At 43.3% G+C, this 130,234-nt stretch overlaps 2 protein-coding genes and 1 non-coding gene across 3 annotated transcripts; 2 read left to right on the forward strand and 1 right to left on the reverse strand.

Annotated features, from left to right (window-relative positions):
• Positions 1-6,469: 6,469 nt before the first annotated feature.
• Positions 6,470-6,609, reverse strand: LOC122117948. The gene has a single exon (XR_006149264.1). It is a non-coding gene; the product is annotated as a small nucleolar RNA SNORA67 (small nucleolar RNA).
• Positions 6,610-13,114: 6,505 nt separating this feature from the next.
• Scube2 (signal peptide, CUB domain and EGF like domain containing 2) lies at positions 13,115-88,936 on the forward strand. Its single transcript, XM_042691758.1, has 23 exons — positions 13,115-13,232; positions 14,569-14,769; positions 26,369-26,494; positions 33,019-33,153; positions 35,953-36,078; positions 39,250-39,366; positions 40,056-40,145; positions 47,323-47,439; positions 48,397-48,519; positions 51,258-51,374; positions 52,651-52,773; positions 53,218-53,334; positions 53,568-53,654; positions 55,519-55,623; positions 59,254-59,409; positions 59,815-60,021; positions 76,677-76,847; positions 79,338-79,505; positions 80,768-80,929; positions 81,778-81,975; positions 83,127-83,279; positions 87,206-87,285; positions 88,416-88,936. Exons 1-23 carry the CDS (start codon positions 13,115-13,117, stop codon positions 88,566-88,568), a joined length of 3,150 nt encoding a protein of 1,049 aa, XP_042547692.1. The 3' UTR covers positions 88,569-88,936.
• A 16,412-nt stretch (positions 88,937-105,348) lies between these two features.
• Nrip3 (nuclear receptor interacting protein 3) lies at positions 105,349-125,243 on the forward strand. Its single transcript, XM_042691490.1, has 7 exons — positions 105,349-105,591; positions 119,786-119,947; positions 120,774-120,856; positions 123,287-123,426; positions 124,063-124,115; positions 124,481-124,575; positions 124,855-125,243. The coding sequence occupies exons 1-7, from the start codon at positions 105,418-105,420 to the stop codon at positions 124,868-124,870; spliced, it is 723 nt and encodes a 240-aa protein (XP_042547424.1). The 5' UTR covers positions 105,349-105,417; the 3' UTR covers positions 124,871-125,243.
• Positions 125,244-130,234: the final 4,991 nt, after the last annotated feature.

Below are 130,234 nucleotides of genomic sequence, written 5' to 3' on the forward strand. Positions count from 1 at the left end.
GCCTGGAAGTCAGCAGTGTTGGGGGAGGACCTTGGAATGCACATACTATATGGAGTGAAGACATCAGCCATTTTTGTTTAAATGTCACAGAAAGGATGAATCTGCAACATGGAAAGCTTTGGGGGATGCATAGATGTCAGACAAATGAGCTACAAACAGGAAGGGGCAATATCCCTGTGTGCCCACTAAGACAGAGGAACTCCAAACACTTTGGTGTATACCTTTCAGCCTTTCTATTCTATGTGCACATATCATTTCTATGTCTAATTTTGAAAGTGGGATTTAAGGTGCACATCACCTACTAGTCTGTTTTTTTCAAAAAATTTTTTCTGCTTATGTGGTGCTGAGGAATCAAACCCAGGGCCCCATACATGCAAGGCAAGTGCTCTACCACTGAGCCACCTTCCCAGCCCTAGTCTGGATTTTTCTAGTTTGATGATATCACAAGCATCTTTCCATTTCAGTACATCTTCACCTTTGGCATCATTTCTAGGGTCTGTGTAGCATTCTCTGTGGAAACCATAATGAGTACAATGAGCTTAAAGTCTTGTCTGGTCTTTGGGTCCTTATAACACAAACAGGTATTGGCCAACGTTTCAAATAGTTTTCTGTGATAGAGTAGTTTAGGTGGTACTTAACACTGACTTCCAAGTTCTTAATGCCTTTCTGCCTTGCAGAGCTTGATGAGCTATAACACATTTCTAGACTCCCTTGCATCTTGGATTATGAAGGTGACTTGTTTTCTAGTACTCCTGTGAGGGTTGAAAGGTCACAGCTAGACATAGGCTATTTTCGGACTGCTTTTGGCTTTGTTTGTCTTTATGTATTAGGAACATTCTAGAGATGAATCAATTAATCAACTAAGAGGTACAGAGAAACAGTTGCTTGGATGACTGCTTCTTTGTCTTGATGCTTGAGGGATTAAATAACATGACCAAGATTACATGACTAACAGGTGTGATTCAAGTTATGTGTGTGAATTCAGCTTTTCAATGTGTCTTTGAAGCTCTGGCTGCTGTAAAGGTAGGGCTTCCTTGTTGGGTCCAGATTGGGTATATTCTGAGAATCCTTCCTGAAAGCCCAGCCTACAATGCACCCCTCAGTTCTTCCTATTATTTTTCAGATTCTCTGTTCTATTCTATGCTTCTCTGCATTAAATATCTAGAGCCATTTTGGTTTCCTACACTGAGACCTCCCTAGTACAATAAGGGAGACACCCTTCTAGCATCTGGATAGGGCTATCTCCAACAATTCCTAATTATAATCATGTCATGGTTTCAGATTAATAATCAGGTTCCAACAAGCAGGGGCAAATGTCTGTTCTTTGGTTCATTCATAGAACAACCCAATGAAGGAACTGAGGAACCATGACCCCCTGGTCTTCCATGAGTCTCATCTTCCAGGAGATGAATTTCCAGGAGGGGGATGGAAATTCCTCTGGCTGTGTGCTTACTGTGTGTCAGAGCCTGACACAGTACCTCAAACACCACCTCAGCCCTGACTCACTGCAACCCTGCAAAGGAGACATGATTACCCTGTATACAAAATGGGAAACAGAGTCAGAAAGATGAGAACAATCTGCCTAAGACGTTCCAGAGAATACATGACAGAATGTGTGTTAACAAACCAGATCTGCTTGAATACTCAGCCTATACTTGTTTATATATCTCCATCTCTCCTTTTTTTTTTTCAGGGGCAGGGTGCTGGTACTAGGGCTTGAACTCAGGCACTTGCATGCTCAAGGCTGGCACTTTTTCACTTGAGCCACATCTCCACTTTCAGCTTAGTGGTTAATTGGAGATAAGAGCCTTATGGATTTTCCAGACTGGGCTGGCTTTGAACCATGACCCTTGGATCTCAGCCTCCTGAGTAGCTAGGATTATAGAAGTGGACTACCAGTGCCAGACACTAATTATAAATGTAATGCATATTCACTGCAGAATCTCTGTCTCTGTCTCTCACACACACACCCTTTGTATCAGGGTGGCAAGATAGAAACGGGCCACTTTCTCCACAAATGTGTTTCTGTAATTGTAAAGTCCCTGATTCTTCCATCACACCTGCTGCCCAGTTTTTCATATGAGATTTATGAATTACATTTTTCCTTTCCTTTGAACACTGGCATGAACTATTTCAAAGATAAATAGTTGACAAGCTGGCTTTGTGCTGACCTATTATTAAGTGAAAGGGCATTGTCAGTTACTGGCAATAAAATTGCAAAATAGATAACAAATAATTGCAAGGAATCACAGGTCACATCTTACCTTGTTATCTTACTAATTGGCTCTATGAGCTCATTTAAAAGGATTACAACATTTCTATTATCAGTAATCTTATATGATGATTTTTATCACATAAAATCACACTGACCAAAGTGTTGTGCATGCATGTATATGTATATGTGTGTATATTTTGATTCCTTATTGTCTTCCCACAGGCTGCAGGCAAGATACCAATGTTTCCACAAGAATTTAAAAGATGTTATCTGTTGTCTGTTTAGCTTAACTTGGTCCAGGACAATAATTCATCATGATGGAGTTATTAATCGTAAGGCACCAGAAGAAAGTCAACAATGCACTCTGTGGCTAAAAATGAACTGTGAGAAAATCTTACATTAAAAAGTCCTAATGGGGCTGGGAAGGTGGCTCAGTGGTAGAGTGCTTGCCTTGCATGCATGAGGCCCTGGGTTCGATTCCTCAGCACCACATAAGCAAAAAAGAAAAAAAAACTGGAAGTGGCACTGTGACTCAAGTGGTAGAGCGCTAGCCTTGATCTGAAAAGCTGAGGGACAGTGCCCAGGCCCAGAGTTCAGGCCCCATGACCGGACCTAAAAAGAAAAAGTCCTATTGGAGGGAGGAAGGGAGAAAGAGAGAGACAGAGAGACAGAGAGGGACATAGACACAAACAGAAACACAGAGACAAAGAGATGAAGAGAGAAAGGAATGGAAGAAGAAAGGAAGGAAGAAAAGAAAAAAGAAAAGGAAGGAAGAAAGGATGTATGGAAGGAAGGAAGGAAAGAAAGAAGAAAGAAAGGCCCTATGCAAAGAATTTCACGATTCTCAAGATTGGCTGGGATCTGGACCTCATTCAATTTTCAGTTAGTTTGATGATCATGAAAATCACCTCCACTCCAGTTCTCCTCCTCCTTTTATGACAATATATCAACAGTGTCAATAGCTAAGAAGTACAGAGATAACCACTGAATCCCTCCTGTCCTTGGCCACCATTTGCCAGGGGGTCACCCTTCACTGGTAACACCTTCTTCCTTTTCATTTCCTGTAGATCTTTCGAGAGACTCTTTGAGTATATACAAGCAAACACAAATATGGATTCTTGTTTTTCTTCCTTGTTTACATAAAAGGCAGCAAAGTGTGCATGTTAAGCCTGGGGCTTGAACTCAGGGGCCTTGGTACGGTCCCTGAGCTTTTTTGCTCAAAACTAGCACTCTAACACTTGAGCTCCAGCTCCGTTTCTGGCTTTTTGGTGGTTAATTGGAAATAATAGACTCATGAACTTTCCTCCCTGGGCTGGCTTTCATCCACGATCCTCAGAGCTCAGCTTCCTGAATAACTAGGATTACAGATGTAAGCCACCGGTGCCTAGTTCCGTTTATTTTTTACAGTTGCATAATATTCTATTTTGTGAATGTCATGTACTTTATATTTATAGTCCTTTATTAATGGCTTTTTGGGTTGTTCCTAATCTTGTTGTTGTTGGTGGTGGTGGTGTCATGGGGCTTGAATTCAGTGCCTTGGAGCTGCACTGAGCTTTTCTGCTCAAGGCTAGCATTCTACCCCATTGAGCCATAGCTGGACTTTGGGTTTTCTGGTGGTTAATTGCAGATAAAAGTCTCATAGAGCCCGGTGCTGATGGCTCCCGCCTGCAATCCTAGCTACTCAGGAGGCTGAGATCTGAAGATCTCGGTTCAAAGCCAGCCCAGGAAGAAAAGTCTGTGAAACTCTTACTTCCAATAAACCAATAGAAAACCAGAAGTGGCACTATGGCTAAAGTGGTAGAGTGCTTGCCTTGAGCTGAAGAGCACAGGGACAGTGCCCAGGCCCAGAGTTCAAACCCCATGACCGACCAAAAAAAAAAAAAAAAAGTTTATAGGCAGAAAAAAAAAAAAGTCCCATAGACCTTCTTGACTAGGCTGGCTTTGAATGTGATCCTCAGACCCCAGTAAGCTAAGTAGCTAGGATTACAGATGTGAGCCATCAGCATCCAGTGAGTTGTTTCTAACCTTTACTATTGCAAACAATGCTGTGAGAACAGCTTTATATAGGCAACATTTTCCCTATGAAAGTCTGTGTGGGGCTGGGAATGTGTCTTAGTGGTAGAGTGCTTGGCTAACATGCATGAAGCTCTGGGTTTGATTTCTCAGTACCACACAAACAAAAAGCCAGAAGTAGCACTGTGGCTCAAGTAGTAGAGTGCTGGTGTTGAGCAAAAGCACTCAGGGACAGTGCCCACGCCTTAAGTTCAAAGCCCAGGACTGGCAAAAAAAAAAAAAAAAAAAGTTTGTGTGTAGGATAAACTGTCAATTCTGAATGTTCCCAATAAGAAGAACAGGTAATGGATTTGCTAGTTCCCTGATTTGATCAGCTACATTATATATCATTATTGAAATACCACCCTGAACCCTATATACATAGTTATAGTTATAATTATTTGTCAGTTTTTAAAAAGATGTAATATTAGGTGAAATCATATTTACAGTTTAAATAAAAAATTTTAAAATTCGCCTTTGTAGAACTTAATGCCAATATACTCTCCCACCATAAATGTTTGAGATGACTGTGTGACCTGTTTTGTTATGAGAATATATCCCCAATTTTTGGATTTTTGTTAATAAACCTATGAATATTTCTATCTCCAAGATTTTTTTGTGTGTGTGTGTGGGAGGTTGTTGTTATTGTTGTTTTGCCAGCCGTGGGCTTGAACTCAAGGCCTGGGCACTGTCCCTGAGCTTCTTTTACTCAAGGCTAGCACTCTACCACTTGAGCCACAGCACCACTTCTGGCTTTTTCTGTTTATGTGGAACTGAGGAGTCTAACTCAGGGCTTCATGCATACTAGGCAAGCATTCTACCACTACCATTCCCAGCCCCGCTATCTCCATGCTAGTTTGCAGTTTTCATTTTGAATGAAGTTAAGAACATTTCCATATGTTTACAATTTATATTTTTTCTCTACTCATGTCTTTTACATATTTTCTATTAAGCAACTTGACTGCATTTATTGGCTTTTAATGGCTCTTTCTACATGGAGGGATATTACTCCTTTGAGTGTGATTAAATATGAAAGAATTTACTTAGGAAGCTGAGATTTGAAAATTATGGTTCGAAGCCAGCCAGGTAGGAAAGTCTGTCTGTGAGACTCTTATCTCCAATAAACTACCCAAAAAATAAAAGAAAAAGAAGTGGAGTTATGGCTTAAGTGGTAGAGCATTATCCTTGAGGGAAAAGCAAAACAAAACAAGGAACAAAAGACAACTCAGGGACAGTGCTAAGGCCTTGAGTTCAAGCCACCAGACTGGCACCAAAAAAAAAAAAAAGTATTTTTCCTGTTTGCCTTTACATATGGTATTTTTTTTTTTTTTTTTTGGTCCGGTCTTGGAGCCTGAACTCTGGGCCTGGACACTGTCCCTCAGCTCTTCAGCTCAAGGCTAGCGCTCTACCACTTGAGCCACAGAGCCACTTCCGGCTTTTTTCTTTTTGCTTATGTGGTGCTGAGGAATCGAACCCAGAGTCTCAGGCATGCAAGGCAAGCGCTCTACCACTGAGCCACCTCCCCAGCCCACATAATGGTATTTTTTAAACAGAGTATTAAAATTTGTTTTGACTAGTTGAATTTACTGATGTTTAATGGCTTTTGGGTTTTGGGTGATAGGAAATTTCCCCACCACACCATGCAAAGTATTCCTACTGCTACATTTTCTTTTTTAGTTATTTTTGAGTTTTTTTTCCCATTTCAAGTGAATCTAGTGAGGCCTAAGGAATGGACTCAACTGTATTTTTTGTCCCCAAACCATTTACTTGCTTGTTCATATTTTCTCAGTGACTAGAGAAGTCAGCCTTGTTGTGTTGCATCCCTGTATGATTTTGAGACTATTTCTGGTTATGATGTCCTCCCCCATTTGCTGACCTGTCTCTACACGCCAGCATTGCACTGTTCTCTTTACCAAGGTTTCAAAAGCTCCCCTAACATCTAGAAGTGTTGACCTAGTTCTCCTGACATCATCCTGCCTTTTCACATTTTTTACCAATATGTCTTGTTTTCTTTTTCTCTCTGGACTTTAGAATCAATTTTCCAACTGAAAGCTTGTTTGTGTAGTCATTGGATCTCATTAATTTGTGTGTGTGTGTGTGTGTGTGTGTGTGTGTGTGTGTGTGTGTGTGTCTGTCTGTCTGTCTGTCTGTCTGTCTGTCTGTTCTGGACCTGGACACTGTCCCTGAGCTTTTTTTTTTTTTACATGTAGGCAGCCTAAGGAAGGCAAAGGAAACATGCATTCCTTGTTCCCCAGAATGTTTAGGCATGCCAGATTTTCTTTCAAGTTGCTACTTTCCTGAGAGGCACTAGCTGGCCCCCTGGAGAGGGAATCACCTTGGATTGTCCCTGAGCTTTTGTGCTCAAGGCTAGTACTCCATCACTTGAGCCACAGTTCCACTTCCAGCCTTTTGGTGGTTAATTGGAAATAAGTCTCATGGACTTTCCTGCCTGGGCTGGCTTTGAACCACAATTGTTAGATCTCAGCCTCCTGAGTAGCTAGGGTTACAGGCATGAATCACTGGCTCCCAACTCACATTATTTTTTTTTATATAGTTATGGAAACCCCGTACCTTTCTAATACTGAGTATTCCTATCCAGGAACATGTTGGATTTTCACTTGTCCAAGTTTCTTTTTGGATTGCATTGTATAATGTTTTAGAATTTTTTCACATAGGTCTTGAGTATTACTTGCTAAGTTTAATGCCTGATATTTAAAATTATTTTTGTTTTTGGGGGGGTGGGGCTGCCATGGGGCTTGACCTCTGGGCCTGGATGCTGTCCCTGAACTCTTCAGCTCAAGGCGAGTGCTCTACCACTTGAACCTCAGTGCCACTTTCAATTTTCTAGTGGTTTATTGGAGATAAGAGTCTCATGGACTTTCCTTGCCCAGGTTGGCTTTGAACTGTGATCCTCAGATATCAGCCTCCTCAGTAGCTAGGGTTACAGGCATGTGCAACTGGTGCCCGGCTTTAATATTATTTTTGCTGCTAGTATATTTTCTCCCCCTCAGATGTCTTGATTATAATGATTTTGCTACCTATTATTTGTGTTTTCTTCTTGCTTATAGTAGTTTTTTTTAAAGTTAATTTGGATGCAGTATTTCCTCTCTTTACACTTTTATAACTCCATTTTTTGCTTAGGTGACTGCTGTACTCATGACGTCACTAGGTACATTCAGGTGTATTCAGGCAGATACGGTTATGTTTTCAGGTCAACTGTCATCTTCAAACCTGAGGGTTGTGTGTGTGTGTGTGTGTGTGTGTGTGTGTGTTGTTTATTTGAAACAGTCACAGCCTCTCCAGTGCTAGGCTCAGAGGTATGTGCCACCTCACCCAGACAAACTTAGGTCTTAAAAATGAAATCTCCTGGGATGGCAGTGTATGGGTGTGAGTCGTGGAAACACTCTGAGTGACTGTGCAGCCACACATGGGCTCAGGCCTGCTGCCTGGGCACATGGCCACGCCCGGAGAATACACAGCGCAGCAGGGCCTCCAGGCAGCTGGGCCAGGCCCTGGGCTCTGGCTGTCAGTTTGAGACTGTGGTGGCAGCAGTGGCCACAGAAGAAAGGGATTTTGCATGGGCCCATGTGGAGATGCGCAGTAGGAAGCTGGCTTGTCTGCCCACTCCTGTGATGTCTGAACGAATATTCATTCTCTGGCCTTAACACTGAGAACAGGAGCAGCTGGCACCAGGCAGTCAACTCTGTCAGCAAATTCTTACACCGTAAAGCAAACACCTTGACACTGTGATAAAGCATTGTGTGGAGTGTGAAGAAGTCCTTGAAAAGTTTAGAAATTGGTGCTTAAACTGCCATAGCATTGCAAAGCAAATCATCCGCAGACTTGGAAATAGAAATCAAATATAAAAGTTGTTGTGTTAGATGGAAGAAAACATTCTTCTGTGAGGCCTCACATTAACAAATTATCAAGGAAGACAATGTTAAAATGAATTTTTCCTCATAATTGAAGTTATAGGAATGAATGCATAAATAAGCCAAGTGTGGTGGCAACACTTCAGAGGCTGAGGCAAGAGGATCAGGAGACTCCATCTCCAATTAACCAGCAAGGAGCCAAGGCTGGAGGAAGTCACAAGGAGAAGAGTGCAAGCTGAGCAGGCCTGAGGACCTGAGTTCAAAAGAAAAAACAAAGCATAAACTTTGATGAATTAAAAATTATTTTATGGGAAAATGATAAATCTTATACTCTGAGATGTAACATTAGGATAATATTCTTTTCTTTTTCTTTTTTCTTGGGGGGGCGGGTCTTGAACTTGTTGGTACCTACCACTTTTGCTCATTGGCTAGTGCTCTACCAACTGAGCTATGCCTCCATTTACTAAGACAATCTACTTGTGTGTGTATGGCCTGGGGCTTGAATTCGGGGCCTAGGTACTTACTGTCTCTGAGCTTCTTTTGCTCAAGGCTAGCACCATACCAATTGAACCACAGCACCACTTCTGGCTTTTTCTGATGTAGTTTATTGGGGATAAGAGTCTCATGGACTTTCCTGAGTGGGCTGGCTTCGAACTGTGACCCTCAGATCTCAGCCTCCTGAACTCAGCCTCCTGAATAGCTAGGATTACAGGCATGAGCCACCAGTGCCAGTTGACAATATTCTTTCTTTCTTTCTTTTTCTCTCTCTCTCTCTCTTTCTTTCTTTTGTCGGTCCAGGGACCTGAACTCTGGGCCTGGGTGCTGTCCCTCAGCTCTTCAGCTCAAGACTAGTGGTCTACACCACTTGAGCCACAGAGCTATTTCTGGCTTTTTCTGCTTATGTGGTGCTGAGGAATCGAACCCAGGGCCTCATGCATGCAAGGCAAGTACTCTACCACTGAGCTACCTTCCCAGCCCCACAATATTCTTTTAAACTCTGGGCCTTGAGCTATCCTAAAATGTTTCTGCTCAAGCCTGGGTCTCTACCATTTGAACCACACTTCTACTTCTGGCTTCTTGCCATTTAATTGGGGATTAGAATCTCTTGGACTTTCCTGCCCAGGCTGGCCTCAAACCTTGATCCTTAGATCTCAACCTCCTGAGTAGTTAGGATTATAGGTGTGAGCCACCAGTGCAGGGCTAGGACCAGATTTGATATCACTGAAGCATAACCTGGGTAAATGAGTGGCAGGAAAGAAGGCTGGATAGGCAGAATGGGATTATTTTACTAGTCTTTAGGTAGGTTATTTTTACTTCAAATTTTTTAGTAAAATCATACATACCATAAAGGGCATTAAACTTAAAACAATAGTCCAATAAATATTTACATATGTCTAAACCAAAAAATTGCTAGAAAGATAGAGATATAAACCATCCAGTATTCTTGAATGTTCTTATATACTTCATTTTAGAATATCCATCCCCAGAGAGAACCACCATTCTGACTCTATCTTTAGCTCTGCCTGTTGTTAAAAGTGGAATTACACACAGTGGAATTATATGCCCCCTGGCTGCTTCTACTTTACCTGATGGTCATGAGATGCCTCTGTTATCGCTTTCTGTTATTACATCCTATTTTTCCAGTGAATTAATAGCTCATGATTCATTCATTCTCTAGTTGGCAGGTATTTGATTTATTTCTGGCTTTGTGCTAGTAAAAATTCAGCTGTTGGACACCTTCTTGTATATGTCTTTTGGTGACTAGATGCATTCTTTTTTCTTGCTCATATATAGATGTAGAAGTGGGCAGGCACGGTCCACTCTCACTAGATCTAGTCAATCTGCTACTCAATATTCTTCAGAGTGATTGTACCAAAGGAGCCGGAGGAGCCCTGGAATAGTTGTCATGTCCTGAGGCTGTAGGCAGGAGCAGCAACCAGGCCCTGCGCTCACGCATCAGACACAGAAGCAAGAGGATGGTCCGGGAGATTTAAGAAGGTAGAAATGATAAACTTGTTTAGATGCTATGGGAAAGAAGAGAATGGAGACCAGTGTGACTGCCAGGGCTTTCAAATTGCACTTGAGAAAGAGCAGCTTTGAGGAAGTTAATGAGCTCTGTTCTGAGCATGTCTTAATTGGAAGGACTCATGCGAAACTGAGGTAGCATCCAGTAGATAGGATGCCTAGGGCTGAAGCTAAGCAATATTCCAGACTAGAGATTCATGTTATGGAATCAAGAGAAGGAATTCTCCTCCCAGGAAAAAGACATAGAGAATCCCCAAAAGATGATGGAGAGGGTAGGAAGAAAAGTAAGAGTCTGTGTACCCTGTAAGTAGAACTTTCTTAGGGAGCAAGTAACCAACCCGTCAGAAGCTGCTCAGGAGTTAGAAAGATGAGCAGTGAAAGGTCCCTGGTGAATGCCAAGTTTAATCTAGTTACAGGACACTTCCAGTCTTTCTTCATAGTTGGCAGAAGCTCACAAAGTGTGGTGAGCCTGCTCCCTCAGGTCTGCTTTACTGGCCTCACAGCCTAGGGGTGGTAGGGGCAATTCAGCCTCAGTCCCATCTTTGCCTGTGGCCTGAGAAGTTTTGGGGGACCACAACTGGACTAGAGGGCAGACAGCAGCTAGGCAGGGCCAACCAGGTCCCTCTTGACACTGAAAGCAGTGACAGTGGAACACTATTTCCCCCGGGGCCTTTCTTTCCCCTATGGAAATTCCCAGTTGTAAAACATATTGACTTTAATTTCAAGTGTCAGCAAAGTTGCCCAGGAGTCTGGGAGCCAACCAGAGGAAAGCATGCTTGTATGGAAGTCAGGGCAAACAAAATAGGATTCAGAACATTTTTTGAGATCTGTGCCAGTGGTGAACTTTTCAGGGAAACATGACCCTCTAAGGCAAAAAGCACCAGGCCTTATCATTTTGAATTTGTATTCCTGCTGCTACACAAACTTGGAGAAACAGGGGAAAGAACAGCACGGTCTTCTTTCTTTACCAGGCACAAGAGGGCTAGAGGAGGCTCCCTAGAGTTTAATGGGCAGCTTTATGTATTTATATGCTTTGACTGGAGCTAAAGAGCTCTGTGCCACACAATGGGCAGTTTCTAGTTGGATTTTAAAAGAAATAACTTTGATCATTTCAAAAGCAATGAAGCCTGATGCAGCAGCAAGAAAGCAGTAATTTATGGCTACCATTAAGGACACAAAGACAAAGGCGGAGTGAACGTTTCACTAAGTGAAGATTTACAAATGTATTTATAAAAAACCCCAAACACCCTTATGACTAGAAATAGCTGAGTGTCTCTCTCCCTACCAAACACAAAAGGGATAGAAGGGGAGAACTGAAGACAGAAAAGGGGATGCAACCTGCCTGCCTCGCTGGGACTGAAAAGGTCACAAGAAAAACAACCACTGAAAAGTCATTTTCTCAGATTCTTCAACAAGCAGCAGCCCAAACAACGCCCAATGGCCAGCCTGGCCAATCCAGAGGCTCTGGCTGCAGACAGAGGAGCTGAGGGTGGGAGCTCTAGGAGGTGGACCAAAAGACATATGTTTTTGCATTTAGCTAGGTGGATTGTGTGTGTGTGTGTGTGTGTGTGTGTGTGTGTGTGTGTGTGTGTGTGTGTGTGTGTTTCTGCTTGGCCTTTTTGCTCAAGGTTGGCACTCTGCCACTTGAGCCACAGCTCCATTTCTGGCTTTTCACTGGTTAATTGGAGATAAGAATCTCCTGGACTCTAATGCCTGGGCTGGCATCAAACTGCAGTCCTCAGATCTCAGCCTTTTGAGCTGGGATTATAGTTGTGACTATCAAGGCCTGGCTTAAGGGTGTGTGTGTGTGTGTGTGTGTGTGTGTGATATTTATTTTTTTCTAATCACCAAAAGGAATTAGTATATAGACATATATCCATACACATATGAATGTGTATGTATCACTTCATAGGAGAAAATGAAATGTACAGAGAAGCTCCATGAAGAGCATTCATATCTCTTGAGTATGGTATTGAGTCATCTGTTTCTGAAGGGAGGCCGGATGAAGTGGGCTATAGCCACCTGTGCCTGGGGAAACGTGTACTGCTCCCTTGAAAGTGCTGTATAGCTTGGAAGTCCAGGTGGCAGGTCCCAGCCTCTTTTCGCTCCTGGTCAAACCCAGTGTTTAGGAGTTCAGATGGTCCTAGGCAAAGCAGGAGCCTGTCTCTTGTTCTTGGTGGCTCATCCTTGACCCCTAGGCCCTTTTGCCTCCATGGTTCAGGCTTCTCTGAAGATCCTTGGAATGGGATTGCTGTGAGATGAGAATCTTCTGCAGGGATTCTGCACCCAGCAGGGGCCAGTGTCTGCGTGGCCCACCGTGGGCCAAGTGGTCCATGTGGCCCAGTGCTGGGCAGTGGGGGGGTGGGGGGGGATCTGAGCGGGCCTGGCGGGAGAGCTACGGACAAAGGCGCAGAGCGTGCGCTGGGGGTGAGCAGAGAAGCCGCGGTCGCCCCCTCCGCTCAATAACCCGTTTCCACGCATGGTGAGAAGTAGGTGGAAATAGTCCCAAGCCGGCTCCGGTGCTTGGGGACCACGCAGGATATACTGGCTGTCCCATAACGGAGGTGGGGGGTGGTATTTCAGGCTAGCAGGACGGCTGGTCTGTACCCGAGGGGGGACTGGGTCAAGTTGTAGGGCAGAGCAAGCGGGCGGAGCGCCCGGGGCGGGGTGCGGGGGCCGCGGGGGGCCACAGGGTGACAGGAGCCCCCTCAGGGCCACGGCGGCCGCGCCCCCTCCGCCCGGGACGGGGAGGGGCAGGGCGGGCGGGGCGGCACTGCCCCGACCCGGGAGGACCGTGTGAAAATGAGGCTGGGGCTCGGGGGGCGGGCGGGGCCGGCCGGGGGTGTCAGAGCGCGGCGGGCAGGGCGCCCGCACTCACCTCCCCGCGCCGCCGCCGCCGCGCTCGCCCGCGCTCCGCCGCCTCTGCCCGCCCGCCCGCGCCGCGCCTTCCATGGGGGTCGCGGGCCGCGGTCGTCCCGGGGCGGCCCGGGCGCTGCTGCTGCTGCTGCCGCTGCTGCTGGCGGCCGCCGTCCCGCCGCGCCGGGGCCGCGCCTCCGGGCCGCCCGAGGGTGAGTGACCGCCCGCGGGGGGCGCACCTGGCACCGGGCGAGGGCGCGGGAGGGCGCGCGCGTGCCGGGAAGGGCGCCCGGGTCCCCTGGCGGGGTCCCCCGAACCCGCGCGGTGGGAGCGGGGGCGGGGAGAGGGTGGCGCGGAAACTTACGGGACCCCCTGCACCCCCCCCCCCGGGGTTCCACGCCCTCCGTCCAGGCCGAGGCGCCACCATCCTTGAGACCAAAGGCCGAGGGGGCCGGAGCGCCGCGGCCCCGCCGGGCGCCCTGCACGGGTGACAGCTCCCGCCCGGCCCCCGCCGTCCGGGGACCCCCCGGGGAAAGCCAGCAGGTCTGGGGGTCCTGGGGCCTCGCGGTATAGTTTCCATTGTGTAGATGGGGAAACTGAGGGCTGAGCTGGGGTACATCCGCCAGACCCTGGCAACTTTGCCCCTTCTTTACCGGGGGGTGGGGGGGGGGGCGGGAAGTTCTGGCAGCTTCCTCTGCTCCCAAACTCCTGTCTGCTCAATGTCCTTAGGCGGCCACCAGCCTGAGTTGTCAGCGGCCCGAGTTCGGAACTCTGCACGACCTGCCCTGACTTGACTTGCAATACTTAAAAGTCTTTTGTTTTAGTGAACATGGCGGAGTGTTGTCAACTCGGGAAATGCTTTTGTCCAGGCAGGTTTCCAGGTTGTGAGGATGGGCAGGAGTGGGCATGGCAGGGGGAGACACTATTCCTGCTCCGTACCATTTCAGCTGAAGATGGTGTTTGCACAGAGCCCCAGGCCACCTTTACCTCCCATTCCCATAAACCAAAGAAAGCTGAGAGTCAGACACTTGGCTTTCAGATTTTTTTTTCTTCCTCCTCCTCCTCCTCCTCCTCCTGCTGCTGCTGCTGCTGCTCTCCTCCTCCTCCTCCTCCTCCTCCTCCTCCTCCTCCTTCATCTGAGTCTTCCTCCTTTTTTCAGGCATGAACTCTATTCTTATGTGCCAGGCACTGTACTGGCTTGGCATCAAAGGCATGAGCCAATCTGTTGTAAAGACATTGTCTAGTGGAGAGTAGACAGGGACAAGCTTGAATGATATGTGCTAGGAAAGGAGAAAGCTAGATGACAACACCTCTCCTATCCAATGTATGTGTGTGTGTGTGTGTGGGTGGTGGTGGTGGTGTAAGTCCTGGTAGATTCCCAGGAAGAAGTGATGGGAGCTGAGTCTTGAAAGCCAATTGGCAATGGTAGGGGTAATTCCACTTAGGGGCAACAAGCTATACCCTGAAAAGGGTTTGGACAAGGTACTCAGCTTAGGATTCCCAAACAATTTAGTTTATGAAGAGTAAAATGGGGTGAGCTGGTTGGAGATGACACTGGAGAGGGTCAAAGCCAGATCATACACAGCTTGGGCACCACACCAAGTGCTTTGCCATGCTCTCTTGCAGATGTGGATGAGTGTGCCCAAGGGCTGGATGACTGCCACGCCGACGCTCTGTGTCAGAACACCCCCTCCTCTTACAAGTGCTCCTGCAAGCCCGGCTACCAAGGGGAGGGCAGGCAGTGTGAGGGTAAGTGACCTGGGGACCAAGGAAGCTCCCCAAATCCACTAGCTCTATGTGATGGCTTAGGCTGGTGAAAGGGTTGCTCTCACTGCCAAATCCTATTACTTGCTCTGAAGTATAGTTCAGACCCTTAAAGGACAAGCAACATAGGTCTTCTCCAGAACTGACCATATAGTTTTATCTGGTTATGTGATGTCCCTTTGTCTAGCTTCTGGAAAGGAAAAAAGATGTTTTTCATATCTTTTTCTCCATTCAGTTTGGGGGCAGAAATGGCCATCTCATCAGGAGAGCTCTGCCTGCCTGAGTCGCTGATCCTGTGTTTCTGGCATAGCTTACACACCAACCCTGGAGACTGAGGGCTGCAGTCCTGATTTCCCCTGAAGCTCTGGAGGCTCTATCCTTGTCCATGGCTTTGGGACGTTAGACATTTAGAGCTACCTGCCTCATTTGAGCTGCATGTTTCCTCTGGAAAGATATGTATAGAGGGCCACTCTAGTCCTTAGTGCTCCAGATCTGGGAGCCCCAAGTCTGGATACGGTCCACTAAATATCAACTCAGTGTTTGAATCTGTTCAAAACTGGCTGGAGACTAGGCACTCACAGGAGGAAGCTGATCAAGGAAACCATAGGACATTGAGTCAATTCCATCACTCATTTTACAGATAGTCGACACTATGCCCAAGGAGATTTGTGGCCATGGTCATACATGTAACTTGCAGAAAGTCAGGTGTCTCTGTCCCAGCTTGACCCCAACTCTCTATCTCCTCTCACATTTGTAGAAGCCAACAGCTGGCCTTCTTGTGCCACAAGAAGTTTAAAATGAATGAGGTGCTTTAAACTCATCTCTGTAGCTTCCTCTTGCCTCAGACCTGCCCCTGACAAGCATGCTGGTAGTCCCTTTCACTCCAGCAGGTTTTAAGCTCTTTACAACTTGGGCTTACTTCTGGTGAGAATTGCTCTGAATACTTTCAGAACCTAAACATACATAGAGAGTAAGAAAGTTCCATCCAAGTACTTTGAAAAACACATTAACTTCTTTAGACAGGAGGGAAACTTAATAGATGCCTATTTTGGGGCTGTTTAATAACCTAGTGTTTATGCCTATCTACTATTTCATCTTGTGGCCTCAGTGTTATGAAGTTCTTGGTATTGGAACAGTGTGTAATGTCTAGTGGTGTCTGCTATGTGGTAGAAACTTCTATTCTTATTTTTCATTATTATTTTTGGTAGTTGTGGGTTGGAACTCAGGGCTTCATGTTTGTTAGGAAAGTGTTCTATCCCTGATTCAATAGGGCATCTGCTTTACCCCCTACCCCGCACTTTTTTATTTTTTATTTTATTTTATTTTATTTTTGGGTCCAGTCGTGGGGCCTGAACTCTGGGCCTGGGCGCTGTCCCTCAGCTCTTCAGCTCAAGGCTAGCGCTCTACCACTTAAGCCACAGCGCCACTTCTGGCTTTTTTCTTTTTGCTTATGTGGTGCTGAGGAATCGAACCCAGGGCCTCAGGCATGCAAGGCAAGCACTCTACCACTGAGCTACCTTCCCAGCCCTCCCGCACTTTTTTTAAATGCTGGTCCTAGGACGTGAATTCAGTGCCTGGGCTCTGGCGCTGTCTTTCAGCTTCTTTTGGTCAAAGTTAGCACTTTACTTCTTGAGCCACAGCTCCACTTCTGGCTTTTTGTTGTTGTTGATGTTATGTTGGTAGAGATAAGAATCCTTTTCTGCTTGGCTGAGCTGCTACGGTGCCCCTCCCAATCTTATCCTCCTGTGTAGTTTAGGATGGTAAGTATACACTATTATGCCTAATTGTGGATTAAGACAAGGTCTTATAAACTTTTCTGCCCAGGCTGGCCTTGAACCTTGATCCTCCCATTCTCAGCCTTCCAAGTAGCTAGGATTACAGGTGTGAGCCACTGGTGTCTAGTTTTTTGTTTATTTTTAAATAAATGGCTATGCACTGGGTGCTGGTGGCTCATATCTATAATCCTAACTACTCAGGAGTCTGAGAACTGAGGATCTCAGTTCTGTGGGATTCTTATCTCCAATTAACCACCAAAAAGCCAGAACTGGAGCTACAGCTCAAGTGGTAGAGTATACCCTTGAGCAAAAAAATCTCAGAGCAACCAGGCCCTGAGTTCAATACCTCTCTCTCTCTCTCTCTCTCACATACACACACACACACACATACACACACACACGCACACACACACAATGACTGTGCAAGATGAGCTCAATCACTTGTACTTTGTCTCAATGTCTTTTACAAACAAATACAAAAGTCTACGAGCAAAATATCTAGGTACGTGTTGTGTAGTTGACGACATAGGTGGGTAACTGTCAGGTTTTTGTACTTTGCAGTAATGGCTCACCCTCCTCAGTCCCATCTCCTTGTCTTCGTAGCACAGCTGAGACAGTTGGGATTTTTGTTTGTTTTTGAAATGGGGGTCTCACTAGGTTGCACAGGCTGATTTTAAGCTTCTGAATTCAAGGGATCTTCCAACCTCACCCTTCCAAGTGTTGGGGACTACAGGAGTGTGCCACTGCACCTGGCTTAAAAAGGCCAATCTCTCCTGTATTCCCTCAGTGCCCACAGCCTTTGTACATGCTAGGCAGGTGATTTGCCACTGAATGACACTTCTTAGGATTAAAAAATAAACTTCATTAGAAAAATAATTGAGGACTAAAGGAAAATATAAGCAGCAAATACGAAGAGATTATGGGAGGATTACACGTGAGTTCGTATCTTGGGGTAGGGAAAAGAACACTCCTTGGGAAATCATTCAGGAAGCCCTGCTTTGTGCCAGAGGAGCACAGTTCCTGCCTGTCCATCAGAAGAGCCGTGCTCCTGGTCAGGTTCGCAGCCAGTGGGGTTGGTAGTTCTTCTGGAAACCCTTTTGCTTTGAAAGCCAAGTTCATATTTCTCTAGAGACGGATAGGCAGTCATATTTCCACACACCCTTGCTTTGTCTTTTTGGTCTCTCTCTCTCTCTCCCTCCCCCTCTCTTTCCCTCCCTTCCCCCTCCTCTCTCTCTACTAGAACTCATATTTACTGGTACTCAGATTGAAGACAAAAGAGTTTAATCTCTTTTTTTTTTTTTGGACACAGGTTCTGCCTATATAGCTCAGGTTGGTCTCGAACACACTATCTTCCCATCTCAGCCTCCTAATTGCTGGGATTACATGCCTATACCACCTGGCAAAAATTCACTTAAAAAAATTGGAGGGCTGGGAAGGTGGCTCAGTGGTAGAGCGCTTGCCTTGCATGCATGAGGCCCTGGGTTCGATTCCTCAGCACCACATAAGCAAAAAGAAAAAAGCTGGAAGTGGCGCTGTGGCTCAAGTGGTAGAGTGCTAGCCTTGAGCTGAAGAGCTGAGGGACAGCGCCCAGGCCCAGAGTTCAGGCCCCAAGACCGGACTCAAAAAAAAAAAAAAATAATAATAAAAAATAAATTAAAAAATTGGATATTTCATGTCTCCAGTTGCTGAAGTCAACTTTGATTTCTTTTAGATAAAATTTGTAAACAATGTTGACTGACAACTGTCAAGAGTTTCCTCAGTCTGAATCCTTGAATTTGGTATAGTACAAATAAAATGGAATTGTTACAGTCAAAAAGTCTATTATTTAAAATAACAATTGATAAAAAATAAAAACAAAACAAAAATGAGTGGCATTATTGCTCATATTTATTTAAATTTGTTTAGAAAGAATGCATGATGGTTGTCATAAAAGTCAAAATGCAAAAATGTGTAAGAGAAAAAAACTAAAGAGCCTCTTATCCCTTTATCCACAGTTACTCACTGTTAGCAACAAATGTACATGCTTTGTACGGTCATTTTCAGCTGAACTCTAGAAGAATTTGCCTTCTGAATACTCATATTAACCTAGTGAGGAAGGATCTGCGTTTGGATTTCTTGCTATAGGAATTTAGTAAAAGAAGTTTAATTCCAAGCAGGAGGAAATGAAAATTGTGAAGATTCAAACACATAACTCCTTTTTCTGTGTTTCTTAGCTTAGTAATTTTTAAAATTTTTATCTTTTTTTTGTGTGTGCTGGTCCTGGGGCTTGAACTCAAGGTCTGGGTGCTGTCCCTGAGCTTTTTTGCTCAAGGCTAGCACTTCACCATTTGAGCCACAGTTCCATTTCCGGTTTTCTGGTGATTAATTGGAGATAGGAGGCTCACAGATTTTCTTGACCAACCTGGCTTTGAACCACAATCCTCAGATCCTCCTGAATAGCTAGGATTACAGGCGTGAGCCACCAGCACCTAGCAGTTTATTAATTTTTGAGCCTCTGAGACCCAACCTGTGGTATCCCTTGTTGTGATTATTATTGTCAATGTCACCGAACACTTAAGTTCAAGGATGGGAACTGGGTTTGTCCAGAGTCACCAAGAGTTTTTTTGTGTATGTGTGTGTTGGTCGTGGGACTTGAACTCTGGGCCTGGGTGCTGTCCCTGAGCTCTTCAGCTTAAGGCATGTTCTCTACCACTTGAGCCACAGTGCCACTTCCAGTTTTCTGGTGGTTAACTGGAGATAAGAGTCTCACGGACTTTCCTGCTCAGGTTGGCTTTGAACTATGATCTTCAGAACTAAGCGTCCTCAGTAGCAAGGATTACAGGCATGAGCCACTGGCTCCTGGCCTAAGTATGGTTGTTTTTTTTGTTGTGGTTGTTTGTTTTTTTGGTCAGTTGTGGGGCTTGAACTCTGGGCCTGGATGCTGTCCCTGAGTTCTTCAGCTCAAGGTAAGCGCCCTACCGCTTGAGCCACAGTGCCACTTCCATGACCAAGAATTTTATCCTCCAAAAATCTTCTACCACAATTTAGTATGGGCTCTGAAATGGTAGTTTTAAAAATAATGTGATTTAGAAGTGGTATTAAGTAAAAGATTTTTTTTTTTTAAAGTGAGCATTGCTTGTATCCAAGATTTTGAGAGGAACTCAGTGGTCAATATTCATGTATGTCTTTATTTGTTTTTTGGTGTTTTGGGGGGTGGGGGGTCCAGTCATGGGCCTGAACTCTGGGCCTGGGCACTGTCCTTCAGCTCTTTAGCTCAAGGCTAGCACTCTACCACTTGAGCCACAGCGCCACTCCCAGTTTTTTTCTTTTTGCTTATGTGGTGCTGAGGAATTGAACCCAGGGCCTCATGTATGCAAGGCAAGGGCTCTACCACTGAGCCACCTTCCCAGCCCCCGTATGTGTTTATTTGTAGGTTTAAGGGACTGAATCAAGTTTAATAAAGATGAATATAAACTTGGCCTTGGTGTAAGGAGCTGTATGTTTTCATTTTAAAAATTACTTTTCATTTTGGAATAATTGTAGACTTCTGAAAAGTTGCAAAAGCAGTGTGGAGTTCAAAAATGCTCTTACCTCATCTTACCCTTAGGTATTAGCTAACAAAACCACAGTAGAGTTACCAAAACCAGAATATTAACATTGGCACAATATTATTAATAAGACTATAAACACTGTTCAAATCTCATCAGTTTTTTTGTGATGTGCTTCTGTTGCAGAATCCAATCTGAGGTCCACATTAAATTCAGCTGACATGTCCCTTCTGTCTGCCTCAGTCTTTCCCTGTCTTTCGTGACGTCTACCCCTTTCAGGAGTTCTGCTCAATTACCTAAGGGTTCTCATGACCCAAATTGACCTAAGAGAGAATCTTTTGTTTTCTCAGGATATGATGGAGGTCATGCATTTTTTGCTAAGAGTACCATGGAAGCACCATTGTGTCCTCCTCAGTGTACCGCGTCAGGGGTACATGGTGTCACCATGACCCATTCCTGGTGATGCTCTCCTTCATCTTCTGGTTCACATGGGGTCCACTGGGGTTTTTTTTTTTTATTGTAAAGTTACTATTTTTCCACCTTTACAATGAAAGTGTATTTGGGGGATAATTTGAGATCATGCCAAGATCCCATTTCTCCTAATAGCCTCACCTACTAATGTTAGTATCCAACTGTGCATTTTACCCACAATAATTATTGAGGAGAATTTTGAATTCCCAGCACTCCTTCTACATCTATTATTTAGGATTTTTTTTTTTTTGGTCCAGTCGTGGGCCTGAACTCTGGGCCTGGGCGCTGTCCCTCAGCTCTTCAGCTCAAGGCTAGCGCTCTACCACTTGAGCCACAGCGCCACTTCTGCTATTTTTCCTGCTCTTGTGGTGCTGAGGAATCGAACCCAAGGCCTCAAGCATGCAAGGCAAGTGCTCTACCACTGAGACACCTTCCCAGCCCCTATTTTGGATTCTTCTGGAAGGAAGATTTGTACCTTTTCATTCATCCATCTTCTCATTTCTTCCACTATACACTCATGGTATTAGAGTGTTAGTTTTATTGTATCTATCTTTTTTTTTTTTTGTGGTACCAAGGCATCATTATTTACTTTTTAAATTGTTCCAAATTTTAGCCATTAGAAGCTCTTTCCTGTTGTCATTCTAACGTTCTCTCTCTCTCTCTCTCTCTCTCTCTCTCTCTGTCTCTGTCTCTGTCTCTCTCTCTCTCTCTGTATTTGCTGATTCTGGGATTTGAACTCAGGCCCTGGGCACTCTCACTTAGCATGCCACTTGAGACACAGCTCCATTTCTGGCTTTTTGATGGTTAATTAAGAGTCTCATAGACTTTTCTACTCAGGCAGGCTTTGAACCTTGGTTCTCAGCTCTCAGTGTTGTAAGAAGCTGGAATTATAGGTGTCAGCCACCAGTGCTGGCTCTGACATCTTTTTCTTTCTTTCTTTCTTTTTTTAAAACAAAGTCCTGATTTTCTGCTATCGTAAGATAGATGCTCTAGGAACAAAATTTCTGTTCTCTGGCCCTGAAGTAGAAATGTACTCAACCATTTCTCCAATGAGTTTTTTTTCCTTTGATGGAAAATGAAAATGATATTGAAACCAAGAGCTGATGTTTGTTCTCACTGCTACTGGGGAGGGAGGGTGTCATTGTTCTTAGTCCATCTGGTGCACAGAGCTAGGAAATACACATATACATACACACATGCACACTAACACATATATGCATCTATATTTTTCTTTATTCCATCTGTACATGTATATATCACACAATAAGTTACACAAATACTTTGGATGTTATATCAGTACCACAAGATTCATTGTAACATGACCTTTTGCTTATTCAGAATTCCTTTCTCCAACAGTGAGAAACCTGGCTCTCATAACTGCCTTTTGCTCAGTCCTAATATACATCACATTTTTGCAAAATTACTGATCCATAATTCCTGGCAGGTTTACTAGCTATAGTGTGGTACTTCTGGGCTGCAGTTAATGTATGGCATGCAGCTATTTTTACCTTTTGCTTTTGACATCCAGTCAAGATGTTGTTATTTTGTTATTTAGCTTAGCATTTTTCTTTCCCATCCTCTTCAGTGTGGTTATGTTATTAATTCATAGTACATTCAGTTCATTTATTTTTTTCTTGAATTTTATTTTATTTTTGTTTTTTGTTTTTTTGGGTCCGGTCGTGGGGCCTGAACTCTGGGCCTGGGCGCTGTCCCTCAGCAATTCAGCTCAAGGCTAGCGCTCTACCACTTGAGTCACAGCACCACTTCTGGCTTTTTTCTTTTTTGCTTATGTGGTGCTGAGGAATCAAACCCAGGGCCTCAGGCATGCAAGGCAAACGCTTTACCACTGAGCCATCTTCCCAACCCTTGAATTTTATTTTTTATTCCCTGTCATCCCCTCATTCCTACATCCTTCTTGGTTATATGTGTATATATGTATGTATAGGTATATATGTGTGTGTGTGTGTGTGTGTGTGCGTGTGTGTAAAACATCACCATAGTGCTAAGTCTAACTAAACAAAGAGGTATGCTCAAGAAAGTATGACTTCCTTCTTCCTAACCCTGTTCCCAGGTCTTCCTCTTTCTACCCCTCTTCCTGCTGAGGAATTGAACCCAGGGCCTCAAGCATGCAAGGCAAGCACTCTACCACTGAGCCACCTTCCAAGCCCAGACCTTTTCTGTTTATGTGCTGTTGAGGAATCGAACCCAGAGCCTCACTCACTTTACTGCTGCGCCACCTTCCCAGCCTCCTTCCTTTATTTCGCTTGTACAACTTTTCTATTGCACAACTTGCAAACCGTAGAATCTCCCAGTTTTAAGTGTATAAATCAATGATTTCTAGTATCATCTCTAGTTTTCAAATATTTTCCTTATCTCAATAAGATCCCCCATGCACATGCAAAGCCTAAGTTTCATTCTTAGCCCCAGGTAACCAGGAATCTACTTCCTATATATATTTTTTTCATCTGTTCTGGATATTTCAGATACATGTAACCTAATAATATGTGATATTTTGCATTTAGATTCCTTCACAAAATATGTCAGTACTGTCAGGCACGGGTGGCTCACGCCTGTAATCCTAGCTACTCAGGAGACTGAGATCTGAGGATCATGGTTCAAAAAGCCAGCCCAAGCAAGGAAAGTCCGTGAGACTTTTATCTCCAATAAACGACCAGAAAGCCAGACATGGCGCTGTGGCTCAAGTGGTAGAGCACTAGCCTTGAGCTGAAAGCTGAGGGACAGTGCCCAGGCCCAGAGTTCAAGTCCCACAACTGACAAAAAAGAAAAAAGGAATGTCAGCACTGGAGCTTAAACTCAGGGCCTGGACACAGTCCAGAGTTAGATAGATTCTGCAGGGCAAACAAGCAAGTGTGATGGTAAACAAGTGTAATCCCAGCTAAACAGAAGGGTCTAAGGCCATCCCTGAGCAAAAGTTTGGGACTCTACCTAAAGAATAAAGCAAAAAGGGCTGGGGATGTGGCTCAGGTAGTAGAGGGCTTTCCTAGCCAGTACAAGATCCTGAGTTCAGACCCTAGTACCACCAAAAAATAAGATAAATAAAAACCATTTCAATATGGTCCAGCAATTCTACTTCTTGGTATCTACCTCAAAAGAATTGGCAGGAGAGTTTTGATGAGATTTGTTTTTGTAATTTTTTATTGGTTTGTATTAGTTATACAGGGTGGGATTACATCTCCATACATGTTTACACTGTATTCCAATCCATTTCACTCTTGAGATATATATATATATATATATATATATATATATATATATATATATATATTTTTTTTTTTTTTTTTTTTGGGTCCAGTCATGGAGTCTGAACTCTGGGCCTGGGCGCTGTCCCTCAGCTCTTCAGCTCAAAGCTAGCGCTCTACCACTTGAGCCACAGCGCCACTTCCGGCTTTTTTCTTTTTGCTTATGTGGTGCTGAGTAGTCGAACCCAGAGACTCATGCATGCAAGGCAAGCACTCTACCACTGAGCCACCTTCCCAGCCCCCACTCTTGAGATATTTTTAAACCCTGATTTGTAACACAACAGCCAAAAGGGAAGGTAACTGAAGTATCCATCTAATGGATAAATAGGTAAGCAAGATGTTGCAAGTATGGATAATGGAATAATACTCATCCTTCAAAGAGAAGAAAATCTGGGGGAACTGGAAAGGTGCATGCCTATAAACCTAACTACTTAGGAGGTAGAGGCAGGAAGATCAAGGCCCCAGGCTGGGTGGGTACAAGCTCAAGATTATCTGAAAAACAAACTAAAAAGACTTGTGTGTGGGGATGCATAGCTCAAATAATAGAGTATTTGCCTAGCAAGTATAAGCCTCTGAGTTCAAACCCTAGTACTGTCTCTCATAACCACAAACAAAAAAGGAAATCTGAGCATATGCTACAATATTAATGAATCTTAAAGAGATCTTGCTAAGTCAAATAAGCCAGTCACAAAAATATAGTAAGTGTATATACCATATAATTTTTAGTCAAAATTAAAGGGAGGGGAAGTAGAATGCTTGTTGCTAAGGGACTGGAGAGGGTAAAATAAAAAATTGTACTATTTATCAGGTAAGAAAGCATTTCAGTTTTACAAGATGAAGAGTTCAGGGGATAAACTGTGATGATGATTGCACACAATCATGAATGATTTAATAATACTGAACTGTGCACCAAAAAACAAAAGAAAATGACCAATTCTTTCCCCAAAGCAACTGCATCATTTTTTCATTCCCATGAACAATGTATGAGGTCCTCATTTATACTCATTGGTTATTGTCTGTCTTTATTATAATTCTAATGATTATGAAAGGTATCTATCTATATGTATATATATATATATATATATATGTACATATATATATAATTTTTTGCCAGTCCTGGGGCTTGAAGCCAGGGCCTGGGTGCTGTTTCTGAGCTTTGGTGTTCAAGCACAGTACTCTACTGAGCCACAGTACCACTTGCATTTTTTTTCCAAGTAGTTTGTTGGAGATAAGAGTCTCATGGAACTTCCTGCACCAGCCGGCTTTGAATCACAATCCTCAGTTCTCAGACTCCTGAGTAGCTAGGATTACAGGCTTGAGCCACTAGCACCCTGCTCATTGTAATATTTATTAGAATTTCCCTAACGACTAATGATGTTGAGCATTTTCTCCTTGTGCTCATTAGTCATTTGCATAGTACTTTTGGTAAACTATGTAAATCTCTTGTCCACTTTAAAATCAAATTGTTTATCTTCTTAGTTTTGAATTCTAAGAGTTCCTTGTAAGTCCTTTATAAGGTATATGACTTGCAAATATTTTCTGCCAATCAGTGGCTTATCTTTGTTTTCTTAATGATGTCTCTTGAAGTCTAAATGTTCTAAATTTTGATAAAGCACATTAAATTTATGGATTGTGTGTTTGGTATTGTAATAAAAAAATCTTTACCAAGGTCTCAGAGACTTCTCTATTATATTTTTTTCTTAAAAACTTTCTAGTTTTAGCTCTTCTATTTAGGACTCTGGTCTAGGGCTAAAGTCATCTTATTGAATACAGATATTCAATTATCCCAGCATCATTTGTTGAAAAGACTATTATTTCTTCCAATGAATTGCCCTAGCACTTTTGTCTAAAAGCAAGTGACCATAAATAAAAGGTTTAAGAGCTCAGAGTAGAGTGCTTGCCTAGCATGTGCAAGGCCTGGGATTCAATCCCCAGCACTGCAAGAAAACAAAACAAAATAAACAAAAGGCTTATTTCTGCACTCTCAGTTCTGGTTCATTCATCTATATGTGTCTTTATTACCCTGCCCACTCTCTTGGTAAGTACGGCTTTCTAGTAAGTTAAATTTCTCCAAGTATGTCCCCCCCAAATTATTTTGGCTCTTCTGAGTAATTTGTATTCCCCTATAAATTATAGTTTGTCAAGTTCTGGAAAAAACATGCTGAATTAGTGTGTTTTCATATCCTTTATACAACATACTACAGATTTTTTTTTGCACATTATGGTATTTTTCATATGATACTTTGTCCCATAAGTGAATTGCTCTACATCAGTTTATAAAGACTTTTCTCATTCTATTTTTTTTTACAACTGCATAGTACTCCATCAAGTATATATCTTACATCTATTCAACTACTTTTCTATGTAGAGGATTTTAGGTTGTTTCCAGTAGTTTGTAATTTCAAACAATCCAGCCATGAATATCCTTTTGTATATTTGTTTCCTCTTTTGAGGTGCATTCTGAGGTGTGGACAGCTGGCTAAAAGGCAAATGCATGTATCTCCCAAAGAAATAGTAACCATCTTCTGGTTTACCTCTGTTCTGTTCTCAGACATTGATGAATGTGAAAATGAATTCAACGGAGGCTGTGTCCACGATTGCTTGAATATTCCTGGCAATTACCGCTGCACTTGCTTTGATGGTTTCATGTTGGCTCATGATGGTCATAACTGTCTGGGTAAGAGAAACATTTGGAAATAATACTTTCTTTACCCATTCCCTAGCATACCTACCTCTTTATTTCCTTTGGTGAATTTTTTTTTTTTTGTCAGTTGTGGGGCTTGAACTTTGGGCCTAGGTGCTGTCCCTCAGCTCTTCAGCTCAAGGTGAGCACTCTACCACTTGAGCCACAGCACCACTTCTGGTTTTTCTGGTGTTTTTTTTTTTTTTGTCAATCGTGGGGCTTGAACTCTGGGCCTGGGCTCTGTCCCTCAGTTCTTCAGTTCAAAATGAGCGCTCTACCACTTGAGCTATAGCACCACTTCCTCTGGTGGTTAATTGGAGATAAGAGTCTCATAGACTTTCCTGCCTGGGCTGGCTTTGAACTGCGATCCTCAGATCTCAGCCTCCTGAGTAGCTAGGATTATAGACATGAGCCACTGGCACCTGGCTTAAATTTTATTCTTTAAGTAGTTGCCATTTAACAAAGCTGTTTATGAATACAATGCATGTTGGTCAGTGTCACCCATTTTTGATGTAATCTTATGAAGAAGACAAGAGGACTTAAGATTTTGGCTCCCTGGCACTCAAACTACTCTGGCTAGGGCAGACTACTCCTGGACCACTCAGAAAGCTGAGGCAGAAGGATCATATGTTTGAGGCTAACTTGAGTTATACAGAGATTCTGTCTCAAAAATCTAACAAAAAGAAATCAGATTACCAGATAGGGAAACTAGAATTTACATAAATCCTTCATCAGTGTAAGGAGAAGGATGAACATCACCAATCATCTACTATTTCTTGAATTTCTAGCATTAACTTTTCACTATTTAGATATTAGGTCTTGTGTTTGAAAGGGTCTTGAGTTATAACCATTTGTTTAATGCTATCGGTGTCTTTATTCTGAAATCAGATAGAACTTCTTGTCTTAAAGCCTCAAGATTTATGCTTGGGTCATAGCCAGATTGATCCCCCTCTTCTTTCTTGAAAAAGAAAATCAAACAGAAACTTTCCATGAATATCCTCCTGGATTCCACAGAAACAGAAACATCTGTTAGAGTTGGAGTTCCCGTCCCTGAATTAGAGACCGTGAGGAGAATTATTTTCATTAATTCCTTATGTGAGGAATCAAACAGAGCTTAGAAATAGTAAGCAGCTGGCAAGGGTTGAGTGTTGGATAGTCTTAGAGGATGAAGCATACCTGAAAGAAGCAGGTATCTCTTTCTTTTTCTCTCTCTCCCTCCCTTCTCCCCTCTCTCCTTTCTCCCTCCTTCCCCTCCTTTCCCCCTCTCTTTCCCTCCATCCTTCCTCTTCCCTCTTTCCTTTCCTGCCTTCCTTTCCTCCTTCCTTCCTTCTTTCCTTTCTTTCTCTCATTCTCAATGTAGGGGATTGAACCTAGGGCCTTGTGTATGCTAGGCAAGTGATCTGGTATTTAAACTTCCCCCACCCCACTGCCACCCAACAGTTGTTGAGAGTTTTGTTGAGAGTTTTGATGGCTGGGAAGTTGGCTCAGTGGTAGAGTGCTTGCCTCACATGCATGAGGCCCTGGGTTTGATTCCTCAGTACCACATAAGCAGGAAAAAGCCGGAAGTGGTACTATGGCTCAAGTGGTAGGGTGCTAGCCTTGAGCTGAAAGCTGAGGGACAGCACCCAGGCCCAGAGTTCAAACCCATGAGAGAGAGAGAGAGAGAGAGAGAGAGAGAGAGAGGGAGGGAGAGAGAGGGAGAGAGAGAGAGAGAGAGAGAGAGAGTTTTGCTGCCTTTCACTGGATGACCTTTGAACTCGACTTCCTAGTATGTCCTCCCAAGTAGCTAGAGTTAGTGGCATGTGTAACAGGCTAGTGTTATCTGTAATACAGGAGGGACATTATGGGGGACACACGGTATCAGGGTCCTTTGATGCTCATGACCCTGCATGTGGCTGGTTGATCTGCTGATGTCTACTTGGCCAACTTGGTGTGATGGGAATGGCCACTTAATCAAATGCTTGATATCAGCATGAAAGGCCCTAGAAAAGTCCAGACAGAACTTGTGATCCAAGTGGTTGGGCTGTGGAATGGGGGAGGGAAGTGTTTCCACTTGGGACTCAACCCTTTGTGACCTTCTGCCCACTTCATTATCACCTGGAGCTCCTCCCTGGTATAATGCTGTCCTTTCTTATCTGGGTTTTCTAAGAGAGGTCATGTTGTGGATGCACAGATAATGTGGCCTCTCAAGCTTGCAGCTGTCAATAGGCTTTGATTCATGGGTAGGGGAGCAACAACCCCCTCTTCAGACTTGCTATGCAATCGGACCATAAAACACACACACACACACACACACACACACACACACACACACACACACAAAAGGACAATCTTTTTTTTTTTCTTTTGTCGGTTGTGGGGCTTGAACTCTGGGCCTGGGTGCTGTCCTAAGCTCTTCAGCTTAAGGATAACACTCTACCACTAGAGCCACAGAGCCAACTTCTGGCTTTGTTGGTTTGATTATGTGTTTTTGCCAGTCCTAGGGCTTTGACTCAGGGCCTGGGCACTGTCCCCGAGTTTCTTTTGTTCAAGGCTAGCATTCCACCACTTGAGTCACATGTTACTTCCAGCTTTTTCTATTTATGTGGTACTGAAGAATCAGATCCAGGGCTTCATGCATGCTAGGCAAGCACTCTACTACTAAGCCAGATTCCCAGCCTGCTTTTTCTGTTTATGTGTTACTGAGGAATTGAACCCAGGGCTTCATGGGTGTCAGGGAAGCACTCTACCACTAAGCCACATTCCCAATCCTAAGAGATAATCTTGAGAGATGAAATAAATGGCGATGAGCTGGGTGCTAATGGCTCATGCCTGTAATCCTAGCTACTCCAGTCTTGGCAGGAAAATTAGTGAGACTCATCTCCAATTATCCACTAAAAAGTCAGAGGTGGGACTGTGGTTCAAGTGGTAGAGCACCAGCCTTGAGCACAAAAGCTCAGGGACATCGTCCAGGCTCTGAGTTTAAGCCCCAGGAGCAGCGCACGCGCGTGTGCGCACGCACGCACACACACACACACACACACACACACAAATGGCGATGAATTAAATTCAGACAATTTCTTGGGAGTTGTGTGACATGGTTACTTGTTATTATTGTTTTGTTTTGATTTCCAATTTCAGGGGAAATTTCCCTTTTGTTTGTCAGCAGTGGTGTTTTGAGGATTCATATCTGACAGTAGAGGGGTCACCACAGTGGCACGTGATCCACAGTCTGGGGGAAAGTGTGAGCCAGGCCTGGTTGGGTTTTGTGAGTAAGGACCTCCTCAGAAATCCAGAAGTCTAGATCCTTTTCTTGCCTTATAATGGATAGCACAGACATTTCAGCATGATATCTCTGTCTTCCCTCCTTGGGGCCTCTTGGTGGATTCAGTGGCAAAAAGTTGCCTTGCAGAGACCCTGAGCAATCACTGTGCATGCCTGTATGTATTTCTTAAAAGGAAGGCATGAGAAGATGAAGTCCATTTGGAAAAGCAGGACTAGCTATTCAGACTGGAAGGGCTGGCACCTTCTGTGGCAGGAAAGAAGCTCCTCAGAGGTGGCAGCTTCCTGTGTCTCTAACTGGCTGGTCCCCTAGCCTCATATTATCCCCAAGTAGCTCAACAAGAATATGAAATACAAACACCATTCAGTTCTGGCACTATACCTAGGGTGCTCCGAGGTTCTGAATGCCTGCAGAACTGGGAAACCAAAGCAGCATTTCCACATAGCCCACCCCACTGGCTTGGTTCCTGCTTATGGAGGGTCTGAGAGGTCATCACAGCCATTTGGCTTTGTAGCTGTGATTCTCAACGCCAGCCACACATGAGAATCACCTGAGGTTTCAACAAACATAGTTGGCCTCACCCAAGCCTAGTTATATCCATAGCTCTGGAGGAGGCCTCCAGGCACCAGAACGAATGTTGACAGGGCTGAAAATCCTTGTTTTGGGATCTAGAGAAAGTCACTAGTCTGGTGATACAGGTCTGTGGATGTGAACACACACTATTATATTTACTCAATTTAATCGATCATGGTGTGTCTGTCACGCAGCTTATGTGTCTGATACATATTGCTAGCTGGGTGTTAGTGACTCATGCCTGTAATCCTAATTGCTCAGGAGGCTGAGATCTGAGGATTGTGGTTCAAAGCCAGCCTGGGCAGAAAAGTCCATAATAATTTCCAATTAACCACCAAAAATCTGGAAATAGAGCTCTGGCTCAAGTGGTAGAGTACTAGCCTTGAGCAGAAAAGCTCAGTGATGGTGCCCAGGCTCTGAATTCAGTTAAGCCCCAGGACAGGGGATCACTTATACCTGTATGTGTGTGCATGCACACAAACACACATATTACTGATTGCTCTGGAGAAAAGACATAAGTTACATGAGGGGCATGGATGTTGTGACTCACAACTGGTCTAGGATGTGGCATTCAGGGAAACAGATCTTTCCTGCTCACCTTGTGTCTTCCCAATGGAACAACATCTAGGCCAGGTGCAGACAGAGCACCCACTGGAACGCTCTTCCTTCGCCCTTTGGCATAGACAAAGGTGAGTTTGTTAGGCTGTAGGGGATGGCTGGAGTCCCATCAGTTTAGGCAAACATCTGCTCCGTAGTGTGGGAGGATGAATGCCTGTAAGATCTGAGACTTGAAACCAGATAACAGATATTTAAATGTGATTTTTCTGGTTATAGATACACCCAGGAGCTAGTGATAGCACGTGAGAAATTAGGTTAGAGAAAATCAATTGCTTTAAAAAAAATCTCCTTAAGCCTTTGTGAGATCTGAGACTCTTCTGGAAGTTTCTTCTTTGTTTCTGGTGATCTACATTCTCCTGCTTGTTTATTCATGCCTTGACCAGATCATGAGGATCTGCTGTGTTCTGGAGATTTGCAAATTACAAGAAAAATTCCTGTTCACAAGAAGTTTGTCATCTAGTGGAGATGGCAAGGTGAAGTGTGTATCATCAGTACAGCTGTGCACATCATAACTTGTGGTATCACAGCCATACTGGAAGCAAGACCCACTAAGCCAGCTTAGCTTGGGTGGCAAGAGCTGGTCAGGAGAGCTTTCCTCCATCCTTGCCTTTCTGACAGCTCCTGCCTCGGGACTCTGGGACTCCTGTTGTCTTCCCTACCTCCTCTGTACCCCTGATGCTTTTCCCGAATTCTACCTCTGGCCATCTCCTTTCTCTGCTTCCCCACATTCATGTTTTTGTCTCTTTCATCTGCAGCCACTACTCTCTTATTTTACTTTTGTGCCAATCCTGGGGTTTGGACTCAGGACTTCAAGGAACACTTAAGCTTTTCTTGCTCATGGCTAATGCTCTACCACTTGAGCCATGCCTCCAATTCCTATGACATCCACTTTTTTTTTTTTTTTTTTTTAAACTTAGGGACTGGGCTATTTCCCTGAGCTTCTCTATGCTCCAAGCTAGAGCTCTACCACTTGAGCCACAGCACCACTTCCTAGCTTCCATTTCTTATGGCATCTGCCAAGTAAATGGCTTTAAAAGCCGTTTATGCTGCTCCCCTGCCCTCTCGTTTCTCTTTGTTGGCTGTTCCCAGCCTTGAATTGCAGGATGTCAGCCTTGGGGGGAAGGGGCCATCACCTCTCCTCCCCGCTTCTGTATCAACATGGTCTACCCTGCATTTCTTTTTCTAGAAGGTCTCAATGTCAACTTTCCATCTTCTTAGGAACCATGAAACATGACATGGGCCCTGTCCACACTTAGATTTCGATAGAAGTCTGCCTTCCTGGCAAACCTTACCAGCCAATCTGTGCGGCACCAGGCCAGTCCTGATTGTGGGGCTGTTTCAGGTACATATGTGCAGCTGGGCTCTCAGGCTTTCCCTCTTCCCTTTCCCTGTGCCCTGACTTTCCCAAAGTGAGGGCCTGAATATATCAACTCTGCTTACAGTGTTTCCCAGCTGCCTCCCAAATTAAGAAGGGATTCTTTGCCTGGAACTCAAAGATCCCCAAGTGTGACTTCAGTCTATCTTTCCAGCTGTATGTCTCCTGACTTTTCCTTCGTGTTCCCTCTGCTCCAGCCAAATGAGATGACTCACTGCTATCTGAGTATGCTCCCCGCTTCTATGAGAGAGCTTGTGCTCACCCCTCTGCCTGCTAGCTCACCTCCCCTGTTTTATACTTGAAGAACTCTATCTTTTATCAGCTTTCCCAGAAATCTATGCTGATATCGTGCAGTCAGATGTGACTTCCTATCCCCCACCTTTCACCTCATCTCACAATCATTAGGATATTGTCTCTTTTCCTCTTGTGTAGGGCATGCTCATGGAGGGGGTGGTTGTATCTTGGCCAGCTCACACTGTGCTTTGTAAAGTGAAGGTGGTCCATCCGTGTTACTGAACTGATAGTCTTGTACCTCTGCCAAAGGACTTTGATTTAGAGATTTTTTTTTTTTTGTCATTCAAGGGCCTGAAAGTTGGGGTGGGTGGTGGAAAGGTTTAGCAGGGGTCCCAGTTTCAGGGTTAGTCAGGGTGTTTACACTAGCTGTACAAACGAATCCTCTTCTCCCTCCAGACGTGGACGAGTGCTTGGAGAACAATGGTGGCTGCCAGCACACCTGTGTCAATGTCATGGGGAGCTATGAGTGTCGCTGCAAGGAGGGCTTTTTCCTGAGTGACAATCAGCACACGTGCATTCACCGCTTGGAAGGTACCTGGGCTGTGGGGGATGGGCCGTGGACGGAGCTGCATCTGTGAGCTGCCCTCCCCTTCCACGCTCACAGAATGACTTCAGCAGGGAAGTGGGGTATCTGGAAAGTCTGGAGGCCAGGGGACAAATCCAGACCCTGCTGCTGAGAAACTTCATTTTTCCTCACCTGGGGTGCTGCTAGGTGCTTGCAAGTGTTTGCACTCTCTGATCTAATTCTTTAAATAGAGTACATTTCAAACTTGACTAGATGTTTCTGGAGAAATAGGATGGAGGATCTGCCAAAGTTTTTCCAGAGGGTGCTGAAAACCACAGCCCTGGTAGGCCTGTCCCTGGCTCTGTGGGCGAGGGTGGGGGGGGGAAACTGGCCACGTGTTGCTCTTTCTTCAGCCCTGAGCTAGTTCTGGCCCTTCTCTATGTTTTGCACTTTTGAACTCAAGTCTTTGGGCTGAGGGAGGAGGGAGGACCCCCATCCTCCCTCAGCTGGGCTCCCTGTGCTGTGGTTTCTTTCAACTGTGTCACTATGTACATGCAGTCCTCTGCAAATGGCAGAAAACCCTTCGAATGGCCTCCCTTTCATTCTCTTTGCTTTGAGGTCATATCTTTTTTTTTTTTAATTCCTTTTATTTTGTTACAGTCTTGGAAAGAAGAGACATTAGGGCAGGTGGCCAATCGTTATTTTTAACTGAATGTCATCCTTTTAATAATTCTCTGCCCTTTTACAGCCACAGAGCCACATGGTGGTAATGGTATTTCTTTGGGGATGCATCTGCATGTTCTTTTGTTTTGCTTTGTTTTTTGCACAAGTGACCTAAGTGCTAGACTATTATGTTTTTTTTTTTTTTTAAAGCATGTGCTTTGTATTCATTCCTATTACTTAAGCTTGGGATCATTTTAAGTTCTACTATTTAATCGAAAATTCGTAGATTCAGTGTTTATCATGGTTTTGGTGACTTTTTGAGGATTTCTTCAGGGAAGATTATTTTCTGAGACTGATGGCTCATCCCTTACCCCTAAATTAGCATGCGTGCTTGCATATAAGAAGTATCAGAGAAGCCACCAGAGGTCAGCTGGTTTGATGGCTGTAATCATGACAAATGTGTTCATTCTCAGCATTTAGGGGACCAAGAGTCATGTGTAACAGCTCTAATTACCCAGATTTCTTATCTTCTGCTAGGTGTGGCTCTTGATAAAGTGGTGGTTAGGTCTCATTTCCTCCCTGGTTCTCTGGACTCTGGTGTATACCAAAGTCTTTTCTGAAGCAGGCAGAACAGAGGTGGAAATGACTTAAGTTGCTAGTGGCAGAGGGTGACCTGAATCTCAGGGAATCTCTCCTTCTGGTTGCTCTAAGCTCTATGGGAAGTAACTCTGGCCTTCTTTTCCCATGGCTGGAGAGAGAGGAGGGGACTTGTAGGTAAAGTCACTGTTTGAACCTCCCACTGTGGACCTTACCCACTCACTGAACAGCTTGTAGAGATTCACATTCTCTGTTAGCTTTGTATTCCAGATCCCTGGCTCAGGGCTTTACCCCCACCCATCAGCCTCTATACTGCTTAGAGACCCAGGCTCCTTAGACAGAGGCAAATACCAGTTCCTGCAAGCTGTGTTTTCTAAATTTTCTACAATTCAGACATTCTTGGATCCCCTGAAGAGTATTTAAAATGAACATATTTGTCTGGAGCTAAAACCAAAATCCAAGAATTTAAGTGTGGTCTGGAAGTTTTATTCTGTGATTTTCTGCTATGATTCAACCTGACTGCTTGGCAAATTCATGTTAGTGTGAGCTACCAGAGTATTGCAGTTTTTAAGGGTGATCCCTTCTGTACCAGGATGTTAGTTCTTCAAATATAACAACCCATAGAGTGTGCGTGAGACATCTTCCATCTTCATGTATTAAGTTTTTAGGGAATTGTGATAAAATACATTAAAATCCATAGTTGGTACTCTAAAAATGGTTACAAGAAGAGGATGCCAGCAGGCATTATAAAATATTATTTATTAAGCATCCTTCAATATAGGGGATCATAATAACTGATTCTGAGGAAAGCTCAAGCCACTGATTTTTTAAAAAACCTTCAGAGATCTCAGAGCCGATGAAGGAGCTGTGTGTTTTCACCCGTGTAATAGGTGTAGGCTTGACACAAGCCCATCAGTCTCAGCCTGGCTTTGTTCCTATTCATGGGCACCCAGGCTCTCAAAATGAGCATTCCACTTTGGTTTTGTCTGCTCTGAGAATATTTAGATGGTGTACACTGCCCTGCCCAAGTAATGATGAAGGTGTCAGGGTGGTGAGAAAGATGTTGTACTCACCTTCAAAGTATGGGTAGGGTAGAGGTGAAGAGAACGTTGACAGTTTTTGGAAAAAGACCTTCAAGAGAAGATAATGTGAAAAGGTTGGGAATCGCCATCCTTCTCTTGGTAAATTTGCTTAGAGGGATTCTCCTTTTCTCTTTAGATTCTTGAGCAGTGAATGAATAAAGATATGGAAAACACAAAAGTCTTGGACCCCTGCTTCTGGGACCAGCAGACTCTGATCCCATAGCAAGCATAGAGCTCCCATGTATTGGGAAGGCTCTCTACTCTTTGGGATAGTTGAGGCATCATAACTTTTGAGTGATACAAGAAATATTTCTTGTCTCTGTTAATTAACCTATCTCAATTTAATGACATGTTCTTTTAAAACATGAAGCTGATGGGGACCTAATAGGACAGATGTGTGCCCTACCCTCCTGTTGGCAGCTCCCCTGCAGCTCAGGATTCTGACTGCAGCCTGGTCATCTGCTGCATGCTGCTGTTTTGCAGAGGGCCTGAGCTGCATGAATAAGGATCACGGCTGTAGTCACATCTGCAAGGAGGCCCCAAAGGGCAGTGTTGCCTGCGAGTGTAGACCTGGTTTTGAGCTGGCTAAGAACCAGAGAGACTGCATCTGTAAGTATAGACTGGTGCTCAGTTGCACTGGGGACAGCATACCCCAGGGACTGCCTTCCACAGAAACACCACCACAGGGCACAGCAGTGGCCTCAGAGAAGGCATCTGGCATGAGAACTGTCCTCCACCCAGTGCTTACTTTGCTGCTGCAGGGAGATGTTTTAAAAGGAATTAAGTGGGGGTAGGGAAATGGGGGGAGAAGAGTGGATAGTGGAGAGGGTGGAATGCCATCAAAGGATGACATATGCGTGTACAGAAATATCACAGTACCATAATATGCATTGTACAATAATTTGTATAATAATATTCATTGATACTTTCTATTTATCAGTGCTGGGGCTTAAACTTAGAGTCTTGCACATGCTATATACTTGTTCTAGCATTGAGCTACATACCTTGCCCAGTAATTAAACATTTTAAAAGGAACCAATTAGAAGGAAATGTAATTCAGGAGTAGTACATGAATACTGCGAAGATAAAATTTACTTATCTCTGAGTAGAATCTAATTTCTTCATCTGGAAATCATAGGTACTTGGCTGCCTTATCTCTGCTTCTTTTCTAAGCCTATCTTCCCTCTTTTCCCCAAACACTGAATTCCTTGTCTTTGGGGAGCACCCCATGTCCTTGCTTGGGAGCCTTTCCATGCTTCGGAGCCTTTCCTGCTTTCTTAGCTTGGTGACCTTTACTTAGCCTTCTAGCTAATGATGATAAGGGTTATAGCTGCCTTTTCTGAAGCATTTATTATGTGCCAAAGGCTTGTCTCAAGATGTACCATGTCCCCTTTAGTTCTTATAAACACCATCCTGTGAGCTAAGTATCCTTATTCTAATTTTCAGCTAAGAAAATGGTGGAAAAAGCAAAGCAACACGATCACATTGGGAGAAAGTAGCAACCAGTATTCTACCCTAGGCCATGCCAAACTCTAACTGCCTCATCACAACACTGCACTGCCTCAGAAACCTCTTTGTGGCCTCAAATGGGGCAGCCGCTTGGTGTTTTGGCCCCTAACACAGTTTATCCCTTAGTCATGGATGACACTCTGAGGTAGATTGTGTAACTGAAAGTCTGATTCTTTTTTTTTTGGTTGGTCGTGGGGCTTGAACTCTGGGCCTGGGCGCTGTCCCTCAGCTCTTCAGATCAAGGCCAGTGTCTATCACTTGAGCCATAGCACCACTTTCGGTTTTCTGAGTGGTTTATTGGAGATAAAAGTCTCACGGCCTTTCCTGCCCAGGCTGGCTTTGAACCATGATCCTCCGATCTCAGCCTCCCGAGTAGCTAGTATTACAGGTGCCTGGCTGAAAGTGCTTCTATGAGAAGTTCCATGTCAGGAACTTTATCTTTGCCTCTCTGTCTGCTGCTCAATGTCTGCTTGCTCAATGAATGACTGAATGGAGGTATACACAGAATTCACTTAGCTGCCACACAACAGTGGTAACAAAAACCCAATGGGTAACAAGAAACCACTGGCAATGAATGGTTTTTCTAAACACACATTTATACCAGAGGATTTCCCTTTAGGATCTCTTCCTAAAGCCAAGGCCTGACACTCACTCCTACACTGTGCTGGAACTCCTCCTTTCCAAGTGAGACTGTCTCCCAGAGTTTCAATAGGGCTAAGCAGAGCACAGATACTTCTTCTGCCTTCAGACCTTGAAAGGAGAGCCCAGGCTTTCCTAAGACTGACTTGTAGAGCAAGACTTTTAGAACTTTAGTTTTCCAGGTGCCAGTTGCTAGAGGTAGAATATTTATAAGTTATGATTATTTTTGATTTTTGTTCTGGTACTGGGACTTAAACTCAGGGCCTGGGCACTGTTCCTTACCTTTTTTTCCCTCAAGGATAGTGCTCTACCATTTGAGCAACAGCTCTATGTCCAGATTTTTGGTGATTAACTAGAGGTAAGAGTCTCCCAGACTTTTCTTCCCTGGGCTGGTTTCAAGCCATGATTCTCATATTCAGTCTTCTGAGGAGCTAGGATTGCAGGCATGAGCCTCCAGTGCCTGGCACAGGTTATTATTTTTGTTTAGAAAATGGAATGTTTTAAAGATATTATTGCTTAAATAATCTTGTTGTCATAATTGAAGAATTAAAAAGAAAAACAAAGGTGAATCATATCACATAACCAGCTATTCTGATTTTTTTCACATTCCTATTTAGTTGCCATTCATGCATATAAACAACTTTTACATAGGTATAATCACAGAACAGCTCCTTTCTCACATTGCAACTATGTAATTAGTTCTTTCAAATTAGAAAAATTACAAAGGCTTATGTAAGAATTCAAACACTCGGAAGTATGTAAAGAAAACATGTAATCTCCCCTTTCTACTTCCTTTGCCAGAGGTAATTCTGTTAGCAGTTTGATGAGTAGATAGTTTTATAGTTGGCTTTTTAAATTTATTTTTTTGGCCTTTCATCAATGAATTCACACATAGTTTTCATAATTATTGGTTAATGTTGCATTAGCTGTTCCTCTGGTTAACTCCCCCCCCCCTTTTTTTTTTGGTCTGGTCGTGGAGCCTGAACTCTGGGCCTGGGCGCTGTCCCTCAGCTCTTCAGCTCAAGGCTAGAGCTCTACCACTTGAGCCACAGCGCCACTTCCGGCTTTTTATTTTCTACTTATGTGGTGCTGAGGAATAGAACCCAGGGCCTCATGCATGCAAGGCAAGCGCTCTACCACTGAGCCACCTTCCCAGCCCTTAACTTCCCTTTTTTAACAAATCCAGATGGAATCTGGTGAGAAAAATCCTCTGTGTGTGTGTGTGTGTGTGTGTGTGTGTGCATGTGCATGCAAATGAAATATTCTCCATTTATTCTAGACATGAAGTACTATAGAATTTTCCAAAGTTGTGCTAATGGAAATTTCTCCAGATAGAGCAAAGGAGTCTAGAATCTGAATCTCTCCTAAATCATGAGAATCTTCCTCACTCTCCACTTTTCCTGTCTCTATACTCCTGTATAACATTGCTTAAATCTCTGCTGTGTATAGTATGGCTGTCTGCTTACACAGACATGGTCAGGGTTTGGGTGCAGCTTCTATCTAGTATGCATAGTACCTGGTATCTTCTAGGCACTCAAATACTTTCAGAATGAAAAATCACAGTTCCTCCTGGAACATAGCCCTGGTTGTGGAAACCTTGATGCTTTATATATTGATTCATGTTGTACTCAGTGACCTGTAACCATGGAAACGGCGGGTGTCAGCACTCCTGTGAAGACACAGCTGAAGGCCCTGAGTGTAGCTGTCATCCGGGGTATAAGTTGCACACAGATGGAAGGAGCTGCCTTGGTGAGTAGTGACCCTCACTCTGGGTGAGGCTCTGCCCCAGCCTGCCCACCCTTAATTCAAACCCTAATCTTAAACCTAACCCTCATGGTGCTCAGCCCCGGATACTGGGGTTGCTGGTGTCTCAGCTCCCAAACAGGCCCTGTGCTGCTTTACATATTGCAGTGCAAGGGCCCTAGTTTGGGGATAGAGGTTTCTTCTTGCTTAGTCTGACATGCTGGTATTCTGGAGATGGAGACAATATGTCCCAAAGGGCCAGGGTGACAAGAAGGTTAAGGCTTACTGATTGGGATGACACAGCAGCCTCTGTAGTCAACAGTCAACAGCTATGTATTCCTGTTGGGATGCCCTGCCTTTTGTGGCAAGCTATTTGCTAACTCTATTATAGAGGTTTCTAGGCCTACCTTCTTTTTGTCCTGAACTAAGGGTAGTGGAGTGAATGTTAAACGTGCATTCCCTCGTGTCTCTTTGCAATATACTCCCGAAGTTTCTGTATTTAATGTTTACAAGTATTTGCTGCCGTTAATGTACTGTTTCTTGCAGAGCTTCATTATGATATATTTTTGTTGAGTGAACAGAGTCACATATCTTAACATTGTTTTAAATCTGGGATTTTGGCAGAAAGGGTTATGTGGGCGATGAATAGTCTGACTTGTTCAACTGAGACCTGAGATCTTTTGATTCTCTTGCAGAACGAGAGGACACTGCCCCAGAGGTGACAGAAAGCAATGCCACATCAGTGGCAGATGGTGATAAGCGGGTGAAACGGCGACTGCTCATGGGTAGGCACCTTCTCTCCCCTCCGTGGCCCCTGACATTGTCCCTTTCCCTCCCCAGATCACTATATCAGGCCTGAGCTTGGGGACCACATATCCTAAGGCCAGCTGAACTGGGATGAACAGTTCCTTGGAAGCAGAGCAGGTGTTTTCTTTACCCACTGCTGTTGCTTTGTTGCCAGCCAAGAAGCCCAGTACTGTGCAAGACTGCTACCTCTGCTGTCAGAATAATCAGGGGAAAATGGGTGTAATAAAATCTAAATCAGGCCGGGCACTGGTGGCTCATGTCTGAGGATCTGAGGCTGAGATCTGAGGATTGCGGTTCAAAGCCAGCCAGGGCAGGAAAGGCCATGAGACTCTTATCCCCAATTAACCACCAGAAAACCAAATGTGGTACTGTGGCTCAAGTGGTAGAACATTGTCCTTGAGCGGAAGAGCTCAGGGACAGCCCCCAGGCCCAGAGTTCAAGCCCCATGACTTACAAAAAAAAATTCTATGTCAGTGGGGCTCCAGTGGCTCAAACCTGTAATTCTAGCTACTCAGAAGGCTGAGATCTGAGGATTGTGGTTCTAAGCCAGCCCTGACAGGAAAATGTGAGACTCATATCTCTAATTAAAAAAGCTAGAAGTAGACCTATGGCTCAACTGGTAGAGTGCTAGCCTTGAGCAAAAAAGAGCTCAAGGACAGCACCTAGCCCTGGAGTTCAAGCCCTAGGACTAGCACCATAAAATAAAAAAAAAAATCTACCTCTTAGGATTATCAGGATGCTCAATTAAAGTTAATGACATATAACCAGGCACCAGTGGCTCACATCTGTAATCTTAGTTACTCAGGAGGCAGGGATCTGAGGATCACAGTTTAAAGCTAGCCTGGGCAGAAATTTCATGAGACTCATCTCCAATTAACTACAGAGCTCGAGGGGAAAAGGGTGAAAAAGTGTAGCAGTGGAGCTCACTGGACACTGATGAAAGTGAATGATACAAATTGTAGGTAGAGACAGGAAGGAGGGAGGGAGAGAGAGTGAGGGAACAGAAGACACTATACAAAAGGAAATGTACTCATTACCTGACTGATGTAATTCTAATCCCTTTGTTGTTTTTTTTTAATTTTATTTTATTTGAGAACATACTGTACAGAGGGGTTACAATTACATGGGCAGGATAATGCATACATTTCTTACCAAGCATTGCAGCCTCCTCCTTTGTTTACCCTTCACCTCCCTTCCCAGCCTCCCCCCTCCCCCCCACCCAATCCTTCCCCCCCTCCCCCCCTACACCGACATTGTAAAGTTTTTGACATGACAGTTTGTACTTCTCATTGTTGCAACAGGTCCACCTGAATCCTTAAACGACTTGTTTTTCCCCATCTCCTCCACAAGTTATACTGACATCAAATATAGTGAAAGTGGGGGTTACACTGTGGGGGAGGGACATACAAAACAACAAAGAAATAATCTTATAAATGCGTTAGAAACACATGCATGAAAGAAAAAAAACATTAAAATACATATTTAAGGGTTCATTTTCCTAACATCACATTATCTGACCTTTTCCGCTTGACTCATACATATACTAGATATTGCAAATAAGGGAAACCATGGGATCTATGTTTCTTTGGGCCTGGCTTACTTCACTTAATATAATTTTTTCCAAGTTTTTCCATTTCCTAACAAATGGGGCAATGTCATTCTTTCTGATGGAGGCATAGAATTCCATTGTGTATATATACCACATTTTCTTGATCCATTCATCTACTGAGGGGCATCTGGGTTGGTTCCATATCTTAGCTATGGTAAATAATGCTGCAATAAACATAGTTGTGCTGGTAGCTTTAGTGTGGTCTTGTTTGTAAACATTTGGGTAAATGCCCAAAAGTGGGATTGCTGGGTCATAGGGGAGTTCTATGTGAAGTCTTTTGAGGAACCTCCATACTGCTTTCCAAAGTGGTTGAACAAGTTTACATTCCCACCAACAATTCTAATCCCTTTGTATATCACCTTTCCAATAACAATTAAGTAAATTAGTTGTTAAAAAAAATCCCCGAAGCCAGGTGCTGGTGGCTTACACCTATAATCCTAGCTGCTCAGGAGGCTGAAATCTGAGGCTCACAGTTCAATGCCAGCTGGGGCAGGAAAGTCCGTGAGTTTCTTGTCTCCAATAAACCACCAGAAAAACCCGAAGTGGCACTGTGGCTCAAGTGGTAGAGTGCTCGCCTTGAGCTGAAGAGCTGAGGGACAGGGCCCAGGACCAGAGTTCAAGCCCCACGACTGACCAAAAAAAAAAAAATCCCCAAAAGCCAGAAATGGAATTGTGGCTCAAGTGGTAGAGTGGCTAGCTTTAAGCAAAAAAGCTAAGGAAGGCCAGAGTACTAGCATTCACACACACACATACACACACACACACTCACAGATAATGATATGCAAAAGTACCAGAGTTTAGTGCCTGGGACATGGTGGGTGGCCAGAGAATGTCAGTTCCTTTCTTTCTAAGTCACTGTAATGACAAGCACTTTGGGTAGCCTCCAGCTTAACATGGTGATATGTCCATTTTTGTACTTGCTGGGTCTTCCATTTCTGACTCAGCCAAATGTTATCATAGAGATGAATGGGGAAGAGTGGCACTTGGCTGTGGGACATGGCATGGCTGGCCAGCAGGCCTGACAGTTGAGCTGGAGATGGGAGAGCCAAGGCAGGGGTTATGGGGGTAGGACCAAACAAATCCTTTGATGCATTATTCTAGAGAGATTTTGGCTCATTCTGAATAGAAATCATCTTTGGAAAGCTTCTGGGTTAGTCAGGTAAGATACTGAGCAACCATTGATCACAAAGCAGATAACCTTTCTAAGTCTTATTCTCCTTTTCAAAAGTTATCATTTTTCATGTCTTAAAGTTGTACATATGAACACTATAGAAACAGTCACCTAGCTTACAATGGAGTAGATCATCTCCCTAGCTCATAATGTTCCATTTCCTCATCCCATTTGCCAGAGGACATAATTCTCAACTCGACTGGTTATTTCTTTCACTGTCCCTCCTCCATATTTCTGAGAAATGAAGTACATCTACCTATTACTTTCTTTCTTTGGGCAATGCTGGGATTTAAACTTAGAACCTTATTCTTGCTAGACAGCAGCTCTACCACTGAGCTATACCTCTAGCTTACAACTTTGTTGTTTTTGTTATTATTGGTTGTAGGGCTTGAATTGAGGGCCTGGGCACTATGCCTCAACTTTTTTGCTCAAGGCTAGTGCTCTACCCCTTTGAGTCACAGCTTTACTTTAGTTTTGTTGTTGTTGTTGGTAGTGGTGGTAGTAGTCTTGGGGCTTGAACTCTGGGCCTTGGCACTGTCCTTCAACTCTTTAGCTCAAGGTGAGTGCTCTACCACTGAGCTAGTGGTTTTCTAGTGGTTTATTGGAGATAAGAGTCTCATGACCTTTCCTGCCCTGGCTGGCTTTGAACCGCGATCCTCAGATCTCAGCCTCCTAAGTAGCTAGGATTACAGATGTAAGCCACTGGTGCCTGGTTCTGCTTTAGTTTTTTAGGTGGTTAATTGTAGATAAGAGTCTCACAGGGGGCTGGGAAGATGGCTCAGTGGTAGAGCGCTTGCCTTGCATGCATGAGGCCCTGGGTTTGATTCCTCAGCACCACATAAGCAAAAAGAAGAAAGCCGGAAGTGGCTCTGTGGCTCAAGTGGTAGAGCGCTAGCCTTGAGCTGAAGGCTGAGGGACAGCGCCCAGGCCCAGAGTTCAGGCCCCACGACCGGACCCCCCCCCCCCCCAAAAAAAAAAAAAAAAAAAAAGAGTCTCACAGATTTTCCAACCTGGTCTAGCTTCCAACCACAATCCTCAGATCTCAGCCTTCTGAGTAGATAGGATTGTAAGTGTGAACCACTAGCACCCAGCTTTCACAACTGTTTCTTGATGTATCTGTTTAGTAGCTTCTGACTCCCCACGTGGAAGACTTGGTTTTAGCTCTTCCTGATCCCCTTTTCCCAGCATATGTGCACTCACCTCTCCTCAATACCCTTACTATAGCTTCATCACCATTTAATCAATATTACATGTGATTCACCCTTGTATTACATAATATGGCAGTAACATTTTCTTTGTTTAGTTTTCTTAAGTACCTCTTACCATCTTTTGCAAGTCTCTGCCAGAGCTCTCTAAAACCCTTCCAATGTGCTTGAATACATTTAGCAGGGTACTTCTCAACTTTTCTTCTTTGATGGGTCTCTTCTGAGACTTGCTGCTGCTCTAGGAGGCCCTCACTCCTGGCCACAGCTCCTCTCTAGATTCAACTGTTCTCATGGGCCTTATGTTAGGGAAGTTCTCATGTCTTGTCCTTTGTCACTTTACATGGTGAACATAATGCTGGTTTCTAAAAGCTTTGCATGCCCCCAAATGTCCTTATATTCTACCTTTACCCCTTATTGAGAATTTGACTCAGAATTCAAAGTTGTAAAAGAATATTCAGTTTGTTTAGATGTTAGTGCTCTACTATTTACAATTGTGTGTGTGTGTGTGTGTGTGTGTGTGTGTGTGTGTGTGTGTGTGTGTATGTGCCAGTCCTGGGGCTGGAACTCAGGGCTTAGACATTGTCCCTGAGATTTTTTGCTCAAGGTAAGTGCTCTACCACTTGAGCCACAGCTCCACTACTGACTTCTGGTGTTTAATTGGAGGTAAGAGTTTCACAGACTTTCTTGCCGGGGCTGGCTTCAAACTGCAATCCTTAGATCTCAGCCTCCTGAGTAGTCAGGATTACAGATGTGAGCCACCAATGCCTAACACTGTTTTCATTTTTATTCTTTGTGAAAAACCTCTGGAAATTGTTAGGACTTTTTTTTCTTTCTTTTTTTTTTTTGTCCTGGTGATCTGAAATTTCACAATAATACCCACTATTGTGATATTGTTTCCACACTGGGTACTCAGTAGATCTTTTCAAGATGGGCATTCAAATTCCTTGGTTCTTTGATAATTTCCTTTATTATTTTCTCTGTTTTTATCTGGAACTTCTGTTAGTTGGAGGTTGTAACTACTAAATTCATTCTCTAATTTTCTTCTCCTTTACCTTTGTGCTTTTGGTCTATGTACATTCTAAGACATTTTTCATTTTCTCTTCTAATCTTTCTGCAGGATTAAAAAATTATGCTTTCATATTTTTCAAGAATTTTATTTTGATCTTTTGTTGTAGAAACCTGATCTTATTTTATGTTTCCTTATCTTCCTAAGGAAATTAATTGTAAGATTTTAACTTCTCTTTGTCTCTGTAGTATTTTTGCTTCCTCCTAGTTTCTTTTTGCCTATTTGATTTGTTGTATATATTTCATATTAAGGGATTCCCTGAAATACCAGATAATTATTATTTTCTTTTTTTAATCAGTTGTGGGGCTTGAACTCAGGGCCTGAGCACTGTTCCCCAGCTCTTTTTGCTCAAGGCTAACACTCTACCACTTTGAGCCATTTCTGATTTTCTAATGGTTAATTGGAGATAAGAGTCTCAAGGACTTTCCTGCCAAGCTAGCTTTGAACTGTAATCTTCAGCTCTCAGCCTCCTGAGTAGCTAGGATTATAGGCATGAGCCACCAGCACCCAGCCAGATAATTCCTAATTTTTCATACTTAATAGTGAGGGGCCAATTGGGTAATATATTGTCTGGTGAACTTCATGTTTGGGTGAGTGGGCAGTGGCTTAGCCTTTCACTTGGAGATCCTCAAGTGCCAATATCTATAGGTCTTCTCACTTGGGCAGGTCATTCAGTTGGAAAGGCATCCATCAGTCTTCTGCTTGGGTAGGACATAGGCTTAGATGGAAGCATTGCGAAGCTATAGACTTGATATTCCTCTTGCCAGGGGTCAGATTTTCACATTACTGTGCCTCCTCTCCTGCTCTGCTATTCTTGGCCTCTCTCTAGTCCAACTTCTTCGGAGTATACATTTCTCTGCTGCAGCTAGAATAAGAAAGGGGTAGTCATGTGGCTACATAGAATTAGGAAGAACTTCCTTCCTTCCCTACTTCCTTCTCTTTCTCTTTCCTTCTCTTTCTCTCTCCTTCTCCCTTTCTTTTTCTCTCCCTTTCTTCTTCCCTCCCTCCCTTCTTCCTTCCTTCCTTCCTTTCTTTCCTTCTTTCTTTCTTTTTTCTTTCTCTCTCTCTTTCTGTTCTGTCTCTTTCTCTCTCTTCCTCTCTCTCATTTCTTGTCTTGGCTTTTCTTTTCTTTCTTGTGCTGGTCCTTGGGCTTGAATTCATAGCCTGGGCACTGTCCCTGAGCTTTTTTACTCAAAGCTAGTATTCTACCACTTGAACCACAGCTCTCTTTCTGGCTTTTTGGTGGTTAATTGGAAATGAGAGTCTCACAGACTTTCCTACTCAGGCTGGTTTTGAACCATTTTCCTCAGATCCCATCCCCCTGAGTAGCTAGGATTACAGGCACAAGCCATTGATAACCTTATTTGTTCCTTATACAGGCTCTTAACTAATCTTTCTCACCTCATCTTTTTTTCTGTGGTAACTTGATATTTCTAATTGCTGGGAGCTTTCTTTACTAATTATTGATAGCTCCTCAGTAGACACTTAAGATGTAGCTTCTGCTATGTGAGTTGCTGTTCCTCTGTTGATATGCCAGTTTCAGAATATTTGACATCTTTATGACAGGTCTTTTTAGCGTCCAAGAAAGATAACCTTCTGAGTAATGGATGTTACAAAGAAGAAGTCATTAGTCTGAAACAAGAGAATGATTGTGGTGGACAATTTTACTCTCTTGAGCGTGCTCATTAGTCAGACGGAAAGAAGAAGGTTCAGGATTAAGAAAGGAGCACACTTCTTTGCCCTGTCTACACTCAATCTAACCTGCCAAATGTGATCATACTTAGCAGGTTGCTTGCTGTGGATTAACATGAACCATTAGTAAATTTAAACTTGTTTCTGTATGGGGGTGGTAATTCTGTTCTGTAAGTTGGAAAACATTTTTACCCCTTCTGATCCCGGTAACCAGCTTCCTCTGGAAATATAACCCATTCAGATGTGTGAGAGGAGCTTCATTTGCTCTCCCTGTATCTCAGCTGCAGGTGGCAGAGACTTGGGGTGTGACCATGAGTACCATGCTTCTTGGCTTTCACGAACTTTGTCAAATATTAACAGATGCGTCAGCATTTCCCTAGGAAGCTGACTGCCCTTTCTACCTCCTTGTCAGAAACATGTGCTGTCAACAATGGAGGCTGTGATCGTACCTGTAAGGATACCTCAACAGGTGTTCACTGCAGTTGTCCCGTTGGATTCACACTGCAGCTGGATGGGAAGACATGTAAAGGTACCTTTCACCTGCTTAGGATGTGGGAGCCCCATGCTGCTGATGTGTGGGGCAGAGGCAGCTCTTCCCCTCTGCCCCTTCTGAGTGACTCCACATTTGCCTGTGATTCATATTGATGGGAGTTTTTTCCCCCCTGGGCTGGTGGACGGTTATAATTGAGTAAGCTTAATTAGAACAAACACAATTACACTAACTGTTGAGAAGGTCAGCCTCTACAAGCATCAAATAATCCATTGCAGGCATTGGCCTTATTAGAAAAAGTCAGTGCAGGGAAACATTCATTGGCAGGAGATACTATCAACCTATCATAAATAATAGCCTTCAGATTATTATGTAAATAACAGGCAAGATCATTATCCAGAACCCTTAATGAATAACTGTACCATTAACTTTTACTGGATGAAGACAGACCCCACTGACTTGTTAGTATTTCATGGGCATGAGTACAAAGGATTAGCTCTTTAGCATGATAAAAAAATAGATAACCAGTTATGAGATGAAACAGAAAAGATAAGATTGAGTATAAGGAATCATTGAGAAAACATTGAGGCTATTTGATCAGGATGAGATTTGCCAACAAATGCTCTAATACCTTATAGCTTTAATCATTAAGCTAGAATAGAAAGTATATTAATGGGAGCTATCTTATCTGGAGAGAGCATACAGGATGAGACTATAACAGGATATCACCACTCTTTCCCAGCATGTTTCCTTAGTGCTTATCAAGGTCATCGGTAAAAGTCAAGAGTCCTTAACTGCATGGGACACGTGTCTTTTAAAACTGGTTCAGCCAGATAAGAAAATGTAGAATATAAGAACCATCAGTGAACATTCTTAAATGCTTTTATGGGTCTGTTTTTATTTCAAAGAACAATGAATGTATGCGCAAAAGCATTTCAGTTTTGTGAGTTGCAGAGCAATCATTGCTGTTTGATTTACCAGTATTGCCTGTTACAGATATTGATGAGTGCCAGACCCGAAATGGAGGTTGTGACCATTTCTGCAAAAACACAGTGGGCAGTTTTGACTGTGGCTGCAAAAAAGGATTTAAGTTATTAACCGATGAGAAGTCTTGCCAAGGTATGTGCTAAAATTATAGCTGTGTTGTTACAGTGCCCTCTGGTTGGAAGAGACAAGATGGAAACCCCCCCCCCCCCCCATGTGGTAGAGACAGGCTCACCCTGCTTCCTGACTCTAATCAGCTTCCTTCACTAATCCAGCCTCCAACTTGGGTTAAGGTATATTTTGGAAATTAAGTTATTAATGATTAGAGAACACTTCAGAGAACCCATGAGGCATGATTACAACAGAGCTTGCTGCTTAGAACTGGAACAGAATGAAAATAGGGTTGCATTGGGGGAGGGGGAGCTAAGATTATAAATAATTTTCCTTTAAAAAATTCTTTGAATGGCATTGAATGTATGAAAAAATTGGTGGCAAAAATCTGTAGATTTAGATAACACACTTTCCTAACAAAAAGTTGAGGTCAACTCATATTCAAGAATATGAACCAGTTGACCTCTCTACCTTGTAGTTTTTTGAATAACCAGCCTCTGATGCTAGATGAGAGGAGGGACAGAGGAGGAGAGAGATAGGATGGAGAAGAGATGATGTTTGGGCCTTAGTCAGGATCGCCTGTCCATTTAAAAATTCCCACATAAGGGGGAGGGCAGCAAGGAGACCTCCGTGTGCAACTTGGTATTAACAACTGCTTTGGGTGATTGGAAGCTGTTTGGAGGCATGTCATCATTTATATTTTTATTTTTATTTATTTATTTATTTATTTTTTGGGGGTCCAGTAGTGGGGCCTGAACTCTGGGCCTGGCCGCTGTCCCTCAGCTCTTCAGCTCAAGGCTAGCGCTCTACCACTTGAGCCACAGTGCCACTTCCGGCTTTTTTCTTTTTGCTTATGTGGTGTTGAGGAATCAAACCCAGAGCCTCAAGCATGCAGGGCAAGTGCTCTACCACTGAGCCACCTTCCCAGCCCTCATTTATATTTTTAGATGAGCACCATGTATGTTCTACTGATGTGCAGGAAGAAGCTGTCAGGAAAGATGGGCTATCCTTTATCTTGTTTCTGAGAATGAAGACAACTTTATTTTTTTTTCTTTTTAGGAATCTTAGCATTAGCTCAAAATCATAACATAAAATCTGATATCTTAAATAATAAAAATACAGCATTGAGCCACGTGCTAGTAATTTAAACCTGTAATCCCAGCTACTCAGGAGTCTGAGATCTGAAGATCGCAGTTCAAAGCCAGCCTGGGCAGGGAAGTTTGAGAGACTCTTATTTCCAATTAACCATCTAAAACCTGGAATTGGAACTGTGACTCAAAGTGGTAGAGCACTAGCCTTGAGTAAACAACTCAGGGACAGTGCCCAGGTCTTGAGTTCAAGACCCATGACCGACAGAAAACAAAAACAAACAAATGAAAACCAACCCAGCATTGTATTTTTGTTTTGTTTTGTTTTGCTAATCCTAGGGCTTGAACTCAGGGCCTGGACATTGTCCTTGAGCTTCTTTTGCTCAAGGCTAGCACTCTACCCAGCCATAGCACCAATTCTGGCTTTTTCTGTTTATGTGGTACTGAGGAATTGAACCCTGGGTTTTATGCATGCTAGGTAAGCACTCTACCACTAAGCCACATTCCCAGCCCCAGCATTGTATTTTTTTAACTTTATCGTATAAGTGAGAGTTTTCTTTCCTCTTGATTTATTCTTCTTAATAAATAATTTGCCAGGCAATTCAAATATACTTTATGTTATGAATTGGGTTTTTCTTTCCTCTTGGTTTGTTCTTCTTAATACATAATTTGCCAGGCAATTCAAGTATATTTTCCTTTAAATCCACTGAGCTCATTCTAAATGATTATTTCATGGTTTTCTTCAGTTTGACTTGGAAAGCAAATTTGCTGTTCCACATAATGTATAGAGCCAGCAATATATTTAAGCTGTGTAAACACATTAAAAAGAAATTAGGAAAGTGATCTCATTATTTTTGGCAAAGCAAGCACTCATGGTGAACAGCCAAAGTCAGCTACTGAATGCGTCCACTTTCTCAGCAACTGGCTGATATTAATAACAGATTCCATAGAATAGCATCAATTAACAGGAAAGAAACTGACTTTTGCTCATTTTTTAGTGATCAGTTTTAGTAAAACAAATATTTGCACAGGAGAAATTTACTGAAGAAATTTCCAGGGTTTCTGGGAAAAGCTAGGAATGAAGAGGTTTTGCAAGAATTTGCCCTTTTTATTTTGCTTTTTCATTCTTCCTGATCCATCCAAATATTTGTGTTTTTATTAATGTAGCTTCTTGTAGCACATTCAGTGTTGGAAAAGTGGTTTAGCAATGATCTTGTTGGCTTCCACTGAGTGTTGCACTGGTTCTGGCCTATCCATTTGGAGCCACGAGTTGTAACTGTTAAAATCCTCTGAAGAGTTGAGGCAGTGACACACTGAAATTCTAATCTGCAGGAAAGACATGAGGGCCAGATCAGGGAAGAAAACAGGATCAGACAGATGATGTATATGTAATTTACATATAGCCAACTGTGCGTCCAACTGAAGGAGGATGACAGGCATGTGGGCTTATACCATGGTGGGAACAAAACTAAGAGATGACTGTGGAGCAGTTGAGAGCTTAGCCATCTAATTTCAATGTCTGCTATAGAAAATTACTAAAGACAGCAACGTTCTCAGATTCTTTTAACGCAGAGGGCATTAAAATCCAGGCTTAAATACCAGTCAGCAACTGATGTTTATTATAAACCTCTCCATCCACCCATCAGAACTGGCTTCTTCTTTTGACAATTACAGATGTGGATGAGTGCTCTTTGGATAGGACCTGTGACCACAGCTGCATCAACCACCAGGGGACATTTGCTTGTGCTTGCAATTTAGGGTATACTGTGTATGGCTTCACCCACTGTGGAGGTGAGTGGGTGCCCCTTGAGGGTGAGGCTGGAGGAAGCAGGGTTCTCTCTGAGTTTTATTTTCCTACAGTGGGGTGAAAGATACATTTCTGTCCATTGGCTCAAGGGAAACCCGTGCTGAATGTTCTCCTAGAACACATTAAGGATGGAGCAGGGAGGAGCTGGGCTCTATTTGCTGTGGTTTTATAAGTTGACTTTATTGACTTGCAGTTGTATTCCAAGAACTGAAGGGTGTCTCAGAGCTGAGACCTTATCTGCCAGGCCTTCCCAGAAGATGGTATAGTCCTCAGAGAATGTTGGTAGGGCACCTCCAAATTCAGGGCCCTCTTGTGAATGGGCTATGGTTACAAAGTCTTGGTTCAAGCCCCAAAGATTTTGGAGCAAGAAGTGAAAAGAATCAAGTTTCTCCCTCCACTCTCAGTCCATTTAGCAATAAATCCTTCGATCTTACAACCTTATGATTGAGAAGGCTGTGGCATAAATCAGAATTGATATCAAGTGATTTGCATGCCACTCTCCTGTCCATCAGACCACTTAATATTCAGACCCATAATCACTGAGAATGCTGTTCCCTGCTCCAGTTTAACTGTCCAGGGCCTCCAAAGTGATTGTAAGGATTTGAAGTATGTAGCACCACCAGTTGGAATACTTCCTGTTCTTCTCATGTCCTGAGCTTAAGCAGAATGGATAGTTGTGCTTTGTTATAGATTGAGTTGTCTCCCTTCTCCACACATCCCCAGCATGGCTAAAAACACACTCTACCAAGAAATCCCAATGAGAAGGGACCATTATCATGTGAATCTGGATTTAGGTAGCACCACCTTCCAACCTGAACTTAGTCTCAGGTTGATGGGGACAGTGTACACCATTTCCCTTCTTTGTATCTCACCCGTGGAAATGGTCAGATCTGAAGTTTTTATTCTAGCTGTCTGTCTCCCTTGGTGTGGAGCCCACAGATGTTAGAGTTTTAAATTAGAAGCCTATTCATTGTCTGAGTTTGAACATCTGAAAGTACAGTGTGGTTGGTCCCTTCTGAGTGTCTGGGGGCAATGAATGGAACTTGAGGTCCCCCTAGCAGGGCTTACATCAGTGGGGAATGGGATGAGGAACTAGCCAGCACTAAGTGCACACTGAAAGTCAAGGTCAACCGTGTGTGTGTGTGTGTGTGTGTGTGTGTGTGTGTGTGTGTGTGTGTGTGTGTGTGTGTGTCCTTCCTCAAGGGAGGATGGGTCAGCCCATGATATGCTGCTGTGACAGGGGACCATTTTGCTCTACAGATACCAACGAGTGCAGCATCAACAATGGGGGCTGCCAGCAGGTCTGTGTGAACACGGTGGGCAGCTACGAATGCCAGTGCCATCCTGGGTATAAACTCCACTGGAATAAAAAAGACTGTGTGGGTAAGGGGCGCCAGCCTATTGCGTGGGGCAGACCCAGCTATGGGGCTCACTGGGGGGCAGAGAGTTCATGGCTCTGGGAGCTCCCATGTCCCACGGGGCCTGAACCTTCCTCACTTTCTCCACTGAGTTCTCCTCCCCTCCATCCCTGGCAGCAACTGCTCTTTAAAGAGTTTAAAAACAGGAGATACTTTGCAGGCTCTTTAGCATTTCTTTCTGTGCTTCTGCATAGGTTGAAATTCACTTCTGTTTTCCTGGTTGCTTTTCTGCATGAATACATAGCAGAAGGGAGCTTTTTAACCTTGGTGGGATATCAGGCCTGGCATCTGCTCTGTCTAGGTGTCTGCCTCTTTTTCTTGAGGCTTTTGGTATGTAGGATCCTGCCCTCCTTCTCCCAGTTGGAAATGTATTTCTCTTCCATAAGTTTCTATGTTTTATTCTATCTAGAAGTGAAGGGGCTCCTACCCACTAGTGTGTCACCCCACGTGTCCCTGCACTGCAGTAAGAGTGGTGGAGGAGACAGGTGCTTCCTAAGATGTCACTCTGGCATTCACCTCTCTTCAGGTGAGTGGGGCCCAGTCCCTAGGCAGAGATTCATGCCAGGGCCAGGCCTTGCCTGGAGGTATTAGATGCCCTCAAAGGGATTTCAGGTGATTGGCCAGATACCAGAACCCAGGCTTTGAGAGGCCATGTCATGGGCTCTTCTCTAGTGAAGTTGGGGTGGGGGTGATTTTAGCTACTACCAGAATAGCCTGTAACTTGCTTACTCATTTGAAAACCCACATTCTGTCTGTCAGGACTGCAAGAGGCCTATTCTGTCACCTGCGGCTCTTCCTCTCCTCCCAGGAACAAACAGCAAAAAACAAATGACTCAGCTTTTGGGGGTAATTACCAAATCTGTATGACCTCTCTGGAGCTTATTGTGTGCAGTGGACTTCATTAGTGGGGCTCTCGGGCACTGGCTTTGTTTTCTTTCTTCCTAATCTCAATGCTGTGAGCATGTTACGAGGTGCTTTTGCCTGTAACCATGGTGCCTGAAATCTGACTCATCTGTGTAACAGATGTATTCTGAGTGCCCACTGTGTGCTCCAAGGCCCTGTTCAGCCACAGTGGGTCATCGTGTTGGATAGAGCCTCACAGAGCTCTGGAAACAGGAGACTCAGGTCTCCTAAACTCCTACACTCTCAGAGCACCTCAAAGGCCCAGCAGAAATGTGCCTCGGAGTATTGGTGGGTCATGCCTGTAATCCTAGCTACACAGGAGGCTGAGATCTGAGGATCATGGCTCAAAGCCAGCCCAGGCAGGAAAGTCTGTGAGAACCTTCTCTCCAATAAACCACTCAGAAAAAGCCAGAAATAGAGCTGTGTGGCACAAGTGGTAGAACACTAAAGAAGCCCAGGGACAGCATGCAGGCCCTGAATTCAGGCCCCAGGACTGGAAGAAATAAAGAAAAATATGTGCCTGGGGCACATGCTACTGATGCAAACTGGTCTAGGCAGAACAGGAAGAGCAAGGGTCCTGTCTCAAGAAAGGGCCCAAACCCTTTCTAGTTTGTCAAAAGAAATCCAAAATGTTCAGAAGATCTTGTTTTCTTAGATGCACACACACTTGGCTATTGTGTCATGAGAGTAAATGTCTGAAGAAGGCCCACATCACATCTTGATGTACATATCACATAGATGTGCCAAGCAGAGACTCAAAGCAAGCCTGTAGCTGAGCAATTAGAATATGCCAGCCATCATATTGCATGTATGGATTTAATCCACATGACAACTGAATCAATTTTATTATTATCCTCATTAATCACACAGAGAAATGGAGTCTTGATGAGGTGAAATAACTTACTCAGAATGACTCAGGTAAAAAACAGATGAACCAGGGTTTGAATCCAGACAGTCTGTATTCAGAGCTCTTTTCTCTACTGCCATTTTTATGAATGAAAATGAATCAAGCCAGAGAAAACATCCTGGTGTATAAAATCAAATCTCAGTGATGATTCCTTGGTGATTTGGGATTCCCCAAGAGTAGATGAGCACATAGTTCAAAGTTACCCAGTTCTGTCTATGTACTAGGCAGTAGGCTAAGCTCTCTCTCTCTCTTTCTCTTTCTCTCCTCTCTCTCTTCTCTCTTTCACTGCATTATACCAATTATTTTCCAGTTCAGATAAGAAAACTGAGGTGGGAAATTAAGGAAATTGCTTAAGTTCTTACCACAACACAAAGAGCTGGAATTCCAATCTAGGTCATGAGCTCCAGAACCTAAAATAGAATTAACACTGATTCTGGAAAGAAAACAACATCCCTTCAAAGTGGGACCCTGAAAATCCTAACCACGTCTATAGAGGTAGCTTTCTCAGCCTGTCCTCCCCCCAACCCCAGGTATACAAACCTTCCCTGTCTTTCCATTTCCTTCAAGTTTTACCCACACTTGAGCTAAAGGACACTTAGCCTTCCTTCTCAGGAAGACACAAGAATGACCTCATCTTTGATCTCACTGCTTTGGGATCCTCTTTTTATTATATTTGAGCATTCGATTTATCTGTCCCATGAGTGGATAAGAATAACTCTGAGGAGACTCTAGGTGTCCCCAGTGCTTAGGGTAATGGGCACTTCATGATCCAAACATTTCTTGGTCTCAGGTAAGAGATGTATGGAGGGATCCAATCAATGGCTAGCTCACCAGTACTCTCCTAGTGTTTCCATTCCTTTGCCTCTGAAGATAACTTTTCTTACTTATTTCTTTCTGAAGATGTTGCCACCATCAGGACAAGTGTAACATTTAAACTAAATGAAGGCAAGTGTAGTTTGAAAAAGGCTGAGCTGTTTCCTGAGGGTCTGCGACCAGTACTACCAGGTATGGAACCAGATGGCTGGTTAAGTAGGAAGCATCCTTGCCATGTGGGAAAGGGGCTTGTGACATGCACACTGATGGCAGACTCATATGCACTTAGGATGAGATGCAACCATTTAGTATTCCTAGGACTTTGTTCATTAGAGAAAGCAGAGCTGGCTTTGCACATTTGTACAATTCGGGGTCACTTGGAGGGGGGCTTCCTTCATGATGTAGTTGGTGAAGCTCTTGAGAAACATGTGAGTTCACAGGAGTCAGTAAGGGCTTAGAAAAAATTAGCAACTTATGGTCATGTTGGGTTGAATTTTCTAGGTCTTAGCAGTTTGAAATCCAAGCCAAAGAAATGAAAAAAAAGGGGGGGAGTTGGCTCAGAAATGATAACTTTGATGAACAAAGATGTAATGTCCAGCATTCCTGCTGGTCTAGTATTTTGGAAGCTGTGACTTCATTGGCTTCAGCAAAATGAAAACCTTCCAAGTGTAACTGACCTTATTGAAACAGGCAGAACCTAGTCCTCTTCTTTCTTCCTTAGCTCACATTTCCAATATGTTTCAGATGATAATTTTAGAGATTAAAACAAAATCAAGGTTTCATGTATCAGGTTTCTTTCCTTAATCTGCTCTCAAACCATACAAATAAGCATAAGGCTCTGCAGTCACTGTTTTTTGCATGCCAGTGGGGCCTGACCTCAAGGCCTGGGCACTGTTCCTCAAGTCTGGCACTCTACCACTTGAGCCATACCTCCACTGATGGCTTTTTGGTAGTTAATTGAAGAATCTCACAGACTTTTCTACCTGGGTTGGCTTCAAACAGTGATCCTCAGATCTCAGCCTCCTGGATAGCTAGGACTCTAGTCATTTGTGACTATTAAGCTCATTCTTGGTACCTCCATTTGATGGAATTTTATCCAGCTATTGACTATATTTATTCAAAGAATATTTAATGACATAGGGAAATGTTCTTGTTATATTACTAAGAAGGAAAAAGTGATAGTAAAAATATTACTAATACAATGCAAATTGTGTATGGAAACATGAAGTAGAAAAGGATCTCATTAGTAGAGGATATAGTTGATAGGTGAATTTTACTTTTTTTCTGCATTTTCCACTTTTATACTTTTTTTTTATCAGTCATGGGGCTTGAACTCTGGGCCTGGGTGCTGTTCCTGAACTCTTCAGCTCAAGGAAAATATTCTCCCACTTGAGCCACAGCGCCATGGACTTTCCTGCTGGGGCTGGCTTTGAACCCTGATCCTCAGTTCTCATCCTGCTGCATAGCTAGGATTACAGGCGTGAGCCACTGGAGCTCAGCTTAAACTTTTAAATTTGGAGGAAAGTGCTATTTTAAAATGTATTTGGGGGCCGGGGATATAGTTCAGTCAGAAGAGTGCTTGCCTACCATGTGCAAGGCTCTTAGTTTGATCACCAGCACCAAAATCCAACCAACCAACCAAAAAAAAAAAAGCAAGATTTGATCAGAAGATTACTTAACAGGATTGTACCAAATTCTAACTTTTTAGTTTTGATAAATTTGCTGTTAATGTAACATGTGAACCTTAGAGGAAACAGAGTAACTATTATCATTATATCAGAGTATCTATTATCAGTATCTTAGCAACTCTTCTATAAGTTACTTCAAAATATCAGTGGCAGTGGCTCATGCCTGTCATCTTAGCTACTTGGGAGATTGAGATTGGGAAGAACTGGGGTTCCAGCACAGGCCAGGGAAGAAAAGCCAGAGAGCCTTCATCTCAGTAGGGACTCTGGGCATGGTGGCAAACATTTGTCATGTTGACTACAATAGGAAGCAAAAAGTAGGAGGTTTGTGGAACAGGCATGTGCCTGGGCAGGAGGCAAGACCTCCTCTCTGTGGGGAGTAAAATGTTTCTCTCTTCTTCTATTTCTCCCTGCTTTAACCCCACTATCCTAAAAGCTTTATTTTAAAAAGAAAAAAAAGGTAATCAGTGTAAAAAGGATGAGAGGCTGCTTAGCACTTGTGGGTCACACCTGTAATCCTAACTACTCAGGAGGCTGAGATATGAGGATCAAAGTTTGAAGACAACGTTTTGACAGAAAAATCTAAGAGAGTCATATCTCCAGTTAACTAGCAAAAATCTAGAAGTAGAGCTATAGCTTAAGTGGTAGAGTTATAGCCTTGAGCAAAAAATGCTAAGAGCTAGAGGCTCTGTTCAAGTCCAAGTATCACACTCATACGCACACAAACACACACACACACACAGAGGATAAAAGATGTGACTCAGTAAAGTCCCTGCCTATCAAGCAAGCATAGGCCCTCAGTTTGAACCCCTGCACCACCCAGAAAGAAAATGTTTTGAAAATAGGTGGAAAAAAATTTAAAAAAATTAAAAATGAATATCAGTTTTAAGATTTGAAGTCAGCTGTTTGAAAAGGCAGAAATAGATCTGTGAGAGAAAATATAGAAAGGAAACACATTTGCTTCTTTCCTTTGGCCTCTGATTATTGGTTGCTCAGAACATACTTGTAATAGTAAGGAAGAATGTGATATAAATAACTCTTCAATTCAGTAAGGTAGGATTTTAAAATAGAGACAAACTGATTTTGTGGATATGGGGACCTGCTTTTTGGTTCAGTTTGGTCTGGTTTGTTGACAATCCTTAGTCATCAGATTCACCGGAAGTCATGAGGAAGAAGAGAAAGCCAAAGTCAGGCCAGAACTGTGCAAAGCCCTGTCTTGCATCTTACTAAACATTCTGCTATCATCATAGATGGATTCATAGTACTGTCTTGTTCTGTTGATTCTTTTTATTTTTTGGCATTGATGCTGGGTCTTGAATTCAGGGCCTTGAGTTTTTGCTTAGTTATTTTTTTTTTTTTCTCCCTCAATGCAAAAAGTGGAGCCACAGCTCCACATCCAGCTTTGTGCTAGTTACTTGGAGATAAGAGTCTCATGTACTTTTCTGCCCAGGCTAACTTTGAACTCGATCCTCAATTTCAGCCTCTTAAGTAGCTAGAATTACAGATGTGAGCCACCAGCGCCTGACTCTGTTGACTCTTCATGTTATTTATCATTCCTGCTTATTTGAAAAGAGACACATCACTGTTGATGTGTTTTCCAGCTCGCCCTTTGTGTTGGAATTGCACCAAGAACCATTTGCCTAAAAGCAGAAGTGAGTTTCCTTTCTGCTGCTGCCTTCATACACTGTTTGAAGCCTCAGCCCCTGCTTTGGGTCATTACAGCCCAGCTTTAGGAAAATCAACTGCGAGAACACACATGCTCCTCAGGAACACCACTGGCAGGGAATATGTCTTCCACCACACATGCTCCTCAGGAACACCACTGGCAGGGAATATGTCTTCCACCTCTATGCTGGTCAGTCAGAAACACACCCAGCCTTTATCCATGAAAAGAGTTTTCAAGCATCAGCTTATAAAGTTATATAGGAGGCAAACTGGCTCTTCAAAAGGAACATATCATCAGGCTTCAAGCTGCAGGGTGGGGGGAGGGATGGGGACTTGCAGCAGCTCGGCATGTGGAGTTCATCATGTCATCCCTGGAGAATTATTTTAATGAAATGTTTACTGAGCTCTAGCGAATGTTCAACTGAGTGCTTTGCCAGGACTTGGCTTCCGATAACTTTGTTTCTCCATACAGAGAAGCACAGCTCAGTAAAAGAGAGTTTCCGCTACGCAAACCTTACATGCATCTCCAGCAAGCAAGTCCCGGGAACCCCTGGCCGACTGAGTGCCCCTAAGGACATGTTTATCACTGTTGAGTTTGAACGTGAAACTTACCCAAAGGAGGTGACAGGTTGGTCTGAAAGGCGTCTAAGTGGCCAGGCTTCTCTCACAGGTTTCTCGTTTTGTCTTTGCCTTTCATTTTTCATCATTCCTGGGGATGGAAGGGCGGGTGGCAGTTGTTAAACATTGAAGTATCTCCTGTTTTATTATCACACACACATACACACACACACACACACACCTACATTGAATTGATTTTCACAACCTAATGGTTTTCTCTTCTTCATCAAAACCCAAAACTCCCATTTGGGTTCACAAATTTGTGTTTAAATCAAATGCTGCCCAGCCTGCTAGGTGTCTACCTCCAGATCTCTCCCCTTCCCGTAACCCAGGGTGGGTCCCGTGGCTGGTCTGGACACCTAGCACGCTGCGGCTTGACTGCTGTCCCTTGCTCCTGTCCCTCTTGTCTCGGTAGCTTCTTGTGATCTGAGCTGCCTGGTGAAGCGGACAGAGAAGCGGCTGCGGAAGGCCATCCGCACGCTCAGGAAGGCTGCTCACAGGGACCAGTTGCACCTCCAGCTCTCAGGCATGGACCTCGATGTGGCTAAAAAGTCTCCCAGAACATCTGAACAGCGGGCAGAGTCCTGTGGAGGGGGCCAGGGCCATGCGGAGAACCAGTGTGGTGAGTAGTCAGGCCATTCGTGTGATAGATCTGCTTTAAGCCCTATAGACACTAAAGATCACTTCCTTCTGGCTCACAATCTGAATGTCCTTTCTCATCTGGTAGCTGTCATGCCATGCCCACGGTGCCTACTAGACCAGAAGCTGCCTGGGGCTAGCTTGAGTGTGCCTGACTTGTGGTGGGCACTGAAGTCAGTATTTATTGACCTGAAGGACAGAAGGGAAGAGGCAGGGTTAGAGAGAAGAAGGATGCTGCCCTGTGAGGCTCTGAGAACCTTCAGATCACTGTTCCCAGGCTTGGGCAGGACCCGGGGCTATGAGGCGACCCCAAGTCTTATCCATATTTTATCATCACCATTCCTGTCAGCCATCTCTCTTTGGCTTGACTCTTGGTGGAAATAAATAACTTTCTGTACATAGTTTTGTGCAGGAGACAAAACTGGAGGCTAATCAGGTGCCTTGTGAGATCCCTGATTCAGGCCAAGGCTCCTCGTAGCATCAGTTACATGCTATATTGGGGTGTGTGTGTGTGTGTGTGTGTGTGTGTGTGTGTGTGTGTGTGTGTGTGTGTGTGTGTGTGTGTGCGAGAGAGAGAGAGAACATGAGAGAGAGAGAGAGCGTGAGAGAGAGAATTTCAGAGAAAAATTCAATTCTGTATATTAGATAAATCCAGCAAGTGGTTTCACAACAAAATTTCTACTGGTCTGTTTTAGTTTTGGTTTGGTGTTTTTTGTTTTTGTTTTTGGGGTCCGGTCATGGAGCCTGAACTCTGGGCCTGGGCACTGTCCCTCAGCTCTTCAGCTCAAGGCTAGCGCTCTATTGGTGTGGTTTTTTAGGGGTGAGTTTTGAACTTTGTTGTGAGAGACTATTCCGGGCAATTGTGGAAGATACTACCCAAAAGTTCTAGATTGGGAAAGCTGGGGGGGGTCTCAATTTATAGAAATATTGGTCATTTATTGAGTACTTATCTATTAGAAGCCACAGCATGGAGCTCTGTCTCTGCATTAGCTTATTTAATTCTAATGGTGACCTTACCAGGTAGGGCTGATTATGTGTATATAACAGATGAACAGACAGAAGCTCAGAGAACTGAGTTCTCTTGCTCAAGATGTTATTGATACAATTCAAAAACCTGTACTCTGGTCTCAAGTAATGTAAAGTTCGGTAACTAGTCCCCTCCAGGAGAAATAGATGTCTTTTCTGAAGTGTTAATAGAATCATGAGGCCAAAAAAGTGAGATTATGTGGGAGTAATAAGTCAATGTTTCTGAATAAGCAGAGCCATGCCCAGCTTAGATCCGAAGAATTGTCACCAGCAGTGCCACAGTTCCAATCTGTTTCTTCACCAAAGCTTAGTGAGAATCAGGTATAACTGTACCCAAGGGGCTGTTTGCAGGATAGTTTCAATTTTTTTTTTCTTGGGTTAGTCCTAGGGCTTGAATTCATGGTCTGGGCACTGTTATGGGGCTTTTGTGCTCAAAGCTAGTTCTCTGCCACTTGAGTCACAGCTCCACCTTGAGCTTTTTTATTGGGTAATTGGAGATAACAGTCTCCCAAACTTTCCTGCCAGGTCTCGCTTCAAACTGCAACCCTCAGATCTCAGCCTTCTGAATAGCTAGGATTATAGGCATAAGCCATCAGTGCCTGGCTAATTTTGACTTTTAGTCCAGCTGATTTTGTTAACTAAAGGAAGATAAAGATAGTGAAGAACAGGAGAAGGAGGAAGGAGAAGAGGAGGAAGGAGAAGGAGGAAGTGGAAGAGGAAGGAGGAGGAGGAAGAGAGTTGGTTCATCTCATTTAAAATTTTAAGACCTGGCACTGGTAGCTCATACCTGTAATCCTAGCTACTCAGGAGGCTGAGATCTGAGGATTGTGGTTTGAAGCCAGCCTAGGCAGAAAAGTCCCAGTGAGACTCTTAATTCTAATAAACTACTCAAAAAAAGCTGTTAAGTAGCTCTGTGGCTCAAGTGGTAGAGTGCTAGCCTTGAGCACAAAGAGGCTCAGGTACAGCACCCAAGCCCTGAGTTCGAGCCCCAGGACCAGCAGAAAAATAAAATAAAATAAAAAATTCTAAGAGTTCCAGATTTCTTATCTTACCAAAATGGCTGTGAGAGCTGGCTGTGACTGCCCTACTTTCTAGGGTGAGTTAAAGAAACTGTCTGAGCAGGCAAACCTTCCTTCCAATCTCTCTGAATTAAATTGCACTCACCTTGCTTTCCTGTTAGGATGAAGCTTTGCAGATTCATCAAGCAGTCTGCCTGGCTAGTTTAAAAAAAAAAGGACAAAGGAAAAAGTAGTAAAGGACAGCAGACCCATCCAGGGAGACTGTTACCAGTACTGCAGGGAGCAAAAGCCCAGAATAAGGAACAGGAGTTACCTTCAAGAGCTTCATGACCCTGACAGCCTATGGTGGGCAGAGGACAGAGGGCTACGTCACTGTTGTATGTGAATGTGTTCTGGAGATGCCTGTCATGCTCAGTTTGGTGGATCCGTGTCAGAGAAGCAATATGTCTTCTCTCAAGAGCTCCCCCTAACATGAGATGAATGTAACAGCCCACATGGGACCACATCAAGTCTACCCCATCTGACAGAAATGTTTAAGATTTTACTGTGTAGGGATTACCAGTAACATTGCTTCTTTCTGCTATGATTATATAAATTAGAAGGGATTTTTACCCAGAAGGCACATGGTGATGGTGGTGGTGGGGTGTGTGTGTGTGTGTGTTTTGTTTGTGGTTTATGTGGTGTTTTCTGAACTTGTATATATAATGGACACAAGCTTACAAGAGTTCTTGGTTCAGTGTCTGATGTTCTTGTTACTATAATGAAATAAGGGGAGTTGCGTAGCATTTTTTTAAGGAGGTTTATGGTGGTTCATGGTTCTGGTGATTCAGTTAATGGGCTTCATCTGGTGATAGCTTTCTTTGCTGGAAGAGTCTAGAGATGGCACAAATCATGACACAGTGAGAGGATATGGCACACACCTGTGTTTCTGCTCTTTATTCCTTTTCTCTGTCTTATTTTATTTGAAGTAAGGTTCCACTAGTTTTCCCAGACTCAACTTGAGCTCCTGGACTTAGGAGATCCTTCCCATCTTGGCCTCCTGAGTAGCTGACATTCCTTTCTCTTCCATAGCCTTCAGTATTCAAGCACAGGAGCACAACCCTGGTGACGTCATCTAATCCTAATCACCTTCTAAAGGCTCCCTCTCAAAGCACTCATTTAATTTCTCACCTTCTTCATATCTCATGATGGGGATTAAATTCAACACAGAAACATGTGTAGACATCCACCACATCCAAGCCATAGCAGAGTTCCAAGAAAGTGTCTTGAGTGACTTAGAAGCAGAAATAGAACCATTACATTAATCTCTTTAAATACTAAAAAAAATGTTTTTGGTACCAAACCTGGGGCTTGAACTCAGGGGCCTGGACACTGTCCCTATGCTTTTATTTTGTTCTTTATATATATATTATTGTAAAGATACTGTAATGAGGGGTTACAGTTACATCAGTAAGGTAATGAGTACATTTTCTATGGAGCATTGTTACTCCCTCCTGTATTTTTCCCCTGCCATCCCTTTCCTCCCTACTTCCCCAACTCCTCCCTCTCCTCACCCACAAAATTGTAAAGTTCATTTTTAACATACTGTTTTGTACATCTCATTGTTACAATAGGTCATCCTGTATCCTTATTTCAGCATTTTGTTATTTCCCTTCCTCATCCCTATGCTTTTTTTGTTCAAGGCTGGTGTTCTACCACTTGAGCCACAGCTCCACTTTTGGATTTTGGGTGTTTAATTGGAAATGAAAGTCTCACACACTTTCTTTCTCAGACTGGTTTTGAACCATGATCCTCAGATCTCAGGCTCCTGAGTAGCTAGGATTACAGGAATGAGCCAATGACACCCACCTTCACATCTGTTTCAGTGCACATATTAAAATGAAATTTTATTCATTCACCCAATGTTTATTAAGCTTCTACCGGATACCATTCTAGGTGCCAGGAATCCTTCAATGAAAAAGACAAGCAATCTTAGCTTTTGTGGAGCTTTTAATTCCACAGGGAGAAGAAAGGTAGCTAACCTGTAAATAAGAACACAGCACTGGCAGGCAGTAACAAGGATGGGAGAACTAGTCTGAAGAGTGGACTGGAAAGTCCCCAGGCAAGGTAAAGGATGAGAGGAGGCTATGGAAAGGCTTCATAGCAAAGTGTCAAGGGAAGAGGACCAAGCCAGGGGGAAGAGAGTTCCAGGTAAAGACAACAGCAAGTAAAATGCCAGAGGTATCAGAAGGAAGCCCAGGATGATGAGGGCTGGGGGGGGGGGGGGGGGGAGGGGAGCAGGACTTAGAGCAGTAGCAGAGACCCAGGTTACTCAGGGAATAGGAAATCAGTAAGGACTCTCCTTAGAGAAAAGAAGCCAGTGAAACGCTATGTGCAGAGGAATAACAGGATTCTGACTTACGGCTGCTGTGTCTAAATAGAATTATGTCTACTTGAAAAATACCTTAATATAATTTAAATACTTCTGTGTATTGTGTTTAGTGACTTCTATGTATTGTATAATATATGTGATATAATACATATGACATCATGCTAACAGTGGAGATCTATCTTTTTTTTTGGGGGGGGGGTCCGGTTGTAGGGCCTGAACTCTGAGCCTGGGCGCTGTCCCTCAGCTCTTCAGCTCAAGGCTAGCGTTCTACCACTTGAGCCACAGCGCCACTTCCAGCTTTTTTCTTTTTGCTTATGTGGTGCTGAGGAATCAAACCCAGGGCCTCATGCATGCAAGGCAAGCGCTCTACCACTGAGCCACCTTCCCAGCCCGAGATCTATCTTTTCTTTCCTTCCCTCCCTTCCTTCCCTTCCTCCCTTTCTTTTTTCCTTCCTGCCTTCTTTTTTCTCTCCTTTCTTTCCTTTCTCACTCTTCTTTCTCTCCTTCCTGTCTTCCTTCTTTTTCTCTCTATCCTCGCTCCCTCTTTCTCCCTCTCCCTCTCTTTCCTTCCCTCCCTCCTTTCCTTCCCTCCCCGCCCCTTGTGGCGCTTGAACTCAGGACCTGGGTGCTGTCCCTGAGCTTTTTTCACTCAAGGCTAGCAGTCTACCACTTTGAGCCACAGCTCCACTTCTGGTTTTTGAGTGGTTAATTTTGAATGGTTAATCACAGGGACTTTTCTTCCTGGGCTGACTTCAAACCTCAATCTTCCTGAGTAGCTAGTATTAAAGGCATGAGCGGCCAGCCCCCAGCTCCTCTCTCTCTCTCTCTCTCTCTCTCTCCCTTACTTTTCTTTTCTCTCTCTCTCTCTCCCTCACTTTTTTCTTTTCTCTTTCTTTCTTTCTCTTTCTCTCTTTCTCCTTTTCTCTCTTTCTCTCTCTCTTCTTTCCTTACTTTTTTTTTTTTTTTGTTAGTTGTGGGGCTTGAACTCTGGGCCTGGGCACTGTCCCTCAGCTCTTCAGCTCAAGTCAGTGCCACTTCTGATTTTCTGGTGGTTTATTGGAGATAAGAGTCTCACGGACTTTGCTTGACTGGGCTGGCTTTGAACCATGATCCTCAGATCTCAGCCTCCTGAGTAGCTGGGATTATAGGCGTGAAGCACTGGTGCCCGACTTGCTTGCTTGTTTGCTTTCTCTCTTAGTTTCTGTCTTTCTTCTTCTTTCTTTCTTTCTTTCATGTTCTTTCTTTCTCTCTGTCTGTCTTTCTTTCTTTCCCAGTACTAGAGCTTGAACTCAAATACTGGGTACCTTAGCTTTTTTGCCTAAGAGTAGTGCTCTATCACTTGAACCACAGCTGCATGTCTGGCTTTTGGGTGTTTGATTGGAGATAAGAGACTCATGGGCTTTCCTGTTCAGGCTGGCTTTATGATTCTCAGATCTCAGCCTACTTACAGTCATGAGCTACCGGTATCCCACTCTGTGGTTTTTGAGGGCTTTTTCCCACCCCCATTTATTTTGCAGTGCTGGGAATCAAACCAAGAACCTTGTAATACTAAATAAGTGCTCTACCACTGAGTTACGTGAACATCTATATTTTTAAGACATCTGTGTATGTTAGACTTACACCTGTTATTCAAATTGAAGTTATTCCTAATTTTTCTATTATAAACAGGGCACTTATTAATATCCTTTTTAGTGTACATGCCACTATATATAAGGCTAGACTATAAATGCTGGGTCACAGAACTTTTCTATGAAAAACATTAAGATATTGTCAAATCACCTTTCAAAAACCAATATCAGTGTGTACTCCCCAACATCATATTTCAGTGTTTGTTGACTGACATCTTGCTAATATGAATTTTTTCATTTGGATCCTTTAAAATTTTTCAAAATGGAAAAGCAAACCTCTTTTTAAAAAGTGATTTCAGCTTTCTTTCTTTTGATTAGCAGTTGTTGTCTTGTTTCTGAAGTCATTTGGATTTTTTCTGAAAGTATCCATAGTTTCTTTCTATTTTCCCATTGCATTATTTATCTTTCTAACATCATTAAAAAATAAATAAAATTTAGTCAGGTTCCCAATAGCTCATGCTGATAATCCTAGCTACTCAGGAGGCTGAGATCTGAGGACTGTGGTGCAAAGCCAGCCTGGGCAGGAAAGTCTGTGAGACTCTTATCTCCACTAAAATTACCAAAAAAGCCATAATTAGAGCTGTGTCAAGTGGTAGGGTGGTAGCCTTGAGCAAAAAGACTCTCAGTCTTTTGCTGTCCCTCAGCCCCAGACTGGCGTGCGCGCGCGCGCGCACACACACACACACACACACACACACACACACACACACAAATAATTAAACTCCCAAATTGCTTTTTGTTCAGATAATTGTCCAAGGAGCTTTCAATTTAACATGTTAATTTATATGTAAAGGCATCTTGATCAGAGTTACCTGTACCATCACCCCTCACTTTCTCATCTCCACCTGTCTTATCAAGTTTCTTAGTTTCATTTTCATACTGTCATTGAGTATTATGACTGTATTCGTCCACCATTCCGCCTTCCATTTGTCTATCCCTTCTCCGGTTAGCACCACTGCCCACCCTAGTCAAGACATGTTTCAATAAAGTTTCAGATGTTATCAAAGAAAATAATTACTTCTGATCAAACTTGGAACTTTCTTATTGTCGTTTGTGCATAATGCAGTCTTATTAATTTGGCATTTCAGGACAGCCTGTTCTTCAAGGGACCTTTGTACCATCTGTGATCAATTTTTAGCAAGATGGGGAAAATGCTATTCTATTTTACAAGGAACAACTTCCTTAAGCTTCACAGTACTTGGAAATCCTTCATATCTAAAGCATAATTAGCTATGACATAAATTTCTAGCTATGCTTTCATGATATCAGGCTAAAGGACAAATTATTTAAGAAATAATGATGACTTAAGCTTGTATTCTCAACAGTTAGGAGGCTGATACATGCGGATTGCAAGTTTGTGCTAGCCTGGGCTACATGGTAAGACCCTGTCTCAAAAAATACATACATACATACATATGTAGAAATGTATATGCATCTACATATATCCTACTTGACAACATATCTATTTTTATATTCTTAAAACTTGCTGAGATTTTTTTTTAAATATAAGCCACATAACTGGCAAATTGGTATAAGTATTTTTAGTGTCTGGGCTCTTGAGAGACTAGGAAGTTTAGTTTGGTTTTTAACAGTAAAGCAACTTGGGAAAACGAATTCAACCAAGATTGATGGAACTACCATTCTGTCTCCTCCATGTGCTTCAGAAGAAGCTATGGGAACATAATGAACAGGGGCCTGTGCTTATGAAGTTCTCATTTTCACGGGGAAATGGAAATTAGTAAGTTAAAAAAAGTCAGGTGCTGGTGGCTCATGCCGATAAGCCTAGCTACTCAGGAGACTGAGATCTAAAGATCACAGTTTGAAGCCAGCCCAAGGAGGAAAGTCCAGGAGATTCAGCAGAAAGTCAGAAGTGGAGCTGTGGCTCAAATGCCAGCCTTGAGCAAAAAAAAAAAAAAATGTGCTAAGGGATAGCGGGATAGCTTCTAGGCCTTGAGTTTAAGCTGCAGCACAGGCACGCACACACACACACACACACACACATGTAAAAGAGATAATTTCAAAGCTTATGTGCTGTGAAGATAATAAAACGGAGAGGGTTGGAAAGGTAGAAGGAGTTGGTGAATGGATTGGATGGGTGAGGAAGAGCTGGCTTGGCAAAGCCCTGATGGTGATGGAGACTCCATGATGGGAGAGGACAGCAAATGCTTGAGAAAGGAATGAGTTGACCATTATTTCTTGCTCTTTCAAAAGTGACACACTATATGGACTCAAACAGGTGAAAATTTTCTTTTCTAAGAAAAAGATTAACTCTTTATAGGCTATATAGACTAATACTAGTCCATAATTCTAATGTATATTTATCACACACGCTGAGTGATAAGCTAGTTCTAAGTGTAATATTTATCACATAGACTGAGTAGTGCATTCATTTCACTAGAAAGATGTTTACAATAATGTGTAGAAAATATAACAATGAAATCCCCTCTGTATAACTAATGAAAGCTAATAAAAACAGTAATAGAAAGTATTTAAAATATAATTTAAGGAGCCAGGCACAGATGGCTCCTGCCTGAAATTTTAGCTACTTAGGAGCCTGAGGCTGTAGGATCACAGTTTGAGGTCAGCTTGGACAGAAAAATTCAAAAGATTTTTTTCTCAACAAAGAGTTAGGTGAGGTGGTGTGCACCTCTTATCCTAGCTACAACCTGAAGCCTAAAATAGGTAGCTCACAGTCCAGGTGCATAGAAACAGGAAGTGAGCCCCTATCTTAAAAATAATCAGTTCAAAAAAGAGCTAGAAGCATTGCTCAGTGGTAGGGCACCTGCCTAACAGTGAAAGGCTTTGAGTTTAAACTAGTACCAACAGAAAATAATCCAACAACATAATTGAAGGGTTGGAAATATAGCTTAATGTATATTACCTGCTTATCATGCACAAAGAAAACCCAACACAAACAACAACAACTGAATAACAAAGTCATATGTGGTGTACAGGGCTATACTTCCAACACAGTTGGGAGGCTGAGGTAGGAGGCCTAGGCTACATAGTGAGACACTACCTCAACACTACAACAAAACACAATTGAGTAAAATATTGACTTTTATTGAGTACTTACAATGTGTTCAACACTATCCTAAGTTCCTTAATATATTATCTTATTCAATTTTTACATTTTTATTTTGTAATATTCTTCCTGTAGATAAAGGAATCTAAGGCAGGGGAAAATAAGTATTCCCAAGGAATGCTACCCAAAAATTCAGTGGCAGAGGCAGAATTTGAACCCACATCTGACTCAAGAGTCTGTGTCTAACTCTCAATTTGAGTATATTCTCTCCTCTCCTGAGAGCAGTTGAGTATATTCTCACCTCTCCTGGGCTCTAGGATCACCTTCCTGGTACCATGAACTCAGATGGAAAGCCCTCCAACGGCCAGCTCTGGTGGGTGCTGAGGAGCCCTGGGTAAATAAGAACTCATCCCTAGAGTTGTACTTAGTCCTCCAGGGCAGGGTCAGAGAAGCCTTCCCAAAGGAAATGAGAAAGACCAACAGTGCGGGGAGGGGCTTCTGAGAATGTCAGATGGGATATTGAGACCATGAAGGCACTAGCTGGTGTGGCCCGGATGCAGGGGGTCAGAGAAACATGTGGGAAGAAGATAGGCAGCATTTAATTAATGTGGATCAGGAGTTTCTGCCTTGGGCCTCTGATCCTTCCCCTTGCTTTCTACATGGCCCTCATCTCACCCAAACCTGAGAGAAAAGCACTGAGAAAAAGCCAGTGTGTTGATTGAATGATTAGATGAGTGTGATTACTGGGGAAGAAATAATCAGAAGAGATTTATAGAAGAAGTAGAAAAAAAAGAAAGGTTCTGGGAAGCCTGAGAAAGAATGAAATCTCAAAGGGAATGGGAGCTGAAGATGGAGTCAAGGAAATGGAGAGGTGTGCAGGGAGTCAAGTCGGGAAGTGAAGCCAGGTTGGAGCCAGGGAGTGAAGCAAACCAAGAAACATGGCAGAAAGGTAAATCCCATGGCGGGCTGTGAAGGCAGGAGGAACATGAAGCAGGGAGACTAATGGAAAGTTCTAGAAATAATCCAAATAAGAGAAGGTGAGAAGCTAAAGGACATGTGCTATGGGGATGAGGAATTGGAGGCAGGGGGCGGGAAGTGGACAGGGGAGAAGCATATGAAGGACACACAACTATAGGATGCTATAGCGGTGCCATGGAGCAGGGAGAAAGCCAGAGATTAATTATGATTATGGAGCTATGATGACAGATGCTCTTTATAAAGAATAAAGTTGGGGCTGGGAAGGTGGCTCAGTGGTAGAGCGCTTGCCTTGCATGCATGAGGCCCTGGGTTTGATTCCTCAGTACCACATAAGCATAAAAGGCTGGAAGTGGTGCTGTGGCTCAAGTGGTAGAGCGCTAGCCTTGAGCTGAAGAGCTGAGGGACAGCACCCAGGCCCAGAGTTCAGGCCCCATGACTGACAAAGGAAGGAAGGAAGGAAGGAAGGAAGGAAAGAAAGAAAGAAGAAAGTCAAAAATTGCTGGGAACTGATGTTCAAATCTGTAATCAAGAGGCTAAAATCTTAGGATTGCAGTTTGAAGCTAGTCTGGGCAGAAAAATCCATGAGATTCTTTTTTTTTTTTTGGTCCTGTTGTGGGGCCTGAACTCTGGGCCTGAGCACTGTCCCTCATCTCTTCAGCTCAAGGCTAGTGCCCTACCACTTAAGCCACAGTGCCACTTCCAGCTTTTTTCTTTTTGTTTATGTGGTGCTGAGGAATCGAACCCAGAGCCTCAGGCATGCAAGGCAAGCGCTCTACCACTGAGCCAACTTCCCAGCCCCAATCCATGAGATTCTTATCTTCAATGAGCCAGCAAAAAATCAGAAGTAGATGTATCGCTCAAGTGATAGAACATTAGCATTGAGCACAAAAGCCACGTGAGAATACAAGGTTCTAAGTTAAAGCCCTAAGCACACACACACACATACACATGCGCATACATACACACAAAGGATATCTGTTATCTCAGGGTAAAAATTCTAAAAGCAGTGAGGACTTGAAAAATTATTTTAAACCAAGCATGGTGGTACATGCCTATAATTCCAACACTTAGTAAGCTGAAGCAAGGGGACTCTCACGTTTGAGATCAGCCAGATTCTTTCTCATGATGTGCTTTTCTCAAGTGCTTACTTACACTGTTGGTGCAACCTTTCTTGGAGGTGTTTTATTCAGGATCATCCACAGCTGCTTTTACTTATTTTGTGACGATTACTTTGGTTGAAATGGAAACATTATAATCAGTAATTCTACTTTGCTAGACTCAATTACTATAATTGTTATATGAAGTAAATCAATCATTCCCCCTGCAAGGGGACACACACACACACACACACACACACACACACACACACACACACACGGATTGTGGAATGCCAGATCTTGGAGATCTTTCATCTCTCCTTGTGTTCCTTGACTCATAGAGAAGTAGACGGAGTGAGGGACCAGTCTTCTACCATATTCTTACCAGTGGGGCTTTGTGAAGCTCCCATTTACTAGGCAAAAATGAATGCATGTAGATGTGAGATGTATACACACAGAGAGCCACAGTCAGTGCATCATTATGTATAGTATTCTCAGAGGCCACAGGTAGCTAGCTAATGCCTCCTCAGCAGCAAAACTTGGCTGACCAACACATATGTCAAACTCACTATTTTTTGCCATCATCCTTCCCTCCCAGTAAAATTCCCACTTCTTCTTTCAGTAAAAGACACCTCTGTTGGGGGCTGGGAAGGTGGCTCAGTGGTAAAGCACTTGCCTTGCATGCTTGAGGCCCTGGGTTCGATTCCTCAGCACCCATAAGCAAAGCCGGAAGTGGTGCTGTGGCTCAAGTGGTAGAGCACTAGCCTTGAGCTGAAGAGCTGAGGGACAGCGCCCAGACTCAGAGTTCAGGCCCACGACCGGACCCAAAATAAAACAAAAAGACACCTCTGTTTACCTAGTTGCTCCAGCACAAATCCTGGAGTCTTTATGTCTCCCTTACCATGCCCCTCACCTAATCCACTGGCAAATCATGTCAGTCCTGCCTTCAGATGGTCCTGAACCCAGCTAGTTTTCTCTAACTTCTTGATTACTACTCTGTTTAAAACCCCTCTCTTCTATGCCTGTCTGTTGTGACAGGCTCTGAATGTCCTTCCTCTCATCTGTCCTCAGATCATATTGCATTGTTCCCTCATTTAGCACCTCTAACACTTGGTGTTTTTTGGGGGGGGGATGGAGACAGTCCTGGGGCTTGAACTCTGGGCCTATGCATTTGTGCTCAAGGCTAGCACTTATCAGTTGAACCACAGTTCCACTTTGGCTTTTATTGGTATTTTAGTAGAGGTAAGAGTCTCACAGCCAGGTGCCAGTGGCTCACACCTGTAATCCTAGCTAACCAGCAGGCTGAGATCTGAGGATCATGGTTCAAAACCAGCCCAGACAGGAATGCCTATGAGACTCTTATCTCCAATTAACTACCAGAAAACTGGAAGTGGCACTGTAGCTCAAGTGGTAGAGTGTTTTCCTTGAGCTGAAGAACTGACGGATAGCACCCAGGCCCAGAGTTCAAGCCCCATGACTGACAAAACAAAAAAACCGAAAAGAGCCTCACAGACTCTGTTGCCCAGGCTGCCTTCAAATCGTGATTCTCAGATCTCAGCTTCATGAGTTCCAAAGGCCTTATTTCTTTACTGTAGCTTTCTAGAGCCTGCACAAGCTGGCCCTTCCTTGATTTTAAAATTTATTTCATGTCACCTTTTTGGTATGTTCCTGTGACACAGACCTTCTGATGTTAGGCTATTTCCCTCATTCTCTGATCTCTGACAAGAGAGGCCTTTCATAACCAGCCTTCTTAACCAGCATGCATACAACTCTACCATTTTGTCCCATTACCTGATCTATTTTCTCTAGCACACCATTTTGTGTTTGTGTGCTAGCCCATTTTTTGTTCATATTCTCCACAAGAATGAGGGTCCTGTTACGGCATGGTCATGTCTGTTGCATAATACCGGCTTGAATAAACAGAGGCATGGCTCAAGTGGTAAAGTGCCAGGTAGAGCAAAAAAGCTAAGCAAGAGTACAGTGCTGCTGGGTGCTGGTATCTCATACCTTTAATCCTAGTTACTCAGGAGGCTGAGATCTAAGAGTCATGGTTCAAAGCCAGCTCCAGCAGGAAAGTCCATGAGACTCTTATCTCCAATTAAGCACCAAAAGCTCAAGGTGGAACTATGGTTTAAAATGGTAAATCACTAGCCTTGTGCAAAAAAGCTCCCGGACAGTGCCGAAGGCCCTGAGTTCAAGCCTCAGGACTGGCACACAAGAAAGAGCAATACCCTGAGTTCAAGCCTCAGTGTTAGCACAAAAGTATAATAAATAATAACATTACTTGAATGAAAGAGTGAATGAATCTTTACAGGAACAACAGATGAAATCCCAAGGAACTTGAAGAACATGAAAAAAGGACAAAGCACAAATTTTTAGAGAAATATTGAAATTGAAGGCACAAAAGCCCTTGGTATTTGAGCCCCACTTAACCTTTAGGCATGAAGACAACATAGTTCACATTTGGAAACCTGCAAGGAAAAGTGTCAAACTGGGCTCCTTTCTCTACCGAACTATAAGCATGTCTTTGAATAGCAAACCTGAGCAAAAACCCTGGGCAGACAATGAAAAAGCAATCTCTCAAGCCAAGGAGGTGCTGTCCCCTGATTTCTGAGGGCACTCATTTAAAGAGGGCTCAGACCAGGATCCTGGGTCCACTGCAGTCCTGAGACTCGGTGTCCTCTGAGCTGAGACAAAGCGACAGCCCTGGGACACCCTGGGAATCTGCAGGGGCTGCTTATGGCTTCTCCTTCAGAAGTCAAGACACAATTCTTAAGATAACAGTGAGATGCTCTGGAGTGACCCCTTTTATTAGGCTCACCATCTTAGCCACAGAAGGACCATAGAGTTTGTCCATAGCCTGGAATACTCAAAGGCCACAGTACTGAAAAGAGGGCAAGTCTTTAGGTCTCTTTGTCACCATTAATCCTGGTCCCTGCTGGTTTCTCCTTTTTGCATTAGAAAAGCTTTCTTGTATTTTTTTTTTAAAGAGAAGCAAAAACAGCTGTGCAGGCTTTGAGAATGGGATTTTAATGGTCACTGCAGATGCACAAAAGCTCGGCTGTGATAGTGAAGCATTCTGGGGGCAGTTGCCTCCTTTGTCTGGGGCAGCAGCACAAGCTGACTGCTCAAGAAGAGAAAAGCAACTGGAACGTGTGATTGAGGCCAGATACTCCAGAACATTTGCAAAGGGCTGTTTTCCAGATACCTCTTCATAATCTTCAGAGTCGGGTTTAGTGTCCAGCTTGTGTTTATCTTGTGAAAGAAACAAATGCATTTGGAAGGTGCTTGGCATGAATTATTTCCATAGGTCTTTCTCTCCAGAAGGAAAATGGAAATTGTGACAGACAATACGAGGCAGTTTATGTGAAGCAGGCTTTTCACTGTGGGGAAATGAACGGGGCCCTCTTGTGCCCAGGGCGGCCAAAGGGGCATTTTTCAGCCGTTTGATCATGTAAGAAATTGCAACAGATGTGGAATATTGTGAAGCCTCTCAAAATGGACTCTTGAAAAAGCTTTGCAGGGTTTAAAGAGTTCCAAGGAGAAGGGACACCGATCTCAGGCTAAGCTCTGCAGATCCTTGGGTCTGTGAGAACCAGGTCTGGGCTTATCACAAGGGAGAGAGGCCTCTTCTACCTGAGGAGCCTCCGTGGAGGTCACCATGTTGATCCACCTCTACATTACGATCCATGGGGTTCTTGGAGTCACGGTCACCATATGGAAAGAATTTCCCTTTACATGAATGAGTATTATGACAGCTTGGCTTATGAGAACCATAAAAGAGTTATTCTCTTATAGAGAGTAATTATAGACACTAGGATGGACAGGTGAAGCAGCATGATAGGTCATGATTTCCTAGTACATAATTTAGCCTAGCTTTTCATGGGATATGGGCTGGAAGTAGAATGGAAACCATTATCCATAGGGCTGCATTTAGAGGAAAGTATTCTCTCTATTATAAATGGATATATCCTACTCATTTGAACATTATTTTTCCAAAAAAGCAAGATGGGTTGCTTTAAATATTTTAATTGGAAAAGTTAGAAAATTGTATAAAATGATACATGGATATAAAAGAAAATCTAAGGGGAAAAGGATGTTACTGTGGGAATATGAATATTATAGAAGTAGTAGATATATAGATAAAAATAGTATAATGAAGCTGCATGCTGGTGGCTCACACCTGTAATCCTAGCTACTCAGGAGGCTGAGATCTGAGGATAACGGTTCTAAGACAGCCTGGGCAGGAAAATCGTGAGACTCTTATCTCAATAAACCACTAGAAAACCAGAAGTAGCGCTGTGGCTCAAGCAGTAGAGCGCTCTTCTTGAGCTGAAGAGCACAAGGACAGTGCCCAAGCCCAGAGTTCAAGTCCCATGACCAAAAATACCAGCAAAAATAGTATAATGAGGGGCTGGGAAGGTGGCTCAGTGGTAGAGCGCTTGCCTTGCATGCATGAGGCCCTGGATTCGATTCCTCAGTACCACATAAGCAAAAAGAAAAAAGCTGGAAGTGGCGCTGTGGCTCAAGTGGTAGAGCGCTAGCCTTGAGCTGAAGAGCTGAGGGACCAGTGCCCAGGCCCAGAGTTCAGCCCCATGACCCACAGAAAAAATAAAGTAAAAAAGAGAGATTTCTTGTTTCCATATATGTATGTGTATATATAAAGTATGAAGAGGCACATAGACATTTTATTCCAGTCTTGGGACTTGAACTCAGGGCCTGGGCTCTGTCCCTAAGTTTTTTTTTTTTTTTTGAGTCATAGCTCCACTTCCTGCTTTTTGGTGGTTAATTGGAACTAAGAGTCTCATGGGCTTTCCTGCTTGAGCTGGCTTTGAAGTGATTCTCAGATCTCAGCCTCCTGAATAGCTAGGCTTATAGGCATGAGACACCAGTGTCCAGGTCAGTGGCACCTTTACCTGCAGAATAAAATCCAAATACCTATCATTCAAGAACTTTTACAATCTATTCTCAACCTTATTTTCTTTCCTTTGCTCCTATGTATCATGTATGACTTTTTATAACTTGCCCCTATTCTGCATGGGGAGATCCTATCCATCCTTCAGTGCCCCACACAGATGTCACCTCTTCTAGGAAGCCTTAAGGATACTGCCAGCCAGCACCCTCTTCTCTGTTTTTCTAGCACTAAAACTTATGTTCAATGAGTGACTTTCACCTTTATAGTTCTCTGATAGCCTTATATAACAAGATGATTCAGAGATTTAAAAACTTCAACCATTGCATACTTCTACTACAAAACAACTAGAACCCAATGCTCCCTCCCCTCAAGAGCTCATGGCATGAAGAAAGACAGATCTGTAAATGTCTTTAGCAGGGGTGATAGGAATCAAGAACCAAGAGGCAGCGCAGACTAGATTGTCTGCAGAGGGTTTGCATGGGGAACCCGTGTCCACACCCATCTATTTCCCTTCTCACTAATGTTATCCTTGCTCAGCCTCTAACCCTGAACTGACCTGATTGTCCCTCCTTTGGCTAGTCAATTGCAGGGCTGGGACATATGATGATGGAGCACAAGAACGCTGCATTTTATGTCCAAATGGAACCTTCCAAAATGAGGAAGGACAACTCACTTGTGAACCTTGTCCAAAACCAGAAAATCCTGGGGCCCTGAAGAGCTCAGATGCTTGGAATGTTTCTGAATGTGGAGGTAAGGATGCTGTCACTCTTTCTTACTCCTCTGGTGTGCAATGCCATTGTTTAAGCTAAGACATGGTGGCATCTCAAGGACACGGATGATCCACACTAGATCTTGGGCTTCCTACAAGTAGATAATGACAATGATGTTGGGTTTATCTTTACTTTTCCAATATCTAGATCAGCACCAGTCATGCTGGGCTGATGCTCATGTTGTACAATAAATATAGGATAGAGCAGAGCCCTGGAGGCTCATGCTTGTAATCATAGCTACTCAGGAAGCTGAGATCTGAGAACCACAGTTTGAAGCCAGCCCAGGAAGACAAATCTTGAGATACTTATTTCCAATTAACCAGCAAAAGGCCAGAAGTTTAGGTGTGGCTTAAGTGGTAGAACACTATTCTTGAATAGAAAAGCCAAAGGAGAGCATGAAGCCCAGCATTCAAGCTGCAAGGCTGTCACCAAAAAAGGAAGGAAGGAAGGATGGAAGGAAGGAAGGAAGGAAGAAGGACGGACAGGGAGGAAGGAAGGACAGGGAGGAAGGAAGGATACAATAGCAGAGAAGAGTAACTTCATTCTTTCCTTGCTTTAAATATGTACAAATAAGACCTGAATGATCTCTCAGTCTATAGTTACTCTGAAAGCATCAAACAAGGAAAATAAGTCTGATTTTTTTCCAGCTTTGATCTCAGATTCAGAGCTCTTTTATCTGAGACAAATATGTTCATTTGGTTATTTTGTTTAAACTAGCACCTTCTCTGTGAAGAGTTTTTAATGATCTCTTCTGCAATGCTAACTTGGAAGCCATTTCTATTGGTAATGTGGGCTGTGTTTCTATTTACTTATTACATGGGTGGAAGCTGGCTTGTCTGGAAATGCGTGGCATTTCTGGCTGGTGGACACAGCAGCTCGCTCGACTCCTGTACTGCCTCCTGGCTCTCCTTTCAGTGCCTCTCAGCCTCAGCTTTATGACTACATGCCTCCAAATGACTAAGTGACTAAAATGACTCCAAACTCAAGGGAAGGCCTAGTTCTGGCTTAAAAAATTAGGGCCTTTAGGCTGGGGCTAGTGGCTCACACCTGTAATCCTAACTACTCAGGAGGCTGAGATCCGAAGATCATAGTTTGAAGCCAGCCTAGGCAGTAAAGCCAGTGAGACTCTTATCTCCAATTAACTACCAAAAAAGCCAAAAGTAGAGATGTCGCTCAAGTGGTAGAGCACTAGACTTGAGCACAAAAGCTCAGTGGCCAGAGATTTTGAGGCCCAGAGTTCAAGCACTAGGATCAATGTGTGCATGCGTGCACACATCACACACACACACACACACACACACACACACACACACACACACACACACACACACACACACACACCACAGCCTTTGGTTTTGTTACTCCTACCATATCTTTTTCTTTTTTTGGGTCGGTCATGGGGCTTGCACTCTGGGCTTGGGCGCTGTCCCTGCGCTCTTCAGCTCAAGGCGAGCGCTCTACCACTTGAGTCACAGTGCCACTTCCAGTTTTCTAGTGGTTTATTGGAGATAAGAGTCTCACAGACTTTCCTGCCCAGGCTGGCTTTGAACCGTGATCCTCAGATCTCAGCCTCCTGAGTAGCTAGGATTACAGGCGTGAGCCACCGGCTCACAATTTTTAATTGTGAAAATACTGTACAGAGGGGTTACAATTACATGGGCAGGATAATGAGTACATTTCTTATCAAACATTGTAGCCTCCTCCTTTGTTTCCCCTTCCCATCCTTTCCCATCCTCCTCCCTCCCCCACCAACCCTTCCCCCCACCAAAGTTGTAAAGTTCGTTTTGGACATAACAACTTGTATATCTCATTGTTGCAATGGGCCCACGATTTCGATAATTCTTCAGGAACATGTGCTTTTAGGAATCTTTCTGTTAATGACTATGCTTCCTTTCCTAACATTGAACAAAAAAAAAAGTAAGTCAATGCTTAAAATAAACATTACCACGTCCCTCTGTCCATGTCCATCAGAGCTGGTTGTATTTGGTAAACTAATTGAAGTATGACAGGATATACCACAGTGCTAGGGGCAATAACATAGTAAATGTAATTGGTTAAAACGGGTACTCTTCAAGTCACTCTTTCTGGCACTGGGAGTTATTCAAGTAGGTGAGAGCATACTTGTGGGCCTAATTAGCAAATTGATTCCAGAACAGAAGCTTTCTTCATGACAAGCATTTCTGGACAGGGTGTTAGCCTAGGCCTAAGACTATCCGGGGACCTTTCCCATGCTTTGGAAGCACGAGGCACCTGACTACTTGCTATGTAGTCCTGTGTAGAACACATCAGCTCACCTGTTTCCTACTCAGGGCAGCAGCAGGGCTGTCTCTCTGCCTCTCTCACTGAGATAGCCTCTCAGGTCAGCACAGGGCAACAGAGTTCAGCAAAGTTAGCTGAGCTCATCTGCAAAGAGGTGGGTAAAGGGTCTTTCCAGGGATCTCAGTCACCTAAGACCATTGATCTCCCTTAGGTTTGTGCCAACCTGGTGAATATTCTGCAGATGGCTTTGCACCTTGCCAGCCCTGCGCCCTGGGCACATTCCAGCCTGATGCTGGCCGCACTTCCTGCTTCCCCTGTGGAGGAGGCCTCCTCACCAAACAGCTGGGATCCATATCCTTCCAGGACTGTGAGACTAGAGGTGAGCACTTGGCTGCTTGCCTTCTCGTAGAACTGAATTTCCTTCTGGATGACATGGGAGTGTGGTGAAAGCCCATCAACCACATACCCATAAGTATGTCTGTGTGGTGCCTCAGGGGAAAAGGGTTCAGGTCCCTAACAGAGATTGCTCAGACTCTTTGGGAAACTTCTCCCCAGCTACCTTAGACAGGGCTGAGGGGATAATCAGGGAGAGATGTGCAGATTTTGCACACCGGTTCCCTGGGCTTTCCATCCATCTCAGTGCTCTAGCTTAGAGCGCTGAGCTCCAAATTCATTTCCTACCCCCTTTCTAGAACTTTTCTACCACTGCTTCTTCCAGGAAGCCCAAGTCTAAACCTAACCTCCCTGTGTCCCCCTCTCCAGTCAGATTACACTTGCTCATGCTGCCTGAAGACTTCGGTGTGACCACTGCTGCTTGAGCATGTGCTCTCAGAAGGCACGTGGTTCTGCTCTCTCTCAAACACACACACACATGCTCATATAAACTAATTATTGCATCCATCAGTTGTAAAAGAGGGTTTCGTTTTGTCATGTCTATATATGTATACAATAGACAGACTCTCTCTCTCCATCACTCGCCCCTTTCCCCCGCCCTTCTTTCCAAACCAATCTCAGCTCATCATTCCATTTTACACATGAAGGATTTTGAACATATTCACCTTTCCCCTATTTTTCCTCCCCACTACCAATATCTCCATCTCAGATAGAAGCTGTTTTATATTCCTGTCCTTCACACACACACACACACACACACACACACACACACACGCACGCACGCACGCACGCACGCACACACATTACTGTAGGCTATTTGTTCAAAGGGATTTCACTGCGGTATTTTACAGATACATATACAGTAATAATCAGACTGACCTCTCATTTACTGTCACTCCCCCCCCCCAACATTATTCGATAGCTTTGGTGGGTTTCATTTTGCCACCTTCATTCCTTGGTGCAATGTATCTTGGTATTCTTTTCCCTCTCACATTTCCCCATCCACATGCCTCCCTGTTCCTTTGGATTTTGGTGTCAGATCCCTCCTACACAGGCTATTTAGGGAAGGAAGGGCTGATCAGCCCCATTTTGATAGGAAAGCACTACTTCACTTGAACATACTAATTTATTTCACAAATGTTGAAAGCTTTTGTGTTGCATTTGTTTTAGTTTTTGGTGGGGTTTTTTTTGCTTTTTAAAAAGAAAGCCTTCTTGTTTTCATTCTTGTCCCCTTCCTTGGGCCTACAGTTCAGTGTTCACCTGGACATTTCTACAATACCACCACTCACCGATGTATTCGTTGCCCAGCCGGGACATACCAGCCTGACTTTGGAAAAAACAACTGTGTTTCTTGCCCAGGAAACACTACAACTGACTTTGATGGCTCCACAAACATAACACAGTGTAAAAGTAGGTCTCTCCTGAAGGCTTTTCATAAACTGAGTTAGAGAGCAAGTATCTGGGCCCAAAGTGGGCAGGGTGGGAGCGGGGGTGTGGGAGGGAGCAGTAGGGAGGAGCAGGGTGAGAACCACTCAATTTATTTTGTACAGGTTTACCTAATAGTATAACCTATAAGCTCTTTGAGGGCAAAGACTCTGTCTTTCTTGATTATGAGCTTCTATAGCTTTGTGTGACACGTACTAGATGAGGGAGAATTTGGCAAACAAAGGTAAGCCTGAGGCTTATGTGTTTGCACATGTGCTCTTTCCCTTTGGTGCCAGAGGTAAAGACCCTATATGCCCGTGATTGACTGACAACTCTTCTCTACTTCCAAATAAAATGTGCTGCTGGATGCATAGCTTAGTGGTAGAGCACCTACCTAGCAAGCATGAGGCCATGAGTTCAAATCCCAATACTGCTAATGACAATAATACTAGTAATAAAAATAATATTAAAGTACAGCTAACCAGAGAAAAGTGAAAATAAAGTTTGTCTTATTTTCATCAAAGGTCTGTCAAATACTCTCTACTGAGCAATGAGCTCTGTTCCCCCTCTGTTCCCCAGACACATGGACAACAATGCAAAAGCTAAATTTGTTGAGTGTAGTGCCTTCAGTCTAATGAGAAAAGGGCGGGCTACTTGGGGAGTTCATTTAGATTGACTCCCAAAGGGGCCCTGACATAGGACACACTTATTCCTGAGATGGTGTCATTTGAGAGTGAGAGAGATGCTGCAGGGCTCTGCCAAGCTAGCAGTAGCCATGACTGAAAGATGACAGGTGGATGTCCTCCTCATAACTCATGCTCTTTCCTTTCTAGACAGAAGATGTGGCGGTGAGCTGGGGGACTTCACAGGATACATTGAATCCCCAAACTACCCAGGCAACTACCCAGCTAACACTGAGTGTACCTGGACCATCAACCCGCCCCCAAAGCGCCGCATCTTGATTGTAGTCCCTGAGATCTTCTTGCCCATAGAGGATGACTGTGGAGACTACCTGGTGATGCGGAAAACCTGTGCGTCTCACTCTGCTCCTGTCCCCTTCCTGGGCCAGCTGGGAAGCTGGCCAACCTGCTCCCCAGGCTTTCCACATGAGGAGCAGCCTAGACTGACACCTCTGTATTAGAACAGAAATGAATTATGAATTTATTGAATTGCCAAGGAACAGAACTTAGACTAAAGCCATATGTTGAGGCTTCTAGCGAAACCTTAAAGTCAGGGCTCCAGCAGGACAGCCTTCCCCTCTGTACCCACTGGGGTGAGACAGTGCTGGCTCCAGACCTGGATAGTAGCATCATGACTTAGAGGCCAAAGCCATGGTTCAAGGCAGGAGGGACCCCTCCTATCCTGCTTTATGGTCCAGTGTCCACAAAGGGACACTACCACCAATGCAGCTTAATGGCAGGGCCAGGAGTGGGCTCAATCCTACCTTCATGGCTTCCTGATTCTGTGATCTTGGGTGTACATTTTAAGCCTTCTGGACTACAATCTTCTTAGCCTTTAAAATGAGAAAATAATAGTTACTACTGTGTAGTTATTAGGAGGACTGAGTTCTGATTTGTAAATAACCAGGGCACCACATGAGGCCACTGTGTGTATGAGATATATATTCTCCCTCTATGTACACACACACACACACACACACACACACACACACACACCACATATAGTCTGCCTTCCTTATCAGTTATTAAAGTGCTTGAAGTCATGTGAAGTTTGAATCCTGGCCTTCCCATAGACTGTTGGCCAGTTCTAGACAAGTTCTTACCTATGTAAAAGAGGCAATGACTAGTCAGCTTTCTATGGTTTGCAGAAGACTTAGATTAAGCCCATAGAATGCCAAGCACACTTCAGACTTAGGGAGCTGTGGTCAATGGAGGTGATTGTTAGGTGACAGCATCTTGGCTGTGGATTCCAGCCCTCACCATGAGTGGGTCATCCGGGGCTGCTGCTGTTGCTGACCACATATACCTCTGGCTTAGCCCTCCCCGGTTGCGGGGTGGGGGGGACGGCACCATTCCCAGCCAGACCTTGTCTATTTCTGGGACTTTTCACTGTTCAGATGGATCAACTGGGTCTGAAAAGCTCTTGAGAATAACTTATTCTGTGGTTTGAGCATTTTGCTGATGTGTATTGAACCTCAACCCCTTCCAACTTCCCTTGGCAGCCTCATCCAATTCTGTGACAACCTATGAAACCTGCCAGACCTACGAACGGCCCATTGCCTTTACCTCCAGGTCAAAGAAGCTATGGATTCAGTTTAAGTCCAATGAAGGGAATAGCGCCCGAGGGTTCCAGGTCCCCTATGTGACATATGACGGTAAGGCGTGTGAGCCTCAGGCAGTATCCTACAGCAGGGGAAGTTCTGTTTTGGACAGAACCAGCTTCAGAACCAGCTGGTGGTTGCTGACAAGTACTCATGCTCAGCAAGGCAAGCAGGGGGTGGGGAAAAGACATCACTGACTTCATAATGCCATATTTTAGAGGGGCATTTGGGGACACTGACTATAGGGTTGAAAGCATGGTTTAGAAAATGTATAAAAGCAAGCATAGCCTAATGGGTAAGAACATGGGCACAGCTATTATCTTTTCTGTGACTTGTATATATTGCTTACCATTTCTTCATTTTCTTTCCTTCTCTTCTTCCTCCTCCTCTTCTACCTTCTTCTTTTTGATAGTATTGGAGTTTGAACTCAGCACCTTGTGCTTGCTAAGCAGGTGCTCTACTGTTTGAGCTACACTCCCAGCCCTTTTTGGCTTTAGTTATTTTATCAGGTAGAGGCTCACATTTTCATCTAGGTTAGATTCAGATCACAGTCCTCCTGCTATGTCTTCTGCATGTACCACCATACCCAACTTACTGGTTGAAATGGGGGTCCACTAGCTTGTTGCCCAGAGCAGGCCTCAAAGCAGGCTGGTTGCAAGCCAGCCCAGGCAGACATATTTATGAGACTCTTATCTCCAGTTAGCCAGCAAAAAGCCAGAAGTGGGAGCATGGCTAAAGTGGTAGGGCTAAAAGCCAAGCAAGAAAGCAAAAGCATGAGGCACTGAGTTTAAGGCCCAGTACCAGTGTGCATGCACACACACACACACACACACAAAACAAAACAGTTGCCCGGAAAGTGGTAAACTATTGTCCAGTTTTCTGATACGCCAGAATACATAGCAACTTAAGTTTTTACTGCTAATCTCCCATCATGCAAAGGAGCCCAGGCTCTAAGGAAGACACACAGTAGCATAGGAATTTAAGATTAAGAATAAAATAAACTTAGGGGCTGGGAAGGTGGCTCAGAGGTAGACCACTTGCCTTGCATGCATGAGGCCCTGGGTTCGATTCCTCAGCACCACATAAGCAAAAAGAAAAAAGCCAGAAGTGGTGCTGTGGTTCAAGTGGTAGAGCACTAGCCTTGAGCTGAAGAGCTGAGGGACAGCGCCCAGGCCCAGAGTTCAGGCCCCATGACCAGACCCCCCCCCCCCAAAAAAAAAAAGAATAAAATAAACTTAGACTCTTTTTATTTATTTACTTTTATTTTTTGTCAGTCGTGGGGCCTGAACTCTGGGCCTGGCCACTGTCCCTCAGCTCTTCAATTCAAGGCTAGCGCTCTACCACTTGAGCCACAGTGCCACTTCCAGCCTTTTCTGCTTATGTGGTGCTGAGGAATTGAACCAGGGCCTCATGCACGCAAGGCAAGCGCTCTACCACTGAGCCACCTTCCTAGCCCCTTATTTTTATTTTTTGAGATAGTATCTCACTGTATAATCCAGGCTGGCCTTGAACTCATAATCTTCCTGCCTTAGCCTCCTGAGTGCTAAGATTACAAATATACATGGCTATACCTGGCTTAAAACTTGTATTCTTACTCATTTTATATTTGTTAGAATAAAAGAATAAGAAAAATCATATTAATAGAGTATCAATGACTTTGTACATGTATCAAATTAGTAATTATGAATTAATTTCTAATTAATTCTAATAGAATTAATTTCTATTTACCATCTCTTAACTGGAGAAACCTTTCCAAGCTCTTCCAACACACTTCCAACAATGTTCTCATAATTTGTGTGGCTTTGTAGCACATGACAAGCATACAAAGAGGCAGTTTTTAATGTTTCTGGGATTTGGAAAAGTTTTGGGCTTTGCATATGCTTGATTTGAATTATGACTGTGGGAAATAGACTAGACTTCAAAGTGGGGAATTTGGAGAAGGAATACTATGTGCACAGCATTTAATGCGTATGTCAAGACAAAAAACCTATAAACAAGTCTAGCATGAGGGTGAGCTCCTGTGAATTCCAGCACTCAGGAGGCTTAGACAAGATGATAGCAAGTTTGAGGCCTGCCTGGGCTACATAGTAATGACTCTGTCTAAAAAAAGAAAAAAAAAAGAAAGAACAAGAAACAGAAACACCAGTTAGAAAGCGAATGAACAGGGGCTGGGAAGGTGGCTCAGTGGTAAAGCGCTTGCCTTGCATGCCTGAGGCCCTGGGTTTGATTCCTCAGCACCACATAAGAAAAAAGAAAAAAGCTGGAAGTGGCGCTGTGGCTCAAGTGGTAGAGTGCTAGCCTTGAGCTGAAGAGCTGAGGGACAGTGCCCAGGCCCAGAGTTCAGGCCCCACGACCGGACCCCCCCAAAAAAAAAAGAAAAAAGAAAGTGAATGAACAAGCTTTGTTCTTCTTCAGCCAGCTGAATTCTTCACCCATAGCCCTGTTCAAATAAAGGAGTCTTGCTTGGTGGGTAAGAGGCTTGATTATTTTATAGACTGAGAGCAGGGGATAGAGAGGAAAGAAATAACCTGGGAGAGCTCACAAGGGAACAGAGCAGAGCCGGACAGAGCCGTAGGGCCCCTGCTCTGTAAAAGTAGCTTTCCTCTCAGTAAAAGGTAAGGGAGAGGAAGCTAAGCAGACTTAGATGGAGCATTCAGTAAGATAGGAGAAAAACTGAAGGGCACAGTGAAGCGGAAGCTGAGGGCAGGAGGGTCTAGGAGATGAGAACCAACAGTTGACTCTACTGAGCATCTGTAGCCCACACTTGTAATCCTACTTGTACTCAGCCCACACTTCTACTCAGGAGTCTGAGAACTGAGAATCAAAGTTTGAAGCCAGTGCAGGCAGGAAAGTCTTGAGACTCTTATCTCCATTGAACCACCAAAAAGCTGAAAATGGAACTGTTGCTCAAATGGTAGAGTGTGAGCTAAAAAGCTCAGGGACAGCACTCAGGCCCTTAGTTCAAGCCCCCAAAAAATGAGCACAAAGAGAGAGAGAGACAGAGAGACAGACAGAGAGACAGACAGACAGAAAGCAGTAGAACTGTGGCTCAAGTGGTAGAGAGCTTGCCTTGAGCTGAAGAGCGCAGGGACAGCACCCAAGCCTAGAGTTCAAGCCCCATGACCAACACACACAAAAAAGAGAGAGAGAGAGACAAAGACAGAGAGACAGACAGGAGAGAGAGAGTTGACTTTAATCCTAGCAACAAAAAGAAGTTTTGGAGGAGGAATGGTGGCCAAAGATGATTAGACTCGCTTTACGAGGAAATGAAATAAGGAATTGGAGACTTAAGTAGTGTTGACTATTCTTTTGAGTTTTCTATAAAACTCAAAACTTTTTTTTTTTTTTTTTGGGTCCGGTCATGGGGCCTGAACTCTGGGCCTGGGTGCTGTCCCTAAGCTCTTCAGCTCAAGGCTAGCGCTCTACCACTTGAGCCACAGCACCACTTCTGGCTTTTTTCTTTTTGCTTATGTGGTGCTGAGGAATCGAACCCAGGGCCTCGAGCATGCAAGGCAAGCGCTCTACCACTGAGTCACCTTCCCAGCCCCAAAACTCAAAACTTTTGTTACAAAATTTTGCAAAGAAATAGAATGGAAACTGGCAGGAGGGATGAAGTCACAGTGGGTGGGAGACTTTTTTTTTAATGATCAGAGTCATGACTTTATATTTACATGCTCATCAGAGATAAAATGCTATGGAAGGCAGACACATCTGCACTTTTGCCCTTGATCTGGAAAGAGCAGATGGATCTGGCATGCCCAGTAGAGGGATGGACCTTGATGGGACCCACAGAGAGCACTTGTGAACTAGGAGACAGAGTTGGGTGCACATTGGGCTGAGAAGTATGTGAAGTTCTCTGCTGATTAAGAGTGTTTTGAAACAGCCACAGAATGAGTCCTTTTCAGAAGCTTATCAAAAATGAAAGAGTCAGTTTGGAAATAAGCCATGAGATTTATATCACATGTGCTTTATTCCAACAGAAGACTACCAGGAACTCATTGAAGACATAGTTCGAGATGGACGGCTCTACGCATCTGAGAACCACCAAGAAATACTTAAGGTGAGCACTTGCCACCTGCTCCTTAGGGCCACTTTTCAGTCACTGAACCTGTCTCAAGCCAGAGTCAGCTTCGCCTCTTCCCCAGACTTAATTTTTATGAAAGAAAATCACCAGGCACTAGTGGCTCACATCTGTAATCCTAGCTACTCAGGAGGCTGAGATCTGAGGATCATAGTTCAAAGCCAGCCTGGGCAGGAGAGTCTATGAGACTCATTTCTAATTAACCACCAGAAAACTGTGGCCCAAAGTGGTAGAGTGCTAGCCTTGAGCAAAAGAGCTCAGGGACAGTGCCCAGACCCTGAGTTCAAGCTCCATGACCAACAAAAAAGAAAAAAAGTAAGAAAAAGAAAAATCAAGTTTCTGTCTTTAATGTCTCAAGTGAATTTGTGATTTCCAGTAAGGAAGTTTGTGGAAGGACAGGGTTGGAGGAGGGACTTGCTTATAACTCCAAACCAGGAACAGACACTAATGGGTAACTCCTGTAATCTAAGCTACTTAGGAGGCTGAGATCTGAGGATCATGGTTCAAATCCAGCTTGTACAGAAAAGTCCATGACACTCTTATCTCCAAACTCTTATCCAGCCAAAGACTGGATGTAGAGGTGTGGATCAGATGATAGAAAGACATCCTTGAGTAGGAAAAGCTAAGGGAGATTGAGAGGCCCTGAGTTCAAACCCCAGTACTGGCACCAAAAAACCCCAAAATCCAAGCCAGGGACATATAATATTTTTATATACTAATAATGAACATTAATAAATTCTAAATAGTAAAAGACATTTGGTCCTTTGCTTCCTTGTTTATCTTTGAAGCTCAAAGTCTACGAAATTTTAAATTACTATAAGTCCTTTTAATATTCTCCAAGTCCTTTTCTGCAGATATCTCTACTGGTTAAGAACCTCATTTTTTTATATTAAATTCTCTTTTTATAATGCATACCTATTATAGATAATTAGAAAAAATGAAAAACTGAAAAGAAGATAAAAATCAGAGGAAATAATTTTCACCCCAGTGTTTTTCAGCTAGTCAACCTCCTGCCTAATACTAGGTCATTATTATGATTATTGTTCCATTGGCACAATGTCAGAATGTTTAAATATTTTGGCCTGGTAACAAAGTTCTGTTTTCTTTAGGATAAGAAACTGATCAAGGCTCTGTTTGATGTCCTGGCCCATCCCCAAAACTACTTCAAATATACAGCCCAGGAGTCCCGAGAGATGTTTCCAAGATCTTTCATCCGACTGCTACGTTCCAAAGTGTCCAGGTTTTTGAGGCCTTACAAATGACTGTGCCCGTGTGCCACTCTGTATGAATGTTTTGCTGTGTGCTCAGTGGGCTGGAGCTGTCCGCCTTCTGCACACCAGCACGGTTGGATATTGCCGCCTCCAGAATTGGTGACTCTTCCGAGTTCAATTTTTATAGATAATACAGATATTTTGGTAAACAGAACTTGGATTTTCTTTCCCAGCCTTGTGGATACAGACTGAGAAGGGCTGTGAGTGGCTCTGGCTTCTCAGATGCTTTGGACAGATGTGTTGGATACAGTTCTGGCTGGCTGAGCTGGACCTCAGTCAGTGTAGGTGAGACTCAGCCATCTGCCCATCCTTCCTGTTCCCGCACCTCCTCCAGCAGCCTGCAGGGGAAAAGAGGTCACAGAAGGGGCTGCTTGTCTGAAGGCAGAACGGGGGGGGGGGGGGGGGGGGGGCGGGGGGAGACCCTCCAGGCATCATTCACCTACCCTGTACTGTAACCTGGGGGACTTTCCCCACAGCCTTTCCAACTTGGGTGATGTCAGTTTGATTTCAAGCAGTGAGTTTGAGTTTTAAGCAGTGACTCTTACAAAAAATTACTGAGAACAGAAAGAATTAGAAATTAGATTAAAAATGAAGCCCTTCTGAAGACATAATAATGTACACATGCTGCCCATCTTCCTTGTCACCAGCTCCTAACCTCCCAGGGTACAGAGCTGATCCCTCATCCACCAATGGAAAAGAATTTTACCTAGTCTGAGTCAGTATTGCCAAGATGCCTACTACTACCAAGAAGCTCTCACCCCAGGGTAAGCCAAAGTCCTGGTGGGACTAGTAAGGTGAGATTCTTGTGTGTGCCTTCCTTCCCCACTTCCAAGGACAGAGCTGACTGTTCCCAAGATGTGGGTAGCCTTGCTCAGAGTCCCTTCATTCTCTGATGGTGGCACCTCTATGGGAAGCAGCCACATACAGGCCTCTGCCATGTAGTCATGACTGCTTGGCACAGTGGGACCTCTTGATCTTTCCTTCTTGTATGAATTTGAGTTTTTACTACCAATGAGTTTTTAAACATTTAAATCTTACTGGGTGTCAGTGGCTGTAATCCCAGCTACTCAGGAGGCTGAGATCTGAGAATGAAAGTTCCAAATAGCCTGAGCAGACAAATCCATGCCAAATCTAGCAAAAGGCCAAACATGCTGGTATGACTCAAGTGGTAGAGTACTAGCCTTGAGAGAAAAAGCTAAGTGAGAGCACTAGGCCCTGAATTTAAGTCCTAGTACCAGCACATACATAAAAAAAAAGGTTTAAATCTCATTACAATGAATGATAAAAGAATCCCTTCAAATAAATGCCATGTCCCTAATAGCAGGCTGACTGAACACAGACATGGGTTTGGTTATTTTGTATTTTGTTAATTGTGTACCCAATTCTCTACACCAAAGTACTAAAAAGAAGTCTAACAAGTATTTTTTTAAAAAGACTATTTCATTATTATTATTATTATTGAACTTGCTTTTCACCTCAATGTTGTTGTTTTTAATCTATTAATAACATTGAGTTCTTAAAGCCCTAACAAAATTTTTCTTCTTTATTTGTATGGATCCTAAATGCTTATTTTCAGGTTTCAAGAGTGTGAACATCATTTTTTTTAAATCATTAAAACAAGGACTTGGAATTTGTTATCCTGAAACTTGGCCTGTTTTTCTGAGTCTCTTGGTAATATGAAAATTCCAATGTAACAAAATCTGATTTAGTCTTTGGACTACTGTGGAGATGATGTGGACTGAGCTGTGTCATCCTATCTAAGCATACTACTAACACCAGGCCCATGGTTCTATATTGCTGATTCCACAGAAGGCTGGGGGGTGGCATACCGAGAGTTGAAGGAAATAGGTATAGTCCTGAAGTAGCCTCCTCCAGGAATAGCCCATGCCCCAGAGCTGTGTCCTGGTACAAGCTTGAGTCTCTGAGACCAGCTTCCTCTTTCTGTCTATCCACCACCTTAAGAAATGGTCCCACTGGAAGACTGGTTGGCTGTGGCCACTGTTGTTCCTTACTAAATTAATAAATCTTCATTGAATACCCACTGTGCCAGGCCCTGTTCTAGGCCCTAGGTACACAGGGATAAGACAGGGTGGCTGCCCTCATGACACTTTTCAGAAGGAAGACAGACCGTGAGTAACTCAATCAATATAAAAAGGATTGACTAGGGCTGGGAATATGGCATAATGGTAGAGTGCTTGCCTAGTATGCATGAAGCCCTGAGTTCAATTCTTTAGTACCCACATACACAGAAAAAGTCAGAGGTGGTGCTGTGGCTCAAGTGGTAGAGTGCTAGCCTTGAGCAAAAGAAGCTCAGGGACAATGCCCAGGCCCTGAGTTCAAGCCCCAGGACTGGCAAAAAAGAAAAGAAGGAAGGAAGGAAGGGAGGGAGGGAAAGAGGGAGGGAGGGAAGAAAGAAGGAAAAGAAGGAAAGAAGGAAGAAAAGAAAAGATTGGCTAATGGTAAATGCTTTGTTGAAAATTAAAACCCACTGGCTGCATGGTTAGGTTAGGGGATATAGATGAGTTCTATGGGAAGTGACATTTCAACTGAAAATTACATAGCAAGAAAGAAGCAACCTGGGGGAATTGGAGGAAGGACATTCCAGAGGAGGGGAGGGAAGCACAGTGCTGAGGCTGTGGGGAGGGACAGCCTGTGTGTTCATTGTAGTCCAGTCAGAAGGCAGGTAGCACCAGATGCTCCCAGAAAGCCACACAGGAAAGATTCCATTGGTTTGGGGATCCACAAGAGGTGCTGGGGTTTAACTCCAATACATGTGAGGTTTTAGATAGGTTTAAACAGACTTGGAGACCAAGCAAGGAGCAAGCTATTGACACAGACCCAGACCTCATCCTGGGGATTGGGTATAGGGAGCAGGTGGTGCTATCTGGATTTGGGTGACAGTAATGAAGATGAGAGAAGTAGAAGGATTCTGGACCTGCAGCAGAAGTTTCTGACAAGGATTGGATGGAGAGAGAGAGGGAAAGATGGCAGTCAGAGATGACTCCTAGTTGCTTAAGTAACTGGTAGATGGAACAGGAACAGGTTTAGGATTTGTGCCCTTTTTTTTTTTTTTTTTTTTTTTTGCCTCCTGGGGTTTGAACTCAGGGCCTGGGCACTGTCCCTGAGCTGCTTTTGCTCAAGGCTACCACTTGAGCCACAGCGCCACTTCTGGCTTTTTCTGTGTATGTGGTGCTGAGGAATTGAACCCAGGGCTTCATGCATGCTAGGCAAGCACTCTACCACTAAGTCATATTCCCAGCTTGATGTGTGCCAATTTTAAAACAAGACCTCACATTTTTTAAAATTTCCTTCCAAGGAGAGCTAGAGACTGTGGCTGCTGTCCCCATGTCTGGGCTTTGTAACTGCTTGATGGAGAGCATATAGCAGAAGGAATTCTTTGTTGCTGTAGACCCAGGACTTAAGATACCAGCCATATAGTCTACTTCACCTCCTTGCGATGCTCCCACTGCAATGCAGACACCGTGCCTAGAAGAAGCCACAGCAGCCTATGGAGAGGCCACGTTGAATGTCTGGAAGATGGCCAGCAAAACTTGTCAGCTATTTGAGTGAGCAGTCTTAGAAATGGACTCTCCATGTCCTAGTCTTGCTGTTTTGTGGCACAGTCCTCATGGAGCCACACAGAAATTAATCTGTGAGCAAAACCAGTGACTATCATTGCTTTAAATTTCTAGATTTCTTTGGAAGCCATGGGACTCTGAAGACTGAGGTCTATTTTGACCATTCTAGGTCTGGGGAATGTACAAGACATTTCAGTGGAGTGGAGCCAGAAGATGGCCGAGTGGTTATGTGAATTCTCCAGAGAGATCAGGGCTGAAATATAATTTTCAATGTCACAAAATAAAGTTATGGCACTTCCCCCCAGGTTAAGGTTACCTGAGAAAAACACAGTGGTTCTCTCTTCACTTCCCCAGGCCCCCAAATATCAAAAGGAAAATTCCAGAAGTCATGAATAGTTTTAAAATAAGTTTTATTAATATAATTGTGCTATTTTACTATTAGTTCATGTTGTTAAGCTCTTAATTTATAACGTAAACTTCGTCATGAGTGTGTAGGTTATATGAATGGGGGTTTGGTACTGTAGCTGTCACATCTGTGTGACATCTAGAGACATATATCCCAAGGGTAAGGGAGGATTATTGTAGATAAAAGACCAGAGAAGCTGGTTGCCTGTGCCTCATGAATGTAATCCTTGCTACTCAGGTGGCTGAGGTCTGAAGATCAAGGTTCAAAGCCAACCCTAAGCATAAAAAGGGACTCATCTCCAAAAAGCCAGACATAGAGCTGTGGCTCAAGTGGTAAAGCACTAGTTTTGAGCACAAAAGCTCAGAGACAGCACCCAGGCCCTGAGTTCAAGCTGCAGGACCAAAAGATTAGTGAATCTGAATTTTAGATTTCCCTGTGTAGCACAGTAACCTAGGACTTTGTGGAGTTTTTGATCAAGGAAACAGGAAGAGGCCAGAGCTGAGCTTCTACCTTCCCTCCAGGAGGCTGTGTTGTGCGTGGGAGCTCTTCTTCGTGAGGGTAGAAGCTGGGCCAGCCCTTCCTTCCAGCTGTGGATATTGTTCTAGCCACTTACTGAAGTGCTGTCTCTATGGATTTAGCACCACTTCCCCTGAGCTCCCAATGCTAATGAAAGAGTCTGCCTTTTCACACTAACAGATGATTATCTTCACTTGGGGAAATTGCTTCCGCTGAATCATCTTCTGAGCTGTTAAGTGCGTAGTCTGTAGGCACTCACTGAATTTAGGTTTGCAGGTGATTTTCAAATGTCATGTGATAACTTGGAAAGGAGTTGTGCTCACTGCACAGAGTGAAGCAAAGGCTTGCTTGCCCTCTGGCACATCTTTCTGGGAAGAGGAACCAGGCCTTTTGCCTACTGCAGCTGTTACAACTGATGGGCCTGTGCTGGGGGAAGCCCGGGGGCCCCCTGCCAAGCCCAGCTGCAATCTTCTGAAGTGGCTCACTAGGACTCTGCACATCTCTGCTTCCTACCCTGCTGGAGGATGGTCCTCGAAGCCTTGCAGGCAAATGGATCAATTGAGGTCAAGGGGTTCCTCATCAGGTAGAGGGAACCCAGCTTCTCGTGGCCCTCCTCCCATTAGGAGTGTCTTGGAAAGCTACTGCAGTGATGGAAGATGGTGATGTAGCCATACAGGTATGGCAATCTCCTCCCAGTGAATGAAGTAAGATCAAAATAGATTTAGGAAATGAAACCACTCAAATTCACAGGTAGGTCTATCTACTCTAAACAATCACAGTTAATGCAGTATTGCTTAGTGTTCAGATAATCCCATAAAGAGAGAATAAGCCTGTAGTCCTTAGTTACTAATAATTTTTTTGGTATGTATTTACTAGCATTTATTCACTGAGGACCTAGTAAGTGCTAGACATTGTAGGAGTTGGAAGTACAACAATGAGCAAAATAAAGTCTCTGCCCTTGTGGAATTTCAATTCCATTGGTCAGAAAAGACAAACAATAAACAAACAAATGTATGATCTAAAAAGTGGTATTAAATCGTGTTATAAAGAAAGTAGAGTTTAAGGATAAAAAAATGAAATGGTGGGAGTGACCATTTTAAATAGGTGAACTTATCATTGGAACCATGAATGTAGACTCCTCTAAGGTTCCTCAAACCCAAGGCTGGCAGCCTAGATGCCAGCAAACTCCTTTACTTACCCAGCAAGAGTTTGACATTGCCTGATCCACTAGGCTGACCAGGGCGTCAAACAGTGAACAATTAATTCTTAGAACAGGCGCCACCTGGTGTTAGTAAAGTAAAGTTGACTCATGTTTAAATCATCAATGCCATTCATTTCCTGGGAGTTTACATACCCATAATTCAAAACAAAATGTTACCTAATGGGGCACTGAGGACCAGGGCTGTCACTTGACAACTGACTTATTGCATGGTTTTATTTGACACATTTCTTGGAGAGTATCTGTTAGGATCTTTTCTTTCCTCTGCTTGGCTTAAAAACAAATGATCAAGAGGATATGAATTTAAATGGTTTCAAACTATCAACAATATGGTGAATCTGTTGGTCTCTCTTACACACACACACACACACACACACACACACACACACACACTAACTATACACATTCGTTCCTTTTTATGGTCTAGGCACTAAGGTAGATTGAGCCAGGATGGCTCACAGCATATAATACTAGCTACTCAAGAAGCTGAAATCTGGAGGATTGATGCACAAAGCCAGCCAGGCAGTAAAGTCCTCAAAATTCCATTTCCACACAAAGTCCAACTTCTGGCTCCTTGCCATGAAGGTAAGGTCAATGAAGACATTCATTTTAGCAAAATAAAAGTAATTTGCATAATTTCTTATGGTTAGTAGGCCAAAATTTTTTTTTCATGTTTCTGGGGTTTTAACTCAGGCTTCTTGTGTTTGCTAATCAGGCATTTTACAGCTTGACTAACATCCTCATTCTAAATGTTTTTTGTTTGTTTTTTTTTGAGACAGAGTCTCACTATATATCCCAGGCTGGCTTTGAACTTGAGATCCTCTTGCCTCAGTGACCCAAGTGCTGAGAGTACAGGCCTGTGCCACAATGCCCAGCTCAAAGCCTATTTTTGAAACATGAAGACTGGCCATGGTAGGTCTGACCACTGCCTGCAAAGTAGCAGTAAATGAACTGCAATATAGCGATGGACAACTACATAACACTGCTACTTTGCAGATTTTCATCTATTGCAGGAGTCTCTGGAATGTAACTCTTGATAAGTGAGAGAGCTCCCCATCTCAGAGGAAAAAGAAAAGGGTGGGGAGATTGAAAACCAACTTATACACCAATAAAAATTAATCATTTGTGCTTCAAAATACAAATCAAGAAAGTGAAAAACTGCAACCTCAAAGTCTGGAAAACTCCATGTAAGTCATGTATGTGGCAGGACTTATTAAAATATAGAAAGGATTCATACAATTCAATAAGTAAATTTTGCTGGGCACTGGTGGCTCACACCTGTAATCCTAACTACTAAGGAAGCTGACATCTGAGGATCATGGTTCAAAGCCAGCCTGGGCAGGAAAGTCTGTGACTCTTATCTCCAATTAACCACCAGAAAACTGGAAGTGGTGCTGTGGGTCAAGTGGTAGGGTGCCTGCCTTGAGCTGAAGAGCTGAGGCGCAGTACCCAGGCCCAGAGTTCAAGCCCCAATACCAACCAAAAAAAAAAAAAACACTTTTATTTTTGTGGCAGTGCTGGGGATTGAACTCAGGGTCTGGCTTCTATCCCCTAGCTTTCTCTGCTCAAAGATAGTGCTCTACCACTTGAGCCACAACTCACAACTTCTTTGTGGTTAATTGGAGATAAGAGCCTCACAGATTTTTCCCGCCCTAGCTGACTTCCAATGACAATCCTCAGATCTCAGCTTCCTGAGTAGCTAGGATTACAGGCATGAGCCATTGGTGCCTGGCAGAAAACTCAATTTTAAAATAAAGATTTGAAGCCGGGAGCTGGTGGCTCACGCCTGTAATCCTAGCTACTCAGGAGGCTGAGATCTGAGGATCGCGGTTCAAAGCCAGCCCGGGCAGGAGAGACCGTGAGACTTCTATCTCCAATAAACCACCAGAAAACCGGAAGTGGCGCTGTAGCTCAAGTGGTAGAGCGCTCGTCTTGAGCTGAAGAGCTGAGGGACAGCGCCCAGGCCCAGAGTTCAAGCCCCACGACCGACAAAAAATAAATAAATAAAGTAAAATAAAGATTTGAATAGGTATTTCTCAAAGGAGATAAATAAGTGGCCAATAGACACCTGAAAAGATGCTTAACATCCTTATGAGATGTAGATTCACCATTACTGGGATGGCTACAATCCAAAAGATTGCTTGCTAAGATTTGGAGAAACAGAAATACCACTTCAAGAGAGATAGAATGGGGCAACTTTGGAAGGAAGTCTGTAAATTCCTCAAAGGATTAAACACAGAACTAGCATGTGACCCAGCAATTCTATTCCAAGAAAGATGTATGGATGAGCACAAAAGGACATATACATGAATGTTTACAGCAACATTTCTAATAGGTAAAAGGTGGGAACAAGATATGTACAGTTACACACACTTGTAATTCCATTAATCACATTTGTAACCCAATTAATCCTAAAAGGCAGGATTTGGATTTGGGAACCTGAAGTAGGATAATTGTGAATTGGAGGCCAGACTTGCATATATTCTTTTTAATTTTTTATTGTAAAGATACTATACAGAAGGTTACAGTTACATGAGCAAGATAATGAGTACACTTCCTATTGAGCATTGTTACCCCCTCCATTGTTTTCCCCCTACCATCCCTTTCCTCCCGACCTTCCCCGAGGTTCTTTTTTTTTTTTAATTGTGATTAGGTGATTACATGATTTCCCAAATTTCACAGTATTGTGGAATAATGATGCTCAGTTAAAGTCACAAGTTCATTCTAACTTTCCTGGAGCAATTTGTCTATCACAGTCTATAACATATAACGGTGTACACATATACACCATACATGTGATCAGCAGCATGGGGATATTTAGTAGTGGTTCGACCAGATGAGTAGGAGTTCTTTGTTTCTTAAGTCCTGTTAATTTTGTCTTATCACCTAACATTTTGGATTTAGCATCCGCTTATCAGGGAGACCATGTACCGTTTGTCTCTTTGCTCTTGGCTTACCTCGCTCAACATGATTCCTTCTAGCTCCATCCATTTCCCTGCAAATGCCATTATTTTGTCATTTCTAATGGCTGCATAATATTCCATTGTGTATAGATACCACAATTTTTGGATCCATTCATCTGTGGTGGGGCATCTGGGTTGTTTCCATATCCTAGCTATTGTGAACAGTGCTGCAATAAACATGGAGGTGCACGTGTCCTTGTATATTGGTTCCTGTTTTTCAGGATAGATGCCCAGAAGTGGTATTGCATACATTTTTAAAGGCAAAACAAAATGTGGAAACAAATGCCCATCAGCTGATGACTGGCTAAACAAGAGCAAAATATTCATGCAATGAAATATTCAGCTATAATGAATTACTGATGCATGTTATAATATAGATGAACTGTGAAAGCATTATGCTAAGTAAAAGAAGCAAATCACAAAACATCATACATCATATAATTCCAGAATTAAAAAATGTCTAGAATAGGTAAACCCATAGAGGCAGAAAAGTTGTCAAGGGGCAAGGAATTGGGAGAAAATGCCAATTTCTTTTGCAGTATTGGAAAAATATTAAATCAATTATGGTGACAGTTGTATAGGTCTGTGAATGCGTGTGGTGTGTGTGTGTGTGTGTGTGTGTGTGTGTGTGTGTGTGTTGGTTCTGGACCTTGGGCCAGAGGCACTGTCCCTGAGATTTTTTGTTCAAGGCTAGCACTCTATCATTTGAGCTACAGCTCTATTTCCAGTATTTTTTGGTGATTAATTGGAGATAAGAGTTTCACAGACTTTCCTGCTGGGGCTGATTTAGAACTGCAATACTCAGATATCAGCCTCCTGAGTAGCTAGGATTCCAGGAGTGAACCACTCACTCCCAGCTTATGAATGTATTTCTTAAAGTCATTGAACTGTGCACTTAAAGTGGGTAAATGTAGACTATATGACATATATAATATGTCACAATAAAACAGTTATCACTGAAAGACATGACAATCAAAGATTTTACCTGATGATAGCCTGAGTCCAGTACTGGAAGAATGTGTTATAAAGAACTTCTTTGCATCAACTGACAAAATTGGAACATGAATAGTAATTTAGATAAAAATACTATATCAATGTAAATTTATGAAATTTAGATCTATGCTGTAGTTACATAAGAAAAATCGCTATTCTTAGTAAGTACAAAATGAAGTATTAGTTGTAAAGAGTTAGATTTATATAATTTGTCCTCAAATAATTTATCCTTCAGAAAAATGTATGTGTGTGTGTGTGTGTGTGTGTGTGTGTGCGTGCGTGCGCGTGCGCGCATTGGGGTAAGAAAATGATATACCAAATGGAGTAAAATGTAAATAGCAGGTTATCTTGGTAAAAGTATTATAAGAATTTATTGTAGCACTTTTATTTTTGCAACTTGCAACTTGGAAATTGTTTCAAAATAAAAAATGTTAAGGTGGGGCATAGTTGCCCACTACTGTGATCTGAACTACTCAGGATTGCCTGGACAAAGACATAAGACCTTATCTTAAAAATAAATAACTAGGGCTGGGAAGGTGGCTCAGTGGAAGAGTGCTTGCCTTGCATGCATGAGGCCCTGTGTTTGATTCCTCAGCACCACATAAGCAGAAAAAGCTGGAAGTGGTGCTATTGCTCAAGTGGTAGAGCACTAGCCTTAAGCTGAAGAGCTGAGGGACAGTGCCCAGGCTCAGAGTTCAGGCCTCATGACTGACATAAATAAAATAATTAAATAAATCAAGCAAGCAAGCAAAAAAAAAAAAAAGTAAAGTGCTTGCCTAACAAGCACTAGGCCCTGAATTCAAACCTCATATATATAAAGCTAAGAATGACTTTTCTTTCTAGGCAGTGTAGAGCTGTGTGAAAATAGGTCAAAGTGAACTCTGAGAGCAATATGTGTTTATGTCTACGTTCCTGGGAATCCACACATGTTCCATGGTGCATCTTTGCTGCATTTTCCCAGACCCTGCAAGGACCACTAGCCTCTCATGGTTACACCCTAGCAACATGCTTCTATGGGAGAAGATGGAGTTAGTGATCTCAGGTGGGCAATGGGTGCAGTGTGAGCAGCCTGGCTGGCTGTGCTCACCTTGAGTGGGGATGATGGAGTGGAGTGGAGTGGGCGAGTCAAACCTGGGCATCTGTGGACTCTCAGAGGCTTGTCTTCTCACAGCCTATTTTCATACCAAAGGGTTCTCAAGAGCACCACTGATTTTGGATTCCGTACATGAGTTGAACGAGATGAAGAAAGAACATGACTCATATGGATTGAGGCCCATTCTGTGCTCCACATATTATCTTTAATTTTTAAAAAATTTTATTTTTACGAAGACTTGAACTCATGTTCTCATTTCACTTTTTACCTCTAGGCTGGCACTCTACCACTTGAGCCACACCTTCACTTAACAGCTTTGTGCTAGTTAACTGGAGATAAGAGTCTCATGGACTTTTCTGCCCAGGCTAGCTTTGAACCATGATACTTAGCTCTCACCCTCCTGAGAAGCTGGGATTAGAGGCATGAGCCATCAATGCCTAGCTACATATTATCTTAATGAACCATACAGAGCCCTGCAAGATTAGTAAACTGAGGCTCAGGGTTGCTTGTTTTACTTTACCATGGCCCCACAATAAGCAAGAGGTGAGCTAGACTCAGAACCAGTCAACCCTCCTCCCTACTTGGTATCCAACAGACACTTGCTTTAGATACTGAGATTCCACCCACCGCCCTCCCCCTACCCCACCTCCTTTCTCTCCTCTCTTCCTGTCTGATTTAAGGTCAAAAATCTGTCCTTATCCCAGGAAATGAAATTAAATCAAATCAAATCACTGTTGACATGAATGGATCCAAAAGACTCAGCCAATTTTGGAATACAGCAGCAGAGTTGTCATTAGCCTTGTTTTTTGAGGCCAAGGTGATGCCCGGAATTCCCTCTGAAGGAAGAAGACAGAAAAGTCTTTGCTTTATGCTACTGAAGTATCACAGTCTTCAGAACTAGGTGCCAAGTCCTGGGTACCATATAGAGATCCTGGCACACATCCGGTACCTGCAGCGACAACTGTTCAAATGATCTTCCTGCCAAAGGAAGTTGTGGGGGTGCTGTCAGTGAGCTCCAAGGAATGATCATTTTACCTTCCCAGGTATGGCCAAGGGCATAGCTCTTTAGCTCAAATATAACACAATGGAGGGTTTCCAAGACAAGGAGTTGTAAGCCCAGAGTTGCCGACAGCTATAAGAGAGGAAGAGCTTGCCTATTAGGAACTCAGCTCAGAAGCAAACAGAGCTGAGACACAGGGACACCATTTGAATCCTTGGATCTAGCCAGTGCCACTGCACATTTTAATAAACAGAACCAAAAATTTACATTTATGCTTAAGAAATTTGTAATTGGGTTTTTGTCCTGTATAAGAAATAACATGAGCTGGGCATTGGTAGCTAATGCCTGTAATCCTAAGTACTCAGAAGGCTGAAATCTAAGGGTTGAGGTTCAAAGCCAGACTGGGCAGATAAGTCCATGAGTCTTATCTCCAACTAACCATCAGAAAACTGGAAGTGGAGCTGTGGCTCAAGTGGTAGAGTGCTAGCCTTGAGCAGAAAAGCTCAGGGACAGTGCTTAGTCCCTGAGTCCAGGCCCCAGGATTGGCATACACAAGCAAAAAGGAAGAAAGAGAAGGAAGGAAGGAAGGAAGGAAGGAAGGAAGGAAGAAAGGAAGGAAGGAAGGAAAGAAGGAAGGAAGGAAAAAGAGAGATAGAAAGGAAAAGGAAAAAAAACTAAGGTGTTCACACCTTTAATCCTATCTACATTTAAGACTAGTCAAGGCAAAGAATTCATTTCAATCAATAGCTGGGCATAATGGTGTTTACCTGTTATCCCAATTATTATAGGAAGCATAAATAGGAAAATCAAGCTCCAGGCAGCCAGGGTAAAAAGTAACACCCTATCTCAAAAATTAACCAGAGCAAAAATGTCTATGGACCTGTAGGGTGCCTACTTAGCAAGCACTAAGCTCTGAGTTTAAACCTCAGTACTGAAAAGGAAGAGGAGCAGGAAAATGAGCAAGAGGAGGAGGAGGAGGAAGATGAAATAGAGGAAGAAGAAGAAGAGGAGAAAACAACCCTAACTGAAATAGCACGGGATTATCTAGTGTGATTTTAAAGCATGAACCATCTACAACAGCTAAAGTAGAATGCAGGACCTTTAGAATGGAGCTACCTGACAGTAAATCTAAATACTGGAGGCATTGAGGAGAGGAAAAGAAATGGTTGGCCCCTGCCTCAGGAAGCCTCAGCCCCAGAGACTGAGGAAAATGCTGAGGTCTGACTTGTAAGGGAAACACAGACCAGCTTTTCTTTGGTAGCATACAAATATATGTGTTTTTCTGAGGCTGCCCCAAGTTATGCTGCCTATGTGCTATGTGGATTATTTCATTTAATCCTCACAGCAGCCTGATAGTTAAAGATGATACTGGCACTATTTTCTAGCTGAGAAATTGAATGGAATTGTGGTGAAATCCCATAGCTAGTAAGTGGCAGAGAAAGATTTAAACCTAATACACAGGACTCCACAATGTTTGCTTATAACTAGACTTCCTCCATGATGGTTCAATGATGGTGAGTTCAGCCACATGGAGGATAATAATCATGTGTGTGTGTTTGTGTATATGTGTGTGTACATGTGTGTGTACGCATGCTGGTACTGGGACTTGAACTCAGAGGCTGGGCACTGTTCCTGAGCTTTATTGCTTAAGACCAGTGCTCTACCTCTACAGCAACAGCTCCACTTCTGACATTTTAGTGGTTAATTTGGCTGGCTTTGAACTTCAGTTCTCAAATCTCAGCCCCCTGAGTAGCTAGGATTACAGGTGTAAGCCACCAGTCCTCAGAGAGAATAATAATTATTTTAATTGGTGTAGCCCTTAAGAATTTACAAAGCATAACTGAATATGCACTTTTACTAATGCATTTTAGAGATATAGAAACTGAGGTTCAAAAGTAGGAAGGAAGCCGGGTGCCAGTGGCTCACACCTGTAATCCTAGCTACTCAGGAGGGTGAGATCTGAGGGTTGCAACTCAAAGCCAGCCCTGGCAGGAAAGGCCGTGAGACTCTTATCTCCAATAAACCACTCAGAAAACCGGAAGTGGCGCTATGGCTCAAGTGGTAGAGCACTAGCCTTGAGCTGAAGAACTGAAGGACAGTGCCCAGGCCCAGAGTTCAAGTCCCATGACTGAGTCCCCCGCCTCCCCTGCAAAAAAAGTAGGAAGGGACTTGCTCAGTCATTTGAGTAAGTTGGTATACTATCCAGAAGTGACCCTCCTTAAGCCAAGCAGCCACTCTACAGTCTGCAGGAAGTGTGTTTGTGTGTGTATGTTTGCATATGCATGTGCATGCTCAAGTAGGCCCATTTTGACCCACAATTTAGGGAAGTCCAGGTACCATCCTGGTAAGGAAGGCCTCTGACAGGTGAGGGGACTAACTAGTATTGTGGCCTCAGATCTGATTGCAGAACACAAACCCACAATAGCACAGAGTTCCGAATTCATGAAAAAGGTTTCCAGCTCAGCCAGGCCCCATTTACTTTTCAACAACACCTGATATGGCCACATTCCAGTTTGACCAGCGAGATTCAGCTTCCTGGTGTTCCCAGGGGCTCTAGTTATGAAGAGTCCCTTTCTTCTGTCAGGACATCCTTACAAAAAAAACGCTTCAGATTGAGTTAAGCTGCAGCACAGATTCTAACTCTCCACCTTCTCCCAATATCCTCTTGCACTTCCCTTCCCTCTCCCTCCTGAGATACTACCTCCCTGGTTCCCTCCCTGAGGGAAGTAGTTGTCCTAGCCCAGTGAGGACCAGGCCTTGATGCTTTGCCAACCTCAAGACACCTGTCCTAGAGAGACAAGGCAAAGCTGTTTTTCATGGTTCCCTGGGCAACCCACCTGAAAGAGCAACCAGGCAGGGATCCAGGCAATGGGACACTAGGATCCAGGACAGCCACTGTTGTTCACTACTGGAGGTATGCCAGGGCCTGGAAGATGGGCACCAATCCCACCCATTTTCTCGAGACCCCTGCCCTCCATACAGGGAAGGACAGAGGAGGACTCCAGCCCCTGGGGCTATCCTGAAACCAGGTGAGAAGTCTTCTGGATTCATTTTCCCATAATAGCGTGCTCTCTGAGGTAGACTGGGGCATAATGAAGGAAGCAGAAGTTGAGAAGCAGGTTCGTGAAATCAAACAGAGCTCTCCCAGAGCTGCCAAGTCCAGCACAAGTTCTAAGGGCTCTAATGCTTGCTTTTATTACACACAGCCTTAACTTTTGCCAAAATCTACTAGTATTTATTGGCAAACTTCTATGTGTTAGGGATTCAAGAATAAGCAAAAAAAAAAATGGAACTTTGTTGCCTTCTTGGAGTTTGCAATCATGGAGGAGAAAAATATTGATCAAACAATTCACACACACACATCCCAGAGAGATACAAGCATAATCAAGGTGCATTAATTCTAAGGTTAGAGGTGGCTCTGTTAAATAAATGATACCCAATTGAGGTCTGAAGAGAGTAGGAAGAAGCATTCCAAATGAAGCAAATTCAAAGGCAAGTCATTTCACAAGAGGGGGAATGGCTCCTACATGGAACTGGAAGAATGCTCATAAGGCTGAAGTTCAGGGTGCCAGGGAGGGTGAGGGCACAAGAATGTCCCTCCAGTGCCTTCTGAGGAGCTCTTAGCTGGAAGAGGGGACCATAGCACTTGCAGTTTGAGAAGATGACTCTGATAGCCTGGTGAACAACGGATGCATAGAAGGGGCATCCAGGTCAGCTAGAAGCCCTTTAGGAGGTTTCAGGCATTTGCCTGGAAATTGAGGGGTTTGATAATACTGTCTCACAAGCTGATGCCAATATCCAGCGAGATACTACATTTAAAGTATTTGTTCCAGGACCTGGCTCATAGTAAGGATTCAATACACATTGGCATTGTTACTTTTATTATTACTTGTCAGGGTGCAGCTCCTTCTGATCAGTGCCCAGTTCTGTGAGTGAGGATAGAGAGTATTTCTGGTGGTTTCCAGGGTGGAAAAGTAATTTGTACCAAGTTGTAACGTTAGGATCAGGACCCAGAATGTCCGAAGGCTCCTTCGGAAATGGATTGAAAGTATGATTGATTCACGAAGAAAAAAATGAATTCCAATTGTTCCCATGAGAACAATTAATTGCTGGAGAGACAGGTGAACTCCTTCCTCCTCCTCCCCCCCCCCCCCACCCCGCGACAAACAGACCCGACCAAAAGCCCCTAGCCTTTGCTGAGAAAAACAACCCAGACACATTTGGTCTATCGCTGTTCCAAAGAGGAGGTAGGTAGAGCTATCTCGAGCATTCCCAAGGCGGGAATTCCCTCCCCAACACAAGGCAGATCCTCAGGCTTTCTACAGACCTGCCTCCTTGGCTAGGATGCACGGGTGATGGGCTTATGGCAGAGGTGCCAGGAGGAGGAGGAGGAGGGTCCCCGGAAGGCCCACTCCAACCTGCCCGATCGGGCTGCCCCCTCCGTGGTCACATGGCCCTATGGGTGGGGACCAACCTGAAGTTGGAGAAATCCTGAGCTCTCCCAACTTGGGAGTGTTCAGGCCTCGCTCGGTACCCGGGCTCTCGGACTCGGACGAGCAGCGGTGCAGCGACTGGACTCCTGGCATGACCCAGCTGTCAGTGGGCCCTGGCTCGGCCACGGCGTGGACAGGTGAATGGGAAACCCAGGGTGGCGGCCGGGGTGGAAGAGGCTGCCGGAGCATTGGGATCTAAACCCATCCCAGGATGCGGGGCAGACAGCTGGGTAAACGGCCGCGGCTGATCCTCGGTCCTCCGGGGTCAGGCCCACCGGCGCGGTCCCCTCCTCGGTGGCTTTCCCCCCCCCCCCCCGGGGTAGGTAGTGCGGTGGTGGGCAGCGGACGCAGCACCCCGCGGAGAGGCGCGCCGGGGGGGGGGGGGAGGGCGGGCGCTACGCCTGCTCCAGCGCCGTGCTGGCCCCGCCCCCCTGCGCGCGCACTGGCTGCGGCCCGTGACGTCACGCTCGGCTATAAAAGACGCGGCGCGCAGCCCAAGCGGTGCTGAAGGAGCTCGAGGCCGAGTACGCCGGGAGCCCGCGGTAGCCACGGGGCCGCCGGGCCGCGGCCGCCTCAGCGATGTTTTACTCAGGGCTCCTCACCGAGGGCGGCCGCAAAGACACGGACATGCGGGAGGCGGCGTCGCTGAGGCAGCAGCGCCGGATGAAGCAGGCGGTGCAGTTTATCCACAAGGACTCCGCGGACCTGCTGCCCCTGGACGGCCTCAAGAAGCTGGGTTCGTCCAAGGACACGGTGAGGCTCCCGCGGCCGCGGCCGCCTCGGGACCCGTCTTGCGCCCTGGCCTTCAGCGCCCTGTCCCCTCCGCGCGGCCCCGAGGCCCGACCGTGGTCGCTTACGCTGAGTCCCCCACCGGCCCCGTCCGCCGCCGCCGTCCGCTGCCTGGCTGGTGCTCCGTCCAGCCCCGCTTCGGAGCTTTGGTCTCTCTAGAGGGTCCGTCTAGCTTCGTAGCCTGAGCCCCCTCCTGGCTCCCTCTCCTCCCTACTCCGCGCCCGGCTGTATCTTCCCCCTTCCGGTTCCATCTCCCCCCGCCCCCCGCTCCCTCTCCCCCCCCCCCCCAGGCCCCTCTACCAGCTCCCTCTCCCTCCTCCTGACCCCTCCCCCCCAGCCTCCACCCTCACAGCTCCCTCTCCCCCTCCCGGCTCTCCCCCCCCCCACACACTCCTGCCTCCCTTTCCCAGCTCCCTCTCCCCCACTCCCTCCCTCCTTCTACCCCCCTCGGCCCTCTCTCTCTCTCCTTCCTAATCCCCTTCCTGGCTCCCTCTCCCCTAGAAGGAAGAGACCCTGCCCCGTGCTTTTTCTCCTTTCCTCACGCTTATTCTTTATACCTGATTTGGTTTGTGGGCTCGAGCTTCGCAGCAAGGACAGCTCCCCGCTGCCTCACGGTCTGCGTGGCAGGTCCTGTGACCGAGGCAGAGGTGACTCCTAGTGAGTGAGCACGAAGGAAAGAAAGGGAGGTTTCCTGACAGTCCCCACATCCAGATGACTTGTGTTGACTCCAGTGTCCGCCTCACCTATCCGTGCAAAACGTACGTCTGTCCTTTGATCTGCTCTTGACTTTCCATCCTGAGAAGAAAGAGGGAAAATGGGTCGAACATGGTTTCCTGAGTCCCAAATATCTCTATCATAATCATCCCCCCTCGTTCTCCACTTCTCCCCCAAAGGAGTAGGTGGAGGGTGGAGGCCAGACAGGCGTCTTGATCTCACTGACCAGCTAATGAGTGTATGTGGTTGGAGCTGCGCTGATGCAATCATTTTTTTCCCCCTTTCGCCCTATTCAAATTGTTCTTGATATTAAGTAGGAGAAGCCCAAGATGGGATCCGGAATTCAAAGGCCATGCTAATCAAAGACTTCTAGCTATAGAGTGGGGATAGACAGTTAAGGCTTACCAAAGAACTGTATAAGATTCTATTCCTCAGTCACTGTAGTGATGCTGGGTCGAATTTATATAACTTTGTAGTTTTCTTGAATTCACAGTTACTTAATTCATGGGGGGGGGGCTATTTATTAAACACTAAATGTCTTTTGGAAATGCAGTAAGGTGGTAGAGCCACCTGCTTAGCAAGTGCAAGGCTCTAGGTTCAAACTCCAGTACTGTAAAGAAGGGGGGGAAGGGGGGCAAATGAAATAAGAGCTCTACACATTTTTTTAGTTCTTTTATATTTTGCACCTTTGGAATGTTTAATATTGAATGTGGATTTTGGCCCGAGTTCACTATAATTCCCATTTCTAGTCCTAGAATGGCAGTGGAGATAGAACTGCATCGTCTTTATTATTTTTAAGCAGCTCTAACGATAGACATATCATTATCAGTACTAGATTTTTTTCCTTCCCTGCCATTACTTTTTTTCCCCCAGTACTATGGGTTGAACCCAGGGCCTTACAAATGCTGGGCAAGTACTCTACCATTTTAACTAGCCCCATTTATTACTTATGTGAAGGGATATAAATTCTAGTTTTCTTGTTCTATTTTTAATTTGTTTGGAGGTACTGGGATTTGAACTCAAGACTTGCTAAGCTGGAGCTTTATGACTGAGCCCTACCTCTAATTCATGTAGCACTGATTTTTAAAGTTGTTTCCCCCTCCCTCAAATGCTGGGAATGGTGGTACACATCTGTAATCTCATCAGATGGGAGGCTAAGGCAAGAGATCACAAGTTCAAGACTGGTCTAGGCTCTGTAGTGAGACTGTCCTAGAACAAACAAATAAACAGGAAGTTATTTTTTTCTACCAGATCTTAGACTATTTGATCTAACTATGCTATTCCAAAATAATGAGTGAAAATTTCTTCCATTATTTTTTTCACTTTTAAATCAATTCCATTTACATAGCAAGCCAGATACAAGACTTCTTTCCTTCAGCCCAAAATAATTCTAGATCCTGGAAGCTTCAGAAACAAATATAGTAGATATTAGAACTAAATTGTTAAATTTTTAAGGTATTGACCTTTGCTTGTTCCAGGTGGCTAAGGAGATCCCCTCCTCCAGGAATCCTTATATTATGACATGCTATATAAGATATTTCCATCTGTTTTTCTAACTCCAGTCTGTCACAGTTAAGGCAGAAGAAGTTGATGGCATAGAACACAGTGGTAATTTGCAGGAAGGAAGCATCCTGGTTTTTATTTTTTATTTATTTACTTTTTTGGGTCGGTCATGGGCCCTGAACTCTGGGCCTAGGTGCTGTCCCTCAGCTCTTCAGCTCATGACTAGTGCTCTACCACTTGAGCCACAGCGCCACTTCCGGCCTTTTTTTTTTCCTGCTTATGTGGTGCTGAGGAATCGAACCCAGGGCTTCAGGCATGCGAGGCAAGCGCTCTACCTCTGAGCTACCTTCCCAGCCCGAAGGAAGCATCCTGGAAGAGCAGTCTATTGCCCTGGGTGTGGCACATAGCAGTTGACTTTGAAACCATGAACCACATTTCACACATTCTGTATTCCATTTTCATGGAGTTAATTTCCTTCTCTCACTGTTCTCACACCTTTAACATGAAAGTGATTGCACAGAAGAGCCAGAAAAGGTCACAGAAACCAACGCATACTAAGGTAGGGCTAGCAGAACTGCAAGTGCTGGAGTGAGACAGCATTGGTTCCCTTGGAACTGATGTTGCAGCCTGAGGCTGCAATCCTAGAAATGACCTTAGGGAAAAAGAAAGAAAGAAAGAAATGACCTTAGGAGTACATTCTTTTCCTGACTCTTCAGTTTGAACTCAGAGCCTCATGCCTACTTAGGCAAGCACTCTACCACTCGAACTAAACCTCTAGCCCTTCTGGGTTTTTTTTTTATTTTGTTGATTCCAGGACTTTTACTCAGGGTCTCATTCTTATGTGGCTTGCTTGATTGGTTGGCACACTATCACTTGAGCCATGCCTCTAGCCTGACTTTTTGCTGGTTATTTTGGAAATGAGGACTTTCGTTTAGGCTGACTTCAAACCTTAATCCCCTGATGTCAGCTTTTTGGGTAGCTAGGATTATAAGCATGAGAGTTTGTTATGTTTTGCCTTTAAGATGTGGCCTCACTACCTTTGCAAAGGCTGCCCTTAAATAGATGATCTTCCTGCCTTTGACTTCAGAGGATTATAGACATGTGCCACTAAGCCTAGCTAGAAGTACTTTTTTTTTTTTTGTCCATTCATAGGGCTTGAACTGAGGGCCTGGGCATTGTCCCTGAGCTTCTGTGCTCAAGGCTCTGTGCTCTACCACTTGAGCCACAGCACTACTTCTGGCCTTTTCTCTATATGCAGTACTAAGGAATCCAATCATTCAAGCGAGGCAAGCACTCTATCACTAAGCCACATTCCCAGCCCTAGAAGTACATTCTTTTTTTTTTTTTTTTGGGGGGGGTCCGATCCTGGGGCCTGAACTCTGGGCCTGGGCGCTATCCCTCAGCTCTTCAGCTCAAGGCTAGCGCTCTACCACTCGAGCCACAGCGCCACTTCCGGCTTTTTTCTTTTTGCTTATGTGGTGCTGAGGAATTGAACCCAGGGCCTCAGGCATGCAAGGCAAGCGCTCTACCACTGAGCCACCTTCCCAGCCCTAGAAGTACATTCTTTTTTTTTTTTTTTTTTTGCCAGTCATGGGGCCTGAACTCTGGGTCTGGGCGCTGTCCCTCAGCTCTTCAGCTCAAGGCTAGCTCTCTACCACTGGAGCCACAGCGCCACTTCCAGCTTTTTCTGTTTATGTGGTGCTGAGGAATTGAACTCAGGACCTCATGCTTGCAAGACATGCACTCTACCGCTGAGCTACCTTCCCAGCCCTAGAAGTACATTCTTATCACTTCCCTTTATACATACATCTGATTGGATAGAACAGCATTGAATCTATTTCCTCTTCTTAGAATAGAAATTTGGAGAATGTTAAAATTAATTGAATAGTTCTTACTTGAAGTAAGAACTCAACCCACCTCACCAGACTTCCATTTTGGTTGTTCATAAAGATTGTTCTCATTGTGTTAATGACTTTTTAATTTTAGCAACAGTTTTGTCATGTAATAATATACTGTCTTTCCTCTGTGTCGTTATTACTGAGCTGTATGTACAAGGCCATATCCTTGATAGTAGAGAAGTTCGTTTTCCCTGATTGGTTTTGGCCATATACTTTAGCCAAGGTAACTAGAATTAGAAATGAAGGCCAGGGGAAGGATTTTAAGACAAAGTGCAGCAAACTGACATATAGTACTTGATCAGAATAGAATCTCTGCCCATAAAGCAGCTCAGGATAGTATCCTATAGATTAGACTTCTACAGTGTAACAGGGCTAGAGCACCTTGAAGCCTTAGAAAAGGAACATGAAATAAGAGTACAAATTGAAGATTTCCAGAACTATCATTACATCCTAATTATAATATCATTTGAATATTTTCTATATTTAGGATTCAATCTAGGTGTTGGGAACACAAAAGCAAAGATAGAAAAGATTTTTATTCTATAAGAAATTTATAAGTGGGCTGGGAAGATGGTTCAGTGGTAGAGCGCTTGCCTTGCATGCCTGAGGCCCTGGGTTCGATTCCTCAGCACCACATAAGCAAAAAGAAAAAAGCCGGAAGTGGCGCTGTGGCTCAAGTGGTAGAGCGCTAGCCTTGAGCTGAAGAGCTGAGGGACAGCGTCCAGGCCCAGAGTTCAGGCCCACGACTGGACCCCCCCCCCAAAAAAAAGAAAGAAAGAAAGAAAGAAATGTATAAGTGAGGGAGAAGGGTAGGACAGATAATACATTACATAAATGTTTATTCAGCACCTACTACATGTCAGACAATAATCTAGGCACTGTGGATATAATAGTGAACAAAAATGAGTTCTTGACCTCATAGAAATTGTATTCTTGTGGGGAGATGATTTTAAAAAATAAAATCAAGTACATAGGTAACATTTCCGGGAATATGCAGTGCAACTGAGAAAACAGGTCTAGGTAAGGGGAGGAGGGAGAACAGTGGCAAGGGTGGGGTAATTTGAGCATGCTATTTTTTTATTGTGAAAATACTGTACAGAGGGGTTACAATTACATGGGCAAGGTAATGAGTGCATTTCCTATCAAGCATTGTTGCCTCCTCCTTTGTTTCCCCTTCCCATCCCTTCCCAAGCCATCCTCTCCCCAACCCCCCTTATAGGATGGTCTTGGAGGTCTCTGTGATATACTTACATTTGAGGAGATACTGAAGAAAATGAGGGTATAAGATATCATGGGAAAGAGTTTCTAGACAAAAGATATAACAGGTACAATGCCTGGAGTCAATATGCTTGTAAGGATTAAAGAACTCTAAGAGGATGTGTATATAGAGCAAAATAAATACAGAGAAGGATGATAGAGAGAGGACATAACATCAAACTCATGGTGGGAAGCCACACTAAAGCCTCATAGGCTTTATCTTTATCCATATTTATGCTTATATATTTACATATTTATATGTATTTATATTTATATATTTTTGATCGGTTGTGGGGCTTGAGCTCTGGGCCTGGGCACTGTCCCTCAGCTCTTCAGCTCAAGGCAAGTGCTCTGCCATTTGAGCCACAGCACCACTTCCAGTTTTCCAGTGTTTATTTAGAGGTAAGAGTCTCGTGGACTTTCATGCATGACTTTGAACCGTGATCCTCAGATCTCAACCTCCTGAGTAGCTAGGATTACAGGTGTGAGCCACAGGTACCTGGTGCCATTTGGCTTTCATCTAAGATGAAACTATGGAAATTTTTGAGCACAGGAATAAAGGGGTGTGACTTACTTTATATTTAAAAAAAAGATGACTCAGACTAATGTGTAGATTAGACTATTAGTGGTCAAGAAGCAGTGAAACTGACAAGTAGGTTTTTACTCTGTCCTCTAGGTAAGAGGTGGTTGATACCTTTTCACCTTCAACCATGAAGGTGACAAGAAAAGATCAGGTTCTGGATATATTTTGAAGGTAGAGCTGACAAATTGGTGATGGATTATGTAGAGTACGAAATAAAGTATAGTCAAGGATGATCTCAAGGATTTTTATCTAGCATTTGGAGGACTTCAGTTGTCATTTACTAAAATGGGTAAGAACATGAGGACCAGCTGGGAATAGAGTGCTTGCCTAGCATGCATGAAGCCCTGGGTTCAATTCCTCAGTATCACATAAACAGAAAAAGCAGGAAGTGGCGCTGTGGCTCAGGTGGTAGAGTGGTGGTAGAGTGCTAGCCTTAAACTCAGGGATAATGTGCAGGCCCTGAGTTCAAGCCCCAGGACTGGCAAAAAAAAAAGAAAAGGAAAGAAAGTGAGGACTAAGGAATAGAGAATAAAAACCAGGAGTTGATTTTTTTTTTTTTGAGGTGCTGGTGTTTGAACTCAGCACAACTAATCAAGCTACTATTTGAACCACACCTCTAGCACTTTTTGCTTTAGCCTATTTTTCAGAATAGGGTCTCATATTTTCATCCACAAAGGCTATATATCATGACCTATATCTATTGCTGAGCTGGGATTACAGCATATATCACTACATCCAGTTTATTTATTGAGATGAGGGGAGGGATCTCACTAACTTTTAGCCCAGACTGGCCTTGAACCATAATCCTTCCAATCTCTCTGCCTTCCGAGTAGCAGAGATTACAGTGGGAGCCAGTATACCTGTAAAAAACCCTTTTAAAAAATAGTTCAATTTGGGACCTGCTAGTCCTGCTAGTAATTCAAATGTAGCTTCTGACTAGATACTCCATTAGAAAATAAATAGCAAAACCAGGCAGCCTTTGCTGGTTGCCAAGATGTTACAGTCAATAAATGCTATGGTAGTTCAGTGGAAAAAGTCATTACTATGGTCTAGTGTAAGGACAGAAATAGATCAGCCTTTGATTACAGCTTCACACATTCCCTGTGAGCATTTGACTGAGATGGTATAAAGAGAAGGCTGCTCTGTAGACCTCAGAGTAAAAATAATTTTACAGGTTATCTGCTCCAGCTCCTTACTCTCTTGTAAATTCTTTTTGACAAAAATGTAGGCTTTGTGTGTAGCTGAGACCAATCAGATCAATGCACAAGCAGAAAAAAATCAGCAAAAAGGCTACTTTGCTAACATGCCTGTTGGGTTGCAAGGCAAAGGCAAAGAAGCAGAACACAGAATGCCCAGGGCAGTGTAACAGTCTGCCTTAGGTACATTCCCATATGTTTTTGAGCAATGGCAAACCCAAGGACAATTTGTCTGTGTGCCCCACAGATAGAATGAGTCATGTGTTATAGACTCAGCTAGCAAGGAAAGAAAGAAAAGACTCCAGTATTAGTGTCCTTTTAGATTTCCAAGGTCAGAGGACTAAAATGTAGTTAGGGCACTACAACAGATTGTTGTAGAAGTGAAAAAAATAAGAATGGTGTCTAGCTTCAATTTCAGAAAATTGGAAGTGGCACTCTGGCTCAAGTGGTAGAACACTAGCCTTGAGCTGAAGAGGGACAGTGCCCAGGCCCAGAGTTCAAGCCCCAAAACCACACACACACAAAAAAAAAAGAATTACAAAGATGGTAGCCTTGAAACAATTAATCTGTTGAGTTAATGTGTGAAATACCTACCTCCAAACTTCTTGCTATGTAAGAAAATCCTCCATTGCTTGTAGATGTACTCTTTCCTATTACCTGGGGTATGTATTTTTATTTTCATAAATATACATGTTTATAATTTTAAAATTTTATAAAAATTAAAATTATTTGAGTTAGGGAATCATCTATCGCAAGTAATTTCAAAGTAAATGGCAATAGTGCTACATTTTATTTTTAAACAGAGTCTCACTTTATTGCCTAGGCTTGCCTCAAACTTGGAATGAATGCTTTTGCCTTAGCCTCCCAAGCAGCTGGAATTGTAGGCCTGTGTCACCATAAACAGCTAACTATTGCTACTTGATCTATAAATTTTGTTAAAATGGACAAAGACTTCACCTTCTTATACCTTCTCATCATATTCCTTCACCTATTATTCTAATATTCTGCTAAATAATTATGTTGGGTCAAATCATGATTATGTTCATATTATTCACAGCTAATTCAAATGTGATTGTTTCTTTTTTCATACAAGTATTTGCTTTTCTCAAAATTAATTTCCTTGACTTAATTGCCAACATAAAATTTGAATCTCCTGGGCTGGAATCATGGCTTAGTGTTAGAGTGCTTGCCTAGCATGCATGAAGACCTGAGTTCGATTCTGAGTAGCACATATACAGAAAAAGTTGGAAGTGGTGCTGTGGATCAAGAGGTACAGTGCTAGCCTTGAGCAAAAGAAGCTCAAGGACAGTGCCTAGGCCCAGAGTTTAAGCCCCAGGACTGGCAAAAAAAAAAAAAAAAATTAAAATCTCCTTCCAGTACTTTAAAACTACAGATGATATACCAAGTCCCTTTTTTTCTTGGAGACATACTTCTTAGAGATCCTATCCTCTCAGTTTACTTTGGACTGACAGATAGTCAGGCTTAATAAACTTTATTTGGGACTTTTTTTTTTTTTTTTTTTACAATTTTCAGAAAATTTTTTCCCTCCCTTTTCTTTTTTTTTTTTTTTTTTTTTTGGGTCTGGTCGTGGGGCCTGAACTCTGGGCCTGGGCGCTGTCCTTGAGCTTCCCAGCCCAGTGATATTATATCTTGAGATAGATCTTTTTTCTTTTTTATTCTAGGCTCTACAGGGTCCCTTTCAATCTTTAAACTCATGTCCTTAAGTTCTGATTCAGTATGGAATACCATACTATCTTTTGGCTGTTCTAGAAATCTGAAAACTTAGCCAAAGCATCAATTAACTTAGTCTTTTGATTTCTTCTTCCAAAAAGAATAAACTTTGGCATCCTTCCCAGTTGTCTGAGTAAAGCAAGAGTCTCATGAAGGCTTCAAACTACTGTTTCCAATTCTCTCACAATCTCTGACTCTTTTTTTTTTTTTTTTTGGAGGGGGGGTCCAGTCATGGCCCTGAACCCTGGGCCTGGGTGCTGTCCCTCAGCTCTTCAGCTCAAGGCTAGCGCTCTACCACTTGAGCCATAGCACTACTTCCGGCTTTTTTTTTCTGGTTATGTGGTGCTAAGGAATCGAACCCAGGGCCTCATGCATGCAAGGCAAGCACTCTACCACTGAGCCATCTTCCCAGCCCCGAACCTCTGACTCTTGAAGTCCCAATACCTCGCTTCTCAACTTTTCTAAAGTTTTAGTTTGAGTGAGAAATTGTATTTATAGCTAGACACGGATACACATAGTAGCCCAAACATAATAATTAATTTCTTCTTAAGTAACAGTGTAATTGGCCCTTGGTATCTATGGATTCAACCAATTCTGGGACAAAAAGTATTCTAAAAAGATGTGTCTGTGTTGAACATTTACTTTTTTCTTGTTATGATTTCCTAAACAATACAGTATAATTATTTATACAGCATTTAAATTATATTAGCTATTGTCTAGAGATAATTAAAATACAGGGAAGAATTTGGGCAGGTTATATACCCAAAGCATCCTGAAACCAATTTCCATTTCTACTGTACCAATGGAAAAGACAGGCTTCTTCCATACAGTTATCTAAGGGTCAAGGCCTCTAAGGAAGTTATAATAGAGGTCATCTCCACTCTGGCCAGTCAGAAAAAGAAAAAAAAAATTCAAGTTTTTATGGGCGAGGCCTAGAAATGCATGTCACTTCTGCTCATATTCCATTCTCTAGAACTCAGTCACATGACTCTGTTTAACTGCAAGGAAGGCTATGAAACATAATTGGGATATCTTCCCAGTGTAAGGTCCGCTCCTGGATGGTGAGCAGACTCCACCCTCCTCGCAGCAAAGTCTCCACCCAGTACCTGCGTTACCTAGGCAACTGGGACACCTGGAAGAGGTCACATCTGCATCCGCTGAGGTCACATCTGAATTTGATGTGGCCACACCTTTCTCCGCCCATACCCTACATAAGGCCTAGCCCAGGCCCAGACTCTCTCTTTTTCTCGCTCTGTTCTTTTCCAACTCTTGCTCTTCTTTTCTAGCTCTCTCTCTGCTCTAGCTCTTCCCTCTCTCTTTCCCAGCCACGTGGAGTGCCAACCTTGCCTGGTCCCAGCAGGTCTACTGGATAAACCTACCCCTTACCTGAATACCACGTGAGTGCTACTGTTCTTACCCCTCTCTCTGCTCTTTTCTAGCTCTTTCCTCTCTTTCCCAGCTCTCTCCTTCCCAGGCCTTTCCCAGCCACGTGGAGTGCCAACCTTGCCTGGTCCCAGCAGGTCTACTGAATAAACCTACCCCTTACCTGAATACCACGTGCGTGCTGGTGCAGTTCTTACTCGGCCACCTCTTTTTAAAAACCTAACACCCAGGAAGAAGAGCAGAGTTAGGGTGGTAATGAACAGTCTCTGCCACTCGTGCATTCGGAGGCACACCCTTCTCTAGTCTAGGTCAATTATGCTTTCATGCCTGCTGTTCAGACTCCAGAATCTTGTCAACATATTTTCCTTTCCTCTTTCCTTTCTTTGTTTTTGTGGTTTAGACTATTTTTATTTCTCTACTATCATTAGTGAAATTTTGGTTGGGAATAAAGATAAATGTGCTGTTACATTGATGGTCACATATATGCATAGTAAAATAACCAAAGAAAAATCTCTCTAAAGTTCATATGGGTTTGTTAGCTGTGAATTTTATATCCCCAATCTTTTTAGCTTGTAGGGCTTGAACTTCAGGCCTGGGCATTGTCCCTGAGCTTCTTTTTGCTTAAAGCTTGAGTTCTACCACTTGAGCCACAGCACCACTTCTGGTTTTGGAGAGGTTAACTGGAGATAAGAATCTCACAGGGACTTTTCTGCCTGTGGTGGCTTTAAACCACAATTCTCAGATCTCAGCCTCCTGAGTAGCTAGGATTACAGGTGTAAGCCACCAGCATCCAGCTATGTATCCTCATTACTTTTTTTCTTTGGGGGGGGGGGTCCAGTTGTGGGGCCTGAACTCTGGGCCTGGGCGTCCCTCAGCTCTTCAGCTCAAGGCTAGCACTCTACCAGTTGAGCCACAGCGCCACTTCCGGCTTTTTTTGTTTTGCTTATGTGGTGCTGAGGAATTGAGCCCAGGGCCTCATGCATGCAAGGCAAGCGCTCTACCACTGAGCCACCTTCCTAGCCCCCTCATTACTTTTTATGGACTATGAAAGTTAAGAAAGAGAATGAAGAACATTATGTATCTTGACATAGAAAATATCTTTCATGTATTAAATGAAAATAAGGAATTTTTAATTGTGTTATGATAGGAACCTATTTTATACATGTTTAGGTATTTTATTTTTGGAAATACATATTTTACTGTAATGCAGAGGCTTTCACCTTTAATTTTACATACATCAGTAATATTTTAATACTTTATGTTGAACATTTGTTTGAACAGTCTTTTAATCAATATCAAAAATTTAAGGAAAAGTTATCAGTGGCAAAAATACTGGAGAGATCAGTTAAAGCTGAAATTTTTCTACTGGATATAATGGGATCAGAAATTATCTCAATGAGGGGTTGGGATTGTGGCTTAGTGGTAAAGTGCTTCCTAGCATGCATGAAGCCCTGGGTTTGATTCCTCAGTACTACATAAGTAGAAAAAGCTGGAAGTGGCACTGTAGCTCAAGTGGCAAAGTGCTAGCCTTGAGCAAAAGAAGCTCAGTGACAGTGCCCAGGCCCTGAGTTTAAGCCCAGGACTAGCAAAAACAAAACAAAAAAATTATCTCAGTGAGGAAAATATAGGATGTCAGGAAAATGAACATAATTGTTTAGACTTAAGAAAAAAAGAAGACTAGGCAAGAATGTGATTAGAAGAGAATACGTGTTGAAGAGAGAATCTGAAGTTTTGTGGGTGGCTTTTCTTTCCAATATCTGGGGATTTTGAGTATGTTCTTTAGTCTATGGAGGAATAAATAGTGTCAAATACTGGAGAGAGATGACTTCAAGAAAAATGATTTCAGAATTTCATCTTTTGTCTCATCTGTCTATTGGTCCTCTGAAAGATTAAAGGTAACAAGTAAATGCATTCAGCAAGACCAGTGTAGAAGAAGCAAGCTTTAGGGGAAAGGACTTTGATTAGATGAACACAGTTTGACTTCTACAAACCTACTTTGTCTGAGTTGGTCCTGCTAAGCATGGACTTGACCCAAGTAAGCACCATATGTAACTATGGCTTCTGACCTAGGAATCTAAGCTTATTGGTGAGAGAGATGAGAATGAAGAATTTCTTCCTCTTTTGAAGAGCAAAACATTTTCCCAGTACTGCAGCACTCCCAGTACTTCCAGCCCCTTATCAAACTAAATGCTTCTTCCTCATTCTTTTTCCCAAGGACACTAATTTAGAACTGCTTTGCCAAGAAACAGTGTATTTTGAGAAACTATTTCCTCACCTCACTAGGGTTACATGAATTATGACTTTGACTACCTTCTTCCTTAGAAATCTGTAAGGTAGCAGATCGTGAAAACTTCCTACGCTATCCCCTTCCCCAGGAACAGTCCAAAAACTGCACTTCTATGAGTGGTTCTTCCCCCCCTAAAATCAGAGTAGAAATATGAAATATATTAGATATAAACTATGGTCTAAGCTCTATCCTTTGAGAGAACTTAAATGTTGTTGTAAAGTGGACATAAGATGTTTAGATATAGAAAATTTTGGGTCAAACAGCTTTTCAAGAAATGTCTTAAACTTTGTAGAAGCTACTTTGAATAGGAACAGAAGAACACTGATATATCTGCCCTAGAAACTCTTCTAAGCTCTATCAAAGATCAGACTTGAATTCATACTCTTTATTCTGCTTCTTCACATTAGGTATCCTGGAATCACCCATTTAGTCTTCTTGGTCAATATATGTCCTCCTTATTTCACCACTTTTTGGCCCATTAAAGAGAGAGGGAAGCCAGGTGTCAGTGGTTCGTGCCTGTAATCCTAGCTACTCAGGAGGCTGAGATCTGAGGATCATGGTTCAAAGCCAGCCCAGTCGGGAAAGTCCATGAGACTCTTATCCCCAATAAACCACCAGAAAACCAGAAGTGATGCTGTGGCTGAAGTGTAGAGTGCTCGCCTTGAGCTGAAGCTGAGGGATAAGGCTCAGGCCCAGAGTTCAAGCCTCATGACCAACAAAAAAAGAGAGAGAGAGAGAGGGAGGTTGGGGATGTAACTCAGTGATAGAGCTCTTTGCCTAGCATGCATGAGACCCTGCATTCATCAAAAGGAAGAAAGGGAGGAAGGAAGGGAGGGAGGAAGGGAAAAAAAGGGAAGAAGAAAGAGAGGAGTTGATGATACAATAGAGCAAGAGGAGCCAATGGCTTGAGGTCTAGATGATGTCAGTGAGGATGATTCCTGTGGGTTCTGTCAGGTTTCAAAGTATATATGTTGAGAGGCTTACTCAGCAGGTATGAATTCCTGTCTTCCTACCCCATCCACCCCATGGGTGACTCAGCTCCCAGAAGAGCCAGGCCATCAAGAAGTCTGCAGTCTAAATGTAAAAGATAAGGCTGTAAATTACTGAGACTTGACACAGAAACAAACAGAGCTTCTGACTACCAGTGTATAAAAATTTCTCCAACCTGGGAGAATTACCCACCCTTTCTGTAAGATTATTTAAAAAATATTTAAAACTTATTTAAAAAATATAAAAACAGAGATTATTTATTCCAGGTGAAAGCCACTTTTCTCCCAGATTTCCTTTGGAAAGGAAGGGAGGGCAACAGCCCATATCACTAAAGTCATTGAGTTCTGTTGAGCCATAGAATAGTCATTGGTCCTATTCACATTTCCCAGGACAATATCCTACCTTGCTCTTTCATTTATTAAGGGTGGCCTATTGCAAATTGGTTTATAGTATCTGTCCAGACAATACCAGTGAAGTCCTCACCTGAAGGAAAAATAAGAAACAAAGGGAGAACTCAGTTGCATGAAGTTCCTTCGTTATTTCTGTGGTACCTGGGAGACAGTGGGAGCTGGGAGGAGGTGGCTTATTCTTAAGCTGTTGCTTTCTATTCCTCAAGCAACCTCATAACATCCTGCAGAGGCGCCTCATGGAAACCAACTTGTCTAAGCTCCGAAGCACTCGTGTTCCTTGGGCCTCCAAGACCAACAAACTCTCTCAGTCTAAGTCTGAGGGGCTAAAGAAGTCTGAAGATGATGACATGATTTTGATTTCTTGCCAGGTAATGTTCGAAGAAGAGCTTTTCTAGGGTTTTCTGTAAAGTAAGATTTTGAGGGTCTTTATTATTCCAATAGTAGTTCATAGCCTGTAGTTCTTATGGAATTCATAAAAAGTTATATTGTATACGCTGAAAGGGAATATAATTTGTGTGCACGTACAACTTTATGGGAAGGATGAAAGATTTTATTAGATTTATAAACTGATAGGTGATTTAAAAAAAATTAAAGGCTGGAGGATATAGCTAAAGTATTAGGGCATGCCTAATGTGCACAAGGCCTAGGTTTGAACTCCAGCTCTAGGGGGAAAAAGATTAAGAGTTATATGCTATATAGAATATCCAGACTCTTAAATTGGCACCGCTGGCTCATGCCTGTAATCCTAGCTACTCAAGAGGCTGAAATCTGAGGATCAAGGTTCAAAGCCAAGTCTTTGAGACCTTTATCTCCAGTTAACCACCAAAAAGGCAGAAATAGAGCTGTGGCTTAAGTGGTTGAGTACTTTAGCTTTAAGCTAAAAAGCTCAAGGACAGTGCCCAGGTTCTTAGTTCAAGCCCCAGGACCAAGCATGCATGTGCGCGCGCGCTCACACACACAGAGAGAAAGAGAGAGAGAGAGAGATCCAAAGTCCTGGAATATTGAGTCAGCTTTGAATTCAGTAGGAAAAAGGTAATCAAAGGCAGATTTATCAGTGGGTAAAAATGGGATACTACCATCTAATTGGAAGGATACTCCCCAATCATGTGCTTCATTTGTTACCTGCTGCTTGTTCTCTGCATCTCTCTTCCATGTTGCCTTTCTCCTTCTTGAATTGTATGTTTCCTTTCACAGTGTGCTGGAAAGGATGTGAAAGCTGTGGTTGACACAGGCTGTCAATACAATCTCATCTCCTCAGCCTGTGTGGACAGATTGGGGTGAGTAGCCACATTTGTTAGGTGGAAGTCAGATGTGAATGCACACTTTTCTCCATTCTATTTTGAGGTTAGGTTACAGGAGGTGAGTGTCACCATATAAACACAAAGAGCCCAGATTTCAGCTGGAAGCAGGGTCCTTAGAAGAGGGCAAGGGTGGCAGTTTGTCAGGAAGTTGGGAGAAATCAGTGAGGCAGAAAGCCACAAGCTTTCTTACTAGCTCTTTTTCTGGGGGGAGGATCCGGTTGTGGGGCCTGAACTCTGGGCCTGGGCGCTGTCCCTCAGCTCTTCAGCTCAAGGCTAGCACTCTACCACTTGAGCCACAGCGCCACTTCTGGCTTTTTTCTTTTTGCTTATGTGGTGCTGAGGAATCGAACCCAGGGCCTCAGGCATGCAAGGCAAGCGCTCTACCACTGAACCACCTTCCCAGCCCTCTTATTAGCTCTTTTGAGGAAATATCTCTAGATTCTGGATGAGAGTGTGAGATTACTGGCTGATCCACCAGACAGCAAACTGAATGTGATTGTCCCCTTGTTATATCTTTGATGAATAAAAACAGAAATGTGGTTGGCTTTAACTTATTCAGGGTCATTCTGGAGGACACACTGGCTACCCTTAAGAAATACTAGTCAGAACTGAGAATCCACTGCTGTGGCAACTAGGACTGGGCTTCATAGAGGTGACTACTTAAGAGTTTCTTAGTGCCTTGCCTGTCTGTGAAGAACATGTACAGTCATATCCCCCTGTTGTCCCTGCTGGAGACTGAATGAGTCAGACACTTAGTATATTAAATGTTTTTAGTTCTTCCAGCAGTTGATATTGGATTTGGCCCTCTTTTAGTCAGAGAAAGCTATTCTGTATCTTATCTTTTTTTCTTCTTCAGTATCTACTTTTACTTTCTTATTATTCTTTTTCTTCATGGAAACTACTAGATGGGCTTTGAAATCTAGCCCAGAATCAGTAGGATCAACCCAATAGCATTTTCCATATTTCTAGTCCAAAGTAAAATAAATCATTTTGCGGCACAATTCTGTAGAGAGAAATAATCATCAAGATAGACATAGTGACCCATTTTGAGCTACTGTCAAGACATCCATATACATAGGTTATACTGGGATTTATTTATATAATCAGTGACCCTGACACCTGATCTGTTCCTTCTGTGTCTACCCTTTCCTCACCCTGTACCACTATTGTTACTCTTTGAAGTTGATTGCTGTGTAGGGTGGGAGTTGGTGAGGGTAGATAAGGAATCTAGGACTCAAGTCCTCTTGTGGGAAAACCTTTGAGCTTTTTTCTGTGTTGTGAAGAGATGAGCTATGATGCAATATGATGGTTCCAGAAAGTCTAAAAATGTCCTGATGCATAATTAGGCATGCCATGTTTCCAGAGGAATTAATAATTATCTGTAAAACTGAAATTATTTTTCTTTTAGATGGGCTGTAACACCAAAAGAGAGGAAATATAGGAAAGCAGAAGTATTGGCACAGAAAGTCCATAATTAAGTACTTATCCACCAACCCATAATAGCTTGGTACTAGCTATTCCAATCAGCTTACATAATTGTGTGAAACTTTGATGCTATTGCTTTCCTTCCTCCTCTGGCAAGTCAAATTAAGGAGGGCTTTCTCTATAATATTACTTGCAGATATCAATATTAGTGCTTTACCAAATAAATACTTGCCCTCACTAACTGTATAGCCTAAGACAAACAGATAAGAATAGAATGAGATGGAAAGGAGGAGAAAATTAGACATTGAACAAATCAACTTCTAAAATTACTATTAATTTGTCCTGTTTTGTGGGTTTTTTTTTTTAACCTACTGATGGGTAAAAAAAAACATGTTAACTAAACTGACTCACAAAGTAGGCCTGTTTGAATGCAGAACTGAATTCACTAAATGTGTCAACTCTCCTCATTAACCAATACAGGTAATGAATACAAGCTTTTTTAAAAATAGGAAGTAAAAGCCAGTGCTGGTGGCTCACGGTCCCATTTTTTTTATTTATTTTTATTTATTTTTTTGTCGTGAGGCTTGAACTCTGGGCCTGGGCGCTGTCCCTCAGCTCTTCAGCTCAAGCCAAGTGCTCTACCACTTGAGCCATAGTGCCACTTTGGGTTTTCTGGTGGTTTATTGGAGGTAAGAGTCTCATGGACTTTGTTGCCTGGGCTGGCTTTGAACCGTGATCCCCAGATCTCAGCCTCCTGAGTAGCTAGGATTACAGGCATGAGCCACCAGCACCTAGCATTTTTTATATGTATCTCCCTGAAACGATTAGGACAAAGTGCTGAAGTGAATGTTTAGTTCTCACTTTTTGTTGGTGTTGTTCTTGTGTGTTTTGATAAAATCCCAGGAAATTACTTAGGAATTCCAGTGGTGGGTCAGAAACTTTTGCCAAAGAGATTCTGATATTTTTTCTGTCCTGATGCAGGCTCAAGGAACATGTCAAATCTCATAAGCATGAAGGAGAAAAGCTTTCTCTGCCCCGGCATCTCAAAGTGGTGGGCCAGATTGAGCACCTGGTGATCACAGTGGGCTCCCTCCGCCTGGACTTCCCAGCAGCTGTGGTTGGTAAGTAGAATTGGGTACTGAAACTATGGCCCCCTAATGTAAACTGTCATGAAGTTTCATATCTATAATACTGACTTCCTCAAAAAATGTCAGGTTCTCATTTTTCTGTTCTAGAAACTTTGTCCCAATTTTTCCCATACCAGATGGTTCTTAGTTACATTTAAGATGTGCTAAGGAAAAAAAAAAACATGCTAAGAATCAATCAGAAAAAAAAGATTGGAACTCAGATAAAACAATTGATGGAACAAGAGAAGAAACATTTTTGTGTACAGGTGAAAATGTCCCCTGAGAGCTTTCCATGAAGTAGTGGCAAAGGGCAAGATTCCTTTGCCAGGAATCCCTTGATAATTTCCCACTCTCTTCCTATGTTCTCTTCATGCATTCTATATCAGACTTCTCTGAGTTCTTCATATTTTAAATTTTTTAAATTTTCCACTAGAATAAAGACTTGGGTTGGAATTTTATCTCTACCAACTCCTAACTATAATAATCTATTTTAAGTACTTAATAAGAGATGTTCAACAGATACTTTTTGAATGGATGAATGGATGGATGAACCTAGGTGATTGGGCTGACTACTAAGACAGCATGTAAATGGCTGGATCTTAATTTTGTCTTGTTTTGTGTTTTATTTAGAGGATAATGAAAAAAACTTATCTCTTGGTCTCCAGACACTCCGATCACTGAAGGTAAGATGAACTGCATTTTCCTTTGATATGTCCTCTATGAGGCTGGGATCTTCTTACATGGAGAAAAATAGGAAGTAAGACTTCAGTATTTTTTTTGCCAGTCCTGGGGTTTGAACTCAGGGCCTGGGCACTGTCTCTAAGTTTCTTTTGCTCAAGGCTAGCACTCTACCACTTGAGCCACAGCACTACTTCTGGCTTTTTCTGTTTATGTGGTACTGAGGAATTGAACCCAAGGCTTCATGTATGTTAGTTAAGCACTCTTACCACTAAGCCACATTCTTAGCCCCTTTAGTATTGTTTACATGTATTTTCCCCTGAAGGTTATTGGGCACATTGACAGTGACCATGCTTCTCCTTTTCTTTAGTGTATCATAAACTTGGATAAGCACCGGCTGACCGTGGGGAAAACAGATAAAGAAGAAATCCCTTTTGTGGAGACAATTTCATTGAATGAAGACAAGTGAGTAGCCCAATTAGGTGAAATCAAATTCATTTATTCTGAGTTGGATCCTGAATTGTATCCTGTTGTCAGCTTTAAATCATACATAAGTCCATCCCTTTCTATTCCCAAAGTTTACTGTTCCATAAAACTGTGTAGTCCACACTTTAGAATGGGCAGCAATGATATTATGCAGAATGGTGGGAAAATGAGAAACCTTAAAAACAAAGTTTTATATGCCTTCAGCGTAACTCCTCTAAATCTGGTATCATTTCTTCTGATGTTTCTTTCTCATTTCAGCACTTCAGAAGCATAACCACAGCTTGCAGCATGTCTGCACAAGAGCATACATACCAGGTTGACAGATTGAGAAGACTGGGTTCGAACCAAATATAGTAGCAACTTGCTGTGGACCAAGTCCTTCCCTCCAATAGATGCTCGAGGAGCTCCTTCACACTCAGACCTTTCTAGACTATAGTCTGTGCTTAGAGATCTTGTCTGGTTATAGCCATTGTTTTTTACTCCTTTGATCATAGATCCTTTTAACACTGCCAGGTCTCACTTGTGGCCTATTTCTCTGCTTCTTCCAAGAATTTGCTTTTTTAGTCAAGTATACAGCTTCTATTTCTCAATAGATACTTGCTTCCTTTCTCATAGCTAAATGTATAATAAAAAGCAATCTGACCTTACCTCCTTTCAGCTGTTTCCAAGAAGTGTAGAAAACCAGTATCTTGAAATTAGAATCTCTTCTAACCGAATCATTGATTTCTCTAGTATGAAAGATGATCTTAAAGAGTCCAGAGAGATCATCTGGTACAAATCTTTCCTTTAACCATTGAGAAGCAAGTGAATCATCTGAAGTCATATATTAAGTCAGTGGTAAAAGCGACCAGAACTCATACCTGACTTCTAAGCTAAGGCTCCTATGCTGCTTCACTTGTTGCCAGGCTTTAAGGAGAAGGCAAGGATGTGACAGAGTGAAAAAATAAGGCAGGGTAAGAGAAGAGGATGCATGTGCACCTCTTTCCTGTATGCCAAGCCCACTAAAAGTTCCCTGCCCTAAAATGATACATTAGACCCTAATCTTGAGGGTCTAACGCCTGAGGGTACAAAGATTAATGAAATAATCTTTTCACTTTGAACTTCTCTAATAAGAGGAAGGCAAAGAAACATATCACAGACAGGAATAGTAATCCCTGAGATACAGTATCTGGGCACCATTGTGAAACATTACTCCCCCAATTCTGCCTAGCTTGTTATATATCTGACAAAAGCTCAGGAATCTGGAAATAGGGATAAAGAAGCGAAATGGAAAAATACTATTACAATGCCATAATAAAAGGAAATAGACTGAACAGAATCAATTAGTGGGGAGGCAGGCCTACCTGGGAAAACTTACCTGGGATAGAGGTAGGGAGTGAAATTCCAGGCTCATGATTAAAGGTTAGTAAACCCCTCAGTTCTGTCTTGCTGCAAGGAAAGAAGCAGGGCTACTAGTAGTATTATAATCTTTTATAACTGCCCAGTATTTCCTGATCCCTGTCAACGGGGTTGGGGAAATCATGGATTTACTAATTTTTTCATCTTATTTTCTGGATTCTTCTGTGTACGTGGTACTAAGGAATTGAACGCAGGGCTTCATGCATGCTAAGCAAGCACATTCCCAGCCCGAAATCACAGTTTTTGTTTTGTCGGTCATGGGGCTTGAACTCTGGGCCTGGGCACTGTCCCTCAGCTCTTCAGCTCAAGGCAAGTGCTCTACCACTTGAGCCACTCACCACTTCCAGTTTTCTAGTAGTTTATTGGAGATAAGAGTCTCACAGACTTTCCTGTCTGGGCTGGCTTTGAACCGTGATCCTCAGATCACAACTTCCTGAGTAGCTAGGATTACAGGCGTGAGCCACCAGTGTCTGGCCCGAAATCACAGTTTTAAAATAAAACTTTTTGATTAGGTTGTCAACTTAGGGAAATAGCTATTAGTATCTCTTTGGTATATTCTGAAGCCTTTGGTTCATAGCAGTAGTTCTCAGGTATTTAAAAAATCTTACTTTGAACCTTGCTAAGTACCACCAATTATCTTGTTTAATGTTCAGTTACTGCCTCTACTAGAAAACTTTGGTCGTGGGGCTGAGAAGGTGGCTCAGTGGTAGAGTGCTTGCCTTGCATGCAGAGGCCCTGGGTTTGATTCCTCAGCACCACATAAGCAGGAAAAAAAAAAGAAAACTTTGGTCGTATTTGGCCTTGCAGAAGCGCCCTAAAGTCCAGGAACTTGATAACGTGCATTTGAACAACTAGGCAGTCAGTTGTTACTGGGTCATTTCCTAGGCTGCCTTCCTGTCAGCTTCTAGAAAGGAAGCTAGATGGAAAGCTACCATAGGAGAGGCTATCCTGATGCTCAGTAGGGGTGGTCCCTGGGCTGCCAGCTGGTACACCAGCTAAACCTACTCCCTTACTTTGGAGAAACTGCTTCTTTCCACTGAAGTCTCTCCATAATCCTTTCCTTTCCACAGCAGTTTCTCTATATTCTTTGACTATCATAGTATCACTGACCTGCTTCTTACCCTAGCACAGAGCTGGAACACTTCATTCCTTCCCTTCTTGAAAGATCTACTCCAAGCATTGACTCTTAGCCACCATGAGGCATGCTACAAGTTCCTTCAGGTTTATCTTTTAGATTCCCTGTGGACCAAGTGAAGCTAAGTAATCTCAGGTTCGCTGGGCACTGGTGGCTCATGCCTGTAATCCTAGCAACTCTGGAGACTGGTATCTGAGGATGGCAGTTCAAAGCCAGCCACGGCAGGAAAGTCTGTGAGACTCTTATTTCCAAATAATCACCAGAAAACTGGAAGTGGCACTGTGGCTCGAAGTGTAAGAGTGCTAGCCTTGAGCAAAAAAGTTCAGGGGCAGTGCCCAGGTCCTGAGTTCAAGTTCCATAATGCCCTCCCCCCCCCAAAAAGAAAGAAATCTCAGGTTCTAAGAAGCTTCAACTGATTCTGGCCCTTAGAGTTCAGAAGTAGGGGATGATCCAGATGGCCATTAGTGTTCCTCTGGTCTCTAAAAATTGTTCAGTGATTTTCTAGTTTGGGAATAAAAACAGCTGGGTAAAGTAGGTTTCACATATCATAGTTTCACTCAATGTATTCAAATCATTTAAATTGTCTAACCATATAATTGAAGATTAAGATCCAGACTCGATAGAGGCACCAAAAATGTCTAAAGACAATTACAAGGATCTTAAGATCCATAACTTTTAATGCTGCCAAGTTGATTACTCTAATAGCCTCTTTCTTCCTGATATTCATGAGGTAGCACTAGGTTCACCTTTATGGGTGAAGTTAGTTCTTCCCTGATTCTTAAAAAATTATAGTGCCTCTGAGGATGTGGCAAAGTGTCTACCCAGGTCATAGTTATAATGATAGGAGGCTGGGAAGGTGGCTTAGCGGTAGAGTGCTTGCCTTGCATGCATGAGGCCCTAAGTTTGATTCCTCAGCACCACATAAGCAGAAAAAGCAGGAAGTGGTGCTGTGGCTCAAATGGTAGAGTGCTAGCCTTGAGCTGAAGAGCTGAGAGACAGCACCCAGGCTCAGAGTTAAGGCCCCATGACCGACAAAAAAAAATAGTTATGATGATAGGCAGTAGCAAGAAGTACCAGAAAACTTATTCTTTATTAGATGTCCATCTCCATCACAGAAGTTTGAAAAGTATTTTTATTGATTGGTATTTCTATGCTTGATTCATTTGAGGAATGACTATTCTAACTTTTCTATTTTCTTATCCTTCACAAACCCTACTTAGTATGATTTTCTATTTCTTATAGTATGTACAGAATGGATTACCCAGTGTGTGAACTGCCCGCACTCCTGTGTAATAGAATATCTTTTCTGTCTGGGAACATGAGGGAGATGAACTGGATTCCTCTCTCCTGTTACTAGGATTCTCTGCATTGGCACGTTATCTACTGTTTCTGCCTGTGCTGTTTATTTGTGAGACTGATATTAACAATAAAGTGATATATTCCCTCTGTGGCTTGTCATAGTCTGTGTTTCAGGGCCCCAACCTGGAAGGTGTAGGAGCCCAAGTATAGTGAATTGCATCAGTATTTCTCTTTTATGATCATTTTGAACACAAGGCTGTGGGTGCTTGGTTTCTCCATAGCTTCTAATTCTGCAGCTCCTTCTTACTGTCTTTGTGTCTTTGGGGGCAATTAGTGAACTTCACTGACTTGGTTTTATATTCTACAAAACAGAAGTGATAATAGTACTGAACCCACAATATCAAATGAGATAATCCATGTAAAGTGGTCTGCTTATGGATAGTCACCAAAGCTTCATTTATAAGAACAATTTATGGTGGGTCAATCAACAGTGCACAACTCTGAGAAGCTTTGAAAGGGAAAGGGTGAATGAACCTTAATATATAGTTAAAGTGGTTCAAATGAGCAGGCACTGGTGGCTCACACCTGTAATCATAGCTATTCAGGAGGCTGAGATCTGAGGATTGCAGTTCAAAGTCAGCCCATGCAGGAAAGTCTTTGAGACTCTTATCTCCAGTTAACCACCAGAAAACCAGAAGTGGTACTATGGCTCAAGTGGTAGTTTTTTACTTTGTGGGTGGGTCTTTGGTAACTATTCCATTCTGCCATTATAGCATAAAGTAGCCACAGGCAGTATGTGAATTCAGATTTTCACATAATATTTTTTACATGTTATGATATCATGTTATTTGTCTCACCCATTTAAAAGTATTAAAATTATCCTCAGGTTGTGAGTTATACAGAAACAGTTTGGCTACAGACTATATGGTTTTCCGTGCTATGTCCTAAAGTAATTCATAGTTTCTCCTTTCTCCTAAGATTTTAAAACCTTCCTCCTGGTTCTCACTTGCTTCTATTCATGAAATGGAATACCTACCACACCATAAAACTCTGCCCTCTTACTAACATCTGTATGCATATATTGTGTTTCCGTTTTGTTATTAATACAGAATACTTGTTTATCCCCCCAACATAGTTTTGATCATTGATATATACCCAGTACTCAGAAGTATTTAACAAATATTTGAATGAGCACTAGCTACTGAGCAGCAGCTATAAATTTAGACAATTTTTTCTCCAAAGAAATTAATTTCCCTTTCCAAGAGAAAAGACCTACTTTCTCCTGACAATCGAAGATTTCTTGATCATGCTAAGTGGTATTTTTTTTTAAATTAAATACAGGGGGCTGGGAAGGTGGCTCAGTGGTAGAGCACTTGCCTTGCATGCCTGAGGCCCTGGGTTCGATTCCTCAGCACCACATAAGCAAAAAGAAAAAAAAGCCAGAAGTGGCGCTGTGGCTCAAGTGGTAGAGCGTATCCTTGAGCTGAGGGACAGCACCCAGGCCCAGAGTTCAGGCCCCACGACCGGACCCTCCCCCCAAAAAATTAAATACAATAAATTATTTTATGGGATTGACCCATAATGTGTATTGAGGGGTGTGTGTGTGTGTGTTGTGTGTGTGTGTGTGTGTGTGTGTGTGTATGTATGTGTGTGTGTTCTGTCATAACTACTGGACACACAATTCAAAGGAATTATCATCACTGATGCTATACATGACTCCATTTTTTTCCTGGTCTGGTGTTTGGCGTAGATATAAAGGATGGGGTAAAGGAGTAAGAAAGAAAGGAACATGCAGACAGCTAATTT

Source organism: Dipodomys spectabilis, unplaced genomic scaffold, assembly GCF_019054845.1.
Source record: "Dipodomys spectabilis isolate Male_0828 unplaced genomic scaffold, ASM1905484v1 ptg000145l, whole genome shotgun sequence".
NCBI classification, from domain to species: Eukaryota; Metazoa; Chordata; class Mammalia; order Rodentia; family Heteromyidae; genus Dipodomys; species Dipodomys spectabilis.

Coding starts and splice junctions, on each gene's coding strand:
- Nrip3 (XM_042691490.1), top strand. CDS start 105,418: ATGTTTTACTCAGGGCTCCTCACCGAGGGCGGCCGCAAAGACACGGAC. Junction 105,592..119,785: donor TGGGTTCGTCCAAGGACACG/GTGAGGCTCCCG, acceptor CTATTCCTCAAG/CAACCTCATAACATCCTGCA. Junction 124,116..124,480: donor AGACACTCCGATCACTGAAG/GTAAGATGAACT, acceptor CCTTTTCTTTAG/TGTATCATAAACTTGGATAA.
- Scube2 (XM_042691758.1), top strand. CDS start 13,115: ATGGGGGTCGCGGGCCGCGGTCGTCCCGGGGCGGCCCGGGCGCTGCTG. Junction 80,930..81,777: donor AAACATAACACAGTGTAAAA/GTAGGTCTCTCC, acceptor TTTCCTTTCTAG/ACAGAAGATGTGGCGGTGAG. Junction 87,286..88,415: donor ACCACCAAGAAATACTTAAG/GTGAGCACTTGC, acceptor TGTTTTCTTTAG/GATAAGAAACTGATCAAGGC.